The sequence below is a fragment of the Ostrinia nubilalis genome, chromosome 17, assembly GCF_963855985.1.
Source record: "Ostrinia nubilalis chromosome 17, ilOstNubi1.1, whole genome shotgun sequence".
Taxonomy (NCBI): domain Eukaryota; kingdom Metazoa; phylum Arthropoda; class Insecta; order Lepidoptera; family Crambidae; genus Ostrinia; species Ostrinia nubilalis.
Window position 1 is genome coordinate 7677744 of NC_087104.1, and position 131136 is coordinate 7808879.

Here is a 131136-nt window from a genome sequence, read left to right on the forward strand (position 1 = left end):
ATGCCGAGTGTAGATGAAAGAAAGTTGGATTCTGTTTTTTTAAAACAAGTAGACCAATGATGTATAATTTAGAATATTATAAAAATTGAATATAGAGCCTATGATAGAGCCAACTTTCATAAATATTACTTACTAGCTTTTGCTCGCGGCTTCACACGCGTGAAATTTCGTTTGTCACAGATCGTCATAAAATGTTATTCTGGGTTATAAAGAATAATACTGTAAAGTTTCATCAAAATCCGTTAAGTAGTTTTTGCGTGAAAGAGTAACAAACATCCAAACATTCGCATTTATAATATTAGTAGGATTTACTTACTTTATCTTAAAATGTACGTTTTTACAAGTTTTAGATCAATCAAATATTGTTGAATAGCATTAGATTGTGACTAATGATATCACCTGCCCCTACTAGGCCATACACATCGCGATAACAGGTGAAGCCAGATATTCGCGAATCGTTGGTTTCAACTAAATGACGTCCAATGCTGGACAAATGCCTACCTCAAGGATATCTAACGACCGGTCCTGCGCCGCCCTAATCGCATTCGAGGCTTTTCTGTAAAGACTACGGCCTACGCTACGACGCCTGAATTTGGGATGTGTGTGGCCTACGGGATAGAGGAAGATAACAAAAACAACTAGGCGGTTTTCTTCATTCTTTAATGCATTTTCTCTAATTTTCTTGACAGCGATGAGCACTTTTGGTGAAATTAGATACCAGAAATCAGTAAAATATTCAATAAATAACAGTCCAGATTTCAAAAAAACATTTGGTTTCATAAAGGTTTCTCTTACATCCAGTAGATCAACTTCACAATAAAAATAGATCTCTTCTATAAAATTTATATAATTTACAAAAGCAGTAATGTTAGGTAGATAGATAAAACAACAGTAAATAAATGCTTCTGGGGATTAAACGCAATAATATCTCTTTTGTAGATAAATTGACAGATAGTCACTCTGCTAAGACCAATTGTATATAAATATCTTACCAGTACAAAGTAACTATTGGTGTTAGTCGCCAAACTGAGACCTAGGCTGCGTTCATCTACAAGTAAGCTACTGCGTATTGGTTCGTCGTTCATTATCTATATTTTGGCTAAAAAGTCAACATTTGCAAAACCTTCTTTACAAATTGTCATGACACTATAAGAAATAGTCAACGATGATCGTGCCAAAAGATGCGCCGGCGGCGGCCGGCTCGGGACGGTGGTCTCTCGCTAGGATATGTTACTCATATTATCTAATTTATTCTAACTTAAAATTATTTAAAACTTCGTAAGCGGTTGCGTAAGCTGTCGAGTAGTCGGAGTTGTAAACTAAGGTGGTTATCGTAGAAGAAGACAAGTAAATGATAGACCAAAGTTCGTGTGTAAGAAGCATGTAGTCATGCGCACTACTATCTCTACGAGTCGCCGAGCCGGCGGCCGGGGCGCGCCGCAGCTGACCGCTGCTCTATCACAACGTAATTCGTCCGAATTTGTTAACGCTCCGGCCTACTTATTCCTACGAAATGATCGCTATCGACAATAAATTATTTTCACCTACAATTAAAACAAGGTATGAAGTGTGCATCGAGAACCGAGAAGGAGTCCCGCGGCGGAATAATTGACTGGACCGCTCCGGGCGGCCGCTTACAAGTTACACTTCGCACAGTCCTCGACAGTGCTGTCGCTCGATAGCCCACTATCGATAGTTGAGCAATGTGAGGCACGATTGGTCAATCGATGCCGAAGGCAATGGCGCTACGCTACGCGGACCCATCACGGTCTGCCTTAGCATAGCCAATTTACGCGACCATCTACCGATGGTGTGCTATCGACGAATCGACAACGCTACTCGACATTACAATATTTACAAAGAAACTCTCAAAAGATTCGAAGCGCTACTGATCCTCTACTTAGGAAACCGAGAGAATTGTTTGCGCTAATTATGTCCGTTATCGGTAGATATGACTACTTATAATTAAAATGAAGAAAGCAACCGTGTGCTATGAGTCGCGTGAGGCTCGTCAGTTGTGCGTCGCAGTGCAGGCCGCGTCAAGCGTCGCGGCGTGGGCGACTCTACCTTATTTTTAGTCAACAAATATAAACTTTTTTGTATTTCCCGCGTAACTTTCATAAATGTTGAATAAACAATTTGTATTAGCGTTGATTTTTGTTATCTAAAAAAATTGTTATTAACAATTATGTCTACTTAAGCCTGCAAACATTGTATCTTTTATTTATTTCAATTATTTACCTGTAATATGTTAACAATCACTTTTTGCTTAGAATAATCATAGACTTAAGTAGGTAGTTCAACTTTAATTTCGATCTTGGCAGTTCGTTTGTAAGTATTCGAAAAAGGACATTATGCCGATTATAAACAAGGTTAAAAGTGTGTGTTACAGAAGCTTCTAAAATATAGTCCTTTCGAGTGATGTTAATTTTCTAAAACATTATCGAAATAATCGAACTGCCAAGATCGAACTAACTAATGGCATTCTTCGCGATTGTGGGTAGGGCCAAGATGTTAGCAAAGACAGATTCACCACCTACCCGCGCCACGCAGCGACGTTTCACGCCCTTCACTTCCCACGATCCAACTCCTAATCGTTATCATGTACTTAAACAACTTCAAATATAATATCTCCGATTCGTGTTTATCAGGAACGTTTATACACCCGACATTATACATCCGCGATCGGATCCGCATCAACAATAGAGGTCTATTTCATACGCCAACAAAGCATAAAATAGTGATATCTTTACATTTCAGTCTAGTCTATATAATTATTTTCTCTTTTAATGGCAAGGTATCTCTATAAAGATTCAATAGTATCATTCTCAATATATAACAGGTATATCTATACAATCGCAATACGTCGTATTCGATCCCTCACAGCGTCAATGATATAAAATTTAACCTAAATTATAACACAGGAGAATTAAGTATAAGATCACAAAATGAGATTCAGCGGGCGGCGCTGTGCGTGCGCGCCCGGCCTGCAGCGCGTGCCGAGCCCGACTCGCCCCTCCCTCCCAGCGACCATCGACTCACTCGACTACTAGAATCGACTCATTCTCATCGACCGCGGCAATTCGTTACTATATCACCAGTTGCTATGCTACTTAACAAACGAAATTTCAAAAGTTGTGATGCCAGTACTCGAGTATCGATGTTAGGATGCGAATCGTCGAGTCAGGATTCGATTCCTCAACCGACTCGGCACGTCACTACCGGCGAAGTCGCAGCTAATACTCTACGCTACAACTAGCGAGGCGGCGCCGCGGGCGCAGGGCTCGCACTAAGCCTAGTATTGCTATCGGTCGGCCGCGGCGTAGGCCGGGCCTGGTCCGCGGGTCGGCCTAGGCCGGGCCTGGGACAGTGCTGTGGCCGGGCCTAGCACAGGGTGCGGCGTCAGGGCGCGATGCCGGCGTCGGACTTGTGGAAGGCGGCGCCGCTGGCGGACAGCGCCGGCGCCTGCGCGGAGCTGAAGTCGTGCTCGGATTTCGGTCGGGGCAGCGCTGCTGCGGCCACTCCTGGAAACGAAGGATTGGTTAGCAATGTTATGTTAATTTAAAACAATAAAACCAAGCTAATATCTCTACCATCTATTTTAACATTTTAAATCTTTTTCTTCAGAATAATTATCTGATGACAGGACAATTAATGCGGTCCGAAAAGGTAGATTTATCTAAAATTCGTAGAAAAGTGTTAAAATAGCATTATGTTACAAAATTCGGTTGCAGGTCTAGCTTAAGTATCGTGTAATAGAACCTCTTTCATAAGAATCCGACTTTGGATCGACGCACACAACATAAATCACAACATCCAATAAAATCATAAAGTTTCATACAATAATTACCTAATCCCGGCAAGGCTACGCCCGCCATGCGGCACGAGGCGGCTTGCAGCGGCTGCAGCGCCAGGCCCAGCGAGCGTTCGCTGAGCCGCGCCACGCTGTCGTCGCTCAGGCTCACATGCTCCGCCTCCGCAGCCAAAGCGTTCACCACAGCATTGATCGTATTCCCCTCCGATGTAGTATCATCTTCTCTATGCGCCACCAGGTTAGGATTCTTCCCGATCTTGTTCAACCGCTCCGCCGCCACGCTCTCCATAGTCCGCCGCATCAGCGGATACTGGTCCAATACAGCGTTGAAGTGGTCCACGGACAATGAAAACAGGTTGCAGTAAGTTTCAGCGCGCACGGACGCCACGCGGCGCGCGTTGGTCAAGAGACAGATCTCGCCGAAATACGACCCGTCCGATAAACTGGTCGCGACCTCGCCGTTCGCCATCACTATGTCTACGATGCCTTCCTGGATGAAGTACATCTTGTTGCCTATGGTGCCTTCTTTTATTATGATATCGCCTGGAATCAAATAAAAAAGATATTGAGAATCTGGCACAGTATTGATTAAATGGTAGGTGATGAGTTTATAAAGTGAGCAAGTTAAGGAGTCATACACCAGAAGAGTTGCCGAAGTTCCTAGTTTATATTTGCGGAAAATCTAATGCAAAAAGTGGCCGCTCGACTATTGTGGTAAGCCCACTCCTGACACAAGCATATTTAGCTTAGAACGAGGGGCTAACGGGACTCTTAGTAATTTGTGCAATAAACAAATTACTTAGTTTAAATAATACTAGCACATTATTTATTATGATGAAAATACCGACCGGGTTGGAAGACTTCGTAGCGTAGTTTGGTGACGACATCGGACACGAAGTTCGAGTCGGCATTAGCGAAGAAGGGCACGGACGCGACCAACGACCGGCAGTTGTAGTTGATCACGTCCTCGCGGAGCTTCTCGCTCAGCTCGCCCAGGATCAGCTCCTCGTCGAAGAACTTGCCCTGGTACCGGTGCTCGAAATACTCGGTGATCCGTTGCCGCATCTCCCTGGGAAGCTTGCGGTACGCCATGTACTCCTCTACTTGTTTCACCTGGAATTCGGGAAGGTAATTTTTAGGGTTGCCTTTAACTCTGATTGCACTCCGAAAATGCGTAGTGATGAGCTTGATCTATTCGATAAAATATCAGTATTGTTGAGACCGAGAGTAAATAACATCATAACTTTATATTACTTATACAATAATATATGAGTATTAAACCAGAAAACCAATATTTCAGATCATATTCGGGCTCATCACTAATCCAAGCCACTACACCGACTCACAACCCTACCTAGTGAAAGCAAACTGCAATCGTGCATTTGTTAGAAACAGAAATTGCAACCTAAGATGGTAATACGAGTATGAATTCTTATTTCCAGCTGATGATATTGTTAGTGCGGCCCATGAGGAGAAAACTGTTATGAACACCCGTTAAATTTAAGTGAACGTATGAGTTTCAGTGCGGAATGGAGGAACAATATAGTTTGTTCTCGTAACAACGACGACACACGACAAACATTTGCTCTGTACTCACGTCTAATCTCTGAAACAGGCAATGTAGAGTTTAGTAGAGGTTTAAAAATGGTGATTTTGGTCTGCAGCGTTAATGAGGGGTAACTTTTGTAAGTAAGTCTATCGTGTTCATCTAGATCTTGCAAGTCATTTTGAAGATTAAGATGATTTCAACACAAAAAAAATGGGATTTTCGACTACTGTCGCTCCAAAAAAATATCATGACATTGAAAAACAAAACTCTCATTAATTACGAACCAGGTGTTCATAACGGTTATCGTTTCCAGTTTATCTGAAGACAGAATCATAATTAATGGTGATGGTCCCTTCTTAATTAATTAGGTATTGGTACACTTTTAGCACGATACATTTTTATTCGAACAATAATAAACTTTCTTTTAAACGGTTGTGAAAGCCGATTGCAAACTTGGGCTGAGTTGCACCAACTTACTTTAACCGTAACAAATTTCTGACGTTTGTTAAACGTTAAAGTAAGATGATGCAAGCAACTCAGCTTTACTCATCTTAATGTTTGCTAGTGTCACCACTTTAGTTATTGAAACATGTCCTTCTTACATTTACATATTTGTAATTATTACCATCCAGCCAGTGTGAGGAGTGTAGGCCAAATTCTCCATCTGTTTCTGGTAAATTAGAGACGTTCGTACTCCTGCAGTGGAGATCAAATGACAGCTGACGGTGATGATCATCATCATTTTTCATCCATCAATATTAATCAAATATCAAAATTGAAAATGTAAGATTTTCGTCTCAACAACCAGAGTGGCACCTGCCCCCCTAGACAAGTTGCACTTTTTGATCGAATCGAAAATCGAATCCCTCATAACTCCATACAAAAAAAAGTCCTTTGGACCATTTTTCGACTAGTTTGCGATTATAATGTGCACTTTGTCTAGACCAGTGTTTTTCAACCTTTTTCATGACACGAGTATGAAAAAATGTTTGGCGACCCCCCGACGGTTCGCTTTTTTTTTTCATACATTTTATAATGTTGCAAAGATGTTTGTAGAGACCGAATACTTCAATCCATACAACATTTGCATAGTTAGATTTCGGATTTATCTGTCTTTATAAGATTTTTTTTTACTGAAGTAGTTTTTACGACCTCTCGCGCCTCCCCTACAGAGGTTGAAAAACACTGGTCTAGACCCACTGAGCCCAGTAAATAAAATTTTACATACCTTTTCACGGTACTGCCTGCGCGAGGAGTCGAGTGACTGGATGAGGTTGGTCGCGTGGCCGAGGAACAGCGCGTAGCAGGTGGCTCCGGAGATCATGGACAGCATCGTCAGCCACATGTCGGTGAGCGACTGCGGCGGGAAGCGGCCGTAGCCGATGCACAGCATATGCGACATCGCTTTGAATAGCGCCCACGAGTACTGCTCCAGCCAGAATGCTTCCTGGAATGGGAATGTGTTTAAAGTCATGAATTGAAACTAAAATAAAAATAGTCTATTTAAAAAAATATTGGATGATTTTGTTGCGTGATGTAGAGTCAATTCAGATGATCTCAGGATAATTACTACGGCGTAGTTACAGTTAGGTCAGTATTTTCAATAATTACCTACAGTTTAGATTATTTTTTCTGGCAAGGTTGTTTCGGTGTAGAGCTTGAGCTCTAACTTACTTGAAGTTCATTTATCGCGACCCATGAGTTGGCTGGGAATCCTTGCAGCATAGGAACGAGGAACTGAAGGCAACCGGACCAGTGGCCGATTAACAGCATCATGCAGATTAGGTTGAATATCCGCATGAACACCGATGCCATGTTGAGGAACTGCGAACAGAATGCCAATAGTCAAGATCGGGCCACAGTGAAGTTTCGCCTCTAAAGGAAGCCGTGCGGACTGCGCGCGACAAGGACGCTCGAGTTCAAGCATCGCGATGATTCTCTACCGATGAATTCGTAAAGTAGTGAAAAATAAAGTATGAACGCGTGAAACGAGTCACGAGCGAGCATGCGTGGTAGGTGACCGGCGGAGTCGCGCGGCCGCGGCCGCCGCGCGGTCGCGCGACTCGCCGGCTCTTGCGCTCCGCCCGCGCGGCCGCCGGCGGGACGAGGGTCGGAAACAGAAACGCCAAAGAAAGAAAGCGAAGCGAGCGCAGCGGACTATGGGACGCCGGGCGGCGCCGCCGGCAGCATGCTAAGCGGGCGAACGAGCACATGCGCGCCGGCTCGTGCCGACCCTGGTTACCTTGAAGATCAGATTGCTTTTGGTGTCACTTTTCTTTTTGGCAACGTCGGAGCTGAGGCGCCCCCTCCGTTCCGTGCGCTTTTTTTGAAGATTCTGCAAGATCTAGAAAACAAGCGAGAAACACGAGATAGTAGGAAGAGAGCCAGGCGCGCCCTTTGCGCGGGCGGGATCGGAGCGGGCTTGGTCATCGCGGAGAGTGCGGGGCGGGGCGGGGCGCGTGCGGGCACACACAGGATGCACTAACACCGAGACGGGTCGTGGGCTAGGCCCCTACGCTACGGGTGCGCTGGGCGCGGCGGGGCATGCGGCACCTGGGAGGCGAGGTCGCGCGAGCCTCCGCCGTCCGCGTCGCCCGGCTCGTCGCGCGGCTGCGGGGCGGGGCTCATCTGCACACAACGTCACTGCGATGTCGTCACCACCACCCTCCCCGTACTCCACTTCTCACTGAATCTCCGCTTTGTACCCGTCGTCCGAAAAGCTACTCTACAGTCTTCCGAAACTAACGAACGCGGGTTATTTTCGTTTTTGAAGTACCTAGTTTCGACTATGATGGTATTGTAAGGTCGTTAGTGCAAGTTCTGTTGAGGTGCTCGCTTCTAATGTATTGTATTTAATAAGAGTTTGTGGTCCCGACGTTTTTCTAGTTTAATGATTGGGGGATTGCGTTTTTAACAGTTTGACATCAGCGCATCAACTCTAGAGGCTTCGAAAAAGCTGCAAATCAACATTGAACGGTTTGGCAAATCATATGTCATGTTGGCAGTGGGGGACGGTTCGGGTCGGCGTTCGCGGCGTTCGCGGCGCGGGCGCATAGAGAAGAGAGAGAAGTCAGACGTCACGGTGAGAGCGTGCTCAGGCAGAAAGAAGCTTGCAGAGAAGCAGTAGAGAAGTGCAGAGCGGGACGTGGGGCTCACATACAGTGGGGGCGGGATCAATGGTATAATACAGGATTACAACACAACTCCATTTAAGTAATCATCAGGGATCACTACACGCTAGAACAATTTCAAAGTAATTATATCACATCTTTGTCATAATCATAATCAACACTAATCATAAAGCTACATTTTAAATCTTCAAGGTCTCCATTACGTCTTCATTTATCGATAGTTTAATCCAATATTATTAAAAATTAGTAGTAGCATATTTAGTCATGTCGTGTTAGTAAATGTGAGCGTAATGTATATTAGGGCAGTGTTAGTGGTTAAGTAAGTAGTTAGTAGCAACCCAGTGTGGGTTAGAAGAGGTGATGGCTTACATATACTTCCTCCCATTGGGACACATATCGGACGAGCCTGGAGAGCCGCAGCAGTCGCACTAGCGACAGCAGCTTGGCTAGCCGCAGTATCCGTAGCGCTCGTCCCGCGTGGAGAATTTGAAAGCTTTCGCTAAAATCCTGCAATCACAAACGCACACAGTGAATAACACATAACGTGCCACCGGCTACTCTAAGCAGAAGATTAGAGCACCGAGTCAAAACGGCAATGTTCTTTTTACAGTTGAAGTGAAGACATGCATACTTGCTGATTCGAAAGATTTATAAGTATCAGCCAAAGAAAAGTGCTGAAGCATAATCGAACATGTTATAATTATGTTTTGACAATTTACATCATCGGAAAAGTTATCCAGTGGGACTCTGTCTATCAGATTAGTGAAAGCTTTTGTAACTGTATGGCTAGTAACAGCCTGTGGCTATCTATTATCAAGCTTCTTGTTAATTGTTGTCTAAAGTATGTAATCTTTATTTTGAATTGCTTGTTAGTGTAAATCTGGTAAAAATAAAATTAAATGTAAGTAATAAAAACAATTTGGTCGTGTTGTACAAGGTTAAAAGAATAAACCCCGGGTACGTGTTATTAACAAGTAGGTATTAAGTTGCATTTACAGAGAGGTAGATATGTCCAAAACAATAAATCGACAGATTAATAGAAAAGCATTTAATAGATCATGCTTACAATTGTACAAAAAGAAAGAGATTTAAGACTTGAAGACGACGTGCAAGAACCAATCAAAGGAGCAAGTACAAGGTATAAATAGGTACATAGGAATCATTAAATAGAAATTAATTGGCAGCAACAAGTGCGGTTAGAAAAAATTCAAGAGCTGTTGGTGCACAAAATCGAAAAGTGCTCATCAAAAGTTAAGAATATTAGGAAGAAGGTGGATACCCCATACGATCGTAATTAGGTAAACGGGTACTTTTAACTGAGATATTTTAGTGGTGTCCAACCCCGAGGAAAATCATATGGGTTACCAATCGTTAACGTGCAAAAAGTTTAGAGTCGTGATGTAAATTATAAAAAATGAAATAGAAAATCTTCAGATGAAGAATGGATCTAGTGTGCAACAATCAAACCTTTACATGTTCACTTTTAAACCCTTAAAATACGACATAAACCGAACACGATGACGTAGGTTCTCGTGGCAGTTGGGTAAAAAATTCACAATGAGAAACCAAAATATACGAAAACAACAATGAAAAAAATTGCCTATTAAAATAACACCCAAGCTGAAACAGAATCAATAACATAAAAGACAGGTTTAAACTAGTAATAAGAACAACACGGCCAAATTGCAACGTACGTTTACCTGATTGAAGATCAAAAATATATAATCTAGTGGTATACTAGAGATGAGGTCAAGGAAGAACCATGTCCTCAAATAGTGTTTCGCTATTAACTTGGGATCTAATATCACTTGTTCTGCATTATCTTGCTGCATTATTCCTGAAATGAGAGAAAAAGACAAATTAGAATCTATTTCTATTATAAAAACTATAAAAGTAAGTAGGTAGGTAGTAACTTGTCAATTAAAAAAAGAAAATTCCTTACAAAAATGATCATAATAATGAGCGATTCATAAAACTAAATGAATTTTCGGTTCCCGGACATCAAAGACAAGAAAAAGCAACAAATACACATACCTGTTCTAAAATTAACAACGATATCTATAAGGAATATGGTGTCAGAGAGACAGTTGAAGGCAATCCAGCGCGTGCTGAGGTCGTCATTGAAGAAGGAGATGGCAACTGGCAGGATGATGAGGTTCGCCACCAAGAGCAGCAGCATGCATAAGTCCCAGTAGAATCTGTAACAAAGAGAAAAAATGGTTAGAAGGGATGTACAGACAGACAAGGAAATTAAAGTTGAAACACCACTATTTAAATTGGTAGCCTTTTATTCTATAACTAAATCATATTCCTCTTGAATATTCAAGAACAGTTGTCATCGAAAAAGGCACAGACATCTTCTGATTTTGAGGGTTGTAACGAAATCACCTCGAAATCCATAGCGAGTTGGGGTTTGTAGGCCCAAAGGCATTTGAATTCAATGTACCTACTTCGAGTAGTATTTGAATTGAATACAGTTCATTTGGCCAAGGTACAGGAATAGATTGGGCTTTTAACTAAAGGTTAACGCAAAATATATCAAATCTTAAAGCAGTTTCAAGTTCAAATGTTACATAAAATAGCTCTTTAGGCTCTGTAATTTCCATAGGTTAGGTACCTACTTGCATGAAACTCGTATAAACTATGTATGTTGTCGAAACTGACACGGTTCTCCAACGAACTTGAGTTATTTGTCATAAAATATGTAAAGTTCCCTCAAAGTTTCGATGTACTTGCCGTCGACGACCCAACTTCGCCGTTCATAAGAACCTATTACTCATAGTTACGTGAAGATTTATTTTTTCAGCAGTAAGAAGAAAGACATTTTAGTTTGCAAACTTCACTGCGCTCGGTGGAAGATTAAAAATACAATTCGACTACAGTTGCATATTTTGTCACTTCAGCTTCAGGATTTTCAGCGAAATTATTCAACGCCTGGTTATTAGTAGTAGTAGTAGTTTTAGATCTATCTACACTAATATTCTAAAGAGGAAAACTTTGTTTGTTTGTTTGTTTGTTTGGTTGTAATGAATAGGCTCAAAAACTACTGAACCGTTTTTAAAAATTCTTTCACCATTCGAAAGCTACATTATCCACGAGTAACATAGGCAAAATTTTATTTTGGAAAAAAATAGGGTTCAGGGGTCCACGCGCGCGAAGCCGCGGGCGGAAAGCTAGTTGTAAATAAAGTTCCCCGAAGATTTAAAGAGACGAAAAGTAGCTCAATCAGTTAGTAATCCGGATTGTCAACCCATTCAAGTCAGCTCTACAACATATTTTAATTTACCAGTCATCCTGACACCAAACGATCATGAATCAGTTATCCCACAATAACGTCAGTTTAAACAGTAACGGGGCTATTCCGATCTGTGACAGTAAATGGTCAGTAAGCATAAATTCAGTACAAAGCAAGCGCAGTGCGGGCCATCGTCTGTAGCCTTTGCAATGCTAGTTAATGGCCTGTTAATTCGATTGGACAGGTGAGTAATGGATCCCCACTGCCAGTGGGAGGACAGATGGGAACAACTGACGTGGAGTCGCCACAAGAATACAGGACCTCGTCCGGTGGTTAGAGTGAGTTGACGCATTCAAGGAAGTGGGATTCTTGAACCTCGTTGAACTCGTGGTCTGATAAATTGAGTAATAGCTGCTGCATTTCTTAAAATTTTGTGGCTTGGTCACAATGTATCCGGGAATGTCTAGATGTGTTCTGTGGAAGAGCACTAAAGCTTACCCAGGAGATTACGAATCTAAGCCAGTACCTATTACAAATTTGATTTCTTTTCTACTAGTTACTTGCTTCTAGAAAACTGAGGAATATATTCGACTATGTATGAAGGACGGCATATTAAAACAAAGACTATGACAAACTACCTAACGATTTGGTAGATGCAACAAAAATGTAGCTAGGCTTAACAGATGAAAAAATGTTGCAAACTCATAAATTTATCTACCATAAACTCTAGATTAAAATCTGATGGAAGTAATTGAGCAACATTTTAAGTACATGTACTTAAATCGTAAATCTATGGCGCATCGTTGTTCAAACGCGTGCATGTCACAATTACCTAATAGAGTGGCGATTTCATTCGCAATTGCTCGTGAAATGATCTCATGCCGTTTAATCTCGCGCATGATGCAGGGATGCCAACTTCCAATAAAATTTTAAAGACCATGTTTTACTGCACTCCAAATAACGTGAAAAATGCTATCACTAAAGTAAAAAACTCTAACAAATTGCGAAAGAATGCGCAAAAACTTTTTTTTAAAACCAATATCTTTTTCTTAATAGACACACTGAGGTCAATTTTATTGGGTGGCCTACGGTTGCGGCGTTGAAAAATAATTCTATCCATGTGTTTATTAGGAAGTATGACTATAATATTTCTGTTGTTGAAGGTGTGATTTCATTTACCTATGTATAAATAGAATATTATGATGAAATTAGACGATAATAGAAGATGGTGAGACATCGTAAGGCGAGCAACATCTGCCCACAACAAATCACACTTCTGACGACCACGACCACTCTGTCACGACTAAGATGAATTATTGCATTACGAGCATATCTAACGTAGAAATATCAATTAATACAAAGCTGTTTAAGCAAATGATGCACAGCTGAACTAAATAGTTTTCTAAAAAAAGGGGTTAATATAAACTTGGCAACCCTTGCAGCGTGTCCCCTGCGTGGCCGCATTACTTTGTAGACGAACATCATGCTTATATTGAGCTGGTGTGAATAATTGAACGCCACAATGTGCGATGACGGTATATCCTTATTTGACGGCACTATTAAGGCTGGATGGGGGATGAGCGTTTTTTATATGACTGATTCGTTTAGATTTGTAAAATCATAGCGATTATGAGTGATTCATAGACTTGTTAACTGTAATCAGAGCAACATTCGTCACCAACTTTGTTTCAAGATCGCATTCTAATTCTAAAGTAGTATCATAGTAGTATGTAGATTGTAGGCCTTTTCTGTTAAACACGTCCCAAAAATAGCTTGTCCTACCACCTTAATAACTCTAAAATATAGATAGTAGTATCGATCAGATTCAGAAGAATTTGTAAAACCATACGTAATGTTTTCTGCAAAAAAAGTAACAAGCACAAAAGACAGAGGTTTATACGAGTAGGTGCATAAAGTTTTATATTTATCCAGGTGCAATAGGATCAGGGAAAAGAAAATGGACTCGTATTACCAACCACCACGTAGAAAATAAACTCCATTTCACACCAGCGGGGTGTAAAAGTTTAAAATTGTTTTATAAAGTCAAGCAGCCAGACTTGGAAATAAAACCGTATAATGTTGGATGCAGACCCTCATATTTTAACTGTAACGGCTGACGTATAATTTGTATCAAACAAATCAGCTTCTAGAACTATCCATTGCAGAATCAGTTTATCAAAAGCTTCATAGGATATTCATAAAAGTTTATAAAAGCCAAGAGTGATTTATTCAAGCTAAAGAAATAAAGTTCAGTTAGATTTACGAGATCATGTTCATTATTTATATCGGGGTAATCAGTCAATCAGTTATCAAGGTTATGAAATTCAAGTATTTAAGTAGGTCAGCATTTGTTACGGGTGTATGACACGCATTTTCACAAATTGATAAAGTTTCAGTGGAGCATGAGTGCTATAGCATAAAGAGGTAATTTGGTAAAGCACTTTTATTTAATTTTATGACAGACATGTTTATTTTGATATGGCTCATTTTTGAGCTTTATGTGTTCTCCAAAGCATGTAATCTGATGTTTTGGTTTTAAGCATGCAATTTCGTAGATATGCTGAAAATCACTTATGAGTGCTATTTCCACTTTACATTGGGAATTAAAATTATAGAAAGCCTAGTAGAGGCTAGAAAGGCGCCTTTGAGCTACCATAGTCTGCCATTGTACTTGTGACTTCAGCAGTTAAAGGCTATACTACCTATATGTATAAGAAGTTATCACCATGATAAAAGTAAAACCTTTAGTTCCACGTTTTCCCATTACAATAACCTTTCTTGTCCACCGTTCTACCTACTCAAGCAGTCCACTTGCCCCTTTTCCTCAGGAACCGCAGTAATTTTACAATGGCATTTACGCGTAGCCTCATAACAGGAGGTTCATTCCGCCTCAGCCGCAATGTGGCCCGACGTAAAGAGCTAAATTACTGTAATTTCCCACAATAAGCCAGAAAAATCTCCACAATAAGTCCACTGTCGGAGGGAGCGATGGCAGTGAGTTATGCCACGTTCTTGAGGCGGATGCTCAGAGTTTTGGGTATTCGATGATTTGTTGAAGAATCGTGTAAGTAGTAGAAACTATAATTCATAGTTTCTATACTTTTTATGGAAACAGGCGAATGGAAATGGGACGATCATCGCTACGTAGACATCTGCTGAAGGCAGTTTTGCAGGGGATTTCTCATTTATTCTAAAGGACATAGTAAGTAATTGTTATTCGAAATACTTTTGGTTATAAAAAGTGATTTTTAGTTTAATGCTGGTTTATACTCAAGTTTATGAGGATTACGACCATCATACACGGATTAATTCGGTTTCACCAGGTTTCACGGAACTTATTAAATTCTCAAATCTTTGATAGGTACTTTCACAGTATTAAAACCTAATCGGTCAGGAACATGTTCAATAAAGTCTGCCTGTGTATCAGGTGTTGGGGCGAATGTAGGTTTTTAGGGTGATAGGTATCATTTACTTTGCCTGATAAATCTCACATCGTTTTTCCTGCTGTCTGTTTTTAAAACGACCATTTAGAAAAATACCTTCTACATGAGGATAATGCTAATAAAATAGGTACAGCTTCATATAAGAAGTAATTCTATTTTCAGCTCTGGCAACATAATAATGCAAAATTTCTCAGCGTTTCATGGACGGTAGTACTTTTACAAGGATTTATCCTAAAATCATCTGGTCTTATTTGGTTTAAGGTTACAACTTTCATTCCCAAACTGGTATCAATGTTTGTTTACGTGGCCAAGTCGATTCCATTCCGAAAACCAATACTGGCGAAATGTTTACCTCTCCAGAATCTTATAAGGCGACCAAATATACTCCGAATATCCATGGGCAATACACAAACCTACGAGTATTTCACTATTTGGTATTTTAAGCTACTTTTTGGAAAAGCTTTTAAATGAAATCTTTCTTTATTAATACATTTTTACATTCATTAAACGATGTGAAATTTGATATTACTTAGTTCTTTGAACGTTTTGTTATCAAAATTGACGATAACGATATAACTGTATCATCTACATAACGCAATATTTGCAATGCTCATAAAATGATGAGCTTTAAAAAAGTCACGTCAAGAAAAAAAGTTTTTGATCTTAGAGAACTTGGAATATTTTTTAGTAAAAAAATGTATAGGATCTAAAAGTGTTCTAGTTACCTTAAAATGATTATCTTAAAAAATGGAATTAACTGTAACAGCTCAAAAACAATACAAACAGCAATTTTTACCCTTTCCCGTAATATAGACTCAGACCCCAACATGTGGCCTCCATTCCTGTCGAAATGAAATTTAAATAATCCACTCGGGAGTCGTCGGGGAAACACTTGGATCGCGGAGGTGTAGCATTTGTACAAATTACGCATATAAAAGCTGAGGTTGCGGCTGTAAAAAATTCTATTAATATCATATGAGAGACTGAACCGACTCTTCGATGGACCACAGTTATGATTGCTCTGTGCTTTTACAATTTTGTGCGTCCGATTCAAATTTAGTTATTCTGTATGATGAATAAATAATGTGGTTTTGGCTACAGTTGAAACATATAGCCAGTTTTCCCCATTTCCTACATAGGCACGATAAAACAACCTTTTTCAAAAGAAATATATTAGTCGTGTCGTGATACGTGACATACTCGTATCTTAATAAATAACTAAGATACGTCTGTAAAGTAGCATAAAGCCTAATAATATAGAGTTGTCTCAGCTCACATATTAGAAAGAGAAGTTAGGCTACAAAAATTTTAGGTGTGTAATTTTACATACTGAAATTCAGATTAGGTATGCAATCATCTTTGAAAGCATTTGCATATTGATGTCAAAACTGCAAGAAAAACAGAAAAGGCAGGGCACTAGATATCCGAATTGTTAGATTTGCTACGTGGCTTATTGCCAACACGAATGAGTTGTTTGGCACATCCACTATGTGGTATGGACTTACAAATTGTGCAACCCAAAATGCTGTTAAGACTTGCATAACTGCTTTTTCAATTCCAAAAGATAGAAAATATGTAATAATAAGAACCTACATAGGTTTATTGATTTTAATCTAATGTTATAGGAAAAGTTTGTGTTAATTTTCCTTATTTTAATAAATCTTTTGGATTAACTTGTGTCTATCTATACCAAGTCTATGTGTCATTGTTAATTGCTTCAGTTTGTAGACTTTTTTAGTTTAGATGATAACTTTTATTGTTTTCAAGTTTTAAGCTAGTATAGAAGGGTTAGGTATTAGGTACTACTAGTGTAGTTAAAAAGAATAAAAGTAGTCCCATAATTTTTCAGGTGTGTGTACCACAGGTATGTGTAATAGCCATAAAACGCAACTCTATAAAACCGTGAATGTTTGCTTTCACTACAAAGCTCAGCATTGTCTACGATGGAATGTCTATGGTCCGAACACAATGGCAGCAGTAAACTGCGGTGGCCGATTCATCATAGACATTAAATTGGAGCCACCTACTGTGATGTTACCTTGATGAGAAAGTTGAACATTTTGGCCAATACATTTTCAGCTGAATTGCTATCCTAGATATCATTATCTTTCTAAAGACAAAATTATATGTGTGATGATTGCTCGTTATTATTAGAAATGTTACGTATGATTTGATCTGGTATTAAAGGTTTTTGCCATGTCACATATTGTCATGATTTATTATTTTTCAATGTTTCTACTGTTTTTACTGTTGGACGTAAGCTCTAATAGACGCCATAAAGCACGATTTTCCGTCTTTTCATCCAGCCGTTGCCTTTTGTTTATACGAATATAATATTTCGTTCCTGCAAAAATACTAATAACTACATAAAGCTTGCTTGAATCTAGCAGATAGAAAATAATAAAGCGTTTAAGTATCTACGAGTATCTCGACACGAATTATTATGACTACTCATTAACAATTATTCTAAGATCATACTAAGATATTTCAGCAAGAAAATCAGGTAGGTATGTATGTGCCTATTGATACTCTACGATCCAATCAAAATGCTACTCGGATTAAATCAAATCACAAAAAACAAAATACAATCATTAATGGAATACGTAACACGGTCGAGTCGATTAAACTTTTATTCTCCTACGCAGCAGACCGCCATAAATAGTTATTGCAGGACTCCCGTGTGGAACAAATGGAAAGCAATTTAAACCCTATCTATAGTGATAATGATGAAACTTTTCCGCTCTGGAGAGAATACCTGTGGCACGCTTGTACGAGTAGGTGGTAACTTTAAAGTAATATATTTAGCGTGCCAAAGACTAAAACAAAAATGTATGTTAAGCAAAGAAGGATTAATTCGTTGATCATCTACAATATTTTTCCAAATTACTAAATGGGTCTTGAATATTGATGACAGTTCAGGTCAAGAAAAAATGGATAAGGTTTATAAAGATTTTAAAGTTACGTAGGTACTTAGATTGTAGTTTAAGTAAACTCACAAAATGACATATAAAAACTTCAGCTCTACATTTTTAAAGCTCTACTTCGAAAAGTTATTTAGTTTACATCACTTTTGTTCTTGTTCCAGCTTTTCAGGTGATTTTAAATAATTAAAGTCATTAAGCCATCACTGTCAACAACTCAATTAATATGACAATCTCTGAATGGATTGCGTTATGTAAAAATTTACGCCGCGCCACCAAACTGTAAAGCGGTGTTATTTTTATGCATCTAGGTTGAAATTGCTCTGTCACACACGAATGTTGGAACAAATTGGTTTAATTAACCTTAATTTTATGTAGTTAGTATTGTGCATTCAAATGCGATAGCACAGAGCGTAATGGAAAAGATTGAATTTTCAATTTTCATTGGAAATGTGCCGTCAGTTTTCTCGCAATAGTATCGAGGCATTTACCTGCTACGTGTTCTGGATTGAAAAGCGGAATTGTTATGTGGGATTCCATATTTTCTTTTCATAAAATCCTCGGCTATTTTACTTTCCAACAGGTTGAGTTAAATAAACTTTAAAAAGACACATTAAATTCTTCAATACCTTGTTTCCATTCCATCTCATTGACAAAGTGAGTTTAATTTGCGAAATTCTAAAGACTCATTTTCTTTCCAAGTGGTCCTAACGAGTAGATATTTAATTAACTTTGTTAAAGAGACAATTTACGTCTCCTCCATTTGATGAAGGTATAGCAGAAAATATAATTTAGATTATTTTATAATCTGGTTCTAACACAAATGAATGTCTTATTAATTTGTATGATTATATTTAGTTTTTAGGAGAAGTTAATTAATATGTTTAGTGTCAGAAAAATCAGTTCCCACCTCATACGCCTAGGCATGCTAAAAATCGAAGGCTATACAGGGTGTTAGGTAAATGGGTATATAAGCCGACACTGGCCCATGTTAACATATGCATATAATTAAATGGTATGGTGAAGACAGAAATTTGATACTATCATCATTTAAATTTTTTAAATGTTCATAAAATTTATAAAAATCAGATTTGTATGAAAATTAAAATAATTGAAATGATGATATCAATTTTCTGACTTCACCATACCATTTATATGCATACGTTAACATGGGCTAGTGTCGGCTCATATACCCATTTACCTAACACCCTGTATAGGTACAAGCGATGTGCTACGCTTGAAAATTACCTATTTTATAGGCTCATCCACCATAATAAGGTCGTTTCGGGCCTGATGGCGCTCGTTAAAGTAGTTTTTAATGTATTAATAACATGCATTGAAACAAAGGAGAAGTCAATATGATAATAGTGTCAGAAAAATCAGTTCCATCTAGGCATGCTAAAAATCGAAGGCTACACAGGTACAGGCGATGTGCTACGCTTGAAAATGACCTATTTTATTGGCTCATCCACCATAATAAGGTCGTTCCGGGCCTGATGGCGCTCGTTAAAGTAGTTTTTAATGTATTAATAACATGTATTGAAACAAAGGAGAAGTCAATATGATAATAGTGTCAGAAAAATCAGTTCCATCTAGGCATGCTAAAAATCGAAGGCTACACAGGTACAGGCGATGTGCTACGCTTGAAAATTACCTATTTTATAGGCTCATCCACCATAATAAGGTCGTTCCGGGCCTGATGGCGCTCGTTAAAGCCGCGGAATTTTTAACTCGGATATCCGCATCCAGTGAGCCATTTAAGATGCCGTTAAACAGAACGCTCCATCGCGGAATGAGAGACATCAACAGACTGATGGCTGGGGGCAATATGCTTTAGAAGCTTCTTGGACTATTAATCACTGAACTTAGTAGGTATTCCTATTCCTGAATTCATGAAAACTTTGGGCCTTCAAAGTACGAGGGAATAGGCACTTGTCGGGCGAGGTTACTTTCATGAGCCAAGCCATTTTAATTGATTTTAAAATATTTTTTAAAGAAATTACATAGAGTATGTGCTTCATTTTATTTTATTTTAAAGAGGCAATCGTTGGATAGATCAGGCTGTGTGAATGTATATGTTACGGCTAAAGATAGGAGTGAACATAAACTTAAGATTAGCCGGCTAAACTTAAGTTTATCTTCGACGAGGTGTTAATGTTAGTTTCTTCTATCTTTAGCCGGCTAAACTTAAGTGTAACCGCAGGCCCTTGGCTAAAAATGTAGAAGGAAATGGAAAAGGAAACAATGTCATACTGTTTACTATTTTGACACGAAAACTTTATTAAAAAATAATCACATACTTTTATATACCTAGTAGGTATTCAAAATTACAATTATTACAATAACAAAATATTAATTACTTAAAACAATATCTACCTAATCATTAAAATAAAATAATAAGGAACCATTTGGTCATTACAGAATCTTCTGTAGGTATTTAAAATTACAAAATGCGTGTTGTCTCCCAACCGCCCCCCTCAAGCCCTCCGCCGGCCTGGCGCGCCCATCGAATACATTTTTAGCCGTTTCGTTTTGGCTAATGTGCACATTAGCCGGCTAAAGATGGAATATCACGACGCAAACTAACATGTTATCGAACTTTAGCTGCTTCTCGAAGATAAACTTAAGTTTAGCCGGCTAATCTTAAGTTTATGTTCACACCTATCTTTAGCCGTAACATATACATGGTCTTCGTAGTTCTAATACTCGTACCTACATTAAGGTTTTAAAGAAAATAACATTACTGCCTTCTTAAGACGCACTTTTCTATGTTTCAGCGTGCAATTTTAAATTAGAATGTAATATTTTTGTTGTACTTGATATGGCAGAGGTTAAGTAACATAGATTTGATTCACAACTTCCTGTACTGATTAAATCGAACTGATGGCCACCATAGCATTGACGTATTCCGAAGCACCCACATACCACATATAATATGAGCTGGTCGTAACAAGTGGAGTCCGCTGTAATCTCTTAGCGGCTATTGATGATTGGATTTTTTAACGATTCATTGCCGTTTATAACTCGCGGAAACGTTAGCAGATGCTTTATTTGTCGTTTATTGTTTAGGAGTGCATAGATTCATGAATTATGAATAATTATTTATCTGTGGTGTTTATTGTGAAGAAGAAGACAATAGCACATTATTGTATATTTCTTTAGAAATTAATATCTACAGCCACTAATTAAAATTACTGCTTTTAATCTCAGTGTGTACTCGCAAATAGATGTACTACATTTTAGGGCAAAGATTTAATTTATTCAGCAACACTAAAACCTTTCAAAGCTGGGAAAGCCCGCATCACGTGTGTAGCAATAGTGATGCACAGCTGCAATCTAAACGCGTAGTCAGCGACCCCAAACAAATAGACGCAAATTGACGTCACGTTAACATCAGTTACAACCTAATGCCGATAAAGTTATCGGCCGCGATTATCCACATATCCGGGTCATATTAGGCCCAGACAGGCGTGTCCAGATATGTGCGCGGTGACCCGTGCGAAATTCCGATCATTGATATTATAGTGACGTGCTAGTGTCTGGTTAATCGGTGAAAAGAACTGAAATGTGACTCACTAGACTGTATTGCAATTATACTCTGCATAAACAAATACAAACATATTACTTGTAAACAATTTAACGGTATCAATATAACAGCTTTTTACAAAACCTTCAACGTCAACTTCTTCAAGTAAATTCAAATTTTCAGGAAAGCAAAAATGTGGTAAACTTAACTTTTCAACCGACTTCAAAAAAAGGAGGAGGTTCTCAATTCGACCCGTATGTTTTTTTTTTCTATGTTTGTTACGCGATAACTCCGCCAATTATGAACCGATTTGAACAAATCTTTTTTCGGCGTATAGGTAATACCTCAAGGGTGGTCCCATTTAAATTTAATAATAAAAAAAAAACAACGCCCAAGGGTGGAAAATTGGGGATGAACTTTTTTATACGCAATATCTCCGCCGATTATAAACCAATTTGAACGATTATTTTTTTGTTGAATAGGTATTATCAAAAGGGTGGTTTCATGCGAATTTGAAGAAAATATTTCACCCCCAAGGGTGGAAAATTGGGGATGAACTTTTTTATACGCAATATCTCCGACGATTATGAACCAATTTGAACGATTATTTTTTTGTTGAATAGGTATTATTTGTGTTCACGCATTTGAAGTCGGTTTTTTTTTAAAGTTATAATTATTTTCTGTTCGTTATGGCTCATCTTTGAAAAGATTGGGTTGGATGCTAGCTAAACTTAAAGCAGTCTATCACTGAATACAGAATATACACTCTATTCTCCTTTTTAATTGCTTCATTTCAATAGGTATATCTCAATTAAAATACTAATTGAAAATAGTAATATAGAGTGCACTCGATTGAGCTAACGATGTAAGAGCTTAAAGGTATCGATAGTACTCAACGCATCACTAATTTGCATCACTGAATTACGCAAGTTTCATCCAGTTTGATCCTGTATAATAATCCGTATTGATTAAGCGCGCTGACGATGGTAACATAATTAATTTATGCTCGAGTCCAACTCACGAACGCGGTGGTATTTTATTCGTTAATTATATCGGACGATTGTCACGATCGAGGGTTGCTTGTTGAAATAATGACTTTATCATTATTCACGGTGGATGGGGCAGAAAAATCGAAGAATGATGACGTATGCCATCGTATCAGCAGTGTCCTCTGAAAGGCTTGATTCCAAATAGATTCCAAATAGTAAAACACATCCCTCAATCTAAGCGAATATGTTTTTTAGTTTTTGTAAATATTCGTAATTAACATTATAAAAAAACACTTTGCTATGATCATACGGTACATTCAGCCGTATCAAAAATTTATAGTCTAATATTGGAAAGCCCACTCATTCATAGCGTTCCGGCTCAGGCTCTGGCGGAAATGCCAAATGTTGAATTTATATTTCATACATTCATCTAAATCTTTGAAGGTTATTGCATGTATTTATAGTGCTTTTAAATTACGTTTAGTACTTGTAGAATTCGTGAAAGAAGGTGAGATAATCACCTTCATGATTCGTTAAACACAACAGAAACGTTTCCAAATTCAGAATAGTCAAGACTCAAGATCAGAAACATAATCATAATAGGCCAGATGACCCCGAGGTATGCGGTTTGAGTGTTAGCCATATTTGTCGAAGACTGGTTGATCACTGTTGCCTGGGCTAACAATGCGAACAACAGATGTGGTTGGAGCAATTACTGGATGGAATAACCCGTCTGTTAACTAGCAAGACACTAGGGAATAATTTGTAAGGTCATTGAAATACCTGTTTCAGTAATCACAGATTGTCACGTTCATCTCAATCTCGGAAATCACCTATTTTCGCTATAACTTTGGATTTCAAGAAGACACGGCCTATAATTAACACACATTAGAAAGTTACGTGAACAACACAAACAGTCTTAGGAAATGTTACTAATGTTTACAATACTGCTGTTTATTTTTTAACATAAATGATTGAAAACAAGGTCAGAAACTGTGAGCTTTATCTCTCGCTAAGTACTGCACGTATTATCCATCATGCAGACATTTTTATGACCCAGCAAATATACACATGTCATCGTATGTGAATCGGCGTTAATGGTAGCGTTTATGATAATGGCACTATAATGAAGAGCACCTGCTAATGCACCAGTTGTGCAGTTCATTGTAATATGCTTGAGTAGCGGTCTTGGGTCCCTTTGTGCGCGGCTTAGCTGGGCGTTATTGTAATACAGGTTTCAGGTTTCGTGGAAATGAATGAAGTAGCAGTTTTGGGTTGTGAGAGAATAGTGGCTTATACCACAACTAAATTGCATTGAAAGTCTGACTTGACTTAGGAAAAATTACAAGAAACTAAATCAGGACACTACATAGCTTACAAATCGTTTAGCATTCAATGTACTTAAGTATGTATTAGAGCTTAAATTTATTATACATCAAAATAACATTGTGCTAAGTAATTATTTATGGCCATTGCCTAATTTTAGTTTGAAGATTCTTGAAGAGAACAAAAGGCCTTAACTAGAGTTAACTGAATAACTAAACTAAATGTTGGTTGTCACTATTCGCAGAGTAAAGTTCAAAGTGAATTGTTTCGTGCATCTGCATTCCGACGTAAGGCGCTTTGGGATCTTGTTCCTCTAACAAAGATGATACTGTGTTTCTATCTAGTTCCATCGAGGGCATTCTCAGATGTATTAGTCTAGAGTCTAGACCACTACAAGCTCCGGTTTCAGTCTGTCTAATTATTTGCTAACATCCTACAGAATCCATTTGGGGCATTTTCCTAGGAGTGCTAGATATAAAAGAAACTCTAACATAAGAGAAATATGTAGTGCAATATTGCTCTATCATTGCAATTTATCGGTGCAGCAACTAAAATGTCTTGGCAACTAGACAATGTAAACGCATAAAACAATTGACAACACAAGTAGTAGATTGAATCTCATCAAGATGATATGGGTTTTCTTAGATATATTAAAATACAGAAAAAAAACTTGTAAAGTCCTTAAAGATCTCGCATCAGCTGAGCTGGATATCGGTTAAACGGATAATCGGATTAGACAATCGATTAAGCTGAAATCGATAACTGTTTAGATGTCTACGTCATTCATCTGTCCGAGTTAACACTGGGAACTCGCGAGATGGGACTCGAGGGAGGTGATCGAGTAGCTACAGTAGCGCAAAGCACTGGCTTATAATGAAGCGCTGCATATGACGTTATAAATTGATTACAAAGTGCGACGTAGGACGATCTTCTACTTATGTTTATTTTCACAGTCTTCACCTGAAGCGATGTCTGTGGGTAAGCCTACAAAATATAAATGTTATATTATTTTATGTATGGGCATGGTCAAGTACTGTTGCGGATCCAATGACAATACAATATTATCTAATGGTATGATAGAGCTGGTCCAATTAAAAAAAGCCTGGAGACAGCTGATAAGCGTCCACCATGGCAGAATCTTGGAATTTAGGTGCTATGTTTCAAAAAATGATTCTGTAGAGAAACCTAAAATTTAGCATGAACTTTACCTTGTTGATCTAACCTTTTCAAATAATCCATTCAGTGTTCGTTTGAATTCATATTTGAGTGCAAATCAACATGTATTATTTACAAAACAATTCGTCGTAATAAGAATCTAATTTGCAATGTTCGCCCTCGCATTTGGGGTGCGAATGTCAAGGTACACCCCCTGACCTTTGAAACAAAACTATATGTGGGACGACACTGCACGACAACAAATAAAAGGTAATTTTACCTAAAAATAACTCCTATGTTTTCAGCTTATACACGCGAGCATATTTCCATAATTTTATTAATCGACTTTACATGTTATATTTAAAACAGGTAAATGTGGAAATGTTTAAGATCCCCATTTTATAGACGCATGGGAAAACGGTTTATTTTTAATCATGAGTTATAATACATTTTACAATCGTTGAGAATGTATTTTAGTATATTTTGTTTACCATAGCATCCGTATCATAATACAAACAGAAATGTGAATTTCAGTTGAAATATTGGAGCGCTAGTCTGTGGGACCCTTAAGATCATACTTAAATACCTCCCTGCCTGATATCAGACTTTTACCTTGAAGTAGAGCATACGAGTATTAAAAATTTACAAACGGATAAAATTGACAAAGTCACCTTGCAAAATTTGCTTCAAACTCTTCTACTGGGAATTCTTTAACTTAGTTTATTTGAAACTGCTCAAGATATTTTCAAAGCTGAATATTGTCAGGATTGTTTAGGCAGTGAAAGACGGCTTTGATATTTCCTTTGTTCTACCGCGTTTGAAATTTGCATCACGTCAGATGCATTTGGTAAACAAGTTTACGTTTTAAGAGTAGCAAGTATTGGCGAAATTCTAAAGATATTCTTACCTAGTGTTGCCAGTGTTTTAAACGGAACGGTAGGTAAAAATAATAATCGGGACTTTGGTTTCAAGATGGGACAGGTTTTTCTTCTTGGAAGTTCATTTAATGACTTGTGACTTGTCGTCATTTTGTGGGAACTTCAAACTTAGTGAATGTGTCGAGAATGCATTCAATTCAATGTGGTAAAGTCCTAATTGGACTCTTAGAAAAGTTTTCAAGTTGGGTGTTAGATTCCTATTTATTTATTTATTTATTTATTTAAAGACTTTATTGCACACACAACAATGTTCAGTACAAAAAGGCGAGCTTAATGCCATAAGTCATTCTCTACCAGCTGACCTTGAGCAAAACAGAGATATTGAGTAGGCGGTGCTAAAAAGCTACAAAAATGTACACAATATAATACATAAAATATTATAATATTATACATAAATACATACATATAATTTATATAAAATGGATGACGAGAGGTAAGGGAGGATAGGAGAGGATAAGGGAGAAAAGGAGAGAATAAGGGAGATTAAGACGACTTGATGCGTTCAAGAAAATGTTTACGCACAGAGTATTTGAAAACAAACTTACTAGGAGCCTGCCTGATGTTATCGGGAAGAGCGTTCCAGAGGCGAATGGAATTGAGGAGATAGATTCCTATCATAGAGAGAGAGGGAGATAGAAATTCCCATCATCGTTATTGGTCAGAACTCAATTGTGTATATGTTACGGTTAATGTGATAAATTGAAAATTATTAATAATAACCGGTTATTATGAATAATTACCGACAGTCGCGGTAAAAGTGATAAATTAATCACATTTAACAGTGATTATTTAATAATTCAACCTTAGTACTAACAAATTTCTTAAAAGAGAACAACATCTTGTGTACGTGCTCGTGTACAGCCAAACTTTTGAACGTTTTGATATCATATATTAATATAATTTGGCATAATGAGTTTGGAATGTTTCTTGCATAATATTACTTTTCCATGATGACTATAACATAATGTTTTGATTTAAAGTGAAAAATAGGTTAAGGTGCGGCGGGGGTGGCCCTTGGGCCACCCCTAAGCCGCCTATTTAGTTTTATACACACATAAATGACCTCATATTAATCACATTAACCAAATCATGAGGTAATTATTCATAATAACCGGCGATTATTCATAATTTTCACATTTATCACTTTGACCGTAACATATACATCTTCCTACTGGTATTACAAGTTATCCAGGGTCAGAACGTACGGGTTTTGCATAACACTACACAAAGCGACGTTTCATGATGCGCTGAATAATTCTATTGTGGTAGGCTTAACCCCTGTGTCACTGTGCAGGTATGCAAATTACTGTAGCTTCTTACAGCTTATATTAAGCTACAACATTAAACACGGCATGTTGCTATACGAAGTTAGAAGGTGAATTCGGAATCGGAACTTTAGCTAGGGGCGTAGTGTGAGTTTACGTGAAACGCATTCGATGTCGACTGCGTAAAAAAGTGACATTAAATGTATGACGGATTGTACAGCACCCTTAGCGGAAACTTTCAAGAACTAAAATCTTTTTTAACGCTAGTGACGACGTTTAATGTAAAGTCACACTAAGCCCTCTGAAATCAAGAGAAAACAACAATATGTGAAAAAACAATATGTTACAAAACGTTTTGCTACAATTTTTAAAGATTTTCTCTGAGACAAAGATGTATGTGGATCGTAAACACTAAGATAGTGGTTGCCTTTATAAAGTAACATAGTTTTCAGTAGGTAAGCTTAAAATGTGATATTTTATGAGCAGTAAAAGTTATATGTTGTAAATATTTTCTTTTCCAATGTATATCTAACTAGTTAAGTACTTACTTTTACTACTTACTTTATCTGCTCTGTGTTGTCATGTTATTTTATACATAATAGTACTAAGTAGGCATCTATGAAAGCATCGCTAAAAAGAAAAGACCGCCAAAATTATGCCTTTCCAAAAAAGGTATTTCTTATAATGTCACCAGTTGTGTTCGTGTGCAATAAAGAATCTGCGTGAGTTGCACTTGTTTTTATAACGAAGTCGTAAGCCAACATTAGTCAATGAAAGTCGAGTTTTCTTTGAATCTGTCTCCAGAACAGACACTGGTCATCGAGGGACGTGGAGTGCTGCCTTGTAGAGCCCTCGACTCTTTCAATCGGCTTACAAAATGATCAAACGAGTGGGCGGCTCAACAAATCGAACACTGTAGAGTGCAAAGGAAAACATAAAACAATTGAAAAGCTCTTTTTAAAATAATAATATTTTCAGTTTCAGAATGCGTTGGAACAACTACGTAGGAATAGTAAAGTTTAATGTCTTTGCCAGATATTCACGTAACTTTAGAAAAAAAAAGTGCGTTACAGATACAGAAACTTTTTGTGTTGTTTCATTCAATCTCTATGCTAAAAAGAATAGGTAAGCTAAGGACAGATTTTAAGAGAAATTGAAACTATAAATGGCGACCACCTGAAACCGATGCTTGGGGAAAGTTTAACATGAAAATATCCCTAGCGACTGAACCGATCGAGGACTCGGAAACTACTTTTATTAAACCACTATAAAACTTTCGAATTCAATTTGCGAACAAACATTTTTTGCTGGTCAACCTATCGATCAAGTTTTAAAGTGAACAATCTGATCGTATTTTCGAAGATGGATTGAGCTCAATCCGTTTTATGTTGTGATTTTTTTCAGATATCGGAAGATTGGAAAATATTTTGCCTATGAAATGAAAAATGGCTCAAATTAGGTTCATGAACTCGAAATAAATGAATATCTATATTATTTGTTATCTATCAATTTATGGGGTGCGTGCCAAAATGATCGAAACAAACAAGTGACCGACGAAGCGTTAAACTGAATAAAAATTCTTTGTTATCCGTATTGGTAAATTTTAGAGTTCTCAACTCGACGGGATTTGAGGGGCTCAAGGGGCGCCGAGGCCCCTCGAGTTAGGGGCCGGCCACCTGAACGTGTCGAAGCGCCTTTACAAGCCCCCCTACCCCCCATTTCTAGACCTTTGTTCAGACACGGGCACTTTTCGCTTGAGTGTGACACAGACCTAAATGAACCGATAACTTTGAAGATTTTTTATATTATGTTATAATTTTTGGCATATTATTATAACTCGTTACGATACAACATTTGGTAACTAAACCGTGAAATAGGATGGCGAAAAAAAACAATAATCGATCTGCAAATATTTTTAGACCTTTCGAAATAGATAGATATTCGTTTTAATGACAACAAAAGCTTTGTGTTGTTTGATTTCAGTATTATAACCGCAATAAAAAAGTCTTTGTTTCGGTCATAAAATTTTGTTGCTTATTGGTTAATTTGTTTTTGTGCAAACACACGAAGACTGTAAATATTTTAGATATGGCGATAATTCGTCACGATTGTCACATGTTTCGTGACTGTCACATTAGCGACCTACTAATATGGGGACAGATCAGATTCTCTGTCATTTCCTCAGAAGTACAATCTGTGTCAAGGAACTGTTATATTTATTTTAAACCGACTTATTATTATCCTAACCACTTAGTCATTGCATTTGGGCACGTATTACCTAAAATTAATTTTGGCATCACGTGTCTGGAGTTATAGCTTGTCGAACATGATGTATGATGTAATGTTACGCCACAGGAATAGTAAACACTTTTACTTATTGATAAAATTCCTTTGTGTCTTTAATATCTGCACATCGATCTTTGGTGAAGTAGTATGCATAGAAAATCATATTTTTTATTACCGTGAAACTTCATCAATTGCATACAAAGGCAATAGGTAGAAATACATTATTGTATCTAAGTAAAAACTGAAGCGAAATTTCAAAATTAGCCTAGCTTCATAAAATGTCATCTAATACCGGATTTGAAACCCATAGTTATAAGCAATGCCTTTCATAACATATTAGGTGATAAAGTATAAAATTGCCGATATGTTCTTCTTCTATTTGTGAGAATTCTGATTTTTATGCTCCTATGAAAAGATTTATTATCTAAAAAGTTAGTTCTTAAACATAAGTAGAAAGTAGTGCAAAATTGTCATCTACACTATACAAACATAGATACAAGGTAATACCGTGGAGGGTTCCCAAGACGATAAGTAAGAGAAATGGCTGAACCAACAAACACGCGACTCCCTCGTGTACTTAGTATAGTCACCAGTATCGTATATTTACACGGTGCTATAGTTTTAAGACAGTTTTAAGTCCCAACAGAGTGCAGCTATTACTGCATAGAAACAATTGTGAATATTAAGCTCGTATTATAATAGTCTTAGGTGTTATAATGGGTTGATTATACTCGTAAAAGCTCCCTAGAAAGAAAAACGAGAGCACTGAACAAGTACTTTAATATTTGTTAAAGTTTAAGTAACTACCGTGAACTTTGAACTGGCTGAAGTTTTAATATACCTAAGTTTTGTAATTTCATCTGGGCACTGTTTCAATGAGAATTAAATGTGATATTGTAACAAGTAACATTTGAAATGTCTAGTCGAAAAGCGTATTTTTACAGTCATTTAGACATAATATTTATTTTATGATTATAAATAGTTAATTTCATTATTTAATAGTATATTAGTTTCTCAGTTAATTAAAGTTTATTAATAAGTTAAAGCTACGGTATTGTTTATAACCTCGCGTTTAAACAACATATGACAAACGGGCTTGGTAACTACAACCCTGGATTTATATCTTTGCATAAAAAGATTTATATAACTTTGAACTTCAGATTGTGCAACTGATATGCAATGATAAAGCATGAAACGTTTCCCCTGACAAATGACGGCGCTGCTGCCAAAATGGTTTTTGAAGATAAAAATTAGAATTTCCCACAAACTTCTTTAACTGCGGTTCCAAAAATCTACCAATGAAATAAATCTCCTGATGTTTCTAAAGTGCGCATAATTTCTTCAATGAAATAAATTCCGCCATTTTTATTAATGTCCGTAAAAATGCCGGGAATGCATTTGATTCTCTTCTTCTTTTGGCAGTAGAATGGATATTTCTGCTCCACTTGTCCCGCCCCTTGATTAAACAGCTGTTCAATGTACGTCATTATACAGTATTGGAATTCTGTTGACTTTTATTAAGCGAGGTTCCTGTGTAACGCCATCGGTTTGTTTATCACCCACCATCGCGATGCGTTGTAAAAGGAGGTCACTTAATTGATCCGTCGCATACAAAAGACATGGCGACAAAAGTTTTTCATGACGATGCTTATTTTTGCCCAATAGATGGCTAAATAATACAGCTTTACAATATACCTAAGATTAAGAATGCCCAGAGTATGAAAGCGTTATCAAACAAATCACAATAGAAGAGCTTTTGTAAATATTAGGGAAAAATTTAGAAGAAATGCTTATCTCATGATATCGTCATTATTTACCCTAGAATAAGATTTATAATAGCAACAGCTAAACATTGAGAATAGGTGGTGTTTATGAATTTATTTACTACTAGTTTTACCATAAATATAGATTCGAAGATATCTTATGTCATAATTGGTCTGTGGTATCTTTGCGCTCTTTTTTCTTTTCGATACTTTTCTTATTGAAAATAGTAGCACCATACTATTTATTTGCCTGTTTTACCAAATTATTATCCATCATCCACCAACCACGTCTGAAATGCTATTTTACCTTACTCCAGTCCTTACCGATTTGTTTACGTGACCAAGTAAAAAATCATAATATAGTTCACATTAACCCCAATATACTGCGTGAGGCGCGTGCGTTTATCAATAGGGGTATTGGTGCTATTTATAGAAAATTTGGGGCCCAATCGGATCGTTGATAAATGAGCTAATAACCTTCTCAGAAGCCAGACACTAAGCCGATTAATTATTGAATATACTCATCAGGAACAACGTCTCATATATCGGAAATATGAAACTGTCGGAAATACGTTGTCTATTTTAATCAAGCTTAGTAATCTTGCATGACCATTTACAATACTCACATAGTATTCTTAGGCCGGGTTGCACCATCTTACTTTAACTTTGACAAAACGGCAAAAATCTGTCAAACTCCATACAAAAACATCGGTTAGCGTCATAGTTACGGTCAAAGTTAGGTGGTGCAACTTAGCCTTAGCCTCAGTGCATCACCTTTACTTTAAACATAACTATTACCGGTGTTTTGTATGTAGTTTGATAGACTTTTGACGTTTCTAATAGTTAAAGTAAGACTGTGCGACACAAGAATACTTGATACTAACCAATATCATTGTCAACCACAGCAATTTCCTAGTCTCAAAATAAGTAGAGCCTATCTCTTTGTAAATAATAAATACTTTTTTTTCAAAAAGCTGCTTTTTGCCACCATATTTGCTATTAAGCTATTACCATATCAACGACACTGTAAGCACGTCGAACATGATGTATCGACTGCTCATTTAAATTCGCTGCGTTATTCGGAAAATACCGTGTACCATCGTCGTTCTTCATAGCTACGTGTTCGAGCTGCCTCATTTAATTTATATTCCGTTGGGTACCAGCGCTGGGTGGTACAGACTTCGCAAATGTCTTCATCGCTAAGCACTAAGCTAGGCAACATCGTAAAATTGTACTAGTTATTTTTAAATAGGACGACTTGCGATTTAGGGCAGTTGCGTCCCTGGATGCTTGCGTAGAAGGCACAAGTTGGTTAACATAAAAAGTAGTTAGACAATGTATGTTTGGTGTTAGATAAGAGCTATGATAAATTAACATACATATTTCTAATCTACAAATCATGTTTCATAAAATATTATCACATTCATTATGTAGTTACAAATTTTGTATTGGATAGCTTTTTGAATGGCGTTATTTTCTCCGGAATTGTAGTGTCAGACTAATAAAATACGTATTGAGCCAATGCCTATAGACAATGTAGCATTAGATTTCGATTAGATAATCTCTACATCTACTTAACTTAGAGATGTAGCGTAGATCGCCATCGTAACGTCGAATGAATTTAACATTGTCTAGACTTGAGGCTAATGTATGTAAACTAGTCTCAGAAGAGTCGGTAAATGAGTCTTCAAGTGTATCATAAAATTACACTTTAAATACTTTACGAACATTAACTTCACAATTTGCTAAGATACTATTATAGTGCTAATACGCTCTATGCATGTTTGGTTGAAATGGATTAGGCCCAAACCACTGAAAACGTCATTGCAGATATTGTAGGGTTGTTACTTCAGAAGAGAACCTAATTAACGTTGGCAAATGAAAATGAAAATATTTTTTTAATGTCTAAATTAGAGTGTAGATACAGCTGCAAATTATATGATTCAGTTGTGTTATTAAGCTCTCAATAATTTATTATTATAATTATTAATCTATTGTTTTGTCGGCCGTTTGGTGTAGTGGTTCAGAACGGACTACTATGCCGAGAGGTCCCGGGTTCGATTCCCGGCCGGGCAGAAATTGAAATGATGAATTTTAATTTCTGTGACGGGTCTGGGTGTGACTATGTATAATATTTATGTATTTAAAAAAAAAAAGTATATAAGTAGTATATCCGTTAAGCTAGCACCCATAACACAAGCATTAAGTTGCTTACTTTGGGGCTAGCTGGCGCTGTGTGAAATTGTCCAAAGATTTATTTATTATATTATTGTTTTGATAAAATGTGATATTAATAGTTGCCTAGCAATAGTAGGGTCACTGATAAATTATGCGATAGCGAAAATTATAGCCTAATTTCCTGTAAAAGCTCGCAGCAAATTAACCATGTCTAAAATTAGTTTTCCATTTACAGTTACAACGTTACACGTAGCGCAACACTGTATAATATGTTTTCCGGGACAAAAGACTGCGGTAATTTTGGAAATCAAGTATGGTAAAAGTTCATTGAAGCATATTAATAATATTGAATTTTCTCAGTACTCTCAACATTACTTCATTGTAATCAAAGGCTAGGTTCCTACAAGATACGTGGACAGTTTGGTTTCAATATTAAATGGCTAGACTTTACACTAGTTGTGTTATATGGCATAATCTATCAGCAGGGCTGTATACTAGTTGTGTTGTGTCAGCCCTGTGGCCCATAATCCGCTTACATATATCACCGTCTCAATGAACACTTGGTGATGTGTGGCTGTGGCCACATTTGTCACTGCTCTGTCAATAATTCAGTCATTATGCCGTCCATATAGATCTCCTCCTCTCAAACACATTACTACGCTGTAAAAACGTACTAAAGCTGACAGATTGATGATATCTTCGTACTGTATTCCGAGCCTAAAGCACCCACTTAAATGTTTCAAGGAATTATCCGCTACAGTACTGCGGAGGCGGGAAATTGAGAACAACACTAAATTGATGTTTTCTTTCTCTTTTTAAGCAATACTCAACTGCCAAGTGGAATGAAAAAGATAGGTTAGACTACATGAAGCGAAATTTATTTACCATATTTACATTGCATCTCTTTTACATTTGTGTTCTTTTAAAAATATAAAGCAGGCTTTTTTGCTAAAGAAAAGAGGCGAAATAATATTGTGCCAGTTACTCGTATTGCGCACAGTATAGTACTCGTATTAGTATGTATTATTTATGTTAAATATTATTGTTTACTATAACGCTCAAAGTACGTAGGTTCTATAATTAATTATTTAGGTAATATGCCCAATACTAGATACCTTCCAGCAATTACCTACTATATTGTATCTTCCTACCCCCAGTCACCTTTGTTTCTATGTAGTTGTGGAGCAAAGAAAAACCGCAGGTCTTTGTGTGAATTAACGTTGCACGGGCGTTTGTTCACTGGCACGATTTATTTGTGCTTTTTAAACGTTGCATGCTTTGTTTTAAGCAGGTTTGTTTGTTATAGCTATTTTTCCAAAGCACAATAGTTTGCAACTGAATCTAGAAACGTCAGGAACATAAAGGTAGACGACCCTTTTCAACTTTTTTGTGTAGATTAACGTTTTTCGTGCCTTTGTTTTACACAAGGGCGTGATTATTAAAAACAATTTATGCGAATATGGGAAAATTTCAGAATATGGGAGATACTTATTAAAACGCTAATTTATAAGTCAGTTAAAATATTGTATGGCAAAGAAAGTGAAAAGCTACTAAAACGGACAACGATTAGAATAATAAATGATTAAAATACGCCAATAAGCTAAAACACTTCTCCTAGGCTGGGTTGCACCATCTTACTTTAACTTTGACAAACATCAAAAATCTGTCAAACTCCATACAAAAAACACCGGTTATCGTCAAAGTTACGGTCAAAGTTAGGTGGTGCAACTCAGCCCTATTCGATTAGACATTCTCTTTCCACTCAAAGAGAAAAAGAGTTCTTCAGTTAGTTCAGCAAATAGTTCAAAAGTTACCCAACTGAATCGCCGAGAGAGAAGTCTGCAAAGGGCAAATAAGCGGGAATGGGCGGCGAAAACTTAATCTATGGCGGCGCGAGCTGTTATTAGAAAGCGCCTACGGACGCAGATTGCAGTGTCAATATTTAACCGCCTGACGAGAGAGGTGCTAGGGCTGTCAACTGCTACTTCACTTTGAACTTTACGTTTCTGATAACGTTCAAAAAATTTTTTTTCGATTATTGGCACTGGCAGTTGCAGTTTAAAGCAGATGTAGTGTAGAGTACATGACCACAATAGAGATTACAGTGTCAATAATTAACCGCCTGACGAGAGAGGTGCTAGGGTTGTCGACTGCTACTTTACTTTGAACTTTACATCTGTGTGTGTTGCGTGGATACATAAGGTTCAAAATTCCTCAAAATCCATTGTTTTTTCGACTACAGACAGTAGCAGTTAAATACTCACAGAATTGCAGATGCAGTCTAGGGTGGTACATGACCATGATAGAGATTGCACTGCCACTTTATTTTGATCTTTACGTCTATGATACACATAAAGTTCAAAAGATTTTTTTCTTCAACTGTAGGTAAGCAGCAAAACTCATTGTTTTTTATTTTGACTCCAGCAGCTCCAGTTTAAAACATGCAGTCTTGGATGGTACATGACCATGTAGAAATTGCAATGTCAATATTTAACCGCCTGATGAGAAAGGTGCTAGGGCTGTCGGCTGCTACTTTATTTTAACTTGTAGCACGTATAAGGTTCAAAATATTTTTTTTATACTTTAGCCAGTTGCAGTTATGCAGTCTAGGGTGGTGCATGACTATGATAGAGATTGCAGTGTCAATATTTAACTCTTTTACGAGAGTCTCTCTAGGGCTGTCGACTGCTACTTGCAAGTCTGTTTTATATATTTTCTTTTGAATTTTACGTTCATGAAGAACAGGCTCACTCATTAATCTATCTTTTTCGGCTTAGACTTAATTTAATAAATTATGTCGAATTTTATTAATTGGTAGCCCTTGGAGTATGAGTGACGTCACAGTTGCTCCCGTAACATCTTCTTAGAATTTTCCCAGGAGATTGTGAATATGTAAGATGTATTTGAACGACAGAGTAAAATAAATTATGCATTTCCTAAATAAGCGTGTTCAATTGCCTTTACGTTAATGCAATAACGTCAATCACGATAGTTGCACTTTATCTTTCTTTATGTATTTTTTAAAGTACTTATAGTGTATTCTTGGAGTTATTCAGTAAACTATTTTCTATTTTTCTTTCTTTCTTTCATTTATTTACCAGAATCACCACCTACTCGAGGGAAGCATAAAATGTGTTGAGCTAGAACTAGCTTTCTTTAGTAAATCTAAAGAATATCTTGCCGGAATGCAACCACGTTTTCAAATAAATAAGGGTAACAAACTTAGAGCTCGTAGAGTCAGCTTTACATTCCTTTTGAACCTTATCAATTTGTAATAAAATTCAAAGTTTTTGCACAATTTCGCTCTCGAAGATGCACTCTTGAGACAAATTGGGTAATGCTCTATGCGACGCTATCGCTACATACTCGTATGTCAGTGGTTCGCTCTCCAACTTGACAAAACGAGATCGTGGTCGCGGGATCTAATCCAGTAGGTGGTAAGAGTTAGTCTGAACTAATTCTATAACCTTAAAAAAGTGATATATTTAGGTTTTTGTGCAGGCATTAGCAGCAGATGCTGTAGTTGGTAATTACTATAAACTTATTTTCCAGTCTGAAATCGTAGGTGTGTAATTAAAATATTATTTTCAGCAGAAGCTACTCAGAGTAACGATTATATTTTATGTAAAATAGGTACCTTGTACAATTTCACATTGTAAAGACCATTATTTCTAAATGATTACATATCCACGTACGCACGTTCCTAGGTAATTCTTTGATCTTCGATTGTGACATGCGACTTTGAAATACAATAACCCTTAGCGTAATGAGTATGAGATCCGACTCCGAAAAAGAAAATTATTAGGTACCCCTTTAAGTTAGCGACAAAGACGCGAAGTACGTACACAAAGTGTATTTTATGAATGTACTAATATGTGGAGTTGACGAACCGGCAGCTGGAATTGTAGTCGATGAACCACCACTCCAGGTCTATTGATATTCATACATAAAATACCTTCTGACCTTCCAGAAAGTGCAAACAAAGCATCCCAAGCTGAAATCTCGCTCAATCTCTCCCGCATACAAGACGCTCCATAAGACAAAGTGGGCAGATAGAAGATCTGTAGCGCACTGGACCTATTTAATTAAAACTTTCCCAGTCGCCCCCATTAAGAGAGGGCAGACGGACAATATGCCTGTGTAAGCTCCCAGCATTTATTACTACTGTTTTACTACTGTATCGGAATTTATGTCCATATTTGCTGGTAATTGGCGTGACTTGATGGCAATTCTTTGCTGGGTTCATCGACCTGGTTATGGGATTGTGTGACGTTTCATGAGCTTTTGAATTCAGTGAGGCTTACTGAACACAAAGGGTAGTTAGAGATCGCGATCAATTTAAATTATGAGCAAAGGTTGACAGTTTAAGTACTTCAACAGATTTTATTGTGACATTCAAGAAAAACAGAGGTTCATGCAAAATTATTTCATCAATTAAAATGTACCTGCAAATTGTTCTATTACGTCTTCAGATTTTTGTCTTTGATATTTAACTTTTTCTTTAACGGGTTGCTATAATAATTTATTGTATTATGTAGATTTAATACGAGCATTACAAAGAGTCCCTGATGTTACCATTACCGATCTCTTAAAAGGAATGTCTGTAAAACAAACCAGGAAAACGGGAGAGCACATTATCTTAAACACAAATGCGATGTCAAGCGGTCTCTAACCGTTCGTCGTTACATGTACACATACATTTTTAATATACATTCTTCGCAAATACGCCAAAACGTCTGCCGGGATTTCGTAACAGCAGTACATAATATGTACAGGTCTATCTACATTATGTATGTACAATACACGGTAAGGCAACAGCCGTGTTCAGCCGGTAAAAGTCGATACTCGCTTATGCAATATTGAAGTATGAAAGTAGGGTAACCTCCCTGGAAAATCCTTGGGAACCAGTTCACACGTTGATTTGACAGTTTGATAGAGGCCATTGACTGAGGGTATTCTGAAAACTGCCCAATTATCAGCTATTACCTACTTTGGACTGTATAAGTAATTGATTGATCCATTAGCAAATTCCTATGTTAGAAGAAATTATGGGCACTTTGTTCTTACCTTAGACCTAAGGTTACCTACAATTAAAGTTCAAAATTAATAGCAACCTTCGCCAACGTTTTATTTATATTAGTGATCCATCAACCTATAGTAATACAATGTCTTATAGGTTGTATACATGTTTTATAGGTAGGTACTTGTCACTTGTCAGGTAGGAGATTAAATATAAATATGTATTTAGTTGATTTCCAGGCGAAAATGTATAAAAGCAATGTTATTTAATAACGTAACACAAGTCTTGAGAGGTGTACACTTGACTCCATGAAACATTTCTACTATTCAGACTCAATTTGGTCTAGAATGTTACTTGTCTAGAACTCACACACACTAATTTATTAAATAGGTACGTAGGAATGACGGTACATTTGGTTATACTGTGGTACTTTATGTAGTTTGAAATACGTGCTATTTTACGTCTGTTGTGCTGACGACTGTACACTTTCTGGTATATCTCAGTTTTCATACTAAAGCAAAGCCAACATGTCGGAATTGATTGCTAAGGAATTGCAACAAAAGCTTTTAAGATTGATTGAAAACAGTCACTGAATAGACGAACGAACATTTGGCCTGAATTCAATTCGGTTATTTGACTGGTTAACTACGTTTTATTATGGAATTTATAATCATGACAGTATGATGAACAACTATACAAACAGAAAGCTTTAATAAGAGCAGACCATACTATTTGTTTTCTTAACTACAATCTACCTACATGCATTTCGAGTAAGTTCTACATAACACAAATTATACTGGAAGGAGTATTTTTTTATTAAAAAATTTTTACTACTTCTTTAAAATATATAAAATGTAGACAGCATTTAAAATTCATACTTTTCATTACTGGTTTGCATCAGTAATACGGATTGAAACTTGTTAAGATAAGTAGGTGGAACTTTAAATTACCTAAGTAGACTTGAATTCTGAAGCACTGCACTGCTCCACAATTTAGGCCCTAGGGCATATTAGCGGTGGCCTAAGCTGCCATTTGTGTGCCTAATATCTGTTTAGCAGAGGCATAGTGGCACGAATTAGATCCGACGATAATTAGAATCGGCAAGCCACTAAAGTAATTATAACACTCTTAGCAAAGCTAAGCTTAGCTTTATCTTGCTCAAAGTTCAAATTCTGTTGCTATTAAGAATAAGTATGTATTTTGTGGTAGGTTGATGTGCTGGCAGTACTAAGATGTAGATGAGCGATATTTGCCAACACATTAACGAACACGAACATGTGTATATACCTACTCGTGTTCGAAGACCGCAACCGCGGCGGCGGCAAACAATGTGGTTTTCAATATTTTTCAACACTTAATGTAATTTTTACAAATAACATTGGATATTCCATAGTACATAATTATACCAATTTTGGTCCCAACCACGTAAAATTTCATTCCTTTCAGCAATTTAATACAGCATGCATGAAAATCCAATCCGATCTGAATGGCTGGAATCGACCTGGTTCCCATATACGGTTAGTTAAAAGTTAGTAGTTTGAATTAACGTAAAGTGAGCCAATTTAAATGCTCTGCTTAAAGAGTTCGTTGGAACAGTCTACGTGTATTGCAATAACTGCCATTTGCATGCAAACCCACACATGCAATAATCGCGAGTATGCAGTATAAGTGCATCGCTCTCACACAAGCGCAGCGGATTCGTCTTCGGTGCCATTTATACATCTGCAGCATTATGATAATGAGGTAACACCGCCTTTCAAGATGGATCCGTCCAATTCGCTCGTCGCCTCTTAGACTAAGAGCGAGTGAACGCCAGATTTTCGTTATTCTATAAAAGCTGAAAGTTTGCTCCCAACCCCAGTCCCCAACATAGGTAAGAACGGTGGACCATCATGAAGTTTGGGTCATCGTGGTTTTGGCAGCTACCCTAAAATGCTTGTCTTGCAAGAGGTTTTAACGGTCAAAATTATTTGGCTGATAAGGAAACAAGGCCCACTTTTGACCGTTCCAACCCCTTATCAGACAATCAGATGCGCTAACACCTATGTTGGGAGCATGCGTTGACAAACTTTCAGCTTTTATAAAATAACTTAGGTCTGGCGTTCACTAGCTCTTAGCCTACTCGTCGCCTCTGATAAATCGTCGCGCGATAATTGATACGAACAAAAACAAAAGAGCTTTTCTTTTGTTTTCTGCGACGATGAATGGGTGTTTGGAATGATACTGTCGAATTGGCCCGGATTAGGAGCTAATCACTTTTTTCGATACATAAACGGTTAGATTACGTTATTCGACTAATTACGATCTGTTTTTCCTTTGCAGCTGTACGTGAAGTCGTAATTTATTTATATACGACATATAACTAAATATTACGACATCTTAAGTAGTTGTAGCTGCTATTTTGCAACCTTATTGTTGGCTGATGTGAAAACAATATTATTTATAGTAAATCATGTTTATAATATGTCGTTAAGTTTAACAACACTTTAAATCTTACCGATGTCCATTTTACTATACATTAATAGTGCGAGTTATATACCGGATGCAAATGAATTTGATATATGTAAGGTGAAACTTGTAAGGTGACAAAGATTGTAATAGGGAAATAGTCGCGTGTTATTTATGTTGAATGTTAAATAACAATGGAAATATTTTATTCACGCTTGGCCCAAGCATTAAGATAACATAATAGCATGCGTTGTATAGCGAATACTTCATAGTAAAATATTTCTCTACTAGATTAATAGGCGTGGAATCTACCTAGTACAATCAGCATTGATAATCGGAATGTAACATTGCCCAAAGCAGTGTTATTATAAATTCAAACATCAAATTTCCACCGAACTTTAGCTATCGCGTTCAATATTAACAAACTGCTGATCGACTAATTACAAATTAGTCATAATTAACTTCGTATACCAATGCTTTCCATTAGCGGGAATCGCTTTAGAGCAAAATGGATTTTCAGGTCGAGCGGTTTAAATATGAAACGTTAGTAGGAGCCAGCTGTCAAATTATTAGCTTACATACTGGGAAACAAAGTGAAGTGAAGCGTGTGTGGCCTTTGGGCTCGCCCTGATAAATACTACAGCCAAACCGAAGGGTCCCGGCAATTTTATCGAAGGCAGCTCGTAATTTCACTCGTACATTTTTGAGGGAGAGTAAACGGGACTATTTGCATGAATAAACCGCAAATACTGGCTTGTTTATTTGCGCGCGAGTTCACATAGCATGAAATAGTCACGTGTTACAAAACAGTGTAAAAAGAATTCCCCAAACATTGCTAGGTTTTTTCAGCTGACCCCATTGTGGATGCAGGATTAGTTGGATCATGAGAGAGATACAGACACAGGTTTAATTCAGTCAGCTTGTTAACTATTGGTTTTGTCTTGTCTCGAAGCTCTGGAAGGCCGTTCATGACATGGGGCCGCAAACGGCTCCTTAAGAGCTGTTGGTGCTTTCCGCAACCGTCATCAGGTCATCGATCCAAAAAAGGGAAACCTGGCTGCATTTTTCATTTCATTCCGGTCCAATAGGACCCCCAATTTATCCACGAACCCTCGTACATCGCAAACACTTTGGCTATCACCGGCCACTTTATAAAGGCTAGCCGAGAGTGCATTCGCAATCCACATGCTTCAGCTACCATAATTCATATTGTCACAGCGGAGGCATGTTTATAAAACATTTCACGGCGATATGGGCGTTGTAGGAAACAATATCGATAAGTTTGTTTCCTAGTAGTGCTGGGGCTCGCCCTTGATTGCAGTTTGTTGAAACTCGATCTTGACATTGTTCCGAGAGAGATAACGTTTGACATTTGACCAGCTCGGAGATAATGACTCAGGCGCAATCGCATTAGAATTCTGCTCAGGTACGAGTAAAGTTCCATGCTTGTAATGAGAATAAGGTCGCCAATAATGAAGCGCACCTATGCAATTACATAAAAAAGTGTAAGAACCTACTTATATTAAACACTATATTTCCCTTATTTGCAACATTTTTCTTTATTGCTCCGCCCCTATTGACTTTAGGGTTATGTTGTATAGCCTAATTAAAGCCTTCTTCACAAAAACAATTTTTCAAATCGGACAACTTGTAGTTTCTGAAATTAGCGCGTTCATGCAAACAAACTCTTCAGCTTTATAATATTATAGTAAGTATAGATTTCGCAATTAACTTTTAAAATAGATTGAGCTGTAAATATTGGCATTGTTTTGATTGAATTGTGAATATTATTTCATGTATTGGGTTATTGAGTTGCGGGGAACGTGGCCGCTTTGATGAAAATTTCATCTGCATAGTTGTTTTGGGCATCGTGTATTCGTGTTCAAATTTCAGAGGTCTAGTCGGTGTAAATGAAATAGTTTGCGGGTTGAAGTAAAAAGTATGTTCTATAGTCGCGGCGTCGGGTGAAGTTTTAATGCATATCGGTTTTGTAGAGATTGCATCATGAGTTTGCGTCACAGGGAGCCCTATAAGTTACCTATAATTTGAATATAAATTTTTCTCATTATGAAGGTCACACAATCATAATCTTCAGCTATGAATGTATATTCATACTCTATTTGTATAGTTTTCGAATAATCTTAATCATCATTAAGTATAGAGATTTTCGGCCGTAATTTTGTCAGTTTCAGGCATGACATTTACAATTTCGTGCCAGTAACGTCGTTTACCGACTCGATAAGCAATGTTGATGAATGTATCTGTGGCCATTTAGTTTTCAATTTTTACCCTAATTTGCACGATGTGATTAATCTTGCCAATATAGTTATTATAGAGACTTTATTGTCTTAATCTATTGTGTCGGTTGTCACTACTGATTACTGGGATCATGACCCCGATGTCAGACTTTAGAAGCGTTTCTAAGGTCAAAGATCATATCTATGTAATTTTCGTACCCTTGTCAAGCAGTTTCGCACACATGGCATATTAAGTGTCTCTAGGAAAATCATATCAGCTGAGAGAAAAGGAAAGATTGTTTTTTCGTACATTTAGATTGACTCTTCAAGAGTCTTGAGGGCATAACCTTAAGACGTTTCAAGCCACTCAGCGTTTTTGATTGTGAAATATTGTCAGAAGCGTGTCGTCCAATACATCGTGGCAAAATCAATTTTCCCCGTACATCTGTGACGGTGACCTGAGTACGCAATCGCGGCAAATAGGGCTGCTTCTACGCGGATTCAGGGATACTATTTCGTGTGAAAAACCTTAACTTAAATACTGCTGTCTACTAGAATTTAGGGTCACTATGTCGTGTGAGAAACCATTACTAGAACTGAAAAAATACGTAACATGGCCTATTTGAACAATAATTTTATTTATGTGCAGCATAACAGGCATTGTCCAGTGAAACTAGATGTATGGGAGCCCTTACGGTGACGAAATATGGACGTACATAATCTCAAAAGAGAATTTGAATGTGCACATTTTCCTATGCTGTTGTTTGTTATGTTAAATACCTACTCGTAGTTTCACCAGGTAGGTTTAATGAGGTCAATAATTAGGTAATCCCTTATTAGTACTAGTAGTAACCATTTTGAACACAATTAATTTTATAAGAACTATAACTTCCTTTGCTTCTAAAAGGTAAATAAATACCTAGTTATAATTTAATTATTCTTTAGGCGACCTAACTAATCCCATGTCCAAACTGTTTACTAATATCTTAAAAATTAGACTCTGTCAGGCTTATTAGAGCCCATTTCAAACCCTATGTTAAGTTCAAAACATTTCTGTTGCCTATTTGGAATCATATTGCATGAAGCCCTTGAACCCGTCCTATCAAACGGCAAGAATCTTCGACGCATTTTCCTGTGATAGATAACCATAATGTTATGACGATTTGATGCTCCCTAATACGGAATTCCTCTATCATCGGTTCAAGCTGGTCTCGGCAGGTAGAGCCAATGGGACCTAATGCTGTAATTGTATTCAGCGATCCTGCAGAGATTTGCGCCGCGACGATAACTGGTCGTATCTCCTTTCAATGAACGGGCTTCCTGGATTGTTATGGGAGAGGAATTGTGCGAGATATGTTGTGATTGCGATTTTCGATAAGATTGATCTGTTCAAGATATTAAAATTAATAAGTAGGTATAATGCTCAATTCAAATTCTCAACATTTTGTTCGGAACGTATTAATCTTCATAGGTAATTAAATATAGATATTAAAAATATTGATTTTTTTTTATTTTTATGTAATTTAGTCTTTACAGCTTGAGCACGATTCTCCCTTATTACAAGAGGCAAGTGAAGCATCTGGTTTACACTAACATTTAATTTTTAACTAGGAAAATATAATCAAAATGCTGAAAATTTAGATATTTCTTGTTATGCTGTTGAAAAATCTATACAGCTACTACCTAATTTTTAGACTGTTTTATAACAAGAATATAATCCAAAAACAGTCTAAAAATAAAAGGAAGAAAGATGTTTGGTACCTTTTTGCCATGGATAACTCAAAGTCAGCGTCCATTTGGCAAAAAATCTCGCTGGTCGATTTCATCTCTGGCACGTGAGCTTGTGAATACTTTTACGACAACAGGGATCATGTAGTAGGCTTAATGACTACTACTGATGCTCATGTGTGCATTGCACTATACTAAGTAGTACAGTCTATTTTTTTAGAAATCAGCAGAAATGTCATCAAAAATGGCCAACTGACATAAACATATTTTTAGTCTGTGAACTAGTGATGCGACAAAACCTCTCGTTAATCGCGAAGTGAAATTATTGTAGTACTTGCGTATCATCGCCGGGTGATCGTCAAAATACTAAAAATATGCAACAAAGTCGCAACATTGAATGTGAACTGATTATGAAATTTTCGAGAACAGGAAATAAACTGTATGCACAGATGTAATCAAAAAACACACTTGACAGTAAAACAATCAATGATGTCCGTAAAGTTATTCAACTTCAAATAGTTGCAAAAAGTTCTGTTTGACAGTGTTGCTACTAGTGACATCTCGCTCGCTCAGTTCTTTGTTGCTCTATTCCTCTAGGGAGGTAATTTAAGATGCTATCAATTGAAAGAAGATTTTTGTTTTCTTTTATTTTATTTACTTATATAGGAAAATAAGCAATGGAACAATACGTAAGCATAATTGCATAAAAAAGTAAAATAATTTCGTTTAAATAAAACCGACTAAAAATTAAACTGACTCCGAAAAAGTATACACTAAAAGTAGAAAAATAATTTTACGTTATCTCCAATATTGTTGAAGTTATCGCTGGAAAACTAAACAAAGTATCGTATATTTTTTATTTAAAATTAATCAGTAATCGAAATAAGTGAATACTTAAAATAATATCGATTAAATTTACAGATTACTGTCTATGACTCACAGGTTACAGCACTGATGTGTCAGAGACAAGTCATAGACAATATGGAGATAACACATGATTATAAAATAAAGTTAAAATTAACGTGAAAATAAAGTTGGTTTCATGGGCTTGTTAAATAATGTGTATGATATTATGAACACGTAAGTGATTATGGTGTAATTGTGTATGAAAGTGTTTGTTTACATCTCTGCTGGATTCTAAAAAATCAAGGTATACATAGGAATTAATTTAAATACCTAATGGTTTTGTAGGAAGCTAATCTTACAAAACTAAAGTACCTCCTAAGCAAAGAGGACTTACAGCGTCATCAGAAAAAGTCTGCGACGAAAGTAATTAGAGGAGCACAGCTGCACAGATCTAATTCTGTGTTTTGTCACTGATTGGTTCTGAAAATGGTATGTATTAGGTAGGCTTCATATACAGTAAAACGAACCAAATGTTTTCAAATGGTATTGGAATGGGAGTTTTAGGAGCAGATAAGAATGAAATTAGTTCTTTCATGCCCTATTTCCTTATTTCTGCTGCTGGTACGGGTATGATGATGAACCTACTGTACCTCTCTCGCTTGATTCTACGTAGTGACTTGCGCATATTGTGCGGTCATTATTCCGTGCTCGCTGGAGCTCTATTGTTCCGCCAATAGCAGCAATAGCTTTTGATGAACATCGTTACTTTGTTGATTTTATTAATGGAGCCACGTTTATTATGAACATGCTTGTAAAACACGAAGCAGCCGGGAAAACCGCATGAACTGTTCCTGGTTAGTTGAGAGTACTCGAGAAACAAGTATTGTGTTACGTTATATTAAGATAAATAGCTATTAATATAAGACTAATTAATCCATTAACAAGGAAGAGGATCGGATTAACGTATCAGTATCTTATGATTAAAAGGCCTGTATTAATTGTGAGACATCGTGGGTTTGTTTATAATTCTTCGATGCATTTCCACTCAATCTAATTTTGTAATGCGCGTGCGAATGAAGGTTGATTTAATCGGAGAGATGCTGAAATAACTCGATATTGGAGCCAAATTCATCGAGCATTAACCGTATGGATCTAATTAGAGCTGTTGCCGGAAATTGCAATATGAAATATTGTTGCATGTGGCACTTATTTCGAAAAGGGAAGAAACGCCTTTGAAGACATGCTTAAGACATTAAATTGACCTTCCCAGCAGGATTTGCCTGGAGAGGTGGTCACAATTGACACGCAATGGCGACCTGCGGGCGGATAGGCACAGGAAAATTGGCGTGAGTAATTTAGAGTTCTGTAGGCCTAAGATGCGCGCCGCGATAAGCGGTTATCACGCCATTTTATCGATTTTCCCCATACATTTTGACGTCGATAAAAGTTATCACGGCGCGCATCTTAGGCCTACTAAAACTAAAAAACTCATTAAAACTCATTTATTTCTGTAAATAGGCTTAAAAAAAGCACTTTTACACGTCCCAGTATTAACCCTACCACTGCTTCAGGACAATAAATGGGCCAGTACTGGTCAGTATACTTCCTGGATGGGAAATTCTTTTCCTAAGTAGGAATTATATTTGGAGGTGGTTTTTCAGAACACTTCATAAGTAACTAAATTGTACATTATAACAAAGCACAGGGTTTATGTTCTATTGAACCACATACTTATGTATGAGCTGTCAAAATTCCATTTCCACATACATTTTGTACGGCACGCATTCGCTATAAATACTCCATTGACCATTAGGTATTTAATGCTTTCAAAGCACATAAAAGTACAGTACATTTCTAGAATAACCGGCATTTAAGGCCAAAAATAAAGTTATTTATGCCAACTACGTCATTATTTTCCTATTCGTTTGCTTTCGACCTATTTTTAGATGTTTCTGCGAAGATTTACGGGTGAAATTAAATAAAACGTTCCGTATAAATATATACGCAGTCGCATCTGTAACGGATGAATTCGACATCGTCCGATCGATCGCATCTAATCGCCTCAGAAACCGAGCGGAAGCTGTCACCTCGGACGCTACGTAGAGCTTGGTCTAAGGTAGGTAACAGGATAAAAAGCTAGCGGTAGCGATAATAAAGTTAATTGAGAACGAATCTAACAAGCTTATTCTTGCATTCTTATTATATTCTTAAAAGGATTTTAGTTAAGTACCTGAAATCTGAAACATAACGACTTATGTACATTTATAAATTTCAAACACTACACTTCACTTATACTTTAGTTAGACGAATATTTCTGTCTGGGTTTATGTCAATTCTGTTTTCATTAGTTGTAAAGTTTGATTTCATTAGTTTTTTAATACCTATTTTGTAAAACTGATTTATATAATTTCGATGCATTTGGATTTGTAAATAAAGTAATTGAAGACAACTGACTATCGCTGAAGTTGCAAGATTTTAATGAAAAGTCAGACGTAACGCTTTCAAAAACAATAAACTAAGTTTCTATTATTAAAATAATTGAGAGCTTATTGAAGTATCAATGCCGACAATATCGATTGAAGTTTTTCTTGGTGTTCTTTTGGACTAATAGGCTTTTTGCTGTGTTCGAAAACCCATCGCAAATTATCAAAGTTTACAGCGAAGTAGCACCAGGAAATTGTGCCCGAAGATATTTAATTCGGATCCGAGCGCAGGTAAACCGTTCTAGGACGTAAGTTGCCAATTTACAGAACCTAAATCTGTATAACGGTGCAATAGATTGCAATAAAAACATACGTTGTCACACATATTTAGGTTGTAGAAAAGGTAATTCGTAAGTTATTTGAGAAAAAAAATCTACTGTTATTAATTTAAAGTGTGAGATAGGTGAATCTCAAAGTTAGAGCAAACTATATTAACTATTAACAAATAATTTTAATTTGATTGTGATATGAAAATGTTATCATGTTGCATCGGCCTCATGCCAGTTGTATGCCAAACGCTTAAAATCATTGTTATGCAAAACCTACGAGTTCCAACTACAGCTTAAAGCTTATTCAGGTACACAATAGCCAACCAAAAGCCTATTAACAGGATTAATTGTTGAATAGCTAACCTTGTTTATAGCTATTTGGGAAGCTTCCTAATTACAGCTTTACAGCTTCAACGCGGCCTTTGTACGGCCTGCCCGGAGGATTGGCCGAATCAAATATTAATTTCAAAAGGAGCGAGTTTATTTCGGGATCGCGTAATTGCATAAATGATTTAGAGACAAAAACTAGCGGTTTGTTAAGTTAAAAGACGAGAGTTTCTACAGAATATGCGTTTATTGCATGATTAAAATAGATCACAGTTATGTATTTGAAAAAGAAAACATTGATACACAACATTAGTCGGAGTCTTTATTTTACCAATTGAAAAAAACCTGGATTTTTACTCCTATTTTTGGACTCGGAGTATCATAGTTTTTAGAGAGGAAAGTTGCCAGTATTTTTTCTCTTTTGCAAAAAATAGCGTACAAAATACTGTATTCACAGATCAGGTAATAGCTTAGTTCAGGCTGCAGCTTAAGCAATCATGTAATTCAGGTGCCGTAGCATTTGAAATTGGTACATGCAAATGGAGGATTTTGCATGTTAAGTCCAATATAACTCAATTACTAGAAATCGACACGGATTCGCCTAAAGTTTAATAAAGGCTGTAAAACGCTGCGGTCCTGTTTAAAACAGCACATAAAAACTAAAAGTCAGCTGTGTGAATGGCTATTTTACAGTCTCTAAAACATTATTGTTTTTATACTAGTTGTTTTCGGCAGTTTTATTAATAAAATTTAATGTTGACTATAAATTTATATTTGATTTCGGTGTTTCAAGAGTCAAGGTCTTTTTATTGTATTAATTCAATTGACTTGGTTCATATTTTTCTACATTTGAAAATGTTCAAGCTTCTGCTAATGTATCCGTTGGTTAGTGTTGCCCCTAAAGTGGAAAGTGGTGGGCTTGTAACACATCATATCACATCTAGTCTGAGTTTATGTAATTTACTATGTATATGCTTTGTGTGACAAAACGATATGCCTTTCCGTAGTTCAAATAAACAGATAATGCGTTAGCTGATTGCAGCCATCGACAATGGCTGCCAATGCCCATGGCGTGTGTCTCTAATGATGCTTATCCTTCCACCGTGACATGCTCTGCTGATCTAAATTAACTACAATGTCACAGACGAGGAAACCTGTCGAATACCCTTTTGTACTTTTTGTTCATGTAATAGTAAGTGTAGTTGTAAATACACAAGGACATGTACAGACTGCAGTATTTGAAGCTAATACTTATTGTGGTATTTATGTTATTGCAGTAAGTGCGATTTTGCAATGCAAATGTGGTGTGGATTGTTGTTACTAAATAACTCAATCACTGATTTTGTCTCATCATCGAATTGCTATATTTGCTACTCATTTAGCGTACGTTTTAACAACAACCCCGTATATTAACTGTTGCTCAATAATCATTAAATTGGAATTTAATATGGTTAAATATACATTTTTAACTGGAGTATTTTTGGTTAGTTTGGAAAGAGAACTTAATACTTACATGTTTTATCAAATTCAAAAATGAATGGACTTGCATTAGTCCTAATAAAATATTAGATTTTTCATCAACATAATTTTGAAACACAGCCTCCAACATAACATACACAGAGTTGTGATATGAATATGGCCACTTTTTAGATTAAAAACCCAGCAGCAAGAAAATCTTTAGTTTTGCCTTGGGTTTTTATTTTTATGCATCGACGCATCGTGGCGCTGCTTAGTGCAAAGTTGTGTTGTCTTCAAAGTGGATACTTCGTCTGTCGATATTTAACTTTTTACTTGGTAGGTTTAAAAATATATTTCACACATTGGTGACGAGCGTGTCAACAAAAAATAAGTAAAATGGAAAATCACTTCTCATTTTGTAAGTGTTCTATCTCATAAGCTCGTGTGATAAGATTTCGGTGGTGTAAGTGTGCGACTTATAGTCTATGCCCACAATGTACTGAAAATGCCTGTCATCTCTTGTTTCCAAAAGAAACGCCCACATTTTTTAAAATTATAATTATTAAGATTTCCCTAATTTTTGAAGATCTAGTTGTTTGCACGTGTAAAGGATTTTTCCTTTACCTTCCAGATTTACGAGTAGAAAACATTCTCAAGAGGTTTATTCCGTAAATCCGTTCTACATTTAGGATAAATTCTGAAGATTCACTGAACATTTGACCTAAGTGAGGAAGCTATCTTAGTAGCAAATCTGTAATGTCCGGTGTAATAAAAATTGAACACGACCAGATGGTGGCACCATTAAATCCTCTTTACGGTTAGACTTAAAATAGTCTGTTACGACAACTAAGTAGCAATTTGTGCTTTTCTTGCCTTAGGGAAAAAGAAAGACATAAGATACGTCTTGAAACGTCTTAGTTCATAGGAAAAATATCCATCATCTCATTTTACACTTTCACGTAGAATTTGATTATCCATTAGTTAGGCGATACACAATGTTTCCACCTTATAGCTGATTTCTAAATTATTTATCTGCTTTTGAGCTAGATCTATTTTGGTTTAAGGAACTATATGCTACTTTTCTCTTGATATAAAATCATCCAGTGCTAGAACATAACAAATGTTGTGTACTTTTCTCCCTTCATATTTAATAGATAATATTCCAGAGTCCGACTCTGTGAGAAAGTGTAACAATCTAAACTTTATGCCCCACATGTATCTTGCTGCGAAACACATTTTCTAGACACAATTTTTGTGCGGATCCTAGTTTATTTGGATTTGTAGAAGTTTGCAACTTATAAATGAACTTTTGTTTTATTAGGTTATCCATTTACTCGTAGGCTAGAAATATTCAATAAGGCATTGCAATTTTGTTGTGCAAAACGAGCCAATAATAGAGCTTTGATATCTATGACTTTTGGATCAGAATGCCTGGGTTTCTGATTTCAGTTACTTGAAAGGCGACGTGAATAGCTTTCTTGGTAGCTCCACTATGTATGCATCTACTTTGGGAGATGTAATAAACTACGAACATACGTCACGGATTTGACCCTGATCGAGTTGAATCCATGAATTCGATAGAAATGCTCACCTTCGACAGACGATGATTCAACCACTAGATTACCTATTAGTTACTCTGACTCAACTAAGACGTGTGGTAAATATACGTAGAACGAAGACAAAGGCACCGAATGTATAAATCAATGACCTTTTATAAAAGGTTACTGACTGATCTATCAAACGGGACAAACTTGACCTTCACTGGTTGGGTTTTTATTGGCGGTTAAGTTGTATTTTGGCTACACAGGAGTAGCAGCGGTGGGAACGAAAGGTGGATAGTCCAGTGATAGATCACTAATAAAACATTTCAAGTCATTGAAAGGATTGCGCGAAATTGGACACGAATACACTTTTTATTATGATTGATATTTTTTGTATAAATCCAAAGTTTGCCCGGGGGAAAGATAGCTTATTCTAAAATTCACTGACCTGAAACTACTGCATGGATGTATGACCCAGTGGCCGGCCGCTTTCTGTCTGATCCGCTCCTTCATCAGCGCCTTCTTGGAGCCGAACAGCTTCATGGCGAGCTTGTTGTCTGTCGGCTGGAAGAGGGCCTGCAGCTGGTTGCGGAGGAAGCCTTGCTTGGCGTCGGGCGCTGGCGGCGCTGGTTCCACCGGCGTGCCGTACAAGGACACATCGTCTAGGCCACCAAAGTGGACCTTGCCGGTGCCGCTGCCCTGCTTCAGCGACATATCGGCGTCGCCTGGGGACAAGGAGAATGAAATTAGTGATGTAGAACTAACGGAGAATTCAGGACATCTGAGTGCAGGTTCTGCAAGTTAAGTAGTGCCATCACTGAAGCTTCTACCACACACGGACTGTCATAGATCGCGCGACCTGTCATTGGCCTATGATTGAGCCGGTGATGGCGATCTGCACGCGCTAGTGTGGTTGAAGCATTAAACAAGCAGCTTTCTGTATAGTTAGTATGACGCTATGGCAAGAAGCCTACTTAGCTAACTCGTGTAAATAAATTGGTTAAGACATCGCTTAGTAGTAGCTTTGGGCGTTATAACAGTATTAATACAACCTGGTAGCCCGGAATCAAGAAACATTAAGTCCTTCTTGATCGGCCTCGGCAAGTCAGAATCATTCATAAAAATAAATGATATTAACGTCATAAAGATGCACAATGAGACATAATAGCAATACAAAGGCGGTTTTATTGTTGTAATAATTTTATAGTGTCATGCATGATAGAAATGTTACGCTTTATGTTTGTTTGTGGTAGATGATTAATAGTCCAGTATGCAAGTATTTCTCAGGCTTAGCCTAACGTGCAATGAATCATGAGATAAATCTTCAGACGCTGTGTAACTTAGTATTTGCTTAGCACGTACAAAGAAAACCAATTTCTTTAAGTGCATGATATCTTGTAGTTGTAGTCGACTTTTCGAACTATTTTTCACGGTCCCTATAAGTACCTTCATGACAAATCGCAATTCATATCTCAACGTCGGGGCACTAAAAGAGTCGGGTAATGTTAATAGTTCTCCGAATGGAGTTTCGCTTCAAAAGGCTGATTAGGATCTATCACATTCGGAACAGCGCCTACAATCTACAATAAAGTCTACGTGAGCACTTTACAATTCCAATGTGACGAACAAAAGGCAATAGGGTCAGTGAGGCTGGCCGGCTCCGTCCCGAAATCAATAGTCCAGGCCACAATAGAGTCTCGGGCAAGGCAAATGTTATTGTTCAATCCAATGCACTTACTGTGTATAAATTAAAAACGGTCAGTGTTTACGTTGGCGAATGACACACGTGAAAAGTTTGATAACAAACTGCTGATCGAGAGCATCGGCAAATGGAACCTTAAAAGAAGTATATCAAAGATGCTACTTAAGATTCAATGCATTGGGGGAGAATTGTGTCATGATGTATTTTCGATGTGTCTAGATTGAAAATATTGACCGTTTCAGCGCATGGAATTTTCAATGAGAACACCTACTTACGTGTGATAAAGGAGGAAAAGAAAAAATGCAAACTTCTAGAAATCCTTGACATAAAATAAGAAAATTATGAAAAATGATGATGATGCTCCCATCACGCTTACATGATCGGAAAACAACAAGCAAAATTCATAAATCAAAAGCGTCTTTTGTACTAAATGATAAATGACTGTATTGAAACGTAAGTAAATTATTTATACCAATGTAGATACATGGTCGTCATATGACTGAACTCCTGCTCATTACCAATTAATGATAATTCACTCAACTGGTACGTTTAAAAATAAACAAGTTCGTAGAAGATGTTTCTAGTATACACTTTAATTATATTGTTATGGCTGGGATTTTGTGGAAAAATATAAGTGTTTAGAATTTGTCGAAAATAAACTAATAAAAAAGTTTATATAATATCTTTTTTAAATTACTTTGAAATTGTACTTAAGCCTAAAAGTTGAGGATAAATACAGAATTATTTGTTATTTGACTGTGTATTTAAATATGATACTTAAGGGCATCCAATTCGTAGTACTTTCATAATATTCCCTTAAAGGAAGCACTTTACCCATACTCATAAGTTATTTATATGAAGCCAGTCTTGAGTTCGTAGTTAGAAAATTTTCCAGTTGGGGCAAAACAAATTTTTCCAGTACCAGTAATTTTAGGCTTAATATTTAATACCTGATGTTGCCTTAAAGAAATAACAAAATATCCCCAAAAAAATTTCCTATCCAAAACTTATCTTTCTTTAAATTATGACCGCTATACAGTAGATTACTGCACGATCGGATATTAAACGGCTGTGTCACCGACTCATGCACTGCATTACAGTACAGCTGATAAAACACACGATTAAACAATGAGCCAATGGCACTTCATTGATTCAAGTGGCGTCGAGTAACTGAAGAGCTCCAATCATGCTTGATGTTGGTCATTCTCATACAAGGAACGCTAACCATATGAATGTTTAAAAGTGTGACGAAGTTAAAATTAACAACAGTTATCTATTACGCAATCTTAATAAGGAAAGCATTGGGGAAGGCCTATGTTCAGCAGTGGACGTCCTATGGCTGAGATGATGATGATGATGATGATGACGAATAAGTTATTTTACAGTTTTTGATGTAAATGAACAGAAGTGGCGTAAGAGGCGAAAAACTCCTGTAGCACCGGACGGGCAGCAGCGTCTGCGTGCGAAACCAAACAAAAAACTGCGATCGCCAACCCGCCTGCCAAGCGTGGCGATTAGGGCAAAACCCTCCAGAATGGTATTACAAAAAATGATGATGTAAAGGAATTAAATGAACAGTGGGTCAACTTGCGACAACAGTGTGCAATGTGCATCTCGAATTATACTATAGTTCGAGATGTCACACTGTCGTCGCAAGAGGACGAGTGGTGATGAGAGTGTATGAATTGTTTGGTGACAGTATGACATTTTATGTTCCTACTATACTTGCTAGAAACCTGTAGAAAGGATTCCTACAAAACAATAAAATGTTTAAACAACATCTTTGTTACCTAATGATAAAACCAATTCCAAAACGATATGTTTTAATTTATATCACCAATTATCAAGGCCGTCAGCTCCAAGATGAAGATATATTTAAATATGAATGATTTGAGTGAAGTCACACAATTGGCTAACAGATTAAAAATTTTAATTAAATAAGCATCTGTGCCAAACTCCACGACTGACTTTCTGGTATTGTACTTTGTACAGCTGACGTTCTAAACTTTTTGCTATGAATAATAGTTATAATCATAATATGTCTTTGTGTTTGAAGATACCAGAAAATGATATCATAATAAGCAATTGGGACATGAAATTCTTCCTTATTTTATCCGGCACTTATTTTCTGATATAAAGCCTTTGTTTTAAAAGCATACTCTGTACGGAAACGAAATGTAGGTCATCTGCTTTGCTGAATGTCTTTAAATGTATTGAAGGCTGAATTTTATTACGAGTATAAAGAGCTTTAAAAGACTACGACTTATCAGTGTGATGCTAGTCAACAGATATTTTAAGAAAAGCTGCTATACTGAAAATTTAACATCACGTTGGACACGTTATGTAAGAGGTAGGACGAACGATACGAACGAAACTTTAAAGTTGTGGATAACCAAAGAATCAGTCTTAATACCAATGTTAGGTAAAATCAGATCATGGATGGAGGAAGTGAAAACATAATAATGACAAAATTCTTCTAGGCTGGGTTGCACCATCTTATTTTAACTTTAACTTTAACAACGTCAAAAATCTGACAAGCTCCATACAAAATACACCGGTTATCGTTACAGTCGGTTAAAGTTACGTGGTGCAACTCAGCCTAAGATTACCAATGCTTCTTTGGGCCATCTCACCCTCTCAGATTGAGAACCGCTGCGAGTATCAGATGTTTCTTCCGAAATATTAATTTATCTGACCACAAACTTAAATTAAACGCCACCTCTCACTAGAGCGAAATGTTTGATGAAACCGGTGAAATATTGTTGTTTGCTATAGCAAAAAGATATATCCGGATATTACTTTAGTATTGGACGTCGCGTTCTGTGTCAAATGAATGATTTATTATGGACGCGGACGTTCAATGAGCACTATTGTTTTTCTTTTTTATGGATTCTGTAACAGCTTTTATGGAAAGTTCTCTAGCAGTATTAATTTGTGATGTTGGTGAACTGCTGTATGATATGGTGGTGCTGATAAAATTACCGTTTTTATGCAGAATTAATGGAATATTGAAAATAGTTCTGAAGTCATGAATGTGTAAGTTTTCGACAATATCATAGGGAAGCTCCCAGTATTATGCAAGGTTTAGTAGGTACGATATGTATGTTTAGATATAAGTAAATATTTACATAAAGGTAAAATAGTTCTGAGAAATAGTCAAGAAGAATACCAACAAAGCTTTGTGGAAAATACGTACACACATGACTAATGTAAGGTGCGTTTATTTACACATAGTAGCACCATTTTACTGCGTATTAATAAATTTGGAGCATTACGAATTAAAGCAAATAATAGAGTTGTGACATTTGACAGGTTACTGTTAAGCTTTAGAGGCCGATTTTTGTGTTTTATTTAAGTTTGAAGGCAAGAGCAAACAGCGCGTGTGTAATCTAAGTGCTTTTAAAGACACAAAAGTGTAACACAGTTGTTCAGTCGGCACAACATGGATGTAAATGGACATAATAGCGAATGCATTCACGGTGCATCAATCAAAAATGCACCAGGCAAGCATTTAATGCCACTCGATTAATAGCCTTAAACGGCAATTTTATCAGATTGGTTTCATTCGCTTCTTGATTGCTAACCTTGCTTGCCGATCTGTTGTGTACATACCATGATGACGCCATGAGATGGCACGTGAATTGCAAGTCAATAGGGATCATGATGGTGATTACGAAAAACAGTGAATAGGCACTTACAGGGCAGATATGTACCATCCTAGACTGCATCCCACTTAACATCAGGTGCGATTGTGGTCAAATACCTGCCTTGTTATGCATAAAAAAAACATTTTCTTTATCATGTTATGCCAAATTTTCTTCTACGAGTATAGTTAATCCCATAACGACTTATAAAGTCTACAAATCAGAGTTTTGACCTCAGTTGAAACACTTGTAACAGCCCTCGAAGAAAGAAACACCAGCAAGTGCCAAATGTACCGACTATGAAGGTGCCTAGGAAAAGGTCGTGCGACATTCGGTTTGGGAATTAAGTGTCAATGACATAAATGAAAGACGCATCTAACGAGAGTTAGTGCCAAACAAAAGTTTATCGTTCGTGCATCTGCAACGTGCATTTGTATAGATATAAGAATCTGAATATTGTTTATTTACACACAAAAATTGCGGTACAAAAGGTGAACGTAATGCTATGTGGCATTCTCCAAGGTGTACCTATATTGCGAAAAGTAAGTACATGAAAATGGGTTTTATTCGTATGCAACAGAAAAAAGTTGAGAAAAAAATACCTTGCTCATTTAATATGCAGTTAGTTAATCCAGTGAATGAAAGATGAAACCAAAACAAATAATGTGGGTTGTTAATCTTCCTTATCTTTTTATGAGATCTGATACGTGTTGCTGAAAGAGTCTGTATGATATGATATCATTAGAGGAAAATTAAGGCAGCGGGAAGTCCTGATGTAGATATTAACTCATTCGTCGTATTGGTGAACTCACCATTTAGGTATTTCTTTATTCTAGGATTTTAAGTGCGAGTAATATAAGAACACATTGTTTTAAAATTAATTATATTATGTTTTTTCCTCGTGGGAACAAAATTAAATTAATGTTAATAGGTATGATGTGCGAGCGAGTTTAATTTTAGCTGCCGATTGTCTTCATCTTTTTGTGTAAGATCGTAAATTATATAAAAAAGTACCTACTTAAGTAATTCTATAAAATTGATGTCATTCAGTAACGTTGTCATTAAAGCGGTATTTCGACTATAATGTCGTATACATAAAATTAAAGTAGTTGTTTTATATTAAACCGCCCAATGCAAGAGCGGCAAGAGCCCAATGTAGCAATGGTGTCATGCAGCATCGGTCTACCGATATGAAGGTAGTTCGATCTTGACCGCCTATTGTATGAACCCATTCTTAACATAGGGGGATATAAAGTTAACAGGTCTACTCTACGGTATAAAAACTTAACTTGCTTGTTATAACTATTACTTCTCCAATCGGGAAGACTTACTATGCTTTATGTAACCCATGCAAGTTTATCATCATTATAATTTCAGCCACAGGACGTCCACTGCTGATCATCCTGCCGGCCTCCCCAATGACTTCCACATCGCACGTTTGGTAGCGGCCTGCATCCATGCAAGTTCATTGCGATTGTAACACTCACTTACCTTTAGGCATGTTGACTGATATAGTTTTCTGGTCCCGTTGGTGTAACTGTCAGTTAGTTCCAGTCGCCCCCCATGCAAACTGGCTGATCACATTTCACGAAACTTACACGCATTTAGTATGTAACCCTTATATTTACACTTCAACTAATCATATCGTTTCAATATCGTTTACCTAACGTAATTGACTATTCGTTTTTGGCGTTATATTTGGCTGAAAAGTTAAATATTGAGAAAAATTTATTAAGAAAAAAAAACAAAATTTTAAATGCTTTCAGTTTTGTTCATTGTGGTAATAGGTATAATCGACTTTAAAGATTGAGCTTGAAAATCCAGTTTTGCAATTTGGGTTAAAACTGGTCTAAAACAGGCGACTAAGTTGGTTATTTTATACAAAAACAAACATCTAAAAGCATGCAATATACTTTGGCAAATGCATAAAAACGGATTATTTTCTTTTTTGGATTAAACTTGAAATATTTATGATTAATGAACTTTTTAACGTGTGTTTATTGTTTATCAATTTCTCACTAGAATAACATTGTCGCAGTTGTTGGATATAACAAGTTTATTTATGTTATAGTAAAATGAAGTTCCTAGCATTAATGCAAACCATAATAATAATATCACTCTTTTAACTGTCTCTTAGTCAACATATGACTGGAAGGGGTCGCTACCTAGTAATAAGACCACCTACATTGTGCCGATTCGATTTTGTATTTATTTTATTTGTTTATTCTATGTGACGTTTCATAAAGAGTACCTATCTATCTATTTCACCATCCAAACCACCATCATGCGGGTTGCAGATCTAGAGCTTTCTTAGCTTAGCTCGAATACCTACTTGACGCAATTTTCTATAGTTGTGTCTGTATAGTACCTGCCTACACGAACACTACGGGACACTACGTAAGCTATGCAAGCTAAACTAAACTAACTTACGCCCGTATTTACAAAGATAACTGTGAGGTCTCACAGTGCACGTGGACGCACAGGGTGACACACGAACCAATCGCAGAGCTTTATTCAACGCTGTGCGTTCGATTTGCTGCTTCGCATAAGCAAGCATCTTTTGTGAATATGGGCGTTAGCTTAACTCTAAAACCCGCATCGGCCTCATAGCTCATGAGCTTACCTCGAGGTTCAGTTAAGGTGCAATTTGACAATACTCGCACAAGTGTAAATTGTATCTGAGAATAGCACAAGACGTCCGTCCATTACCGGCCAATTGAGACAAAAGGATAATGTTTGGCCGCCGTGTCAAGGTCATCGCGTTTCATTATTTCAATTGGAAATAAAAATTGACACGCTAGATTTACGAGAGTGTTGCACTTGGTTTTAACTTCCTAAATCCTAAGTTATAGGAAGTCGTGGAATCCTTTGTCGATTAGACCTTTTTCAGGTGGAAGTTGGCAAAAAGCTTTTTCAAATCTACGTAGAAATTGAATCGATACCTACAGTTTTCATCTACTTACTCGTATATAGCCATGTATGGAATTGGAAATGTTGAAGAATTTGCAAAGAATTAGTTGATAAAGCTGTTGCGTGCCACCCTTTAATACCCCTTCAGCCTCGAAAACTTGTAGCGAAATATCTAGATACAACTCATTGTAAAATTACTCGTTTTTGTGATCAGTATCTAACTGAAAATTCCAAAAACTCCAAGTCCTGTTATGACAATTTAATTGTAATTTGGAATCGTGATAACATTTACAAGATTACTTCTTTGAAACCACGAGTCATCTTGCTGCATTCATCGTTGCATCTTTTTAAGTGGAAGAAAACTTGCTTGTTCTTCAAGTAGGTACATATTAGAGTAGGTATATTCTTACCAATGCTGTAACATTGTATAGTTCCTTAGGGACCCCCGATAAAGACCGACAGTTGACAGTCTAGGTCGGACAAGCGGGCGGAAGCGTGTAATACGCGTTATCTATGCGTTAAAATACAGGCTGTCCCAAAATTAACACGTCACACTCACACTGGAGGTAGCTGAGTCTAAGACGCATCGAATAAGCTTAATATGTCCATAGAAAGGTTTCATAAGTTTTAAGATATGACTATTTTTAAAAATGGACTTAATATACTTGTTAGATGCGTCTTAAGCTCATTTACCTCTGGTGTCAGTGTGACGTGCAAATTTTGGGACACCCTGTATACCACTGACAACATTTGTAGGTTCGAATGTTTATTGCATAATGATCGTATCATTGTGCTTTTTACTTTTTACTGCGGTAGGTAAACCTTTAAGTTACCTTTAATTACCATTCGCAAAGTACCTACGATAGCTTTGGCACGACCAAAGGTTACGTCACTGTTCTTTTAACAGAGTTTTTAGATACTGTATTAATCTTCATACATGTTTGAATAAATATTCGATAATGCCACAAAAATTTAGATTTTTTGGGATATTTCAAAAAGACCAAAGTTGTATTTTCAAGATAGGTACTCAGATCAATGACATTAAAGCACAAGTAAAACTCGCGTCATATTTAATCATAATTATTTAAATGCTTTGGATAAGTTAATAAAAACAAAATACTGAACAAATCCGCGGGAAAACACTAGTTTCGACTAAATGCTACAACAGACAGTGTTGTCACTTTAATTGTAATGTCAGCTTCTCATTCCCACTGGCCATAGAGTGAGTCGTATCAATCAAATAATAGTGTCGATGCTATAGCATCTTTTCTGACGACCATTGGTGTCAATAAGTGAATTACGTTAATGAATATGGAAGAATTATAAAGTGTACTTTATGTAAACCAGATTTTATGTAATACAAGCTTTGTTTACAAAAATGAATCCTTGAAACAAGTAGTTTGGTTCAGTCTGACTTAATAAAGTGTTTAAGTAGACAATAACAAACCCAAAGGCCCGGCCGTAATATCCAGAAGTATATCTTTTGTAGTTATTACGCTTTAATAACATAACTACGCGTTCTAGTTTATAGCTGTTCGGTTAATTTTAGCCTCTGCGAAAAAACAGTTGCCCAAAATGAATGTAAATATCGGCGAGTAACAGTACGAGTATACAAGTGGTACAAAAAGTGTATGTTTACAATGCCCCAACTGAGTCATGGACTCATGGCCTCATGACGATTTGTGGTTCGAATTTTTTGCTTTAACCGTAACAGAAACTAGGTATTCCTTTAATACAAGATTTGTTCATTGAGCCAATTGATGGATAAATCATTTTTGGTTAGTTCCACATTATTGTTTTGTTTACACGACCATTAATTAATATGTTTGTCTCAATCAAATAACTGAGAACTCCGTGAACGTATTAAAATTTGTTAAAATCTTACTTGTATTAAACTATTAAATATCATTTGAAATTTTAATGAAGTAATAAGATTTATGCACTAGTAGACGATGGAAATTAAATTACCATAACTAGTTATAAGTACTTACTTCTACGAGTATATTTAACTAATTCCATGTTTTAAGGTATAATGAAGGAGTGTTGTCTTCATTTAACAGTTGCCGTGATAAAATAAAACTGACCAATGAAAGCACACTCGATTTTTAAATGTCAATATTTTATAGTACGAATAATTAGCGTTGCAAATTACTTATTTCTCTTAATCATCAATATACTCTATTTCTTGGAATTGCGATGGTAATTAGTATAGAATGGTAGTGGACCGGTCACCTAGAAAAAAAACAATTCCTCATTGCGTACATAAGAGTCTTAGAATTTTGCGATAAGGAGGTACGTTTTCCAATTAGTGTTTTGATTTTTCCACGGCTAAACAATTTTCGACGCATTGTTAAGATGATTTTCAACGCATGTTTCAGTTTCCACAATTGATTCTGAATAAGCTTTAGCGTGTAATTAACATAACGACAGACGTACAAATATAACTATTGTTATTCACACGACAGTGTTAGGTATATTGTTATTTCGCCGGTTCCAGCAAGTCGTTTATAATAGCAAGACCAAAGGAGTTAAGAATAACGTACACAAAAGGATATACCACGAATATACGTATACGACCCCACAATAATTCTAAATGTGATCTGGTAGAAAGAGAACACCCAGGTCGAGTTCTTGAACGTTCAGTTTGATATAAATAGAACTGTTTACGTTCCAGATAAATTGTAACAAAGTCGTTGTTATGTGCAAATTGCAAAAGCTTATCGAATAATGTTTTATGCTCAGACGCGAAACAATGTGCCCGTATTCGGTACTTACTTTCCCTGCTGGCAAGTCCACATGTGTACTTCACGACACTACGGAATATGTAATTACTGAATCTCGTGCAACACATTTCGAACGCACGCGAACGCACGAACACACTGGGCTTAACTTGATGTCATTTTCAAGAGAGTGCGGCGCGAGCGACTGCTAACACAACACGACTGATACACGCACATAGCACAACACAATTGACGGCTGGGTGGGCTTCAGCCACGGTACAGCGCCCCCGAAAATATGCACTATGATCTCGTACAATACACAGTACACAATACTGATCGTGTCAGCACTCGAACATGCACTGATATTTTATCCTCGTCCAGGCCAATTAATGTCAATAACTGACGAAACAGAAGCAGATCAGCGGTGTTTCTCAGCCAATAATTGCTACTTTGGTGTATGGGAGCATGTTGGGTTGTTTACCAGCTGCTACAACCGGGAGCGGCGAGGAGCGAGTACGTTGTAGGAACGTACTACTAGTGCATATCACGTTGCCGTCACTAAAGCTTGGTACGGTATCGGTATCGATACGCATTCCGATGCATTTACTAACGCGTCGCGAATGTGTGTGAGTGACCAGGATTTGTTACTGCTTACGAATGGAAACTTTAACTGGTGTGACATTGACACATTTATCTCGTTTTTCGATTAATTCGCTGATTCACTCTTGTGGGTGGCATTTGTTAAGTTTATCTCGAAGTGATAAACTTAAAAGGCAATTTATTGACTTGGCTAACTCAATACAATGATAATTAAATGTGAAATTAAATTAAGTAATTAGAAAAAAATAATTAGTTATCAATAAAAAAAGACAGAAATAAGAACAGTTTTTTAAAAAACACACTAGTCGGCTAAAAAGTAAAAAAAAAAGCTTTTAAAAAAACAAGAATTTAAAATATTTAGTAACCCACTTACCATAGCTTAGCTATAGCGTAGTAAACCCATTGCCACAAACAAAATTGACAACGTCGCACTCACTAGTAACACCGGTACAAAGTGACGAGAAATGAAAGCGCACTTTCGAAAGAAGCCGCGCTAAATTATGTCTAGCTGACAGGAGAATGATGTTTGGCCGAATGTCAGGGGTCGTTATGACGATTGACGATACTACATCACTATATAAACTTTTTCCTCATTTTTTTGACGATATTGACGTAGGGGTATCGGAACTTTTCTGGGTATTCGTGAGTTCATTCACGATACCTACCGGATGGTGGTAAGAATTGGCAGTGAGTGGTGACTGTTTATGAGTTGCAGATAAAAGACAGCTAAAGAATATGGAACTTTACTAAATAAAAACAATTCTTAAGATTCTGGCAATAAATATTTTCATTTTCATTTTCAGATACTTCTGATTTGAAGTTCAAAAATATATTTACTCAATGAGATTGGTTTCTCATTGCTTTTATCGAGAATAGAAAATTAAGTTTTTAAATAATCCAACGGATATCTAGAATTTTTGACTTAAGATAGGGAAAATGGCTGCTTTTCAGAATTGAAATGGTGCGATTAGATTACATATTTTTATCCTTATCATAGTTATTTTTTGTGCAAAAATTTGACATTAATAGAATAGCAAAAAACCTACTTAATATAGTTAGTCATACGGAAAAAAGTACATTATACAATATTATTTCTAACAGGGGAATACCGAGGCGGAATTCAAAAGGTTAAGTTGTTTTATTGGTCAGTGAACTTCAGCCAGATAGCTGACCATAAATGACTACTAAAGTTTCTTTTTCAGGCAATTAATTGCAATAATAACTAGAGCTCATTATTAAAAGATTGAAGAATAAAAAGAAACAACCGTAATATTTTCATTCCGCCATTGTTATATTGTGATTCAGTTCATTGCAGTTGTAACTATGATCTATTGTTCAGATTTTACAACAACAATACATGGACTCGCATTGTCGTCGGGGATTAATGCGAAATGTTATGTGTATACGATTAATACACGTCGGTGTTGATATAACTGGTACCGGTGTATAAACCTGATGGGAAAAGTTGATAATATCGTGGTTTTTGTTTTAATTAGGTAGGTATGGTTGAGTAAATTAAATAGATTTGTATTAAAGGGACACTGAATATTTATCTTAGAAAAGTTCTCTCATCTATCTTGCCTAAACATGATTTGACATTTATTTCAAACTTAAGATTAACCTTTAGGCTCAACAGGTCAATACTGTCCTCTTTTCTGCAGCTGGGAAATCCCGAACCTTAAATAAGTTACTTAATAAAATAGGACGTCATTTAAAATAATTTAATCTAATTACCATTCGGCAGCATTAAAGTTGGAGACTTCAGGACATTTAGAAGCCAACCGCATGGAAAAAGATATCTCACTTTTCCCTTGGGAAATCGTGCTCATGCGTACTCGGCGGTACAATGAAATTTAAATGATAAAAAGAAATTACTTTTGCTGGAAAGCTATTTTTATGACGGGCCTTTTGTTATTTATTGCCCAACTCTTGTTAAATTGTAATGAAATGCCCGAAATGATTTACATTTAAGTGCTATAGTGCCAGTGATTATTGCGTTTAACCATTTCCATGGATAATTTATTTCTTTCCCTGTCAAACTTAACGCTTACTGCCCATTCCTTTTCATTGTTATTGGTTTTCCCGGAATACTTTGTGGCAATATTGAATCAATATTTGTACATATTTGGAACTGATTTTTTGTTTTCTTTTAATACACACAAAGCTTTTTCAGCTTTGGGAAATAATTCAGCAGATCTTTTGATGCTTATTTTGTAGTCTTCAGAGGGCACTTTAGAGGTTCGATACTAATAAGTTAACTAAAAAAATATGACACCATTTATGTAAGCAAATAGAGTAAGTAAGTAACTGATGTATTCGTAATTTGAAATAACAATAATTACCGTAGACATGCTCATTTACGTGTACATAACGCGAACAGCTCTGTCATGGCATAATGAGCCTCATTTGTATCACTCCGAGGGACCAATTTGACACCAAAGGAAAGCTCTGTCTTAATTTAATTGCTCTATTAATCAACACGAGCTTGTTTAACGAATTTATATTAAAAGCTCTTATTACTTGAATACACCTTAATTTGGATTCTATTGAATTAGACAAAATAAAAACTGCGAAAATATATTTCTACTAGCTTTCCGTCCGCGGCTTCGCCCGCGTGGAATTTTGTCTGTCACAGAAAAACTTTATCGCGCGCGTCCCTGTTTCAAAAACCGGGATAAAAACTATCCTATGTTCTTTCCCGGGACTCAAACTATCTCTATGCCAAATTTCATCAAAATCGGTTGCGAGGTTTAAGCGGGAAAGCGTAACAGACAGACAGACAGACAGAGTTACTTTCGCATTTATAATATTAGTTGGGATTTCTGTTAAAGAACATTTTATGCGGACTAAGAAAAATATGTTTAAAAAGATTTTTTAAACAAAAACTTATAGAACGAAACTGCAAACAATCTTAACTTTCTTACTTAGGTTATTGCACTGTGATGTCACTATTTCATAAGACAGGAAAACTTCACAAAAACAACGACCTTTTCGTTGTCTAGACAAAACAAGGTCAGGGGTGCCATTTCATTTTATGCATAGCAATCTCCTCGAAAGTATTGAACGTGGGAAATTGCGGGACACGCATGTTTATCTGCTAACTGGGCCAATAAAAGCGAAAGCATATTTAGTTTGTTACCTAATTAAGCCTACGGTGTCGTAAAACAATATTATTCCGTTGCGACTTGGTAACAAACTACCTTTTAGCTAGTAAGTGTTTTCATGGCTCTAGTGTAGTAAAAATGAATTTCTAAATGCAATTCTGAGAAGACTCTAAAAGATAGGTTATTCGTTTCTTATAATATTTGAGTACTTATACATCTACCATGATTAAATTTTATAAAAAAGCAATTCACTTGTACAGAACTTATGTACGTCAAATTGTACATAATAAGTTCGTTACACTGGCCCCTGCATACTCAAATTATACTGTAGTTACCTCAATCTTCTGTCATGTCATGATGCTATAAAGTCCACTTAACCGTAACAGGACATCGCCACTTATCCACGAAACATTTATTTTATACAGTTATTTATACGTTGGACCGAAAACAACTTAATCTGAATCAGTTGAAGGGTACAGACAGATCATTATAGATCCTGTGATAGCTTTTGAAGGGGGGGGGGACCTTCATAACATAGTGTCTTATTATTGTTTCAAGATATTTTTCCTCATTTTTCTTTATTCAAATATTAAAAACCTAACCTAAACTGGGCGCCTTCCCCCAAGAGAGTGATTTGAATGAACTTTTTTTATTTATAAAGCTTATACATAATTTGAATTTTTACTTTTATTAATTTAGATAAGTGTAGTTAAGAACTAACATTACTACTATATTGTAGGGATTTTACGAGTACATTGAGCTAGTATTGATGTTTTGCTGCCCCTTGTCATATCATATTTTTAGCATATTAGAGCTTTTTTGGCATTAGTAATAGTGAAAGTTAATTAAACTCATAGATTTAATTAAAGACCTACTTTATTTTTGTCTCTCTTTAATACCAAATGGCGATTACAGCGATTTATCAATCCATTTTCGGATTAAGAGTCCGCTTATATCGTCGTATAATAATTTCTCGGCCATTGACTCCTTTCTTTGTCAAATAATGTGGTTATACCAACTTACTTTATGTATTGTGCTACTACATTGACTCGATCCACTTTCAATCAAGCGGGGTGTTTGCGCTAAGCTGTGTCAACGTGGTCTAATGCCGCTCAAGTTTGCTCAGGCTTCGGCTACTAATTACTGCAAGCCACTGGCCAGAAAGTTAATTGTAATACAGTATAGTGAACCGAGCAATACAAAATTCGTTCTGGCGTACTTGATTCGTTCTGAATTTAACTTTGACTTTAAATTGAAAACGACTATGCCTAAAGATATGAAAATTCACTGCGTAATTGCTTCTTATTTTGTTTCTTAACTTCTCTTTGGCTTTCAGTACGCTTTTGATTTTTAGATAGGTAAATGAATATTGACCTAAGAACAAAAACAGCAACGAAACTGAAACCCATTCAGATGAAAAATAATAGGCATCAATCATTCCATGATTTAAATCTCAATTTGAAATAGTCTCTCTCTTTTTGCTCAATCAGGAGCAAAAGAGAGGTTCTGTTAACAGTAGTGAGTAATTTAACAAAATTGCCTTCAATGTTTGCCAAATGAGTGTGATCGTTAAATACAAGGTAGAGGTTGTGAGAAGTCGTTTTGCTCAACGCTGACGTTAACAGAGACGATCTTATTCAATAGTTGTTTTTAATACTCGTCCAACTCTTCAGTCCGCTGGATAATTTGCCTAAACCAGTAACATTGACAGCCTCTTTGACTCATTGTGTATAGTTAATTTAGCTACGCTCGTCATTCGACACGTATTACAAAAATATGAAAAGGCAGACGTTTAACACGGACCAATAAAAACACCGTATCAAACACTATCAAGCGATTCCAGCGCTTAAAACTTGCGGATAAGTTACAGTTTTGTGTAAGTTTTTTGCAAAATTTGACGAAATAATGTAGTTAAATGGTAGAATTACTAAATTTTGGACTCAATTTGCATTGATTTTATGTTTATTTAGAACAGATGTATGTAATCATGCATGACGGAAATGGGAGGTGGCTCGTGACCTCAGGCCGTAGCTTGATTGTGATCCCGTCACTTAGTCTATAAATAGACTAATGTTTGCAATTTTCAAATAAATGCGAAACGATCTCGATGGTTTCCTAATTCGATAATTGACTCGCTGCTTTCATTAAACCGTGATTACATGAACAATTTGTTTTATGATCGAAGCACTTAAAGTAGCGGGCAATAGTTTTGTTTTGCTGTTTGTTGGCACAGTCGCTTACTACTTACCTATTTTTGTTGCAAAATTGTACCTATTACAACTACCTAAGATGTCACAGCTTTCAGCTTCATGTGCTTATAACAGGGTATCCCAAAAAATAACTATTTCGAAAACAATCAAAAATCCTGGAACTGATTCGGTTAGCCCTAGTGATGCTCTACCTCTGGGCTTCGGCTTACACAATTTTTTGGAACATCCTGTATACACTACACATCTGCGTACATGTCCTTACCAGAAGATTATCGATAACTATATTGAATGAACTCTTTACAACTATTTAGACTGATAAATCATCAAATTGCTATCATTAAAAACTTCCTTATGAATTTTAAATTTAAATTGGCATCCACAAACCTTGAGAAGTAATGCACTGTCGGTCTTCCGGACGATTACCTCAGAGATATACATACTAACTAATACCTAATACATAAAATTCTCATAAAATTAAATAGTGCAAGTTAGTACCTACATTCTCTTATGTGCACACACATCGTGACTACATACTTTGTTGTTTATGACAAATATAAAAGGGAGTCATTACTTGGTAAGTTTTCCGAAGCATATGAGAAATTGCTACCGAAGTTAAGATTTTGGGGCTGAAAAATCTGAGCTTAGAATGTAAAGCTCAACTGTAAAGTACTCTAGCAATTTTACATACATCAACATAGCTTATATGGTCAGTGGGCAGAGTTATGCTCTCTTTCCTCGAAGGTTTTAGTTTCGATTTTCGTTTTTATTCCCAGTTTGGTTAGTGCGTTACTAATTGATTATCTAAATAAGTCTCTGAAAGACGATTCGATTAGACGTCATGGCAGCTCATAAAAATAAAAAGCTCTTACGCCAGCTTTATTTGAAATAGATTTTAACAGTTGATACAGTACAGAAGAAGAAACCGCTACGAAACTATATCTAAACATTGCCTGAAAAAAACAGGAAAGGCCCTTTTAAATTTGACGTTTTTAAAGCTTTTTTAGTGTAAAAAGATATTTGGCTAAGACAAGTACGGACTAAAGTAAGGTAGCGTTTGCGGTAATATCAAACGAGGAATTAAACCTAAAATTGATATTCAATTGGTTGATTGAGCAATTGGCCAAGAATTCGGAACGATCACCATCATAGTACGGTACTACGATTACAGTTAAAAGTACTCGCTTTTTTAATTTTAAAGGAAGTCCGTCCAACCTTGCTGCGCCGGCGCAACGGCCATGGCCTTTAGCGTTTTTGTTCATGGCGTCGTGGGAATGACCGCGTGTTTCGGCTGTCATACTTTGGACAGAAAGTGGAAGGTATATTTAGAAGTCCCGTTTGTGTAAGACTCAATCATAAACGCTAATTTGATTGTGAGAAATGTCAGTCCGAAGACAAGGTACTCGTAGTACAGACAGCAGCACAGTCTGAATACGGTGGTATTTTCGTAGCTGTAAAAGGTTCTGTTTTGCAACAAAAAATACTTAATATGCACCTATTTTGAGCAAAGGCATGCGCACTTTTGAGTTTTCAAATTAAGTTTTTTAATATTGAATGGGTTAGTTAGGTACTCGAATTTATTACAATGTCTTTCGAAGGGGGGAACCAATATAAAGCATACCTACTATAAATAGTAGAGCTGATACTTTCATAAAGACAGCAACTGAAATTATTTGTGCTGTCGCAGGAATTTATGTAGGCAAATTAAATTTTAAAGCGACCATTTGCGATTTTGATCTCTATTTTGGCCTCTAATAGCTTTATTGTGAAATTTTAAATCAAGCCTACTGTACTAACCTGTATTGTGCTTAAAGCCTGTTTTCGGAAGGAAATGGCCTTGACTTATAAACATGGGGCAATATATTGGTCAGATATATATCTTCTCGGAATGAATGAGTTATGAAAGGTGCGCCGGTTTGAACAGGCTAAAATTATGTAAGATAAACGTGATAGATTTACGAATGAGGTAAATGCTTGTTTTAAATGAATAAAAGTTTATTTTTGTGCCGGAAAAGTACCAATTGATTTGAGACTGTAATTTAGGATCGAGTGAAGAGTTAAAGGAATGTCTGCGTAATTATTTTATTTTATTTTATTTATATTTGGGAAACAACAATTTTGATATACAGACAAAGAAATATATTTATAAAACAAAATAATAAAATTATCGCTATATTGCTAATATTAAACTAGTTTCAATGTAGATTTTGATAACTTCATACGTAGCTTATTTTACGAAAGTGAATTAAATATAGTATGATTAAAATCAAACATACTCGATGTCTTAAAAAACCAATCGTTACGTATAAATCTACATAGCAAACCATTTTTATGTATTCCATATAAAAATCACACAAATGCAAATGAAATCTGATCTGCCAATACGGCTGCCATAAAAACAGAAGCGAATCGCCGTAAAGGTTGTTAATATTGGAGGTAAGCTGAAGTCTGGGGTATTACCATAAATTATTTAGCGAAACTAATGGCCGGGACCGCGGTCTCAGTGTGGAATACCAATCGGCCACTCTCGTGGACGGAGAGTTATGGCTTTGTTAACAGAATCCACCCTGGTTCACCTGCTGACCTGATTCCACATCTGCACTGAGCTGTTGAATATTTAAACCCACCTGTATCTATTAGCTGTAGTGCCCGTAAATTTTCAGTTGTCAGTTTGTGCATGACCTTGAAGGAATTTATTGCTAACCATGTTCTGCCCCCTGGACAAGTGCCCGTAGATTTTCAGTTGTCATAGACGTTTGCGCATAACTTGGAAGGAATTTATCGCTTTCATGTTCTGCCCCCTGGACAAAGTTACAAGGTTACCAGGGGTGCCTGGACAAAGTTACAAACGTGACAGTAATTTCGAAATCGCTTCGTTTCGTGAATCAATTTCGCAATTAAAACTGCCTTGTATGTTACGCTTCGTTTCGTGAATCAATTTCGCAATTAAAACTGCCTTGTATGTTACTTTGTTTAGGGCTGGATACGTAATTTTACTGCAAAAAATTGTGAAAAGCGCTTTAAAATTTAAGGAGAATGCTATGTATTTTGCTTTATTTTAGTTTAAATCGAAACGAGCTTTTTAAAATGTAAAATAGAATTTCAATATGCCCACGGCTTCGCTTGCTTGTTAAATACAAGCAATTTAGTTCGATAAAAAGTAGGCTAATGTGATATGAGCAAAAAATCTTTACCTTTCTTCATTACGGTATTAAAATCATTGTCTTTTGACGTTCCCATAAATAATCTGCCATTATCAAATATAAATCTAGAGCCTTAGATTAATAAAGCCTAAAGTAAACATACGTAAGAAATTCATTTTGTACCCTTATGTAACCAGATATAGTACTAGGGTATTTAAACAGTGTAGAGGGTTGCCCCATTTACATTTAAAATATTCAAGCACTGATTTACTATTCATCTCTAGTTGTGTCTCAGACTGGGTAATATCAATTTTATTTACCCAAAACCCTGGGCCACAAATGTTTATGTATGAAGCGTTTTCACGAAGTTGGATATCTTTTTTACACTGGTTGTCGAAATATTTGTACGAAGGTCAAACTTAGTCTGGACTTGACAAGATAATCTTATTTGTTTTACATGAGCCACTTAGTTCGGGCTTGAGGAGGGTAAGGCAATTATATCAAATTGACATAAGCCTTAAGTTGAGATGTTTGGGGATATCCGGTTGGATAGATCAAACTATGGATTTCTATGGTATATAAGTAATTTGATAGATATGGCACAAACCAACTTGTAGGCCATCCTCACCCATCAAGCGAATGTCATCATTTAAGGTTTATTAATTTAAATTTTACAATATTGAACAGGAGTTGTAGAGGACGGAAACTATATGTAGAGTATTTGGGTACCTTTTCAGCAAGAGAATACTTATAATCGTTTGGGAATTTTCATGTTAATTTTTTAATAAGTAATTTAAGAGAGTGGAGGCCGCGTACCGGAAACCGCAGCGTGGGACGTCCACCCACAAGGTGGACCGACGACATCATAAAGGTATCACGAAAGCGCTGGACGCAGCCCGATACCAACCGGGTAACATGGAAAGCATTGGGGGAGGCCTATGTTCAGCAGTGGACGTCCTATGGCTGAGATGATGATGATGATGATGATTAATTAAGTAAGTATCTACTTAATACATTTTAAGCGAAAGGACTTTCGCAAAAGGGGTGGAGACAACGTAGGTAACTTGATTTTATGTCTTAGAAATGTCTAAATAATCACCCTAGTTAATGTCCCTAACTATTGCGTATCCTAAACTCAAAATCGATTACGTAAGTAAATTAATTGAAGTTCACAAGTGGTTAATGTAGCCGTCGTTAACCCTTAAACATTGTAAATCCGGAGCTATGCTGGTGGCTTGCGGTCAGGGATCGATAGCACCCGTCAAACTTATGGCCCTGGTTACCAATACATAGGAAATATAGCATTTATTTCAATTTAAGGGCCATTTTCGGATATAAAATATGCCAACAGGGCTGACAGTAACAAAAATATAAGTATTATTTACCTAATTAGATGTAGGTAGTTAATTCGATGTGTTGCCTCTTTTTTATAAGTACTTATAGAATTTCTGCTTGATTGGCAGTAGGTACCTAAATATTTAACAATTTGATTTTCCTGTGCGTAAGATTTGAAAAAATATAATCTTAGTTGTCACTAAAATAACTTAGAGCATTTAGTCTTGTATAGACTTTCATGGTCACTAAGCAAATATTGAGTAATTTTCTGTTTTCATTCAGAAACAATAGTTTGACGTTGGTTAGAAGTTTTGGAAGATATTTCCTAAAAAGTACTAATAAGTACATAAACAAATGTATATTAATAGGCTTAGCTACTCTACCTCTACTCGTATTTGCAAGAGATAACATTATCATAATATATCGAACTCTGAACTCCACCATGTTTTACATAAGTGCTTGTTTACAAACAAAGTAATAACAATAAAACTAAGTTAAGGAAATTACTTATCTCCATCTGTATTACTGATATGATAACAACTTAGCTGTGACATTTCAATATCAATCATGTAATGATATGTTTAATGCAATTATAGAGATGGATACATAGATCTATGTACTTTTAAGTTTACAACAATTACTGTAAATTTTGTATCAGTGGTAATCATTAATACATAGTATACTAGGAAAAGTGCTTTTTAAAAATCCTATTTGCAAAAATAAATGAGTTTGATGAAAGTTTATGACTTTTTTTTACAATAAAAATAATTTTAATGCAGTTTTCAGCAATAGATAGAGTGCTTCAAAAGGAAGGTTTAAAATATTATAAATTCAATGCCCTCGTGCGAAGCCGGGGCGGGTCGCTAGTTTAATGTATTTAAGCCTTAATCTTACAGGAGTTTACAAAATACGTCCTACTTAGTTACAGTTGCCTGCTTTACAAAACTAATAATTTAGAAGGATCTTTCTTCTTTGTAAAGCGAGTCAATGCTCTAGTACTATTATTATTCTATTTACGTACCCATTTGTATGGGCTTAGACAATATAAACTGTCGGAGGCAAAGGTCGCTTGTCTTTGTCTTTGGGTTCAGAGGCGAGTGAGACGGCTGTATGCAAATGAAAGATTGGCAAAGATTGAAGTGCAATGCTCAAACGGCTTTGAATGCAGCATATTTATTTTATTTTCTTTAGTGGAATTGTTATTTTAGCAGCGCCTAATATGTTTTTATATGTTTATCTAAAATCTAAATACATATTATAGTAATCGAAAAAAAAAGTATTTTTTATGTTTGTAGAGATGTATTAAAAAAACCTTTATTATTATTTTTTATTACAAGGTGAAACAATGTTAAGTCCTTAAAATAAATTATATTGGAGTTAAGATATTAGCATAATAATAGAATAAATCTTGTTATATAACAGGTTAAAATGGTATTTCAGAATATTTCAGGCCGTCTACGCGCACCTACGTAGATTTATTCTTTATTCTTAAGTTTGTAACGCCGTAGGATTTACCTAAAATATCTGGCAATATCTCTTCGGTCGCGACGAAGAAAATTAAGGCTTTCATCCAAACTAATTGCCGTTTCCAAGCTTACAACGAAAACAAAATGGCATATTGTCAGCGCAAGATCAAGGTTGGTTTACGAATTCACAATGAAAATTCGTAAAATGTACCAAACTCGACTCTACTCGTAGTGTGGACAATGTCACATCGCACGTAATGTCACAGTCTCACCGACAATACTGTAATACTGTGACAATGTGGCGGCGCTGGCGTCAGTTGTCACACGGAACGAAATGTATCAGTCTGCATTCTCCACGACTGTCATACAATTTGCAACATAATGACGGTAGTTTACTCCGAAAGACGACATGCGCGAATCGAGCGAAAAATGTGAGCTTGTGATTTAGTGAAATAAATGGCGAATATTTAAATGTCACAATATGGAGGTAACACAAACTATTCTTATGTAGAGCTTTACGTCGATGCTGACGTCATAAGGTTTGATAAAAAGCTTTTTTTATCCTTTATTTTATTTAAGCAAGAACTAATACGTCATTAAAATGGCAGTAATTTATTTGTTTTTGTTATTGAAGCATGACGCAGAACTGGACACACTTATGCTGTCAATTTTATACGAATCCGCTTGTAGAAAAGAAGAGCCACTTCAGCAAAATGATTAATGTCACAATCGATGTAGGTACGAGTATAATGTATACGTAATATCTGAGTAAGTATTTATGTTATGCTAAATTCCCTATTCATCCTCGGAAAACAGATCGTTATTCTTTATAACCACTTAAGAATGGAGGAATGAAGGCCCATGAATAAAGAATATTCTCATACTAAGCAGGGTAAATAATAACATATTTTCTTGATTGAATGGATACCTTTATCTACGTATTACTGTACCTACGTATAGTGAAACTCTTAAAAATGCGGCGAAAAGAAAAATCCGAGTGAGAGACTCATGTACCTATTTCAGATCCTTTCCAAAATAACCTTTTTCATATGCTTTGAGATAGCATAGGTAATTATTGCTTACCTACAAGAGACCTGAGTGTGAAGTATGTAAATTCCCTTTGAGTCCAAAAATACAACCCACATTTCATACTTTTGACATTTTCCGCGAAAAAAGCTTGCGGAGTGACGTTTCAGAGTGCTGCAGAGATCTGTTTGAATAAAGACGTTTTAATTTCCAAAAATCCGGATTTCTGCGGAATGTGTCAGCATTTTTGGGACTCAAATCCAGATATTCCTAAATCTGGTTTAAATGAAGCAAAGGGACATCTCTATTCGTTATTTAGGTAGGTACACTACTTGACAAAATGTAATCAGTCTTACATCATCTATTCATAATTAAAAAGTTATTTATCCTGCTCTATGTAAAGTTGTACGTTAAAGCCCACACGATAAATTGTAGACGATCTAATTCGTAGTAATTTCTATGATGCATCGTTCGATAACATAAATCATTAGACACAATTACGGTTTACGACAACACACGCTTACGAATACGAAAGTTTCACTCAGTGCGTGTCACTCCATGCTTGCACATGTTGTAAAAATAATCTTCAGTGCGATCTACACGCAGAGGGTCGCTGGGTCAGGGGTCAGTCAATCGATAGCTTGTGTCAAAACAACGCTTATTAAGTAGACATTATAGCTAATGAGATCGTAATATCTGCTGTTAATGCAAGAGCACGTTTCTTCGTTTAAACATAAATAAAAACATATTGTATAATTTCAGGGAATGCAATTTTTTTTAACAATTTGTAAAAATGCATTTACAAGCAGTACCTTATCTTCTTTACCTTTATGGCAGCTTTTCGGCTTATTTATAACATAAAGTAACACTAAATACTTGATTTAGGTTTAATTTCAAGGTAGTCAATTAAACACCTTTTGCTAAGATAGGCACTGTCTAGCTGCGTATACGAAACTCTTGCTCCTTAATAAGGCGATCGATAGGAAGTAGTTTTGGCCTCATATTATTTAAGCAGTTAGATTTTTCATAAAATAGAAGCTACAAACAAATGCCGAGCTAAGTTTAGAATGACGTCACGACATTACGTTTCTTTTACAATACTGAAAAATAAAGTCAAATCCGTTTCATACAGTAAACCAATCGAAGGTCAATCTCACTCCTTGATAGTTTCATTTGCGTATCTATCATATCCCCCTGTTTACATTGTAAAATCAACTGTTTGCCTGTCTACTTTGATGTACTCGTTTTGTTTAGAATACATCGAGGAATTGCGTATAATTTTAGATCTTCGATACTTACTGCACATTTGACTGACAGATTGATTTTTGCAAAGATTTTTCTACCGTTTATTACAATGTCAAAAGTTGACCCACTAAATAATGTACACTATAACTGCGATTGAAGCCATCAGCACTTATAGCTTAGCTCACAATAAAAAAATCCTATGTGAAAAACGCCCTGGAATTCTGAAATTTTGTGGGTTTACTAGGGTAATACCAGGTCAAGCTATATTTGGGACGTGTATGAGTGCCCTGGAAAGGGTCTACATACTGATAAATATTTTGATTAAATTTAATCTGAATAGATACTTGGAATATTTTTACCAACAGTCATTACGTTTTCTATTACTCAGTAACACAATATTTAAAAAAAAAATCTCTAGTATGACAAAAGTTCTTCTGAAAGTACGATCGCCATGTGTGGTCGGAATGGGCAGCATTTGTCACCGACGGAACTGACCGACGTCAACTGTTGAGCCGGTACTCGAGTTTAGTGATGCGATACGAGTCTTTCAAATCAAGAGTTTTGAAACCTAAATTATAATTGAATTTCTACTGTATTTGTCAAGTTAATAGGAGCATCGCCCTTTGATACGAATTCATATCGAGCGGTTTGATTTGAACTAGAGAATTTTATAGATGATGCAAAACAACGTGTTGAACATCACCCACACTCGTTTTGTCAGACCAGTGCTTATTGTCTTTAATTAACTTTACATTTGTCATAGTTGTGTTATAATATTTTTTTAATGTTGTAGTTTTTTAATGTAGGACCTTCTAGTGTATAGATACTTTAACTTCGATTGCGATATAGAAAGATAACTGAAGGATTTAGTAGAGACGACGGTACATTAATATTTTTGTAATTGAAATTGATGGTATTTTGCTAATAAACAAATTGAAATCTAATGTGCTGTAGAGTAGGTACGTGAGTACTGCGCAAATAATGTTTTCTTTATTACTTTAAGTAAAATAAAGCGTTTTCTCTACTTCACCCATAAAATTTTCATATAACTAAGCCCACAAACAGCAAACATAACTTCGTACTAATAGTCGGGTGTAGGATTTCTAAGAACAGGTATTAAGTATTGATTACTTGACTAGTCACCTGTGGTTTACGACGGTACGGTTTACTATCGCCTCTAATAAATAAATATTAGTTGTTAAAATATTCACTATGATAGTCACTGTATGGACTATGCGGGGGTTTCTAACACAAGTATTTAAATTACTTAAACAAAAATCATGACACAAAAATGAAAAAAAAAAGTCCTGATATAAACAAGTTGAATTTGAATCTAGTGTTTGAACAATGGACATCACTACGAATAGGCTTATGAAGTAAAAATAACAGATTTACCCAAAAAAGCATGTTCGGTTGAACATGTGATATTGGTCATAGTTTTTGTTCTGTGGGATCGGAGAATTCGCAAAGGTTCGAATAGTTTTTGTGGGCCAGTTAAAAGTAAAAGCATATTTTGTTGAGTCACGTCGGGCATGTTTACACAAGTGTTGATGTTTTTTTCTCTAGATAATTAAGTCGCATTTAAAGGTCAACTTTAATGTGATTATGATTTAAATCTCATTTTAAATACTTACCATCCCGACTTTTAAAAGTATTATTATGTAAGAATTGTCTAACTTTTCTTTCTTGATACAGAGGTTCTGCATTCGAATCTCAAATGGAGCAAATGTTGGAACAATGCAGCAGGGAAATATGATTCCGTGTTTTGATTCGTGGCTAATTATATCTGACACCAGTTTTTTTTAACCCAAAAGATAGAAAAATACGACTCTACATTTTGTTTCTACAAAATAATCTACACTAATATTATAAAGAGGAAAGATTTGATTGTTTGTTAGTTTTTATTACGTTGTAGTTTGTATTTGTAGTACGAAACTACTGGACGGATATGAAAAATTCTTTCACCATTAAAATCTATATGATGAATATAGGCAGTATGAAGTTCACCGGATCAGCTGGTCTTAATATAAACGTGAACAGAACGCACTTCTCTAATCAATGAGTTGGTAAAAACTCTACAGGGTGGAAACGATAAGTGATCTCACTCGATTATTTCTAAACTATACAAGATATCAATAAACTAGTTATTGATCCTGAAAGTGCTTCATGAGCTCTATCAAACGGTATTAATAATAGGTTACAGAATAAACTGGATCTATCCGAAACTTCAATGTTTCCAGCTTCCATACATTTGGTAAAGTCACATTATTTTAAAAACTACATATGATATCGTAAAACTGATTACTGATTCTAAAAGTGCTTCACAAGCTCTATCCAATGGTATCAATAATAGGTTACAGAATAAACTGGATCTAACCAAAAATTCAATGTTTCCTTCTTCCATACATTTAGTACTACCACAGTCATGACACTCATCTCTTGACAATATTATAGCAAGTAAAGCCTAAAACCAATGTTTTTCATTAATAATTTAAAATAAGAATACAATTTACGAGTTTATTTTAAGTATTTATTATTAAATTAAAAAAATTACACTTCTAATATTGTGTGTCTGGCATACATTTAGTATGGAAGCTGGAAACATTGAATTTTCAGATAGATCCAGTTTATTCTGTAACTTATTATTGGTACCGTTTGAAAGAGCTCATTAAGCACTTTCAGGATCAGTAACCAGTTTTTTAATATCTTGTATAGTTAAGAAATAATCGAGTGAGATCACTTAACGTTTCCACCCTGTATATCCTATATACATTAAATGAATCACTATTCATCTAATAACAATTATCGTTTGCATACGTCACTTAATTTCTCGTAAACGGTTAAAATTGCTATTAGGGTGTCATAGAAGTAAGATGAATTAATGGTAATGTCATTTTAAGATTTATATTTTTCGGTATTTACCTAGGTAGAAATAGGAAATAACCTATATTGGGGTCATTACTACGTAATGTGTCAATTCGTTTTTTTTATTTAATTATTTTTAAATTTAGAAATCTATAATGCGATGAAAATGTAAGGAACCAGAAGCATATAATTATAACTCGCACTTATGTCGATTCGTAACAAATACCTACTCGTAGATAATTGACAATCATTTAAGGAAAGGTTGAAACATTCGAGAAATTCGCGTCAATAAGTTTTTTTTTAATTTAATTTAATACACAAAATCCTGTCACATCCAGTAAGTATGAATCGAGTTTTCTGGAGACACGGGAAAAGTTCAATTATACAGTCAACAACACAGACTGCAGTTACATTTGTTCTAAAATCGCACTTATTACAGCTTTATTAAGGTCTTATAGAGTTTACCATGATATACCATCCGTAGCATTAAAACGTACCTCGCTATACGTACTGTATTTGTTGTTTATTTGAATGGAATAAAATTGTTGGAGCAGTTGTTAAAACACCGCCGTCATGACAAAATAACTTTTATGTGATAACTATTGCGCTATTAGTAGATAATAACCAGACAGACACACATTGTGTCATTGAATTGAGCGGTGATGAATCAACTTAGAGAGTTGAAAACTTGTGATAACTTTTGTAGTTGTTACTTTTTTGCAAAAAAAAATGACAAGCATAATGAACTATCGACTGGTAATATTAGATTTTAAAATGATATTAATAAAAGACATCTCTATACATCATATAAATATATACCTACATTCCGATGATAATATTTGTTTACAATGAATATTCAATGTATTAAAGAGAAAAGAAAACATACATTAGCAGTTTAAATCGCGCAGGAATTCTTATTATAATTAAACCATGACTGTTTAAAAATTTCACACTAAAATGTCTAAGTTTAGTGACGGCAAAAACAACTTACTGACCTCTAGATCCAACCAAATATTGCAAATAAGTTTCTACTCAACGTTTAGTATGAAATTTTATAACTTTCCATTGGAACGTGTTCGCTCCTAAAGGTCAAGTTTGCGTACAAAGATAACCGCACAAATCCAAAACTTACGTGGTGAATATTCGTTTCTGGACGTCGCACATCTCTTAGCGAACAACACTGGTCCTCGCACCACTTTACCAACAGCTCGACCCAGCTGTTTGAATTCCATATTCGTCAAATATGTTCCAATTCCAAATAATCACACCACATATTGTACCACAGACAACACTCGCACGTCATGCTTGCGGTCGCGTCAGTAATAAACTGGCCAGCAGTGTCAATCAATTTAATTTTTATAAGGCATTAATGTATTCTGGTCGAGGAGAATACATTAAAATACGATTAGTTGAGCACGTGTCTTCGGCTGCAGTTTGTTATGTGGGGTAAGGGAGTGACTCGCGTGTGGCATATGGAATTAGGTTGGTGTTTACTTAGAATACATAAACTAATGTACTTATAGGAAAAGCTCCCTTGAAGTGCGTGACGTTATTATTATTTACTAGCGGCCGCCCGCGACTTCGTACGCATGGATCCCGTTTTACCCCCTTCATCTATCTTACGCGGTTATGATTTTTTCATAGAAATGTTTTTTCCCCTAACTTCCGTTCCCGTGGGAATTTTGAAATATCCTGTTGTAACTAAGCTTTAAGTTTACTAAGGTACCTGCAAGCCAAATTTCGAGCGTCTAACTTGAGCGGTTTAGATTTTTCACACAAAAGGATTTGCCCTCTAATTCCCGTTCCCATGGGAATTTTGGGAATTCCTTGTTATAACTAAGCTTTAAGTTTACTAAGGTACCTATATGCCAAATTTCAAGCGTCTAATTTAAGCGGTTTAGATTTTTCATACAAAAGGATTTTCCTGCGAATTCCCGTTCCCGTGGGAATTTCAGGAATTCCTTGTTATAACTAAGCTTTAAGTTTACTAAGGTACCTACATACCAAATTTCAAGCGCCTAACTTAAGCGGTTTAGATTTTTCATACAAAAGGATTTTCCCGCTAATTCCTGTTCCCGTGGGAATTCCTAAGTATACTATAACCTGCCCAGGAGTATGAAGAATAATTGTACCAAGTTTCGTTAAAATCCGTCGAGTAGTTTTTGATTCTATAAGGACATACAGGCGGACAGACAGACAGACAGACAAAAATTTTACTGATTGCATTTTTGGCATCAGTATCGATCACTAATCACCCCCTGATAGTTATTTTGAAAATATATTTCATGTACAGAATTGACCTCTCTACAGATTTATTTATAAGTATAGATTACACATTGAACTTATTACATTAGAAATTGTTTCGGTAGTTAGAAAGCAAATCTATACTTTAAGCTTGTGGGGATGGATAGTAGATGTTTTAAAATATAATTTAACATTGTTATAGTTTATACATCAGAATACAACAGTACGTGCTATAATTAGGTAGGATATCGAATCTAAGCAAACAAAGCCCAGGGCAAAAGCTAGTATAAGTATAATAAATAAATATCAGAGCCGTAATTTTACCGCAATGCGTTAGTAGTATTGACCGGATGGACTTATCAATGGAACTTACAATCCATAAGAATAACTTACTGTTATTAATCATGGGTTAAGGTGCACATTGTTTACATTTGCAGTTGGATAAAATCGAGACCTTTTATCAAGGTCTAGAAGAAGGTTAGCCAGTGCTTGAACTAATTTTGTAAACACCAGTTATTCAAAGTTCACCTTACATAGCGAACGATTATAGGGTAATTAATGTTGACGCCAACAATAAAGTAATAGCTATAACATACCAGTGCACAATAAAAGCTTCGACGCAAGTCTTGAAGGATATTAATTCCCATTATTTAAGTGGTAAATTAATTATATGTAAAACATTTTACGGTGACAAGTGACAATCGACAGTAGTTGACTATTGTCCCTGTGTCACAATATTAATAACTAGCTTTCCGCCCGCGGCTTCGCCCGCGTGGAATTTTGTCTGTCACAGAAAAACTTTATCGCGCGCGTCCCTGTTTCAAAAACCGGGATAAAAACTATCCTATGTTCTTTCCCGGGACTCAAACTATCTCTATGCCAAATTTCATCAAAATCGGTTGCGAGGTTTAAGCGGGAAAGCGTAACAGACAGACAGACAGACAGACAGACAGACAGACAGACAGAGTTACTTTCGCATTTATAATATTAGTTGGGATGGGATTTTTATGACTGTGTTGTGATTTATAGAAAAGACCTTTGGGAAATTCTAAGGTGATGTCTTAAGTTACCCAGTCAAGGCTTATTAAATTGGGTATTTAATGTTGAAAATATCCATAACTTACAAGGAATGCGAAATTAAATGATATTACTCGTATAACACATAAAACATAAATTCGACACGGTTAGCCACTATTTGACGTACAAGCAATAAATAAAAAATTACCATATTTATTCTTCGCGGTATATTATGTACATAATAGTTATACATAGTAAAAGGTCTTAAGTCACACAGCTCTACTAAATAAGTGTGAAAATTATTCGAAGTTTCTAGCTCTGCTATGAAGAAGGAAGACTTTCAACAGTACTTTTAATAGAACGAAATACTCGTATTAGAATAACTGAGTGACTGAACTGAATAAAGCATTTTTAAGGATAGACTTTCCGTATTTTCGGATCCATCTATATCCTTAAAAGCGAAGACACATAACGTTCAAATAATGTGTAACGACGGCCACAAGAGACCTTCAAGTACGAAAGACACATTAGGGTAGGCCGCCATACTTGCAATAAGAATGGATCCGTTATAACACTCTTATAAAAATAGAACTGACGTCTGAAAGGATATGTTGCCGAATTGTATAAATTAAATGAAAAGAAAAAACTTTTTGGCCCGTATTAAGAAACGATACTCAAAACACAATTCAATCTCAAATAGATTCATATCTGTGACCAACCAATTGGATCTTCAAACTCAGGGTTGATCTATAAAAAATAGGTGAATGTCTAAGATAACGAAAGAGTGCAATTAGACAAGTTCTGCTAAGTGATATGACTCAATAACTTAAGTATTGAGTCAGTCTGCTTAAGTGACTCGTTAACGACAAGCCCTTCAGTTAATTGCCCAATAAAGTGTCACTCAATTAATGTGTTGCTCCTGTGATGCAATACGATAAGGAAAATACATGACCTAGTTATTACTGCGCACATCGTCCAGTCTATACAGTTGTATGATAAATCTATAAATAGGTTTATTACATTTAATACGGAACCAACGTTGTTTGTTTGTAAGATGGATGTACTTTGTTCCTAATGGTTAGACATTATCTATGTATAGAGCCCTGGGAAAATGGAAATATTTGCGAAACTGACCTGAACATAGGGCTCTTATTTATCTTTTTCATTGATTTCTTTAAGTATTTGGATAATTTCCTGAAAAAGATAAAATCCAAGAAGTTACGACTTTAGCCAGCTGAAAATACCCCAAGTTGTTGAATTCTTGACTTGTAACTTTAGATTACATAAGTATTTAAATTGTGCTAAATGGTATTCATTAGCCTTAAAAGTCACGAGCCTAAAGACGTGACTGTAATTAATCACTGATAAATTAATTAGAAGGGTTTGCTTTTTATGTCTTAACTTGTTTTCGATAAGGCTCTAACTTCAATGAAGACGAAATTTAACCGTCTGTTTAGCTTGGCTTTTGTAATACCAGAGTAAATACAAATGAGTAGGTCATCTTCATAGAAACGCCCGAGCGCGGTTTGCATGTGAGCGCGCCAAACTGACAAAATTTAGCGTTGATTAGCGGTGAGGTGCGCTGAATTTTGTCAGTGTGTGCGTGCGCGCCGCATACGTATTGGAGCGCGCTCACATACAAACCGCGCTCGGTGCGTTTCTACGAAGATGACCTACTCATTTGTATTTACTCTGGTAATACGGTGAGTACATCGAGTGACTATGGGAAGAAGTTTTACCATTAGGTACCTATGTCTAGTAAATATACTAAAATGACCGTGTACAAACAAACAAAAGTGATAGGAACGTATGTCCACTTCACATCACGAGCAAATGTCTTGTATCTAAGACGATGACAGGGCTATATTTGGAACGGCTATTTTATGTGTGCTAGGAAAAAGTACCTAAAATAATAAAATAATTTATTTGAATTTGAAATTGTTAGGCAAATACCGTCTATTTGATAGGTGATGATGGCTGACAGTTGTATTGTACGCCTATGTTTTTACTGGTAGCATTTTGTGTAGTGACCTAGATTGAACCTATATTTATTTTTTTCTTCCTTTTCCTTAGCTGTCTAAATTTACGACAGTGTGAGAAAATCAGTACCTAATTAATTTCAATTCCTGGTATCTTATAATTGTGTTTAACTTAGCATGAAATTCAAAATGTAATTCATAGGCTCCTGAGATAATGTATTTGTATTCAGACTTAGCCTAAACTTTCAGAACCAGTGGGCGGTGTGTCGGCGTAGGCGCTTGGGCGGGCGGCGATTTAGTTCGAGCTTTTCTAAACCTAACGTGGGCGTTTAATATGTTTAGGACCATAAATCATTAACACAATAACGTGAACACAAATTACCAACTAATTATTAGCAAAAAAGTTAGGGTTAGAATATTATTTTTTGTTATTAATAGCAATTTTATGTAAATTAAGTATGGTAAAATTTTCGAGAGTCAAGGGAAATATATTTAGGATTATTACTAATTCCTGTTGCACTAAAAGTAGTCTTTATGCAATGCAAAACAGTTTGACGGCCGAGGCATGTTTAACAACATTATTCGCCTACATCATAATAAATTATGCTGCAGCGTCTGCCATTGTGAGAACCAAGCATGGTCAGCAGCGCATTTGCCGCAGAATTTTCCCAAAGGATTCACTCGTATGTATTTTTATGTCTCTAGTATAAAGTTCCAAATCAAATTAATATATGCATAAAATAATGACTTCACCCTTCACTTTATTTAATTATACATACAGTTAAAATAAATAATGTTTTAAAACTTTATAACGTTGATCTTAATAAGAATGTTAGATAACAACTGTCTTCTTGCAGGTTGTCTGGGAGAGATTGCTTTCTTGCGAGAAAACCGCCTAAATTCTGCCGTCGCGTTCCAACAAGAATAATATAGAGCAAGATTTATGTTTCAACAAGGATATACCTACTTATCACTATTCTAACTATTAGAAGTATAAGTTATTGGCGGCTGTTGGGATAGGGCCAAAATTCATGGAAATATTCATAAATATTATGCAAAATTATTAAACAGTCTTTGGACTCATCAATAAAACATTAGAGCCCTTTCTACCTATATTTATCTTATCTTTGGCATTTAAAAATTGGCGCAGTGATGGGTATAGTTGTTATGATAGGACTGTTAAAATATAAAATATCATGTCTGCAATATAAATCCTGCTTAGATCAACCACAGAACTGCTCCTCTACTACAGAATAGCTCAGAGGACAGAAGGGAATCAGAAATACGAGTTTAATGTTCGACGAAATATAAAACAAATACAAAATCGTTAACGACGCATAGGTATACAAATGTTTCTAAATTACAGGCTAGTAAGAGTAAGACTCTATATTAGTAAGTTTCATTATTCGCAGTATTTTGATCTTCAATATAAGTATTAGTACGTAACAGTCAAGTGAATTTTGGACTTTGAGTGGATATTTCTTCTGAAATTAGCGAACAAAACGGCAGACAAATATCAGTAAAGTTCAAGTACGAGTTAGTGTAATATTCTGTGCTGAAATAACATTTCGCTAATCTGTATAATGTGATCTAGACAGAGTTTAGAATAACCCGGCCTTGGGCGGAGTGATAAGGTAGGTGGCAAAACTTAATTTTCGATAAGAGGTTAGGCAGCAAATCGAGCTTAATTTTAAGCTATAAATTGGTCATGTGACGTAACACATTAGGCCGCACCCAAACGAGACTGCAAGTGGTGCATAATACGATCGATTATTCGATGATGGTTCATAATAAACAATTTCATAACCCAATATAGAACTTTTTGTAAAACTGAAAATACTTATTATACTGCTAAGCTGAATTATTAGATTGTATGTCAATTACTTAAAAAAAAACTGAAAATCACAGCAGAGGTTTTGAGGGGGTGCAATCACTAAAATACTTTTTTTTTTGCTATAATTTTCTTCATATCATCATTCATCATACCGGTGACTTATTAGGAATCTGTGATACTGTCTTTATTCCATTAAAGTAACCAAACTTGAACTGTAAGCTAACGTGCAAAAATAACTTGTTACTTTGCTATCATACTTGTATGTGAAAGCATTTTACACACAAACTAAATACTTGTCATAAGTTTTTTGCTACCATACTTGTATTAAAAGCATTTTACACACGATTCTGCCAAAAAGTCTGCAGTCAGTCGATGCCCTAAACGATCACGTCACTGCCTAAACTTCATGCAACTTGCACAGATGTATCTTGTACGTACTCTAATTCTACTGAACGACGTTTGATGGGATTTCAGTTTAAGTTTCAAGTGACGTACAACCCTTCTGTCAAGACAAAGTGGGCATTGATAACTTTATCAAGGAGTTTCAAAAGTACCAAGTTCTAAAAGTTCAGAAAGACCAGTTTCACTAATTGCTCCAACTAACCGAAGAGAATCCTAAAGCGTCGTAACAATTTATCTTGTCTAGCCTAACCTTTTCCTTTTACTTTAGTTGTTTATTCAACTTCAACTTTATTTTCTTGAGGGAGAGTTTAAATTGTATTATTTATATTTCGTAATATAAATAAACGGTTATGTAAAATCTATTTGCGTCTATGAGAAATTTAGGAGTTGTGGATTACAAGATATTACCTACCTTAAAACACGACAGTGAACTTAGCAAGACTCACGAATGTATTACTTTACATAATACTTACATTCATTGTACTTCAGTTTAATGCGTTTAAATTCTGTACTTTAATAACAATCTATGGGAATCGGAGCTTACACATGGTTATTAGATATGATAGTTGCCAACCTAAATAGCTACTATGTCGCAGTTACCAAAAAATTTTGCATAGAAGTAAAAGCATATTAAAATTCAGCTTCAGTTGTTAAAATGCAATAAAAACAAGTGAATACAATTTTCGTAAAACTGAAACAAAATTAAGTACTAACCTGAAAATGAGATGCTGTCTAGGGTGGTACATATCTGCCCTGTAAGTGCCTATCCACTCTGGCCTTCAGAAAGCCCGGGTTATAGTGTTCGGGAAAGACAAAAGCAGGCAACGAATAAGCTGTTCGCATTAATAAAAGAGTTACCGAATCGCTTAGAATCGAATATTAACTCGAAAAATGTTACTCAAGGTAGTTTTTATCGGGAAATTCAGCGCGTAAATTATCTTTAGATTTACCGATCGGTCACAGACACAGTGCTCTGCAATTAGTTATTGCGTATCTAATAGCTTTGTAGTATCGTTAATTTGTTTAATAAACATGAATTAATCGTGGACGTTCGCGCCACGTGATAGGGAATGGTAATAGTGTGGCAATGTCAGACTTAAGTGGGCGACAACATTGGACAAGAGGATTATATCAATTGGACTACGCTTAACCTCCTTAATGATTCGGTTACGGTCCGGGTGTGAAGTTTTAGCACTTTGTGAGGTTTGAGGATTTTATGCATAATGTTTTTTGCCCGAAAATAACTTAAATAAGTTGACAAATTGAATTTAGACTCGGGTTCTAAAAGAGATTTAAACCACGATGGAATTCAGAGGTTAACAAACTGTGATATAGGTTTATTACTCTAGCTAGGTGTATTAATTGGGACTGAAATATCAGAGTCATAGGCCTACTTCAGTCGTGTTACAAATACTGTAGTAGGATTCTGATTCTTCTCTCTCTTAGGTATAATATTATTAAACATCGTAATTAGACGCCATTAATCACAAAAACAATGGATTCATGGCACATTCTTGTAAGGAAAAAGTTGACAACAACACTGCTGTAGAAGTATTGCAACTGTGTTACTATATTGATTATGTATTTGCTATTTTCAGCTCTGTTGGCTCATTAAACTTCCTCCACCGTTGAATGGTTTGATCGAGTTTTTATTCCGACTTCAATCAAATGGCGGTAAACACAGTGATGTATCGTTTCTAAAACCACGTCTCTTGGAACAGTTTCACCGAAATTCTGTCAAAACATCAGCAAATCCATTTCGATTGACTACATCATATCGCAGATCAAAACGCAAACAGCGACGCGTTCCGTTTGTTTCTAATATTTTTAGATTCGTATTGCTTAACTGTTTTGAAATACGTCTATAGAATGCAGGAGTGATATTTTTAGAAATATTTAAGCTTATTGACATTCTTAGGCATTTTATGTTGTTTTCGCTGCATTTGGCTTTGTTAAATGGACCCCAAAGCAAAGATCGAACACCTCCATTGTCCATTTGAGGAAAAAGTCGGTCTTTCATTTGACAAGGTATCAATGTGCTCTTGGTTGCTAGCCCGGAGGGTTTTGTATTCATAATTAGGAACAAACAAGAATCCTATTGTTTTTGTCGTTACGAAACTAGATATTTTCTTGGGTCTTTGTGCCGTTGCTTTTGTGTGCAAAATAATACATTTTGTAATTAAGCGGCTAAAGCTACACGAGGCTGTTAATTTTAGGTTATTTACAATACATTGTAGACTGCAACATTGTTACATATCGCCCATTTGCGACGACACTGTAACATCTCGAGATATACGATTTTTTGTTTTACCGAAATTCTGAACCGCGATCTTGGGTTCTTTTATCTCCAAAAACAGGGTATTTATTACTCCAAAAACAACAATACTATGAGAGAAAGAAACAAAATATTACGTTATAGCGCTGGCTCGTTCGGCGATATAGTTAGCTTCGACACTGTGACAGTTCAGTTGCCACCTGCGCTTTGAGATGTGAGGTCCTCTTTGTTTTTAAGAAAAACGTGACATCTCGAGGATACCGCGGTATTGATGACAAAGGTAAGTTTTTAAAATATTTTTATTTTATTCGACAATGTGGCATGTCATACTTATCACAATGTTCTTGTAAAACAAAAAGCAAAGTAAAAGAGAAATTATTTATATGTCACGTTATTCTTGTAAGAAAATCGAAGTATCATCGGGACATCTTAACTAGTAACGTTGTAGATGATGAAAATTTTTCCTATAATGGAAATATGTTGTAGGTCATTTGTTGATGTTCTGTTATTGCAGAATGCATGTTATTGAAATTGAATGGTATATCTACTTGTCACGTTGTATACGCTAAACAGTAATACTAAAGTCCAGATATCATTACAGATGGGGACTAGCAATGCGAAAAAGCAAAGGTTAACATTTGTGGCGATGCACTGCTTGAAGGAATTCCACAACCTAATCCGACAACATGACTAACAGCGCTATGTGAGCGCTGTGAAAGGTCTCGTTGAGCTACAATAACGTCGGTAATTAATAATATTAATAACTAATACGAGTAGATGTAGACTGATAAACATACATTCGTTTTGAAGAATAGTTCAAATACTAGTAATACAGTGCAAATAAAACATACTTATACGACTGTCTGTTTTTACAGACACAACAAGCAAAATATTTTATATTATCATACGATAGCCTTAGATTAGCTTAATCTAAGACGATAGCTAACAAAATTATCTATCAGTAGAAGTATGCTAGAACAGCAATGCGTTGGATGACCCCAGATATTTATTTATTTATTATTATGTAATTATTCAATATTACTTAGCTCTATTGGCTATGTTTTGCTTTCTGCAAAAAAGGTATATTAATGTTTTAATGTAATTACAGATCATCAACAATTGACTGAATTTTACTTTATCGCTTATTGCCCAAATATACTTTGGCGGGCGCAACATAGTTTTGTATAATAATATTGCTATATAACTATTTCAGAAAAACTACGCCAATAAAATGGCTACATTTATAAATAGTGGTTGTTATTTTTCTCTATTAATACATTGTTTAAATAATTATCTTTTATAAATTTAATTTTAAATAAGTATAAAAAATTAAAACACCCGAAAAGGTACCAAAATGTCGCATGTTTGCCATTTTATTCGCCGGGGACGGCGATTTTTGCGTTGATAATTTTAGGATTAGATTGTCATAACTAGTCTGTTATAAAATATCTATTTACTAACCTAGTAGGTACCTACAATTTTTTCTTCTGCATACATACAATATACATACCTACTTAGTACAGTTTCTCTTAAGTACTGTGTTTTTTTTTTGGAGTAGTTTACGAGATTTTACTATTGAGAGTTTTTCGTTTATTTTGATAAGCATTAGTTTTTAGAATAAGAAAACTTAATGTGAGCTTAATATTGTATATAAACAACTGTCTGTCTACTTAGATAATATTTTTATAAGTGCAATTTAACATAGCAAAGCGAAATATTCGCCTGTTCCAATAATTACCTCATTTTTACTGATTGTAATGTTATTAAAATAAAATAAAATTTTTCAAGATCAACGTTTTATCTAAATAATGACTTATATAAATATAATTTTTTACATCATCTTCAACGTGACAACTGAACTTACCATCTTCAAAATATTATGTTTTTACTAGAACAATGTGATAAGTTGTCTCTTTTTTTTTCAATCGCTATAATTTCATCAATTTAGACGCAAATTTATGTCTTACTATAAATATTTAAATTTATTAATAGTTAATCTTTAAACGTTTCATACACAATTAGGTAATCCTAACCTTCTTTTAAGAGTTATGGTCATTCAAAAGTTAAAAAGTCGTTTTCTGGAAAACCACTGTTTTTGATATATCACAGTGTCGTCGCAAATGGACGATATTGTGAATAACGAACATTATCTGAAACTGTTTCTAATATTGTATTAATCCGGCTATATAAAGATTAGAATACATTTATCGATCGCATTTTAATTATAAAAAATGTTATTCACATTGAAAATTATTTGTTTCAGATAACTTACGAGTATAAGTTTCTAGCACATTTAACATCATAGCGCTTATTAGTTAGGCCTTTAGTTTTTCTCGCAGCAATGAATATTCTCCTAACAATGTAAAGTGTAATATTTATACAGTTCTGTTTTATTTTAAACACATTGTTATGTAAATTATCATAGCTGTATCATTGAGGATTTTTTTACAGAATATAAAGTACTAAGTATTATGACAGCCATTATTCATCGGGGCCCAATATTTGGTTTCATTGCCTCCACAGGATTCGATGTCGATTCGTCATTCTTTGTGAGAAAGCTTTTGTTACATTTATTATTTGGGGCATTGTCAAATTGAACGGAGACGAGCGTTTGTTGGGAGTGGTTGCGATCATTTTTGAATAAAAAGGTGTAGGTAATTGTAAGTACGAGTAGGTACATCTAAAATTAGCTTGTAATAATTTTTAGTAGCAAACAAATAATTAATTCCTGTAACATAATTATAATTAATCATGTAGTAAACAATTCAGTCTGTAAATAAACTTGACGCATCACATTTTCCTCAATAAAATCATATGGTTCCGAATGCCATCATTTAATGACACTCGATTTAATGCACTTCTTACTTTGCAAAATTCAAATTTAAGTTTATTTTGGCAATTGCATCGGCAGTAACAGCTCCACTTGGCACCCAAAGGCCAATGTTAACCTAATTACCGTTTTCAACTTTTACAATAACCCAAATAAAAATATTAGTCCAACATGCGACAACGTTATTCTATAATTACCTATTATTGTTCCCTTATTTTCCTAAATTACGACACCAACATTGTTAATGCGGACACAACATTCAAGACAACAAAAAGCGACACCCGAAAATAATCAGCTACAAACGTGTTGGTGGTTGTCCCCCGTCATTTTCAGGATTGTAATATTTTTAACGCACTGTATGTACACTGCACACGCGTTCGCGAGCCCCGGCGTAGCTAATGTGCGGCGGGCATGTCGTGTCGTCGCGCGAGTGGTCTGTCTGAGACTGGTGCTACTCTACTTGACTCGCTACTCGCGGCATGCGCGATCTGCATTCATGGTCAATGCTAACGCTCCTGGACGAAATTTAAGGAAATATCCTGGGGTTGCGTAACGTGTTCCTGAGTCTTGAGTTTTTGTAGACTGAGCGGAGGTGGTGTGAGCGAGATTTTATTGAGGATTAGCTGTGACGGCGGTTTCGTAACTTATTCTAGACACAAAAGCTGCTTTTTAAGAAAATAAGGTTTAGAAGTATATGAATTGAAATAATAAGCGGACGTGAATGAATTATAGCTTTTTACGCAAAAAATAACTATTTTTTAGAGGAAATGCTTAAGTTATTTTAATATTACAATTACCTAACTAATACCCTGTAATATAAATTGAAATGTGCGATAATATAATATTTGTATAATAACTACTATATTTGTGTTGAGAAAGAAATTATGAAATTAATTCAGCAATCAGGGTGGTGACTCTGGTGACTTATTGCTGAGATAATATGAACAACTTTTCTCATTCTTTTGTCTCTACAAAGAAAGTACCATAAAATCTTCAAAATTGGGTGATCACAGAAAAGTGCTTCAGATTTTATTCAAAGTTTTCTTTTATTGTCTGTGCTACAAGCATTTTATGTTTTAGTACTTGTTAATAAATAACGGTTGTTTGTTAATAGTCTAGTAAAGTAAATTTACTATTACTATCTGAAGTCCTGGTTGCATAATGTATAGATTGTGCTCGTTGCCAAAAGGAAATACTCCATTCTGTTGCCAACGTAGTGGATTTTCTTAGAAGTTTTCTTTCATTCACGGCCAATGCTAAGTTTACACTTCTGTTTTGTTCCGGGTTTTCCAAAAGTTCGCCCATAATATCTACGTCAAGTAATGACAGGCCTTTTATCAGAAGGCTCATGGTTTATTTATTTAAAGACCGTACACGTTTTGAAAACCCGAACCCTGATCAGATTAACCATGTTTCCGTCTATCTGAATAAAAGTTGTCAAAATAGGTACGTGATAGTAACTTGAAAGATAATAAGATAATTTGTGACCATTTGAAGAAAGAAATATTATTCAACACCTAATGTTTTTTTATTAAAATTCTGAACGTTAAGTTTGTTAATTACACGTAGTGAAATTAACAAACTTAACGTTCGAAAAATGAAAAAGATCTTATTTTTGTAAATTATAAAAGATTTTTTATCATTTTTAACTAATCGACAAAGCTCACAAGGCTCTACTATTTTTAAATTTTTAAGGTTACTACAAAGTAATGTGCCCCAAAACATAATGCGTACGCACAGAAATCGTGTCAAGGCGGCGTTTGTATGGATTGAATGCGCTTGCCAACAACAAGAGTTGAGAGTGCAGCCAAAAAGGTACTCCAGTTCGACCCTTGGGAGAGTGCATTTTTAGTACATTCGTTAAGGTGCTTTAATCTTGAAGAAGATTGAGGCTTCTGATTGGTTGAATTTCAATATTTAGACCAATGACTGATATTGAGTTTTAAGTTTTGTAATAGGGATCCAAGAAAGACATAATTTCGAGATGCTCGATCCATTTCTACATAAATATTTATTATTCACTCATTGAGTTATAATGTACGTAGTAATATTACTTCAATGTATTCACTAGCGCGAGCACAGCGAGTGAGCATTTTGTACGCGTGAAAATCGTTTAAATTTTTTTGACCGTTTTTGTAACATTTTTCATTTATGCTCCTCTCTATTCAACTCTATCCAACACAAAAATAATTTTACAATTTCACTTTTAATATTTAAAACCGATTTGTTAAATGTTGCCATTAATTTAGGTCAAAGTTCATTAATTTTTGCAACTTGAAACTCACTCTCTTAATTTGTGCTGCGGGAAAATAATAAAATACAAGGTTCAGTTTTACAAACGTGAGACTTGACTACAAAGTCTGTACATAGCTCAAATAGAAAAGTTGCATTGTAGAATCCAATCAGAAGTTATTTTAGAGACCTTAGAGACAGACTAAGGTGCTGCTTCGTGCAGTCGACTACGTCACAACTTTGAAATTATTACTATTAGTTAATAAGCTTGACATCTCATTCTTATAATAAGAATCTATAAGAAATTGTAATATTTTGTGGCATTTTTCCTCTAAATCACGTCAATTATTAATTGACGATGCGATATACGATGAAGAACTGTCAAACTTAAATGACCGAGTTGTCCTATAATATTGTATTATTTTTATTCTGATTTATGGAGACCGAAAAGAACTGTAATTACTTAGTTGCTGCTAGTATTTTTTGTAAATCAGAGGTTTAGTTAGGATACTATTTAGAGATGCAAGAACTTGCTAATGAATGAAACGGAACGTGCTGGCTTCTTTCTCTACACTGTGGAGGTAAGTGCTTTAATTGTTAATTGCTACACAGACTGTCGTTGACAATTAGCTCGTTTGCTTTACTAATGGACCTGTTTTACATAAGATACTGCGATTCAAGGTGCAAGATGCATACCAAGTCGAAGAAATGGGGTGAAGCTGGATCCTTTGATTCCGTGATTTATTGTACAGAATAGTGAAGCTTTGTTGGCTTTGTTCAGGACACTGTTAAGTATTAGAGCAAACAACAGAATAGGTATTCATAGATCCTAATCCTAAGCAAAGTAAAAGCCTAACCGTTTTTATAGTATAATTAGAATATTTAATGACGCTATTGCTTTGCAAAAGTCCTATTCTTTATTAGAAATAGACAATTAGGTAACTAAAGGCACTGTGTGTTTGGGATCCTAATCCCAAGCAAAGTAAACGGTTTGGTATAAATTAGAATAATTTATGGACGCTTAGGCTGGGTTGCACCATCTTACTTTAACTTTGACAAAAGTCAAAAATCTGTCAAACTCCATACAAAATACACCGGTTATCGTTATAATTACGGTAAAAGTTAGGTGGTACAACTCAGCCTTAGATTGCAAAAAAACCTATTCTTTATTACAATAGGTAACTAAGTATAGGCACAGTGTGTTTGGGATCCTAATCCCAAGAAAAGTAAACGTTCAGGTATAAATTAAAATAATTTATGGACGCTTAGATTGCAGAAATCCTAATCTTTATTAGAGATAGACATTAGGAAACTAGGCATTGTGTTGTGTGACTGGAAAACGGTATTATGAATGAAATCGAGTTTGGCATTTTTAATGCATCATCAGCAGAGTTACTTAAATTTACAAGCTTCTCCATATTATGCATAAGTAGGCTGACTAAAAATGCAGTCTAAACTGACACTCAATTAGAAAAAAATACTTGTACTTAAATAGCGTTTTTAATTCAAGGCATCACTTCCGAAGAATGCTGTTCAGACCCTTCATTAATTTCATCCAGTTTATGATACGTCAATCCGTGCGTAATATTATAAACTCACTACACACGTAGCAGGCTAAACTAGCACGAGTTACATTATTCTAAAACGATGGAACTATAGACTCAATAATAGAACACGAGATCCGCAGGAATATGATTGAGTTAATTATACGATCCTCCCTGAGGAATTCCCTCAATTGAACCGAGTAGATGTTCAACCTGAATTGATAGAACAGGTCGATCGGGTTCCCTTCTAATATTGTATATTGATGTACTAACTAGGCGAACGAAATTACGTTCAACGATATAGAAAAACCTTCGTTTTTCAAAGCAATTTGGATCTCAATATAAAAAATGATTTGTACCTTACCGAGCAAAGTATTATTAAATGTAGAGTTAATACCTATTTGTACAATTTTGATAGGTTAATTTAATTATCTGCGGGATAACAAGGATGCCGGCCGCTACCAACCGGGCGATGTGGAAGTCATTGGGGGAGGCCTATGTTCAGCAGCGGATGAAATTATGATGATGATGATGAATTATCTCTCCAAGCACTAGACAGTAAGATTGTCCGAAAAGTATTTTAAAAAGTAACTCGAAAACTCACATTTCAGTACCTCTAGCATGAACAACTTTCGTCTTCAAATCGTTTGCGTATTCGATAAAATTCGATACTCAATCTTCGAATTAAACGATAACGTGACAATTTTGATTCTCAAAATAAGTTTCGTGCAACTACATCTCATACTAAGTTCACTTTACGACACGTTCACAAGGGCGCTGTTGAAGTTTTCTTACTAAATCTTTTGATGGCGATTCAAGTACGCAAACGATTTGAACTCGAAAATTTTTCGTGCTAGCCGTACTGGTCAGTTAACCATGTGATGTATAAAGATTAGATACATTATTTTCTGTTAATCATAGACTAGGTAACAACTTAATGGCTCCCTTAATATCTCTCTTCGTCACTGTTGCATAAATTGAGTAAATGTCAACGTAAGAGGCCATTGAAAGCCCGCAATACCCGGGCAAAGTGGGCTAAACAGCAGAATCGTTGCAAATTTGAACGTATCTGCGCTTTAATTGTAGGCGGAAATGGGTCTCATATCCGCACGCGGTGACGCTCGCCGGAGTTTTGACTTTTATACCACCGCTTGCTAAAATTTTGGACTACGTTATCCCTTTATTTAAAATAGGTATCGCTGGGAAAAGTGCGAAATTCCTGTGACAATTTGAATACTCATCTCATTACCAAATAAATAACATTTTGACTTAATTTCATTGATACGACAAATACTTGATAGAGTTAGTTCACAACAGTACCTCTAGTAGGAAAAACTTTCGAGTTCGTTTCGTTGCGTATTCAAAGTGTCATCGAAAAATTTTGTATGAAAAATTAAACAGCGCCCCCTAGGGCGGCTATAATATAGGGGGCGCTGTTTAATTTTTCATACAAAATTTTTCGATGACACTTTGAATACGCAACGAAACGAACTCGAAAGTTTTTCCTACTAGAGGTACAGATGAACCAAAGTAGAAGTTAAAAACCCAATAGGGACAAAATAAAAGGTTTAAAAATATGAATTATTAGCAAATAACTACCTTACCAAGTTTCAGGATTATAATGTGAGTCAGTCAATGCAAAATTGAGTCAGTCAATGCAAAATAATGACAAATTATTTCTTGGTATGATTCCGTTACCATCTATATATAGGTACTGGCCAATTTTCTTTGCCAACACTAAATAAATTATAATTATTCACTAAGTTTCATCAAATCGACCTTGAAGTCTAATTAATTGAGATGAAGCACCTACAATAACAACATACCATTAGTATAAAATGAAAAAACTTTATAAAGAACATCGCATATAATTATTGCTATAAATAAAGTCGTTAATGGATGAGTAAGCGAAATTTTCACAAAAGAAAGGTCGAAACCATTTTGTGAAAGAATGACCTAACTAACAGCATAGCAATTATACTAAAAAAAACAGCTCGGGAAGAAAAATGAGGATCATAAAGGTAACATCATGCAATCTGGTTTTTGTTGGCTTAATGTGTGTTGGTGCTTTCATATTGATCTCGTCTGTTACTGTTTTGCTCGTTGTTTACAGCGGGAAAATGCTCAAGAAAACTTGGACGTACCTACATAATATATTGAAAGTAACATAATGAACTCGTAGGTACACTCAAGATTTGTGTGACACTGATATTAAGCGTTCCAACCTACTTATTTTTGTGGATTGAGGTAAAATTACCTAGGTATTATGTTATGCACTAAAATAAACACTGTGGCAGCTTATTTAATGGTAATAGGTGTTATTTTGCGATAGCCTAACATTTCGCCGTAAAAATGTCGTTTTATTCAACTGTAGTTCGCCGAACCCTTTTCCGAATCATTTTCTAAGCAGCTGAGCTTTCTATTCTTGCATATTCGATTCTTCTGCCGATCCTCAGGGGTCCACAACAGTTTGGGAAGCTTTGTTTAATTTTTGCCGTATCATCTCATAACGATATGTTTACCCATGTTCTTCCGATATAAGGGATCGAGGTCGGGTTCACATATTACGCTTATCAGCGTATGATTTGCTCCTTATTAATATAATAATAGTTAATTAAATAAAGACAAAAACGTTTAATATCCTGCCCTTTTTAAAGTGCCGTGGGAAAAAACAAGAGCTTCCGCATTGACCGTCATTTTGTGTAACATGGAAACGCTTTCAGTAACGAGGATGTTAAAAAAAGTATGTACTCATGTACCGTTTAATGAAGAAACAATACCCACTGGCTACTGACTGCCCCATTTTGGTTAAAACCAAGTATGTACCCTACTCGTAGCTACGAGAACAATAATATAATGCCGTCGCCGTACCTTTTTGTAGATTTTCTTTCAAATATATCCTAAAGAATATTCGGAAATACTAAGTAAATATTCTTGCACGAAGTGTCGTAGCTAAGCGAACGAATACGTTTTCGAACGAATACGTGGGCGAGAGGCTTTTCGCCCACGGATTCACTCTCAAAGGGCTTGTAGGAGCCTCCCTTGAGTACTGACCTGAGTGAGACTAAACCGTAGGGGAAAGAACAGTGAACATCAATTGAAACTATAAATCAAACTCAGATCCGCAAGAACTGGTGAACTCAATTTTTTGTGTTTTGCCCGTGACCGTTTTTCGATGGTGGCAACCTCTAAAGAAGTATATAATCGTATGTACCATATATACTACAAGTTTGAGAGAGGTCGTAAGGCTAAGTACCTAACAAAATGTTAAATCTAGCAAATGTTGTGTTTTTCCCAACACACAATTTTCAATGATTCACAGTATCAGGAAAATAATTCAAATAATTGCACTACATTTGCCTGAATTGGTTAGCCTTGCTCACGAAGTCAAGTTATTAAATTATAACACACGTCTTGTAATACCTTCTGGTTATTTCTTATGTAATACGACACATTTGTTTATACCTGCAATTATTGCAACAGTCAAAAGTATTCTAGGTACCTATATAAAATTAAACCTATTCACTCTCTAGATAATCTTGGGCTAGTCGGTTCGAGTGTCAAGGTGGCGTGTCCCACGCTACGTTTGCCAGACGTGATATCTATTCAGGAGCCCAGTGAGACTATTACTATTTCTCATTATGGAATAATTCACCCAACAGCAGTCTCCTCATCGAGGGCGGTGACGAGCGAGTTAGTGCAGCGGGTGTTGGTGTAGTCGATGAAAATTTAATCTAGCGAGTATGGCAACTGCACTGCTAACGCCAATCAGTCGGCTATAAGTACTACTCAGTCTTTAGTTAGCATGTACAATATCAGTAGGTACATCAGACCGAGTGCGGCAGCTGCTCGGCCGACTTAGCAACCCTGCTGTTAGTGGCTACACTATAGTATCAGTATAACTCACCCAACAGCAGCGTCTCGTCGTCGAGGGCGGTGACGAGCGAGTCGGTGCAGCAGGTGTTGGTGTTATCGATGGAGATGCGCACGGAGGCGCAGTCGGCCGGCGAGTGCGGCAGCTGCTCGGCCGACTGAGCAACCCTGCTGTGTGGCTACACTATAGCTTCAATACAACTCACCCAACAGCAGCGTCTCGTCGTCGAGGGCGGTGACGAGCGAGTCGGTGCAGCAGCTGTTGCTATTATCGATGGAATTGCTTTCTCAGCGAGTGTGACAACTGCTCTACTCTTTGCAACGTGACCCTTAAGCCTTGATCACACGTACCGAGTAAACGGGCGAGACGGTAAAATGTTTACTCGGTCGAGACAGTGATGTAAGCGAGTAGCTGTTCACACGGGTTCTGAAATTAGCACAGTCAGTTCAGTTCAATAGAGACTTTTCTTTTTCTCTAATCTGTGGACGTGACGTCAATCATTTGGCCGAGTGGCGAGTGGCGAGACAGTGCACGTTCAGACCTGCCGAGCGAGCGAGCGAGCGAACAGTGCGGGGCAGCGGGAGGGTGGATGGATACTCGGCCTAGTAAGTTGAACGGGAGTCGAGCCAGTCTCGTCGCTTTGCTCGGCCGAGCACTCGGCCGATCACTCGGCGCTATGTTCATACGCACCGAGTACTCGGCCGAGAGCACTGTCTCGCCCGATTACTCGGTACGTGTGATCAAAGCTGTAGCTACTTGGTCTTAGGCTAGCATAACTTACCCAACAGCAGCGTCTCGTCGTCGAGGGCGGTGACGAGCGAGTCGGTGCAGCAGGTGTTGGTGTTGTCGGTGGAGATGCGCACGGAGGCGCAGTCGGCCGGCGAGTGCGGCAGCTGCTCGGCCGACTGAGCAACCCTGCTGTTAGTGGCTACTCTATAGTATCAGTATAACTCACCCAACAGCAGCGTCTCTTCGTCGAGGGCGGTGACGAGCGAGTCGGTGAAGCAGGTGTTGCTGTTACCGATGGAATTGCTTTCTCAGCGAGTGTGACAACCGCTCTGCTCTTTTCAACGTGACCGTTAGTAGCTACTTGGTCTTAGGCTAGTATAACTCACCCAACAGCAGCGTCTCGTCGTCGAGGGCGGTGACGAGCGAGTCGGTGCAACAGGTGTTGGTGTTGTCGATGTAGATGCACACGGAGGCGCAGTCGGCTGGCGAGTGCGGCAGCTGCTCGGCCGACTGAGCAACCCTGCTGTCAGTGGCTACACTATAGTATCAATATAACTCACCCAACAGCAGCGTCTCGTCGTCGAGGGCGGTGACGAGCGAGTCGGTGCAGCAGGTGTTGGTGTTACCGATGGAATTGCTTTCTCAGCGAGTGTGACAACCGCTCTGCTCTTGCAACACGACCGTTAGTAACCAAGTAGTTACTAAGGCAAGCATAACTTACCCAGCAGCAGTGTCTCGTCGTCGAGGGCGGTGACGAGCGAGTCGGTGCAGCAGCTGTTGCTATTATCGATGGAATTGCTTTCTCAGCGAGTGTGACAACTGCTCTACTGTTTGCAACGTGACCGTTAGTAACTCCTTGGTCTCAGGCTAGCATGTATATTTATCAGTCATATAACTCACCCAACAGCAGCGTCTCGTCGTCGAGGGCGGTGACGAGCGAGTCGGTGCAGCAGGTGTTGGTGTTGTCGATGGAGATGCGCACGGAGGCGCAGTCGGCCGGCGAGTGCGGCAGCTGCTCGGCCGACTGGGCCGCCACGCGCCCGTTGGCCAGCCGGAGCGATGCCGCCCTCCCGCCGGTGCCTGTCGCTGCGCCGCCTCCACCATCTTCGCATCTGGGGATAGAGAAAACAAATCAGTATGTTACCTCTATTCTGCTTAGTAAAGGTTTAGCATTCTAGGGCGTCTATTTGGACGCATTCCCCCTCAGCCGTTCCATCAGTCTGTGATATAGCCGACTGCTTTAACGGCCTGCTACTTACGATATTCATCCCCAAAAACACGCCCATATTACATTGTTTACTATGTTATTCGTAGATAAGTTGGTAATACCTAAACCTTGATATAGTTTATTAAAGTTGCTGGCTTCTACTCGTAGCTAATTGACAATGGACTAGTCATGATATAAAAGAAAGAAGCAAAGGCAAAAAGAAAAGCTTTCATTGACTTCATTATTTTAACGTCAGCTAACCAGCTGGAGGATATCCTCGATAATAATAGTGGTATTTTTAGCGAAGCTGATACTGAGAAATTGTGTCAATATGTCAAATCCTGAAGATGATCGCCTTTACTTTTATCGCTATCGTTAATAGAAAAGGAATGAAACAAACAATATGCCTTCTGTCATCAAGTTTTTCACAGTTAGTCCCAAACCTCAAGTAGGAAAACCAAAGAGGAAAATAACAGTTTATTGCTTCAATGCAGCTTTTTGTTTATATTATGTGGTCGCCAATTAAAATGTTTACATACTTATCATAATAGGAATTTAAAGCAATTGAAATTTTAATTTTCTTTTTGTTTAATATGTCAAAGTAGGGGAGGTTTGGTTGAAAGGATCGTCGATAGATATTAGATGATCTTTTAAGTGCAAAGCAAAGGATAAGTTGTGGCTTGAGTTCCACTCCGGGTCGAAATCAACTCGACCCTCAAGTATCGAGTAGATATCGAGGATTCACGACTTAAGTTTCAAGATCTTGTGACATTATTTGCTTGAACTACTCTTATTTTGGCGAAAAGTAAATAACTATGTCACGGTGAGGTAGTTCACAAGACAACACTACATTTCTGATGCAAAATAGTAGGTATATTATTATAACAACATTAGATGCAATAGTGATTGGCTTGATGTGCTTCCTTAGCACACATGTATGCTATTGAAAAGTCTTTAAAAATACACTGTACATTTTATTTATCTTTTTGTTTTGTCTTCGTTCAAGTAGAAATCCATCCTTTCCAGAGTAGAAAGAATTTCTTGCTAGTTAATCAATACTTCTCAATCACCTATAAATAATAAAACTGAGTTCAGTCTCTACTGAACGCATTATCTAATTCTGCATCTCTTGATATTAAATCTTTCAGTTAAGTTTAGGGTGTCATTTCGTTTATGCACCTTAAAATTTATTTTATGAATAGATTTTAAAGTAATTTACAGCATCAGCGTAAATTAATTCGACAGTAAATCTAGCTCATCTTGATACTTCCGGAAAATAAGCATTGAAAGTTTATGGACGCTATAAACTCTGTGTGTGTGTGTGCAAATCGTAAATTTAAATTTGAATAGGTAAGTTGGGTTAAGTCCAAATACCTAATAAGTATAATTAACTAAAGAACCACCAGCCGGGCTAGGATGCGCGGCGTGATAAAATCTTATCGATTAATTTTGTGAAATGTATGGGTTTATCGCGTCAAATCGATAAAATGTCGCTATAAACGTTTATCGCGGCGCTCATCCTAGGCCTACAGGTTAAATTATGTAGACGATAAAAATATAACTCTATGTGTTATTTATTAATGGACGAGTGTAAGTAAAAAAGATCCCCAGAGTGGGATAAGCGACAACATAAATATTCACGTAGGTACCTACTGAGAGAGAATAAAAAACTTCTGTAGCAACTTCATCCCACTCTGGGGAGCCTTAAATGCTTTACCTACGAGCAAATATTTCTGTTAGGCTGCTGTTTTTGGCGTTTCAATTAGAGAGAAAACCCCAATAATAACCCTTTTATGAATTTAAATTAGTACCTATAATGATACTTCAACTTATTAGGTAGGTATTTAATATAGGGTAATTCCAGGATACATGCCCCAGTGGGATAGGTGCCGCGATTTTAAATACACTATGTTACAAGCAACTTAGCCTAAATTTATAGTACGTATAATAGAAAGGGACCTCCCCGTACCAATTTTCGCCTCGCAAACCATCAAAGAGTGCGTTCGTTTAACCAGTGAGAGCAAAAATCTTCCGCGGCCAGACCTTAGCGAGCGTCGAAATAAAATTGGTAAGTATCTTTTAATGGATAATTTTTTTGTCAGCTGTAAAATGAAGCAGATTTTTATATAATTTGATAGACTATCTTATAAATTAGACGGGATAGCTATGTTCAATTTGGTTTTTAGTGTTATTATATTTTTTTATTAAAAAAGGCACCTATCCTATGCCAAAAGGATAGTTGCCTAATTTTTTTTTGGTATAGATGCCCTTAGGGCCATGTCCCATGCACCTAGGGGCATCTATCCTAACCTGCTCTTTTTGTCTCAAGTAGCAAGTAAAAAGAAAAAAAGAATGTAGTACGGCTAACCTTAGGAAAGTAATAAATAGGGTGCCCTTCTGATCGAATTACCTTTTTACCCGACTTCGGGTGGATGTACTATGTACTATTTTTAATAAAAATTATTAAATTTCATTTTTAATTCATTTAATAAGAAACAATCTTAAATAATAATACTTGGCTTGTTTGATTTCAAAATGCATTTGATCCTTAGAATTCAAAAACTGTATTAACGAGTCATCTATCCCTGCATCAGGCATCTATCCTTTGAAGCAATCATACAGTGAGTCTTCTATCCCCCACATTAGGCGTCTATCCCACTTTTTAGAGGTCAATTAAAATGGTATTTACTCAGAATCGGTATAACTTAAACTAAAATAATTATAGTAATATCATAGACGAAAGACCAAAGTTTACAGATACTAAGGACAAATTGTTGATAAAAACTTACTGACTGAGTTACAGACCTGTTTCAAAAAGTGGGGCATCTATCCTGGACTTACCCTAATGTGCTAATGGCTACTGAAATATTAGTTATACTTATAATGTGTTTCGAACCGAATTCGAATGGAAATATTATTCTTTTTAAATAATATCAGGTAAGTAAAACTTATCTCTACAATGTTCTATCTAAACAATTCATCATGGTCGATGGATCTTAGAAAGACAATAAACATTTTGAATTTGTAATACGTATTAAATCTTATGCTTTTAAGAGTTATGTGCATTTGTAAAATATATGTGAGAAGGTCTGTTTGATTTAACAACCAAAACAGCCACTTTCAGGATCGCCTTAACGGCTTTGGGCGGAAATGCAAAAATATAAAAATTGTTATTGGCGGCTGTTACTGAATATAATAAAAATCACGTTCATTTTATGGTTGTGTACAAAATTTCGTGCCATAAATGTATCTATCTATGTACAGATTACGTCACTTCGCGCTTAACACTGCATAATACAGTTGTAATTGGAGATCATCATCATTTTCATCATCATATCGTTTCAGCCACACAGGATGTCAACTGCTGAACATAGGCCTCCCACAATGATTTCCACATCGCCCGATTGCAACTTAAAATACATACTGATGTTTCGGATAATGAATTAAAAACCGCTTTGAAAGCACAAGACAGTAAAAGAACGTTAAATGTGAAGGTATAAATGAACTAGATAACAGATAGGTACATACGTATAGAAAGCCAACAACTTATTTGCCCAATCAATTTGCAAGTGGTGTTCTCGAGTGAAGCCAAATTTAAGGCTTCAATTGATGAATCCATCGATCGTGATTTTGTAAGTTAAGATGGATGAATAGTGATGATAAACGTTGATAAAGTTTTTCTTATTCTTCTTATTCTTATAAAGCAGTATTCACTGTAATATCTAATAGTCACATAAAAATATAAGTTAGATCAAAATTTCAAATGTTTTCAGTGTTAATTATAAATTATGGCATTATGAAGACAGTTTCCAAGGTGTATAATTTCCTGGAGCACGATAACAGACGTAGATAACGTTTGACCCGCATGAATCTAATCTAAACCTGGTACAAACTAAAAATTTTGTAGATCTTTGATAAAACATCAAAGGCAGTTAGAGGAAATGTAAAGCGAGGACCAGCCTAGGCAGTCTTATTGCCTAATACAAATTAACATGTAGACCGGAATCCATAATTAATAGGCTTAAAAGTTTGTTTATTGAATACGAATTTAATATTCAGTTTTAAATTGTTTAACTTCATATCTTCGAATGGTATTAGGATTCATCTCTCCAAAGCATTATAAAATTTGTAATTTAATAATAAAATCTTTATTTGTGAATAATAGGTAAAATGGTGACATGACGTGACATCAGTTCGGGACATAATTCCGCTCAAAGAGCATACAATTTGTCAAACAATAATAGAATAAGTTATATTTTCTAAATTGCATTTATTTACTGCATTTATTTTATCAACACAAATAAAAGAGTCTCTTTCTGAATAAAATAAAGTTGCTTTATTCCTTGAATCTTTTCCATTTCAGCATTGATCCCATGAATCGTCGCAAATGCTATTGACAATAATTGGAGTCTAACTTAAAAGAAAGAAACAATAACATAATGCGACTAAATATCGTGAAACGTTCTCAGAATTTATGCTGTAGGAGGCTTTGTACGAGTATTCAGAGAAACGCTCATCTCTGAACGTTTTTAGAGAGGTTACAATATCGACAATAATCGAATAATACTATCGATAAAATGAATACGAGTTTGACTGTCTTGATTTTAATTCCTGATAACACAAAATGTACAATTGCTACAACTTATTTGGGTCCAGTTTAACTAGGATGCTGAATTGAGCTACTCGTAAATATATCAGACCAGTTGTGACAAACCGCTTAATAGTGGAACTAAAATAATTTCAACATTACATAAACAAATGATCACAAAATTGTGTGCCAGATTGTTACAACTTTGAAAAGTTTTTCTTGTTACTTATCGACGTTTAATCCTTAACAAACAGCACTATCCGCCTACACTCTTCCTAGATTCGGGGAACTGCTGTATTTTCCCCAGTCTTTTCCAAATTCCCAGAACAAATAAAGAGCATATTCCCTCGAACTCGTAGTCCACATTACTCATCCGATAAAACCGATTTCACACGACCCCACTAAAAACCTAAGCGGAGAACTCAAGTACCTATAGACTATGTGTACAGACGACGGCGAATCAATTTGAACACTGTAGTGTCTTATGCAATGGTGATAAGAGCGATTTTATAACCAAAAATAAGTAGTCTCATGTGCTGTCGATTGTACCTACATAGGAACAGAATCGTTCACGTAATAACTTAAGCTCGTAGGGCAAAATTGAGGGTTAAATATTTCTTGGAAACTCTCAACTTTAAAGATTTTCATTTCACCTTCATTTCTAAATTAAGAGCTGGGTCATGTTATACCGTATGCCTACGTCGTTTCATGTTCCACCTTCTCGTTAAAGTTGTATTATGTTAAATCTTAGGGCTAGTAATTTTATTTTACCTTAACATTAAGGTAAAATTTCTAGCCCTAAGATTTAACATAATAAAGTATTTATAACATTTCAATGTTTTGCTACGAGTAATTAATACGAACGAAATTAGCTGAACACGGAAATGACGTAGAAGGTTTTTGTGTGTTTTCATTGTAATATTGTTATAAAAAAAATTGTATACTAACGACGGGCCCTATGTATGTAAATGTTAAAAAAAGAAACTATAGTTTTTAATTCATAATTTAGTACCCTAGATGTTAGTCATGTAAACTATACTTTATAGCCCGCCGTAAGTTTTCCTTCGAGGCACCACTTGAAAGTTGGCTAATGGCATTCGTTTTCAGCTGAACTAAAAATGCTAAATAGGTACTCTCAAAGCTCGTCAAGTGGCTAGAAGAATGGAATTTGAACCATAAAATGAAGACCGTAAAATGTTTATTCTTTGTAACTAGATCAGGGAGTTTGCGCAAGCATACACATATTAATTTTGATTTGATAATACGATTTTTTTAAGGCCAATGAGGCCAAAAATCAGATATCTATGCTCCGAGAATCTGCCCCCTAGACAAAATGCCAAATATGACAGTTTTTATGTCGAAAAGCCTTTTTTTGTATGTTTCAACGGATTCCACTTGTCTAGACCCACTGATACTATTATTGTAACCGTAGTTATTACTACAAGTTAGAAATAGGTAAGTTTAAAATTAATAAAATTTACTTTCAGCAAATTCTATTTTCCTTTGAAAATTGCTTTCGCTTCTACTTATACACACTTGAAAAGAAGCTAGACAACTTAACAGACAAATGAAATTAACCAGCCGTTAGCTAACACGTTAATTTAAATTTAAATAATGATGTTGCTAACTACATTATTCCTAGAGCAGCCTCTAAAAGTTCGTTAACTTAAATCCTTGGCGGTGAAGTTGAAATTAGTCCCGGCAGACCGCATCGGCCGCGAGGTAGTTTAAGCAGTCAGAATTATATTTTCAGGGGCATTCAGACAGCGGAGTACCTTGGGGATCAGCGCGAGTATGTATGACGTATGGCAGCCCAAAACGACCGCTTTATACCACAAAATTCGTTCAGCTATCACCAATCGCACCAGACCTTCCGCACCCCTCCTTCATCATACATCCTCGCAACACAACTTCCACACCTAATCGACTCTCAGAGCTCATCCTAAAATGGCCGCCCAAATGGACGTTTACACAAATTGTACGATGTGTTTGGTAACTGAAACTGCGGTTTTTGCTGTAGGCCCGTTTTTATTGTTACTTTTAACGGAACTGTTTTAATTGAAAAAAAGTGCACGACGCTTTTGTGGTTGATAATTTGTTTTACGTCGCCTTTGGGAGTAATAATTTACGGGAATGTTACTAGTGCTTTTAGGCTGCCCATGTTAAAATACAGGGTGTAACAGACAAGTAGGTAAAAATTTAAAGAGTGATTTTGCATTCGAAAAATATGTTTTTCGTTTCTTTTCGGAATCCAAAACTGAAGAGTCTAGCTTTTTTCACTTTTCAGTACCTATATACCTACTTCATGATAAATTAACTGCCATTATTTTCATTTTAAACAAATTAGGAGGTATCTTAAACTTTTCATGATAACAATATTGTAACCTCCTCAATCCATGGTCCAAATTAATTATTTATGTTATTGCCAATAAATGCTCACAGCCTGTATTCGCCCATTATAAATTAACATCAGTTAAAAGCTCTTATAAATTTATGCCTACAGAAATGAACAAGAAGAAAATGAGGCATTAAAGTGGCCAAGCAGTAGACTGTAAATATTTCTAAGAGTAAAATGTAGGTTTCAACATAATTTATCCAAGGCACCTAACCCAGAGATAACATTGTTTGCAGGCCACAAAACTGTCTAAAACATACCTCAACCCGGAAAACCCGCTAGTTTCTCTAGTTTTCTAGTTAGAAAATTGTAGTTTAAATTAGTTGAGATTATATTTTCATAAACAGGTTGGTAATTAATTGAATCTACATAAACATGAAAATGGTTGTTTAAAGTGGCGATTATAATTGTCTAAACTTGTAGGTAAATTTAAAACATAATTACAATCACGAAAGTTTACACCGATTGACTGTTCGATCACTGAGCAGTACCTCTAGTAGGAAAAACTTTCGAGTTCGTTTCGTTGCGTATTCAAAGTGTCATCGAAAAATTTTGTATGAAAAATTAAACAGCGCCCCCTATATTATAGCCGCCCTAGGGGGCGCTGTTTAATTTTTCATACAAAATTTTTCGATGACACTTTGAATACGCAACGAAACGAACTCGAAAGTTTTTCCTACTAGAGGTACTGAGTCAATAATCTATCGAATATTTTGACTTACTTTGACTTATGGTCCTATGTCCCCTAGATGGGGCAGAGGGCGTCCACAACAGACACCACCACCACATCGAATTTTTTAGCAATGTGATATTTCAAATTTTAAAGTATTTTTCGGCTTATGTACCCAATGAGAGGTCCTTGGGTTATCTGAAAGAGATCGCTTCCTAGCGATAAGACCGGCATCGTTTTGATTTTGTTTCTCAGTTTTGTGTGTTGTGTAATAAAGAGCAGATGAGTAAATAGGTATCTATCTATGCCAAAAGTAACATTTAATTTCATATTGAATGAATTGAACCGTGTGGTTTTGTTTTAGGTCTGTAACAATGGCCCAATCAATTGGGCGTCCACACACAATGTCGCTGGCAAGTAAGCCGGGAACGCCGGGAACTCCCTGCGGTGCTCAGTGACAGATAGATGGTCACTAATTGAGATCGAATACGGTCTGCAGTAGATTATACGGGTAAATCTTGCAGGGTAAGTGCCATTGAAATCAGGCTCAAATAAACGGGAATATAATTGGTTAACAGGGAAGAGATGATTAGTAAGAACGTGCTAAATGTGTTGAAAACATTGTATTCTATTTTATAGTTCACTTGACTGTGATACTTAATTCCGAAAATCAGAACCCTGACTCACTCTACACCGAAATAACGTATACACGACATTACTAATATAATATCTATAGCTCGAAATTCTAAGTTAAAAGATAATATCACCTACTTACCTTCTAAGGTTGAGTTGCACCATCTAACTTTGACCATAACTATAACGATAACTGGTGCTTTTTATATGGAGTTTGACAGATTTTTCAGACAACTTTTTTTTTATCCACAACCAGGAAGCTCTTGGCCTGTATCTCACCTGATAGTAAGTGACGATCAGGCCGAAGGTAGAAGCGAGCTTCACCCGGAATCCTCAACAACTCAGCCAAAGTAAATAAAAAAAAAAGTATTTTTGCGAGAAAAAAAAACGATGTTAACCTGCATCTATCCAAACTCGCACTCAAGCATAAACTCATGCTTGTGATTAATTGATACGTGATACGTGAAGGGACAAAATTTAACGGCATGCTAAAATAGGTCAGTCTACCTAGACGATACAGACTGTTATGCCTAATTTAATCAATTCGCTAGCAAGGTCGCAGGCGCGCTGTGCATTCCCTGAGGACCCGGTGACAGATGAACGCCGCTAATTGAGACCGGGAGCGATCTGAGCCCAGATATGTCTCGGGTGGCCTAACGGGTATGTCGAGACATAATGGCTTATTTGACTGTGTCTGTACAGTCAGACAAAACTAGTTAGAGAATACATAGGTATAGAATACACTTTTGAGTGTAAAAGGAAAATATTGCTTGCTTGCTATGCTTTATCAATTACTAATTATAAATACTTGACGTTGCATAAACAAACTTATTGTTACATATCAGTAAAAAACTTAGATACTATGAAAACGAGGATGCATTGTGTGAATCGACTAAAGCCTGGTCCGTGAGCGAGCACGTAGAATTTTGTATAATGACCCCAAGCTACTCATCCTTCTCGCTCGCTCGTAATTATATTGCTGTCGCGACTGTGCGACGGGCGCTCGCAGTGAGTGTGCGTGATTAAAGAGAAAACCTTTTTATATGGGAACTATAAAACTAAAATATTTTTTTTGCTTGTGCAATCTTTAGAAAGCACAAATAAATCCTGTTATGAGATTTAATTTGCCATGCAATATTATTCTCTAAAATCTTACGAAAAAGAACGACTTCAACGTGACATGACGACACCCATGAGGTGCAAAATAAATATTCACAGAACCATTAATTATTCCGAGCTTTCCTAGTAAACAGAATTAAAATGTGAATCTACTCCAACACTCTTTGAATATTCAGAGCCGTCACAACAAAGAAAAAGAACTCCATTTGCATTCGCCCGAAATTCTGTTTTAATACTAAAACATGTTCTGATTCGTTGCTTTCATTCTTGCTTTTCTAGTTTCTAAAGCGAATTTGTAGAGATTGAGATAAACTAGTACCTGAGCTCTGAGGTTTCCGCCCACTAGGGGATGCATCTAAGTTGATTTATGCACCTCCATTATGTTTGGAATCCGGTTTGCAAACGTGTAGGGCTGGCCAACTATCGATAGCTATTGCCGATTGTTTGTGGTTGTTATATCGAATGCAGAACTCAAGTTAATGATAATGATAAGACGCTTGAAACTAATCAGACTCCTGCAAAAAATCAACCATCCCAGATTATTAATTTAAAAATTTGGACCGACCACTTTAGTTCAAAATCAAATGATGTAATTCTTCATAATAATACGAGTAATTATCAAACAGTAGTACCTATGTACTTAGGTGCTAGAAACACAAAAACCTTCTAGGCTTAAATTAAAGTCATGGTTTTAGGTGATGTAAAACTAGGATAAGTAGGTACTTAGTTTTCTGGAAATGTAAGCTTACAATTTTTGTTTCAAAATACAAACGTAATAAAGATTTAGGTAGGTATTTTTAACTTAAGTTTAATTTTGAGTTGTCGATATCTTGTGTCACAACTCACAACACTAGGTATGTATGCGCTGGTATGGCAAATTGCAAAGATAACGATTGTATTGCGACTATTAAATAAGAGTAATTGAATCGGATTACCAAATGGGTGTCCGACACCCATAGATGTAATTAAAGATCTGAATGATACTTATTAAAAGCATTTGGTTTCACCCGTGGTTTCACCTCTAGCCTTATCTACATATAAAAACTAACTAACTACAGTCATATTGCACGTTTCAAAATTGCATTCAGGTAGGTAGATAATACGAGTATGTTATTAACAATAATGTCGTTTGAATTTAAATGGAATGAATACTGTCTTATAAGCATGTTTTATAACTTTTCCAGAAAATAAGAAATAATTTTCCACAATCCAAACTTGATCAAACTAAGCTTAAGCTTCAACTTTTCAGAAAACTATTATTCTAAAAAGATGTTTTATTTCTCCTAAGATACTGTACTAATGCGAGCGATAGCTTAGTTTTTTGGTAAGGGACTGCAGTGAAGAAATAATAAGTAAAAAAGCACACCGAAAGCTCTCAGTGGAGGTCTGCCCTTATTTGTGTGAGGTAGCTCGAGTCTCCATTAGCGATTAAATCAGACATGCGATCTTTGAATTACTTGCGAGGCTATATTTACAGCTGAGCTTGAAATAGCAAACTGTCTACTATAGTTAAGATGTAATTATGTTTCGTTTTACAGTTATACAGGTATATTGTGAGCTGTGACATACAACCTTAATATCGTCAAACGATTTGCATGAACAAAAGCATAATTTACAATTTTGGATGGCAGAAGAAAAAATTAACCTTCAACTTCAGTACAGAATTAGCAATACATCTGTGTGCTTACCATGAGTTTACGTTAGGTGTACTCGCTAGCGACTGCGTAAAAAAATGACTTTAATTAGTATGACATATTGTGCAGCGCCCCTAGCGGCTACTTTCAAGAAACAAAATCTTCATAGAGATTTTTGACGTAATCGCTAGCGAGCACACCTAACGTAAACTCATGGTAGGTACCCTGTTCTATAGTTAGTTATTTTACCTAAATGTTGTCTGGCTAGTTTATTTACTTATTTTAATATTTAGTACTTACGGCACCAGTGAAAAACACCGTCTTCTTATCATTGAAATCCAAGTTATTAACTATTCTTGCACTAATACTTTTTGATTAACTATTAGGTATTTTATACTAAGAAAACTGCCAAATATAAATATTTTTGAAAGTGTCCTTCTGTTTTTTCTCTTTTACTTGTTATTGTGACCGAAGACCAAACTATAGTGTATTTTCCACTACGTTTCAGTAGTTCTAAGTAAGTAAACAATGAAATTTATGTGATTGTGAATTCGACACGAGTGTAAGTTGATTTTATTCAAGGAAAAACCTAGTCATAAGTATAGAAATGAATAATCAGCAAGTAAACATAAGACGTAATAAGCCAGTTTCCGTCATAGTTAATTATGTATATTTATCCCTTGGCTTGACTGACTGACCAATCTAAACTTCTGAGTCTACTAGTTCATAGGTAGGTATATTGTAACGGCCTACATAGATTTCTTTTATATAATTTATGAAATTTTCAAAGGTGTAATCATAAACTAGCAAAGACTCAATGATCGATAGTGATATCATAACAGTGATGATCATAAAACCGGTAAGCAAAACTTTTTTTAAATATTCATAAATTTTTAACATTTGAGAGCTATGATGTCTCAAAAAGACACAAATAAACGTGAAACTTATATTGATACTGATAGATGTTTTCTTAATATTATGGAGTTAAAAAGCGGTATCTACTCAACGTAGAATCGTTTTCAATCCTATAATACGTATACCTACAGACACAATCCTAATAAAAATATCTCATAAACACATAGTATGCATCTAGACATCCAATTAGAATATATTATAATCCATCAATATTGAGATATAATACCTTACACTCTGTGACACAAATTATATTATGATAAATGGACTATCCAATCCACCGCTAGGACCAATAGGGGAACCGAGGCAGGTTGTAACAGAGGAGAGTTGTGACATTGTTGATTTTTTTGAACTTATTAACTACTAGCGAGCTCGTAACAGTGCACATATTTTAGTTTAAGTCTAGAACTAACAAATTTTATGCGTGCTGTTGTGGGCTCGCTAATTTAGTAGGTTTCCAAAAATCGACAAGTCACAACTCACCTCGGTCTCCCCTACACGTGCCTAACTCTCTATGTTAATTATCATCCATTCACCTGTCAACACGTAGGACCACTAAATTAATTATTTAATGCGATATTGTGTTCATTATAATAATTATTAACGATGTAATTATAAATCCTAGCATACTTAGCTTAGGTACTGACCGTCTCTTCGTAATTAGCGAGAATTATAATTAATTCGTTCGTTCGTTTCAGCCGAAAGACGTCCACTGCTGGAAAGGCCTCCCGCAAGGATTTCCACAAAGAATTAATTAAATCAGATTAATTCATTATTATTTTAAATATCAATATAAAAGTTTTAGGCTGAGTTGCACCATCTTACTTTAACTTTGACAAACGTCAAAAATCTGTCAAACTTCATACAAAAACCACCGGTTATTGTTATTGTCACGGTTAAAATAAGGTGGTGCAACTCAGCCTTAGTTTTAGTAAATTAGATATTTATTTGTACTTTTCTGTCAAAGATAATTTAATTGTGGTGAAAATAGATAAATTGCTTGATAGTTAAACGGTTCCTAAGGTATTTTAGACCCACTAGGTAGAGTCTTGAGTTTTAGATTCTGACACATAATAGACGCTGATATTTTGCTTCTAACGTCTAACTTAGTAACCTAAAGCCTTGGTTTAAAGTTAAACTAAGTCGGTATCAAGACGGCATCAGGTAAACTAGGTTACCTCCAATCTAGGTAACGATATTTTGCAGAATCTCCGGATGAGGATTTTATCTGGATAAAATAGAGGTAGAGAATCTGGTCAGTTAGCATTAAAAATGTGTCCTATTTTATGAAAAAAAGAGATCCATTTCTGATTCAAAAAATCGACTGCCTAATGTGAATAATTAATTCAATAATTCCAGCAGAGTTTTAAAAGGTTTGAATTAGTTTGAGAAATGTTTATCATTTTAATAGCTTTAAGATCTAATTAGGTACTTACATTGTATTAACATTTTTTATACCTAATATAATAGGATCAATACCTAAAGTTTTTTTTTCAATTTGTACCTTCCTTCCAATCAGTACCTACCCCAAATAAAACTTAACAGTCGCGAACATGGATGTTAACAGTTAACCCTCAAAGCGCGAAGGTGGGCAATTTTCCTGAATTGGTCGATCCAGCCCCGCACGCGACCTCGCGTGGAGAGGTCACGGACGATCCGATGCCGTATCGATGACTTTCGGAAACCTTTGTTACGTCATCGGTTTAGGGTTAACGCGGTGCGGAATCCGATTTCAGAGATAGGTGAGCTAATTGAGCGGCATTGAATGTAAACAAACAACCCTCAATTAAAATGATAAATGTAGCGTTAAAATTGCAGGGATTCATTACTTTTTTCACAGCGTTCATTTTGTATGTTCGAGCAGTTAGATATCAAATGATTTAACTACAAGAATTAGTTACAATAATTGTTACTGAAGGATGGTGGATGACACATAATTAGAATACTTTTTTTTGTAATGCTTTTTTAGTTTTTTTTTTAGTGTAATTATCAATTACAAAGGGTCCGAAAAATAAATAGAAATTGAGATGTACCCAGCTCTCATTATCGCGCCACCTAGCGGGCAGCGGACGAAACATTAAACACAGTTGTCTGAGCGCCACCTGTGAACGCCTGGAAGCACTACGCTCTGTAGCGAGTTGAGCGCTGAAGTCTCGCTGAAAAAGAGGGCGCTAGTGAGACGTCTCTCACCGTATTATTAGGTTGTTGACCTTTTATAGGGCTCTATCGTAAAACGTTTCGACAAATAAGAGTCACTTACTGTTCTGGCGCTTCAAGTTAAGCATAGCAAGTCAATTAACTTACTTATGTTTTGAACTTTTGAGCGAGTGAAATATTTAAAGCTCTTAGTGAAAGTTAAATTATAACAACTTTTAAGTATACGATACATTTAAGTATGTTTTTCACAGTTCACAAAGATTCGTCTTTGATAAATAAACAAATAAAAGATGAAACTACAATCGAATTAAAAGTTAGACGACAAGGGGTTTTAGTTACGTATCTATCCTGCAAGTGATAGGTATAGTTAAGATTTGAAAAAATCTTTTCTTTCTAAATAGTTTTTCTGACTGGCCTAAAAAAAGGCCTAGAAAAAATCTAGCCGCGCCTAGTAATGAATCGACAATTGAGGCCACGAAAAGGCAAACCTTTTCTTATCTGTTGCCAAGGCCGAACGTTAATAAGGCTTTAGGCCTTCCACGACAGATTCAGGATTACTTTTAGTTTCTTTATTGCTACAGATATTATTTTATACGGGTACGTGCGAGTTTATATACTTTTGCTTTGTGAGATTCTGCGAAATATTAGTATTAACGATGTTGCTTGTTGATGTGGGAGTAACTGATTATTAATAAGTTCATGACTTAATATAAAATGATTCTTATTACATTATCCTTAGATATATTGCACAACGCAATCTATTTCCAAGCTATGCACTAGTCTAGATACTTTTTTTTAACCCACATTTATTACACTTAGAATATAATAAAAAATAAACAGATAGGTATAGGGCACATTTGTGCACAAATATGTGTGTACTGTGTAGCCAGGCATTCAGCGGGGATCGATTCTACAACCTCTATCGTAATACTTAACCACCATCGCACCAGGCCAGACTGCCGTAGATTCAAGTCGTGAGATATTTTTCTTTCTAAAGCATGTAATACCATAGCCAAATTAAATGATCGATACTCTTGATACTTATAGGCCATAAACCCTTCTTCAAACTGTAAAATCGAGGCACTTACTCCGTAACTCCAAACGCATGAGAAGTTTGGGCTAATTCCTGAATATACGGGGCAGGTGGCCATATTTTACAGGGGCAGTGACGTAAACGCGTCGTAACCTGCTAAGAGGCAACAAAACTCGCGGTTACTGTACACAGGGTAACGCCTCCGAATAACTTCGAAAGTATTCCTAAAGTAGTTATTTAGTGTACTTACACATTAGTACTTAGTTTCAAACTAAAATAATCGTTATGTAAACTTAAAATAGTTGCTAGCACACTGAATGTGCTGTAGAGTCTAAACTTGAACATCAAACTACATTTAGTTGTGAAATTGTTATTTAAATTGCTACATTATTACAGGGATTACATCACTACATATTATAAGACAAAGTCGCTTTCCTGTCTGTCTGTCTCTATGTAGGTATGCTTAGATCTTTAAAACTAAGGTTATTTTAATAGGTAGATAGAGTGATTCAAGAGATAGTTTATACGTATAAAATATGCATATTGCCTTATTATAGAACAGAAAAGCCCATTAATTCCATTGCAATCGTGCGAATCTGGAGTGGGCTGCTGGTTTAAAAATAAAAGTGTATTCCCTCAAAGTAGGAAACTTGGCACTTTAAAACCTGATTAAAAACTGAAAGTTTCTGGGTATCAAGCTTCTAGAAAATTAGTGATAAGGTTTTTGTTAATTGGGCTACAGTTTACAAAATAAAAAACACAAAATTACCAACTAACTTTAATCGTTATTACAACAATAATATAATCTCAGAGGAGCAATTAACTTTAACTTACAGAATGTGGGTCAAACTTAGGTCAGTTAAATACGGAAACAATTAATGTAATTAAATCAGAAGGGGAAACCAAATTATTAAGATGGAATATTATGTAGGTAAAGGGCATTTATAATAAGGATCTTACCCTTGCATCATTACTATACTTCACAGAGAGAATGTTATGGGCAGCATTAAATCAATAGCAGGAGTCCATAATTCCTTATCATTAATAAGTGCAGAAGAAATTTTTCCCTTTCTCTTTGTTACGTTTTCACATCTATCAGATGGTAGGACTAGAATAAAGCACTAATTATAATTACCCATTTATAATTAACAACCTATGTACCTGTGATTCACAATAAACGTATTTTGTATTTGAATTCGAACCAATTATGGTGGTTTTTGGTATAGAGATAGAGGGGGGCAGTAGCTGTACAAGTAAGCTATGTAAGTTCCAACTAGAATAGAGTTATCAGGTAAAGTAAAAAGGAGACATAGGTAGATATCTATACTACATTAATGAAGTTACAATTATTTAAATCACGTATGCCGAAAGAATAGAAAATAAATTACTTATTGGAGCAGTCGCGACGGCTTGCGCGAATGTCAAGGTCACGGTGGTGGTGTTGTTGTTCTAAGTATAGACCACATTGTACATTAACAATTTCAAATGATAGTTCAAATGTGTTAAATACAAAACAGACCATTGATCCACCACGGGCCCCGCATAGATTTATGAAGGGGTCGGTTTAAAGTTAAAGTAAAAGACAACCAAAGCACAGAATAATAATAATACTACCGTAGTCTGAATTCTATCCCTTACCGACTAGACTTTAGTCTAGTCTCTAATCACTAGAGTGTAGGTCGAATAACTTTGTTGATCGCTACCAAAACGAAGCCGTCTCAGTCACGATCTTGTAAATAAACATGTGCGATTAATACCCTATTCATTGAAATCAATCTTCATAAAATATGAATGCGCGAGTGCTCATTGATTGCGGTCAAGCGATTGATGGGTTCGACGCTCACGATCTGTACCTCTAGCACGAAAACTTTCGTCATCGAATCGTTTGCGCATTAGAATAGCCATCGAAAGATTTAGTATGATAACAGCACCCCTACGAGGTCGTAACGAGAACTAAAAAACAATAATACGTGTTTCGAGCTCAGACTTTCGAATATATGTAGGAATAAGGGTCTCTTCAATGACTAATTATTATTGAAATTACGGTTTTAACGTTTATTTAAAGTGATAGGTTTACAGACTGTATGCAACGAGATCAAATTGTCGAGTGTTTGAAACGTTCGATTTAAGTTGACAGGAGGTCGGAGCGGCGCGAAGTTAGCTGCGATCTTCACTCTGGTTCCGCGCCTTTGACGTCATGAGTTGTTTTCTTGCGCCCATAGATGGCGCTAACATACCGCCAGCCTTGAAAGCTCATGATTGACTTTCAAACTGTAGTCCGGTTGTAGGTTCTTCGATCTTCGTTTAGTTTCATTGATTGTTGATTGAAGCGATGCGATCTTCATTTTCATTTGTTGTAGGAAGCGGAAGAGGACAAAGTTTTGAAAACGCCCGCTTCACTATTCCAGTCGATGTTCGAATGTTTGCGACGCGTGCAACTCCATCTTTGCCGGGAAAAATTTCAGCAATTCTTCCCAATCTCCACTTGAGTGGTGGTTGTTGATCGTCCTTGATTAAAACTAGACTGTCCAGTTTTATTTCATTTGTGTTTGTCTTCCACTTGGTTCGAATTTGAAGCTCAGTGACGTATTCAGTGGCCCAGCGCTTCCAGAAGTGTTGGCGAAGCTGTTCGATCCTGTCGTAGCGTGTCAGGCGTCTAGTCTGTGCCTCGGTGATGTCAACAGCGGCTGGAGCGGTCAGGGGGCGGCCAATGAGGAAGTGGGATGGAGTTAAGGGAAGGTAGTCGGAGGGATCTGTGGATAAACATGACAAAGGACGGGAATTCAGGACGGCTTCGATTTGTGCTAATACCGTGCTAAACTCCTCGTATATTAAATTAGCATTGCCTAGTATGCGTCTCAGGTGATACTTACACGATTTGACCCCTGCTTCCCAAAGTCCCCCAAAATGAGCAGAATAGGGAGGTATAAATTTAAATGTAATACCATCATTTGCAGCTATATCGATTATTTCATTACAATTAATATTAGAATAAAGCGGAAATTCTTTTTCTGCACCGACAAAGTTTTTTCCATTGTCGGAAAATATTTCTTGAGGTTTCCCTCGTCTAGACATAAAACGTTTTAAAGCTAAAATATAATCAGCTGTTGATAAGCTACTTACGAGTTCCAAGTGAATGCATCGTGTTACAAAACAAATAAATAGGCAGATGTAACCTTTAATTAATTTTGCACCTCGCCCTTTGCGATTGAGTATAAAGACTGGCCCGGCATAATCTACGCCAGTATGTAAAAAAGGAAAACCTGACTCTAATCGCTCCACGGGTAAATTTCCCATTATAGGTTTGAAAACATTGCCCTTCATACGAACGCACGTTACACACTGATGTGGGTGAATATCCCAAACACGTTTTTTACGCGGCGGAGCTGAGAATCGATGGGAGAAATGTAACTAAGGTAAGTGCCCCCTACTTCGGTATATTAAGGCTCTTACGACTTTAACATTTTATTTAAAAATAACTAAGCATGATATCAGTATGAAAGCTTTTGTATGCTAAACTTTGGTCTTTTGACAGTAAGTTAATACATAATTTATAGTTATATAGTTTGAACTTTTTTTTATATTAATTGTTCTGCGGACCTCTTGTTTGGATCCTGTTTCGTGACAAAATTTTGCTCTGTTTCTAAGTTCGTGAAGTCATGTCCCCTATTTCGGGATAAGGTTTTATGCATCAAGTTAGGATATTTTAATAATGATTAAGGGTTTAATAAATTTAAAAACGATAGTAAAAATTTAGAATAAAATAATTATGTGAAATTGACGATATTACTTACCTGAAATATTCATAAGAAATAATGTGAGTCTAGTATAATATTTTGATTTGTAATTTCTAACAATATGTGACAATATTTATATAACCATTAGAAATGCTGGGGGGGGGGACTTAACCCTCCCCCCCCCCCCCCCTTCGTACCCATGAAATTTTGATTTGTTATTTCTAGCGATATGTGAAAATATTTATATAACCATTAGAAATGTGGGGGACTTACTCCCCCCCCCCTTCGTACCCATAAAATTTAGATTTGTAACCCCCCCCCCTTCTCCCCATAATCCCACCCCTGGAGCTGTTTCAAGTGAGGGTAGCCCCCCCCCCTCTGAAAATAACCCCAGATACGCCAGTGACTCATAATAAAAAGTAAGTAATTAATTAATTTCTTAGGTAGGTAAGTATTAAAAACTAAAAAATATGTCGATTTCTGTGATGGTATGTGTCATAAAAGTACCTAACACCATACATTTATGTATCACGAACTTGGAAAAAAGTAACAATAATACGGTTCCTTGTTTCGTGATACTGATTATTCCAAATTCCCCAAGTAAAATTCATGGATTATTGTCAAAATGTGTCAGTTAACTATTATCTAACCCATATACAATACAAATAAACAAAGATAAATAAAACAAATCGAAATAAAACCAAAATTATGCTGGTACTACTTATGCTAATTTATCTTAAAATTGGTCATTTATGTGAACTTCAAACTCGTGTCATATAAATTCTAGTGAACGAAACATATACCGAATTTAGGTCATGAGAAACTTAAATAAATGCATTATTTGTTTCATAACTTAGATTTAAATTATCATAAATAATTATTTAAAAACCAAGCATCAAAATGTTATCCATAATATCCTTGAATCGGTAGTGTCACGAAATAGGGGACACCCGAAAAATAATATGTACGCTATTTCGTGAGTCAATTAATCGCAATTTTAAAGGAATTCTACGTTTTCATATAACTTTTTTCTAAGCCAAATCAATTGTCAAGGAACACATGAAATCACTATTACAAGTTTTATTTAAATGGACGTTCCTTCGCCTTTTTATAAGCTTAAGAAGTTGGAGCGCTAACCTTACGGTGAGAGCAACCTTTGCACGCCGCACGGCTGTTTTTGGCTCTCTGAGAGTTTGAAGCTTCGTATTGCTCTCATTTTTGGCGCCACAATGTTGGTACTTGGTTTTTTAGATAGCTTATATAATAGAGTTTTTGTAGTAATGAAGAATTTTTTAAAATAATATTCCATTTGCTTATTATTTGAGCTAGAAAAAAAACTTACGAACTTACGTACTATCACGAACTAGTAGCCGTTTACCTTAGAGCGATGATTTTTTTTCTGTATATAGTTTATACAGCGTTTTACACGATAGCAAAGTCTTCAGGGCAATAGGTAGTTATTTTATGTACTAAAAAAATTTTCAAAGACCCAAAATCTAATAGCGGTGGCGCGTCCTAACTCTATTTCTACTCATAAATTGTGTTATTCCTTCTTTCTCGGGGATTCTAGTAATTTAAAAATAGTATAGCCATAAAATACATTAAATAAGACTTCCAAATGATATGAAAGAAATGTGATATTTCATATTTTAAGTGTTTTAAATAGCCTTTCAAAACTGTCCCACGAAAAAAAGCAATTACAGTGGCTCAATTTCGACACTCTCTTACTTCTCCAAAGAAGCTTTGAGAGACGTAGAGTTCTTCTTCCCTGCATCACTCAACTGTGTCCTCCTGATCGGGCTATAAAGACTTGCGACTTGTGGTATTGTTTTTCCAGCAGACCCGTAAATATTAGTATCAGCGGCACAGGAATACAAAATTTTTCAATTTCGCTGGCAAGTGTATGAGTGAAAGCTACTTAATTAGATGCTAAACGATTCTTTAACATGATTAAAGTTTGGTGTTTTGTTGTATCTGCATACAGAAATTATTGATCAGAATTATAGTTTTCTTTATAATTTGAATTTTGTAACAGTTTTTCAATTCCGGTGGCGCAATTTCGGTGGCTCCGGTGGCGAATCTATTGCCGGAATTGGTCTTATTGGCTCTGGAGCATTGTACCTAGGTCTACTAAGGTCTCAGTCATAACTACAATATCGTCAGTGAATCGAAGTTGTGTGATGTACTCGCCGTATCTTGATACTGAGCTCGGTCTAGCTCAGAAGCTTGAAAACCTCTAAGTGGGAGGTAGTGAAGACTTTAAGAGATTATGGTGTCTCAAACTCTGAACCCTCGCAGCAATCAGATAAGTTTCGAGTTCTGATCTTGGGGGAGGGCTGATATGATGAAGTTTTCATACAAATACTTCAGAAGTTGCATGTATCGACAGTCAATTTGACGCCATTAAAGAAACTGTAGCACAGCCCAGGTCTTGACCGAATCGAAGAAGGTACAAAAAGGCCAATAATAATGACTGATTATAGTCCTCAGTCTTCTGCATAATTTGACGCAGCATTAAATATGTACGTAGTATTACAAACGTCTTTTCGAAAATGAGGTTGTCTGGGAGACTGGATGTTTCAGGAAAAAGCTGCCTCACCTGACTCTGGACCATCGCCAACGTCCATTCCATTCCAGTCTCTAGCACCACCACCATGTCTTATTTTTTGGTTTATCGACCAATAAACATGGTGGTATTTAAGAGAAATTTAGTACTAGCATTCCATCTGATTTCATAAGCTCAGTTGTGATTTCATTATCTCCTGGTACATACCTTGTTGTTTTTAATAGGGCATTCTAATCTCACTCAAGCTAAAGTCTAGGATATCTTCGCTAAAGTGTCGGAATAATCTCGATCTCCAGCCTAATTACTAGTAGTGCTTCTTAACTCTCCTAGCAGCTTAGGCATTTACCAAAATGGTTCTGCTATCCTCGTTATTCATGTTGGTATATTCAATTTGGTCCTCGCAAATACATACTTTCGATTTATAACAAAAAAATCGTCTCTATAATACACTTTGTATCAGCGTGAGGACTTGGATAGCTATTTATACATCGATACTAAGCAGAATCTTAAAAACAGTTGAGAATAGTCCTGAAACAGCTAAAATTTCCCTAGTCTCGTAGGTTGCAATCTATTCTCCCCCTCGAGATGAAAATTCGTGGGGCTTTGGAGCTGGATTGGCACTGGTCGTGGCTTAGGCTTCATCAGTCGACAGCTTTTGAGCATCTTTTATTCGGCATTCTTCTATTTCGGTGATGACTTCTTCTTCTTCCTCGGTCCCTCACTGATGAGGATCGCAACCGCAGATAGTGTTCCTTCATAGACTGCGGTCATAAGCTTTGTGGTGATCGGAGAATGCAAATGTGATTAAATTGCCTGTTCGTCTAAAAATGATTACTACATTTTGATTTTTGCAGTACTATTAGGGTGCAGCTCAGTACGCTTTTACAGTTCTGGCATCTTTTGCTAGGCCTTCTCTCTCTATGAGGCTGGTTGGATTTAGTCCTCCGTTTCTTAATTGTACTACTTTTATCTAGCTCATTGTCGCTAGGTTTGCATAGTTTTCCGTTAAATTACCTGAGGCCTGAATATTGTTTTTAATTATAAACATCTTTACTGGATAATAATACTTAAATGATTACAAATAAATTTTATTTGTAATCATTTTATTTGTAATCATTTAAGTAATTTGAGACAATCATCCGTAACATTCCGAAGTCCGCTGTATAAATAAATTTCGGTGGATTGGTTCTTAATTCCGGTGGCTCAAACACAATTTCGGTGGCTCTTGATAATTTCAAATTGACATATCTCGAGAAGTATTAATAATATTTTGATCTCTACCATATCATTGAATAATACAAGTTATTTACTATTATTTCTGCCACAAAAAAGTTTTGGAAAGTGGAAATTAAAATTCGCCACCGGAATTAGGCAAAAAACGAGTTTGTTGATATTCACCCATGTACTACCTTCCTGGCAAGATTTCTACCTGCTAGCGGCCACCAACTTTCACGGATAGTGCTCAACATGAGTTGAGGTCCCGCATGAAGTAACGTTTTATGTTGATATTCAAACAAAAGTATTGTAAATCGACTTTTGCTACACAACAACATCGGATGTTGTTTATCAAACTCAAAGTTGGTCGCATTACAAAGTCGCCCGCCAACACGAATTACTTTAGAACTGTCTAAAAATACATTTAAACCGATAACTTTATTAGATTCCTTGCATTTTTCTAAAGGCAATTCTTTGAGTAAGTTGTTATAAAGCGAGGGAAACGATTGCATCTGTGCGAATCGACACAACATTTGCTGCGACTCGCTCAACTCAGCGGCAGATAAGGAACCGGTTCGCCTCAGCTGTTTATTACGCGCGTTATAAATAAATCTAAGTAAGTAGGCCCCCGTACGTTTTAATCTATTGAAAGATGAGAATCTATCAAAATCGAATATGTTTTCTGAATTGATGCATAAAGTACTTACGCTTGTAGTTTTTGTTTCAGGTAAGTCTTTACAATATATCATTGGTTGTTTGCTAGGTGACCACTCAGAACAATGCAAGTAACTGGGACCATGCCACCATAAATTATTATTTTTCAGTTCGACAGCGTTTAAACCCCTTGACACTAAGTCAGCTGGGTTATTTTGGCTTTCAACATGAAACCACAATGTGTCATTTGTTAGTTCATTAATTTCTGTGACTCGATTTTGGACAAATGTTTTAAGTAAATGCTGTGACATACTTAACCAACCAATGACGATGGTCGAATCTGTCCAGAAATAAATAGAATCGAATGTTAAGCTTAGAGACTCGATAATATTTTTATATAAGCGTGCACCTATCAACGAACCACACAACTCCAATTTAGGAATGCTGATAGTTTTTAGCGGCGCTACTTTACTTTTTGCACATAGTAAATTCATTCGTGTAGTGTTATCATTCAGTATTAATCGTACATAAGCACAAGCGCCATAAGCTTCTTGTGACGCGTCTGAGAAAATATGTAATTCTAAACGTTTAGTATGAATACTCCTTATGAATCGTGGAATTTTTATTTCGTATAAGTATTTTTTAATTGAATCAACAAAATTTGTGAACTTAATTGAGACATCGTTTGGAACGGGATCGTCCCAATCGAGTTTACACAGCCACAACTTTGTTTTTAATTTTCGTTCTAATGCAATAAATCGTTTATAAGCTGTCGTATAGGAGTCACCTAAAGAATCGGCTGAATCTTTCAGTGGTATACGTACTGAAAATCTGCCGTCTAATTCACGTTTAGTTGTATTTATAAATATTTCTTCGCATTCACGTTCGGAATTAGTAAGAGTGTGTTTTTTTGACAACTCTTCCAATTCCCAAAACTTTTTTAATTGTAAATCTATGCCGACATTTTGAATAAAGTTACATCGGACGGTATTATTTTTCGATTGCAATTTACTCGTATAAATAGGTCCTGAAATGACCCAACCTAATTTTGAATCTTGTAAATATAATCCTGATGCTAATCGTATTTTATTTTCGTTTAAAAGATCCCAAAAAACATCCACTCCAATCAATAAATCAACTTCAGAGGGTATATTGTAAGTAGGATCTGCAAGTTGAATATTTTCAGGTATTCGTATTGATTCTACGTTAATATTCATTGTTGGCAAGAATGATGTTATATTACATGGCAAAACATAACACCGAATAAGCGTATAAAAATCGTTTAATTTTGATCGTATAGTTAAATCGCATAATTTATTGGATTGTGTGACCGACTGTCCCACTCCAGAAATTTGAACAATGGACTGTATATAATTCGTGTAATTTATTCGTTTACAAAACGCTTCTGATACAAAACAATGCTGACTACCGCTATCTAAAAGCGCGCGGGCTGTGTGTCGCATATTGTTTTCGTCGATCACTTCAACTAGCGCGGTAGGTAACAAAACTTGTTCTGTTTGAGTAGTCAGCTGAGCGGTGTTTAAATTATCGTGACAATGCGAACCTAAAGATGAATGCATTACGGTCGACTTTATTTGAGATGTGCTTGACTGAGAGTTAACATTGCCAATTGTATTTTCTTTTAATTCTTTATGTAACAAGCTATTGTGTTTACATTTACACTGTTGGCACGGCCCGAAATAACAGTTAGTTATAGAATGGCCACCGCGCAGACAATTATGGCAAAGTTTCTTTTCATTTACTAATTTGTACCTATCCTCGATTGATAAATTCAAAAACATACTACACATATATAAAGCATGATTTCCGCGACACATCTCACAACAACGGTTACGTTTGGTCGTTTTCCCGTTATTTGTAGCTACATAACTCTGAGTGTGTGTTTGTGCTACCTGCGGTTTCGAATCATGATATTGTTTACTGAGATATTTATTGTAATGAGAATGAGGGGGCTTGTGAAAACTATGAGCACTATTTGCGTTACTACTAACGTTCACCATTTCCAACAAATCAGCTCTATTTCTCAGGAATGTTAACAAATCGTTTAATATTAATTTACGTTTAATTTCTTGGCCTTGAAAACCAGAAATAAGTGTTCCCTTATAAGTTTCCCATTCGCGTTCGGTCGAAGAATCAAGTTTACAAACAATTAAGTATATAATTAGTGTATCCCATGATTCTGTGGGCTCGCCCAACGATTTCAATGAACGTAAATTTCGCAAAATAGAATCTATGAGTTTTCTAATGAGCAAAGGAGATTCCTTATTTATATTAGGTATAGAAAATAAGGCTTTGACATGGTTGTGCACCAAAAGTCGATCATTTTGAAATCTATTGTGTAACAATTCCCATGCGTGGGTATAATTTTCTGCTGTGAACTCTAATGCACTTATAACCTGTAAAGCACTACCGCTAAGTGATGACCGCAAGTAGTGAAATTTATGAATCGCATTTAAATCTGCCCGTCCGTGTATCATCGTTAAATACGAATTTTTGAATTCGAGCCAGTCATCATACGAACCACTAAAAGAGGGTAATTTGATGTCAGGTAATTTAATTTGTAACGATGCATTTTTGTCACTTGAAACTTGCGTATTTACCGAATTTTGGTTATTACTTTGGTCTTCTATAATTAATTTAGCGACAGAAACACTTCGAAAATATTGTTCTTCGAAGCTTTCGCGGTACTCAATATTTATTGAAAGCTCATTATCATCACAAAACTGTTCGATTTTATCTTGAATTTTGTAAAACTCATCAATAACTGATTCCAACTTCAAAATTCTTAAATTTAGTTCAACTGCTTGACATTTTGTAATAACCAAATTCTGAAATTTAAAAATATAGCTTTCAAAAGAAGTTACACGACCTTTCAGAATTCCTCTTTGTTTTTTGAGGTCTGAAACGGTTAATTTAAGTTCTCTAGAAGGCGAATGACTACCCTCTCTTGACTTTGGTACATTCAGCTTTGATCTATCGCTATCCTCGCTCATTTTGAGAAGAATTTAGGAAACAAAAGGTACTTACAATCGTATAGATCACCCCGACGCTCGTTGCAATAGGCAGACCCGGCACCCACCAACGCGACAACGTAGGTAGGTAGTTGTAACGGTTGCAATATCGACTGAAATCCGCAAACGCGACACAATATTAGCACAAATCGATTAAAATAGGAAGGGAAAGGAGTGGTTTAACCTGACCGTTATTCCAGAGCTGCTTCTTTCACAGGGTTTCTCTCTTGACACGCAACAGGTATCGACTTCTGTGGTATCTTGAATCCCGTCAGCTGGTGCGATGGAACATGTCATCCGGCTCGAAGGACCATGTTTCGAGCTCAGACTTTCGAATATATGTAGGAATAAGGGTCTCTTCAATGACTAATTATTATTGAAATTACGGTTTTAACGTTTATTTAAAGTGATAGGTTTACAGACTGTATGCAACGAGATCAAATTGTCGAGTGTTTGAAACGTTCGATTTAAGTTGACAGGAGGTCGGAGCGGCGCGAAGTTAGCTGCGATCTTCACTCTGGTTCCGCGCCTTTGACGTCATGAGTTGTTTTCTTGCGCCCATAGATGGCGCTAACAATACGAAAAATAACAGTGAAAATTGTTTTCATATCGACATCGAATAGTGAACGTGCCGTAAAGTTAACTTAGTAGGTATCAGAATTGGTAGCACGAAACTAATATTGACAATCGAGATCGTCACGTTATCGTTGAAATCGAAGGCTGGGTATCGAATTTTGTTTCACCGTCAATGTTGTAATGAGAAGGTTGCGTACGCAAACGAATTGAAGACGAAAGTTTTTCGTGCTAGAGGTACAGTTAGCAGAACACCTAAAATAGACGGGTCAATATCGTGGGCGGGCGGCGACGCGTCTGCCGCCCCACGAACTTTCCCACGGGAAACTTTGATAACACGGCTTTTCCACTATCTATACTTTTGCTATTAATGACAGCTGATAATTAAAAGGCTGGTTGCTTATTGTGAAAAGTATAGTTGTAGTTTACCTTGTTTTACACTGGCTAGAACGAATTTATTTATTTATACTTCAATGCCAAAATTTTAACATTAGGCGAACTTAATGCCATAAGGCATTCTCATCCAGTTTACTCGAATCTATTTAATCGAAGACTTTTAGTGACGTAGTATATTGGACAAAATATCTTCTAGAACAAAATAACAAATACAAAATGTAAACTACGTCTAGCAAATTCCTACGCAGTAGATTTGTGTCTAAATCCGAAGTTTTTAACTTATCTTTTTACTGTAAGTGATTTGGCACTAATTAAGGAAGACGAATTTTCTCGTATTTTTTTCTTGTAAACTGTTGAAACGGGTTTCAACAGACATATCCCTTACTTTATGTTTAACCTTTCATATATTTTAAGTATTCTTTGGTTAGCATTACTATTATTGATATTGCTTGTGAAATCATCCAAATAGCTTATCAGAAATCAATAAACAATCAAAAACTTTATGGAGTAACTTTTCCATTTGTGACATACATTTTCCTACGGCTTCATAAATAAATCTGAGCTAAATATAAACGGGCCATAAGCGTGGGTGTAAGACGCGACATACCGTCTTCCCACGACAAAACTTGGCTTTCTTCTCAGTGACGTCAAACTTCCATAAAACGATGGATTTATTTTATCTTTGATGTATGAATGAAACAGTTAAAATGTATATTAATAACATTGTCCCTAATAACAGTTACATACAATCGTTCGTTCGTTTCAGCCAAATGACGTCCGCTGCTGGACAAAGGCCTCCCCAAAGAATTTCCATAACGACCGGTCCTTCGCTGCCCGCATCCAGGTACTTTCCGCGACCTTCACCAGATCGTCGGTCAGCCACAATAGTTACAATGTAAGTAGGTAGGTATTATAATAATGGTGTCCCTAATAAAGAACTTGGAAGTCTGGAAGAGATTGCTTTGATTTACATAAACACGGGGAATTGACCCGATGTTATTGATTTATGGCTTGCCGGCGACGCCGCGTCTACCGCTGTCGGCGGCAGAAATCAGGGCTTAGTAATAAGAAAGGTAGAAAAAATGTTGGTTTGATTTTATAAGTAGTCTGTGAGTACGGTCATCGCTTAGCATAACTTTTCCTTCTGTTGTCCATGCACTTTATTAGGGAAATACTTGATTATTTCTTTTCTTTCGAAGTTTCATTCCTTATCGCATTTATTGTTTGCTACGTTTTATTCATTATGTTGATTTGGCTAGATATTGTGTAATTCAGATAATTGGTCGACTACTGTTGGAGGTGTTACTATAACGTAGCTGACAAACATTTTACACTCCTACATTTTGACGAACGAATTACGAGGAAAACTTTTGAATATTCTATGTACGAGTATAAACAAAACATGTACCCACATCATAACAAAGCCGGCCAACAGGTCACCCTAATAGTAAATCGACTAATTGATGTGCTTCTTCATTTGCCTAACTACTCGTAGTAGCATGTTTAAGTTTATATTATGATAATAGTTTTATACTTACTATAGTACCTACATAATAGTGTGTATTTCTAGAACATCTAGATTGTAAGCCGTGCGTGATAGGTCGCCCATCAAAAAATACGTTTCCAGTAGGCTATGACATAATTTTCCCTCAGTGCTTGATGTTATTGGATGAGATTTTAATGCAAATGTATTGTCTACTTTAATTTAGTATTATTTCAAGCACAGGAAGTATAGAGACAATAGATCTTGTGATCTACTAAAATATTTCTTTGCCTTTTAATAAATAGGGTACAGTCACACCTCCTATTATA

General features: G+C 36.1%; 1 protein-coding gene across 11 annotated transcripts; it reads right to left on the reverse strand.

Moving 5' to 3' along the window:
• Positions 1-643: 643 nt before the first annotated feature.
• Positions 644-100124, reverse strand: LOC135079982 (potassium/sodium hyperpolarization-activated cyclic nucleotide-gated channel 2-like). 11 transcript variants are annotated; one of them, XM_063974634.1, is made up of 12 exons: positions 92728-92856; positions 58714-58924; positions 52325-52601; positions 10529-10692; positions 10189-10331; positions 8864-9001; positions 7606-7707; positions 7038-7187; positions 6592-6810; positions 4663-4927; positions 3851-4357; positions 644-3524 (listed from the first exon to the last, which is right to left on the reverse strand). In XM_063974634.1, exons 2-12 carry the CDS (start codon positions 58721-58723, stop codon positions 3403-3405), a joined length of 2097 nt encoding a protein of 698 aa, XP_063830704.1. In that variant the 5' UTR covers positions 58724-58924; positions 92728-92856; the 3' UTR covers positions 644-3402. The 11 variants fall into 11 exon arrangements, with proteins under 11 accessions (XP_063830704.1, XP_063830703.1, XP_063830709.1 ...); XM_063974633.1 differs by having other exon boundaries at positions 92622-92856; XM_063974639.1 differs by lacking the exons at positions 58714-58924; positions 92728-92856 and adding an exon at positions 100108-100124.
• Positions 100125-131136: the final 31012 nt, after the last annotated feature.

Bases quoted from the DNA above. Each gene is read 5' to 3' on its own strand.
- LOC135079982 (XM_063974630.1), bottom strand. From the start codon at position 81,075: ATGGAATTCAAACAGCTGGGTCGAGCTGTTGGTAAAGTGGTGCGAGGA. The intron at 7,708-8,863 runs GTAAGCCATCAC...CTTGTTTTCTAG, and splicing joins CCCAATGGGAGGAAGTATAT to ATCTTGCAGAATCTTCAAAA. The intron at 7,188-7,605 runs GTAACCAGGGTC...TTCTGTTCGCAG, and splicing joins AAAGCAATCTGATCTTCAAG to TTCCTCAACATGGCATCGGT.